Genomic DNA, 144,179 nt, shown 5'->3' with positions numbered 1-144,179 from the left:
CAAAATATAATACAAAAACATGAAATGGGTATAGAAAAAGTGATTTCTGAAATTTAACCTGAGGAGAATTTCTTAGAGGATTTGTTTAAAATGGAAGAAGAGGAGTTCCTTGCACAACTAAATTCACGAACTAACACTTAGGAACAACTCAAAAAGTCTCAAAATAAAGAATAACTCGAATAACCCTTTGCTTGGAACTAGATTGACATAGATGGATGGAGAAGACTGCAGATGAATGATTCCGTAACAATTTGGCAACTTGCTCTCAGAAACTTGAAACTAGCATGAAGGACTAGACAAAGAAAGAGAGAGAACACACAACTGGACGTGCAAGAGGGAAGAATCAATCAAGACCAGATATACAACCACAGATGTCTGACCCAACTGAATGATCTCGTTCTGATCTCTATGTCCAGCGCAAAAAAAAAAAAAAAAAAAAAAAAAATTATGTAGGCATCAAATTTTAAGAACTAAAAAAATTCCAACCAATTCAAGCATAGCAATATGGAAAAACTCAATAAGATCAGGTTTAACTGAATCAATTAGCTAGTGAAACCTTCCAACGATTTAACTGAATCAATTAGCTAAGCTAACAAAACCAACTCTTTGCAAGAATAAAGCTTACAAAAAGTGTAGAACAATTACCGATAGAACCCCAGAAAAAACACACGAAAAACAGAAGCAGAGATTAGAACGAACCAAACCGAGAATCCAAAAGATCCCTAAATAGAGTTGTGGTTAGGGTTTCTGCTACCAGAAAAAGAAACACCTTTCTACGGTGTGATGCTTCCTGAGAGATTCTTCAAGGCTTCAGCGATCTTGCCTCCGTCGAATTCTTGGATTTCTAGACAAAGAAAGTCTCCTCGCCGTTCAAAGGGAAGACCAGCACTTCGAGTACCGCCAGCATAACCATTCAGGTCAACCAAACAGCAAGACTCTAATAAGTCGAAGACAAAAAAAAACAACAGGAATTGCGTACTTAAATCCTCGCGATCTGGATCCGGGAAAGCGGCAAATCCAAAGAAAATTACCACGAAGGAGAGAGACAAAGAATATCTAGTGGAATTCTTCTAGATAGGACAAGGGGAAAGGCGAGCTGAAGCTTCTCTGCTCTCCTCCAAAACGGCCCTTACTTCTTGTCCTTGCTTCTAGTCCTATTCTGTCGCTGAAACTTACGAATCGCATCGGCAACTTCTTCAGAAATACGATGATACGTGGACAGAACGGCTTGGACTAGCGGAATCCATCGGAGCCGTTCATTTAGGAAAAGGATAAGATATCGCCGTCGCAATATCTTCCATTGCAGCAGTTCATTGTCATTGGAATTCGGAGGAAAGAGGATGACATAATATTTCTCTGTCGTATCCAGAAGAATATAAGTAGGATATTCTGGTACGCCCTTAGTTTATAAAAACAAAAATCCACCGCCAGCATGAAACCAAAATTAAAATCAAATAATTTTTAAAATTAAAAAACTAAAACCAAAATCGAAAGACTGAAAGCTATTTTTTTATTTATTTCAAATTTTTTATACAAATAATTAAATTAAAAATATCATTCATAATTTTTAAAATATAATTTATTAAATATAAAAAATATTAAAAATATTAAATATCAAAAATGTTTAATTTTGAATTAGATTTCAGATTTGATCTCGGTTACAGTTTTGGATTTGAGAATTATCAAAATTTTGATTGAAGTTGAATGATTTTTAATTTTTAAATTTATCATTAAAACCATCCTAATTTATTTTTGCTTACCATCACCTTCGACCCTTAAAATGCTTGGATATCCATGCATGATCTGCCACAAAGTGTTTGATCCTGTAGGTGCATAAAAAGATCGCATTGGCAAATTCATTTTATATTAAATATTAGCTATTAAGATCCACTGTTATTTTAATTTCTGTGATATTATCTTTTATGGTTCTTGAAGAAAATAAATAAACAACCTTATATAAAATTGTGGCAAGAATACTAGTCGAGCGGATGAAACCCCTGCTCCCCGAAATTATCTACTAGCAGCAAGGTGCTTTTGTGGGAGGTAGAAGCATCTCCGATAATGTCATGTTGGCCCAAGAGATGATGTGAGATCTTCAGTGGGCTCCAAAGCGGCGGAGCCTAATGGCTATCAAGCTGGACATGAAACGAGCTTATGACAGAATCAGGTGGAGCTTCCTTAGAGGCGTGCCTTAGAGAGTCTTGGTGATGCGACTCATTAAGAGGAACAAGCTGAGTCAAGTATATCAAGTGATCCTTTGCACATTCCAAGTAGGCCTATTATAAGGTCCTAGGCTAAATGACTTAGAGAAGCTTTGATTGGGCTTATTCTAAACATATGGGCTAGGCAAGCTTCAAGTGGATCTACAGATATAAAGCTGGGCTTGAGCAATTCACAAGAAGTCATCAATGTCATTCAAGTAGAAGATGGGAGCTGTTGATGATACTTGGGCCAAATCTACCGCAAATGAAGAAGTCTTGCTGAATTTCATACATGGGCTGATTCATTTGAACCTCGACTTCATTAATTTGAGCTCAACATGGTGTTTTTATCTTCATTTAATGGGTTGCACGAATTTATGTAGAATTTTCATCATTTGAAACTTCTTATTAGTTGCTTTGTCTTTCCTATGCTTGGAGGGATGTTCCAAGGTAGTTAATTAATGCTTTGTGTTTTCAATGCTTGGAGAGGTGTTTCAAGATAGTTAATTAATACTTTGTGTTTCCCATGCTTGGAGAGATATTTCAAGGTAGTTAATTAATGCTTTGTGTTTTCCATGTTTGGAGGGGTGTTCCAAAACTAGTATTTATATTTGAGGTCATGTAGAGAATGGAGGACAATGAGTTTTTTTTTCTGAATTTTAGATTTGAGAGAAGCTTTCTCTTATGTTTTTCATTGAACTGCCTAAACTTATCAAGGATTGATCAACCTTATGGCGTTTCAGCACTTTGGGTCCTTGTTTTATCATATTCAAGGGTTCTAGTGGATTATCCAAAAATTTGGTTTTTGCTTTCTTGGGGTCAGAATATCATCTTGTTCATGGGTTTTAAGGATCTAATCCTTGTGGGTTCGCATCACTTGGTTTCCATGAAACCTAGATTTATTGGGTGTTGGGGTGTATTCAGGGACCGAGGTTTTCTAATCTGGTCAACGGCACACCATTCCCCTTCTTCAAATCCACCAGGAGGCTCCGGTAGGGATGCCCTTTATTCCCATACTTGTTCATCATTTGTTCTGATGTCTTGTCTCGCGCACTACGAGTTGCGTGCGCTGCCAAAGAGATGGAGGCTTACGTCTCAGCTCCAAAGGCCCAGCCGATATCTCACTTACTCTTTGCCGACGACTGTCTCCTCTTGACGAGGGCGCGGGTAACGAACGCACAGGCCCTCAGGACGGTGTTAGCCAATTATTGCATTGCATCGGGGCAGAGAGTAAATGCCCAGAAGTCCACCATCTCCTGTAGTCCTAGCACGTTGCCTGGGGCTCTACGGGGGATCCGGAGGATTCTGAGGATGCCAGAACAGGACGAGATCTGGAGCTACCTGGGTGTCCCGATCTCATGTAGGAGACTGCGGGTATCTGAGTGTGCCGGGCTGGTGCAACTTGTTCAGGGTAGGATGGAGGGATGGCGGGCAGCGTCTCTATCTATGATGGGTAGGTTGACGCTGATCAAATCCGTACTTGGCTCTATGCTCATCTATCTCATGGCAACACTATGGTGCCGAGGATAGTGCTACTGAAGATTGGGCGGCTACTGTGGGGCTTCCTATGGGGCTCGCATGGAGGCGGTCGAGGGGTGCACTTGGTGGCATCGGAGAGCATCTGCCTCCCATTCAGTGAGAGAGGCTTTGGGGTTCTATCTCTCCTGGAGAGACGGAAGGTGCTCATCGCCTGGCATGCAGTCCGATTCCTTTTGGAGCCGCAAGGGATCTGGATCCAAAGCATGGTAGCCCGCTATGGGCGGGTGGGCCCTGAGGCATGGGCCCGAGGGCGGAGATGTTCTTTCCTGTGGCAAGAGATTATAAGGTACCTGCTTACTGCGTTGGTCCACACCAGATAGCTGATAGGCGATGGGCGCAGTATTAATGTGGCTGAGGACCCGTGGGTTGATGCCCTCCCCCTGCGGCATTGGCCGACTATAGTTAGTGTCGAGGTTGCGAAGAGCCAGCATGTCTGTAATCTCCTTGTCTCAGGGGGGCTGCATGGGACGAGACTAGGCTGGTCCAGCTTTTCGGGGGCATCTGGCAGAGAGGGTTTGATCCCTCCTGTTACCTGGGTGTGAAGGTCCAGACGTGCGGGTTTGGAGCACCTGTATCAGGACCAGCGTCAGGGTCAGTGACCTCTCCCGCATTCTCCGGCGACAGTACGAGCCTGGGCCAGACTGCGCCTGGGTCTGGCGCTTGGGACTCTACCCGAGAGTTGCACTGTTCCTCTGAAGGTGGTCTGGGACCGTCTTCCAACGAGAGCAGTACTTAGTGGACGAGGACTGAGGATTTCTTCGATATGTGGGGATTGTGGTGTGGACGAGATGGTGGACCATGCCTTGTTCCAGTGCACACGGGCCAGGGCGACCTGGCGACTAGCAGGGATTCTGCGGTAGGTTCGGGCTGGAGGGACTAGTTTTTACAGGCCATGCGCTGATGTTTGGAGTCCCCACTGCTTTGCCAAGAGATGGCTCGAGTGATTTGCACATCCTACCAAAATTGGCTAGCTAGGAACGCTCAAACTTTTGGCGAACACAATATGTCGTCGAGACTTGTGGTGAAGAGTGCCCGTGTGCAGGCGGCGGAGATTAGTTACATCATACCTATCGAAGGGCCCATGACAGCTCAGGACATCTGGATTTCCCATTCTGCTTCGGCAGCATCTCGTACGATGTATTTCACCTAGAAGTCCCAACCCACGAGTTTCTTCAAGGTCAACTTCGATGGGTCTGTCTTGGACGGAGGTACGAGGGGTGGTGCGGATTTTATTATTCGGGACCCGTCTGCCAGAGCCGTGGCTGCAGGAGGTAGTCAACTCTTCGGCACATCGGTTCTGGGTGCAGATCTTAGGGCCGCTTGAGTGGGCCTTCACGTTCGGTGTGTTTTACGGACCAGTTCCATCATCCTAGAGGGGGACTCGGCCACGGTCATCAGCTGGATCCGAGGAGGTCCAAGGGGCAACGGTTGCGTCCACCCTTTGCTCCGAGATATCTGGGCAATGGTGAGGGATGGAGGGGCTTTTCAGGCCAAGCATGTCTTCCATGAAGCTAATGGGGCCGCGGACTGGGTGGCTGCTTATGTAGCCAGTCACTCGATAGTACCCTGTGGGCTGGAGATGGGGAGTTGTTCCTGGCACTTCGAGGTATTTTGTTTTTTGATTTTATTGGGTGCATCCGTACTCGTCTGGTATGATCCATCCGCCATAGCAAAAAAAAATAAAAATAAATAAATAAATAAATAACTAATAAATATATGAAGTCGTTGTCATTCAAAGGAGAAGCTATCATTATTGTGCATCTTCGCCGAAGTTTTAGTAAGAAAAATGCTTTGGGAACTGTACCCAGTATCAAAATAACGCTCCATTGCCGTACATCAGAAGGAGATCAGCCTGTCATATATACATGACACCAATTTTATAATTTGCACCAATTCTCCCACATTACAATTAAGTAAAAAGGTTCTTCAATTGGATCTATGAATTGATAAATCTATTGCACTTCTTAGGTTCTTCTTAAGTCATCTTGCTCTTTTCCTTCCGAGAAATTTATTTGATGCAAGGCGGGTTTTTTTTTTTTTGTCAGCATCTCTTTTTGTTAACTAAGTGAATAGAGATCTAAACCAAGTGAGCTATATTAAGATCAAAAGAAGAAGAGGATAAATGAACATAACAACTAGTGCTAAGCACATGTAATGCATATATGAGGAAGTATAGATAGTTTTTGGTGTTAAGACTATGGCATCCTTCAGGCCTTCCAGGTTCTACACAGGGCCTGCAGATGTGGAGGAGGTGTCGAATTGAATCATCTATGGCAATTCCTCTAACTGCCTACCATGCAATTAATTTATCCCAGAATTAGGAGTGTGAAATACAGCATTTGCATTAGTTTTTAGATGTACCCTATTACTTTCAGTGGTATGGATCAATTAAATTATTTGGTCATTGATAGTTGATGCTGTCCACTAGGGCCAGATTGTTTGATGATGAAGTATCTCATTTAAAGTCGAAACTTATGTATAAGACACACAATCTCACAGGACTTCTAGCTTGCTCATATTTTTACCTTAGATCATGCAGTATTATAAATTGGTCGATCATGAGGGTGATTTCCTCATAATTATTGTTGTTTAACTGGTTCATTGAGAAAAAGGAATTTGAAGAAATTAAGCGACATTACACTACAAAAGAAGGAATAACTCCCGGCGGTTTTTTTTGACTCTACCGACGCTTATAAGCGTCGGCAAATTCCCAGCCCACGCTTCACAAAGCGTGGGTCAGACGTCGGGCAGGTGGGCGTGGGTCGGGTTTAACCTGACGCGTCAAAAAAGCGTCGTCGGTCTATCCCGACGCTTTTAAGCGTCGTTTTTTTTATAAGACTCCGACGCTTATAAGCGTCGGCGAGAACGTTGGTCTATCCCGACGCTTTTAAGCGTCGTTTGTTTTATAAGACTCCGACGCTTATAAGCGTCGGCGAGAACGTTGGTTACTATGGTGCTAGGCCGACGCTTAAAAGTGTCGTTAAAGGCGTGCCAATAGTTTACGTTCTGGTTGCTTTTTCCGACGCTTATAAGCGTCGGCATTAAATTTTTTTTTTTAAAAAAAATTTATGAAAGTAATTTTTAAATACTCTGTGTACATTAAATTCTAACAAAACAATAGAAACAAATACACTGAATCACATATATAACAAAATACGAGTCACAAACAAGAACTTTGATTACATTCATATTATCATATTTGATTACATTGTACTTCAAAAACATTCTAAAAACATACAAGTCAAATTCCTACGTACACAATCTACAATATATATTAAGGGTCGGCATCATCATCTCTACAATATTGTCATTAAGCTTGGGGCGAGCCCAGTCAACCAAGCTCTGCTCCTTGCTCGAGCGAGTCTTGTCCACAGACCGGAGTCTTCTTAAGCTCTGCTCTGCTCCTTGCTCGGGCGAGTATTGTCATTAAACATTCTAAAAGATATTGAAAGAATTCTTGCGACTGCAACAACAAAAATTACCATTTATTGGGTTAGATTATATAATAATAGAAAGTGTGTGCTGCAAAACTACAATGAGCCTTGAGGAAGTAGGGTTCTAAGAGTCATAAAACATCAAGTAATCTCCACGAACGTAACATTCACAAATTCACATGCTAACCTGTCAGCTATAGTAAAACACTAGCTTGCAGAGTCATTAGATAATGCATAACCTTCAGCATTAAGAAGTTAATATCTGAGTCTTGCTAGCAGTTCTCCAGTATATGTAGGACCTTAACACATTGGGATGTTTGGTTGCTGAGTGCTTGAGAAAGAATTTGTATGGCCTGGAGAATAAAAACGTTAACAGACATCAAGAACTGTGTATGGTAAAATGTTGAAGAAAACAATATTAAACCAATGTAATTGGATACATTCAATGCATTAATACATCTTACCATGCACAGGACTTCGAAAATTATAGAAGTGCTCGGTCATGGCCAAGGAAAACCATCTGTAGTTTCAACTGTTATGCAACATGTTATATGGGAACATAGGGTGAGGTTCAATCTAAATATGCATCAAGAAACAATATGATCAATAATTTGAAAATGGTATCAAGTGATCCGTACGTACAAAGTCGTCCATAAATGCCAATCTGTAGTGATCCTGGGACAAGCTGGCAATCACAAAGCATAAGCCCTGCCTCCATGCCTGTTCCATTCAGAAAAAAGATTGATACAATCAGAAAATATAGAATATCTTGTCCACAGACCGGCGTCCTGTTAAGAGCTCAAGAAGGACAACCCCGAAGCTGTAGACATCACTCCTAGCTGTCAAGTGACCTGCTCATAGAATAAAATATGATTCAAAATGAACTCACAGCAATTAATTGGAAAAGCAAATGAATGGATGTTGCATTCCATTCTAACAATGAAGGGAAGCGGAAGAAGGCACATAGGTTTTGATAGATTCTACTTATCATGTTGCTCAAAAAAGATCTCATGATCATCATACAAGATTAATCAAAGGAATCTCGAAAATTTTAAAAACATACAAGTCAAATTCCTAAGTACACAATCTACAATATGTATCAAGGGTCGGCATCATCATCTCTACGAGTAGATGAAGTATCATCAACCTACAAGAAAAAAAAATATTTTAGAAACTAAAAATACGAAAGTCATCACGCTCATACAAGAATACATTATAATTACATAAAATATTCAAATAGATTTAGTTATGTACCGGAGGAGCAAATCTCTGCAAAAAGGATGAAATATGGTCAAGCTGATCTTGCAAAGATTGTATCTTCAACTCTTGGCTCTGCTTCAACTCCTCCATATCGGTCCTATGACTCTGACTCATCTCCTCTATCCTTGTCTCATATGACTGCTTTATCTGTGCCATCTCTGCCTTCAGACTACAAACCTCTGCAGTGCTACTACCTTATCTAGCATCTTGGGTATATCGGCTCACTGCAGACAACTGAGTGGGGGTAACTCCAACACCATAACCCCTCACTCGACCATAACATTCTGGGCCCATTAATTCGGTATAGACCTGAGCCTCGACGCGACTGGCCGCATCGGATGATGATGACTCCCCGACACGCTCTGAAATAAGAGTTGTAGCTCTTTTCTATATATCTCTCAAAAAAAAATGTCACATTAATATTTAAAAAAATTTAAATTTTTTTTAAAAAATATTCTGAACAAAGCAAAAATGAATACATACAACTATATCTCTCGACTCGTCCCGGACAAAGCTGCCATCTCGGTGAGTGTGGGTCATCTTATAAAACTCTACCTCACCAGGCTCCCTTCCATGCTCTACTATCTACACATACGGAAAGTATATTGGCAAACTATATATTATGATACGTGCTATATGTTAGTAAAATTTCAAATAGTTTCAAAAGAACTTACGAATTCATTTCTACGTCTCGCATAACTCTTCGAGCCTGAAGTATGAGGAACTGCTTGAGATGCTCGTGCAGCTCTGCCAATATTAGAATATGTCTGCCAAAATAAAAGCACACAGTATAATATGATTCAATGTATATATTTGCAATCTATATTAATAATAAATATAATATAAAATATTGAAACAATATACGTGACCTGTCCTTTTTCAGAAAACCAGTAGTGAACAAGCTCCCTCCACTGCTGAGGGTATACATCAGGAGGAGTCACACGAGCAACCTCCTCCTCTGTCATACCCTCGTGCTTGAAGTCCGTCTTCAATTTTGCTTTATATTCTTTCCATTTGCGGTTGAGGGACTTTAGCACCCAATCATGGCTCTCTGGAGGGAGTACAAACTTACCCTACAACAAGATACAGAATGTTATAATAATATAGAACCTCAAAAGTAATATTATGGTAATAAGCAAATTAACACACAGGAGGGGTCAAATTAAAAAGAACAAATTCAATTCATTACCTGTATAAGTCTAAGAAGCTTAACCTTATACGAAGGAAGCATGTCATTCCACTTCGTATAGTTGAGCGGACACAGCTGACCCTTGCGTGCAACCGATCCTAAAAAACTTGATAGAAGACTTCCAGCTCTATTGATGGGCTGCCCCAATTCGTTGCATCGGATGATGATCTTCTCACCCGGAGGAAGCTTCCACACATCCTTTGCTTGAGTGGGTCCTCGTCTCGTCCTCACCGTCCCTTGTCCATCTATTAAAATTAAATAAAATATGTCTTAAAAAGTTGAAGACAAATATGAACATAAAATATGAACTTTAAATCGAATTACCCTGGATCCGGAGCTCATCCTCCGAGCAATCAGCAGGAGGCTCGCGCTGAGATCCTGACTCGTGCTGCTGATGCTCACATGGCTGCTGGGACTGTAGGGACTGATCAGAAGTAGATCCCACCTGAGAATGCTGGAACTCCACATCTCTAAATCGTCTCCCTCGAGGCATATTGTTACCTGGTATGCACAAAAAAGAATCATATTTGGTTAAATGATAAATTTATACTAAATAAAGTTCCATTGCCATAGAGGCATCATCATCTTGCTAGAAATTTTAATGCTTTCATGGTCGTAAACATATTACTGCATGGTTGTAAGACTTGAAAAGAATGACATCAACTTTTGGTTGTTAGACTTGAAAAGAATGACTCAAATTGGACACGACATGCTACATTATAGATGTTCTTTTTGCTCTGAAAGAGACCACCAAGCTCAATTAATTGACACCACAGTTGGAGAGCATACAGAAATGATATCTGTATTCAAGATGAAGGATATATGTAAATGCAAGTGGGCAGCACATACTATGCTACATGGCCCGTTGGCCTCCCATCTGTCACTTACGGTCATCTTTTAAACTAGCAAAGACAACAAAGGTAGCAACACACCAAATATAAATACAGACCAACCCCTTATACCATGCCCGCATCCCACTGAAACAAGAAGTTTGTATATACCATAGAACATATGTCCATAGCATTAGAATCCTTTCTTACAAAATGTGTCAGGTCATGATACTTACAAAATGTTTCTTACAAAACATGACAGACTAGTTTTAGGAAATACCTCGGGCGGAGGCGGGGCGGAGGCGGGCCTGGATCGATCGGGACTACCTCGAACAAATTAAAGAAGGAGAAAAACCCACGAACACCCGAACAACAGGAGGAGGAGAAGGAGGAGAACAAGCGAGACGAAATGAGAGGAGGGAGGAGGAGAAAACTACCTTGGGGTCGGTCAGTCGACACCAGAGAGGAGGGAGGTAGAAGTCGGACGGTCCGCGCCGGAGAGGAGGAAGATGGGGGCTAAGGCAGCGCCGGAGAGGAGGAAGATGGGGGCTAAGGCAGCGCCGGAGACGAGGAAGACGAAGGCTATAGGGCAGCGCCGGAGAGGAGAATGGGGGGCTCGGGAGAAGCTAGGGCAAGTATGGGGGCTCGGGTTCGGCCGCTGGGTTTTAAGGGGGCGTCGGCGACGCTTATAAGCGTCGTATTAGGCCGGAAAATACGACGACGCTAATAAGCGTCGTCTATTCCTAAGAATTGCCGACGCTAAATGAAAGCGTCGGCAAATGTATGAGCGGTGGAATTTTTCCCGACGCTTCATCCTAGCGTCGGTAAAAAAGCGTCGGAAAAGGCCCAGTTTCCTGTAGTGTTATTACCTCTAACAACATCAGAAATTATTTAGTCATTCAGAAATTTCATTCAAAAAACAATCATGCTGCTGGAATTTAGGATATCTGTTTGTGAAGCAATCTAACTATCTTTTTTTTTTTTTTCAAGTAGCAGGTAATTTCACATTGAAGATGGACTCATGCACATCTCCTAGACCACCACTCCCATCTCCCAATTTTCACTCTCTTAATATTCAACGGCAACTACCTTCAGTTTTTAGATCCATGAGAAACCAACAGTTATCTGAGTTCCCAGACAGGTAGAGACTTTACAGAGAGTTTTAGTATGTTGTATTTTTTGATCAACCTGAAAAAGAAAGAAAACTATTTGTCTACTTTCATCTTTCTATGTTCCTGTTCTTATTTATTTTTCATATGGTTTAACAGGATTTTAAGCTCAGATTAATTCAATTCCCTGTGTCAAAAGGTTCTTGCGCTGGAAACATTAAGATCAGCATGACTTCGGGACAAGCAAAACTCTACTTATTGTACTAGTTTTGAAAAACCCAGATCAGGAACAGGCGCTAATAAACAGTTACCAGTCGCCAATGATCTGATTAGTGAAACCAAATAATGTTGTTTTTGTTTTCTTTTTCTCCAGATACTAGCTTCATGATAGCGGAATGCTGAAGTCTTCAGGACTGAAGTATGCCACAGGCACAGACCGAGGAATTCAGAATTTTAACTTCTGCTAGTCCACTACCTATCTCTTTAAAATTTCTCAGATGAAATTTCGCATTTAAGTATTTAATTGTACTCCATGTTCCTGTGAAGCCCGAAACAAAGGGTAGAAACTTCAATTGCTGTGTTATCAGATATTGTCAGTACATGGCCTTCTGAAACTGCTGTATATTGCATTTCTTTAAGTTCTCACGACATTTATGCACATTAATCTGCAATAATTTTCCATCAAAAAGGTCATGTTCTGTATTCTAGTCCAAATATATGTATTATAATTGAAGTCAAGATTTTTGGATGATGGTACTTTCCAGTATGCAAATGAATTATGGGAATAAAGCACGCAGAATATAATAGAATCTGAAAAAGAACGAAACTATTGTATTTTGCATCATGCGCGACTTACAGCTATAACTATATTGGTTTACAACGCATAAGACCCAAAAGGTCCATTGCTACCACTGTTGATTACATGAGCTTTCATGCATGGATTTGAAACTCTTTAATACATGAATGCTGACCTAATAGGGATCTTTTCCACCCAGTTCTATCATGTTCATGACATGCTTTAAAGGCCCTCTCATTCCAGCTGAACTTTGTACCACCAGCCTCACCGTCAATCTCAAGCTCACAAACAGACTTCACAGGGTGAGAAACCGCAGCATTAATACTATCGAACCTTGCAAGATCAGGTGGCAAGACATTGCCAGGCCAATTTTCCAGCCAGCCCTTCACCCTGACCCTAAGTTCTTCCTCTGAAACGAATTCCTCACTTTTTCCGCGTTCCATCAGAACATAAGTATCAGATTGTAAATATGCCCTTCTCCTCCTAACTGCAGAAACCTGCTTATGCTTTCTCAGTCAGTAATACGAGATGTTGCTGTTGGTTTTGGGGTTTAGTTGGGCCGCCCATGCTGGGCTAGCCTGACCAAATCTTTTAACCAATATGATCCAAGTTTGAATTTAAAGTAGGAGTAGTTATAAGATAGAAGAAACTACCGGATAGTTTTTTCCTCTCACATTCCCTCTCTTATCTGCATACAATTGATATTTTATAATGCTAGAAAAGAAAGAGAGGAACAAGAGGGAAGAGCTCTAAGCAAGAAATTAACTTTCTTCCATCTTATCTTTGCAAAAGCATTTGAACGGTGATTGGTGTGTTCTTTCCATTGTGATTGAACATTTGGCCTGAGTATTTTATTGGAAGAGATTATTCACGTGATTCAACCTCTAGATCCTGGAAAATTATTTTCTTTTGGTATTCCTTCAGGTAATTCTTAAAACCTGAAATTCTTTTATATAGATATACATCATTTTTTCAGATTATCATTGGTATCATAGCATAGAAAGGTTGAATTCGTTTTTATATAATATAAATGAGAGGTGTTTCACTTTGATTGAAACACTCCGTATTTGTTTTTTTTAAAAAAAATCCATGGGATTCTGTACAGTTTATTCGTGGTTCTCTGAAAAATAAATACAGAGAATTACGCTACCTTGTGCGCTAACGTCTGCATCAAGGCGGCAAGGCCAGCGCGTCCCGCGAGACCCAGCGCACGCGTCCCGCGCGGCCTGCGTCCCGCTCCCGGTGCAGCCCGCAAGGCTGGGCCGTCCTCGCGCGTTCAGCGCGCTCGCTGTGCTCGCGAGGGCGCTGCCCCGTGCGTCAAAGCGAGCGCGTCAGGCGCGGCCCGCGGCTGGTGCATCGCGACTGTGCGCGATTTTTCGCCTCAGCGAGCATGAGCGTGGAAGTCCGCGTGAAGCCCAGCACGTCAACGTAGCCAGCTACAAGTTCCCATGGGCATAAATATCATTGTTACATGTTATAATATTAGTGTAACATTCAGCACACTTTTTTTTTAAAAAAAAACAAATATATGATATTCTTTTTTTTGGTACTCCTTCAGTAAAAAAAAAAAAAAAGAAGGAAGGGAAGTATGGACGAAGGATGGAATATTATTTTCGAAGAATTTAGAAATTATAAGATGAATTCCAAAAATACCATGCAAATGCACATAGGAAAATTGGACATGTTAATAAGATCTCTTAGATGTTATGGCATCTTAGTCTCTGTTCGAGAACAAATTACTGCTTTGCTTAATTCCTTGACAGCTGAATGGGAAACTGTTGCACTCGCTCTTTGGGAGAAATATAGAAAGGGAGAAGTTAAAACCTTTTATAAAATTGCCTGTGAGCTTGAGTTGGCTGAGGAGCGCCGTATATTATCTGGAATCAGGCGAACAGCAATATTGTCACAGTTTCCAAATCTTCGCAGCGCAAGACATTTGGGTTTTTGCGGACGTGAAAGAGATCCTAAGGATCCATGGCTAGGCAGAGTGGGACAAAAGATTGTTCTAGAGCAGTTGGTTTTCGACATTGGGAATAGATTATCATATCAAGAGCATAGAAGACTAAGTAGAAATTATACTTTGAAATAATGCTTTGTCTGATAATAGAGAATGTCACTGAAAATTTGCTTATTAATCATTTTATGTTAAATAGTCACTTATGAAAGTGTCTATATATGAATTTAATCTCTTATGTATGTGACAAAGTATGAATTTGATTTGCAAATTATAAATGGCATGGACTGTATCTTTCAATAAGCATTCTTTCCTTAGCTATTATAATAATATGTTTTGATATATGATTGAGTGGGGGTTCTAAGGTTGGCAGAATTTTGAGAAAGTTCTCACCTAGAACTTAAATTGTTGGAGCAAATAGTTCTAAATCAATGATGATTCAACATTTGAACATGGAAGATGATTGGGAACATAGCGAACTTTCGATTCCGTGTCTTATGTTAGATTATCATCGGTTTAGTTCGTATTTTTTGCTAAAACTATATATATATATATATGTGTGTGTGTGTGTGTGTGTGTGTGTGTTTGATGATTCCTTTTATTATGATAGTATTCATTATGTGTACTATGTCTCTTTTTTTGTAAGTAATTGTGCAAATGGCATCTGCGTCCAAGAATATCGTGGCTGAGTTGAATAAGGGTGATAAGCTGAACGGTGACAATTATGACATTTGGCACCGAAAGGTTCAATACATCCTTGAAGAATAGGAGGTTTTGGAAACACTCAACCAAACTATGGCTGAGCCTGAGCAGACTTCTACTCAACACAAAAGAGATCATGAGGCTTATTTGGCCTGGAAAAGGAAGAATAGCATTGCTCGCATCACGTTGCTGAGCAGTATGCAAGACGATTTCATGTTCGAGTTTGAGGAGTACGATACTGCTCAGGAAATGTGGCTTGCCTTAAAAGAAAAGTTTGGGGGTATGATGAGAGCACAAAAGTGCGATCTACACGCAGCTTAAATTAATATTATTTCCAACAAATAATGATAAAAGAGCTGCATTAATTTCATATTTTTTATTTGGCACAGATCAGAGTTTAAATGCGCATTGGGTCTATAAAGATGCATTGCCGCAGGTCAATAGCTGAGCACATAGGGTCAGCCCCATTTGCATACCAGAAGGAGCATCAGCAGACCAAATCCAGTCTAATGGAACAGCAACCAAAGGAGTTAGATTCATTATCCGGGAGGATCCAACGGTCCGTGCAGCTCATAGTAGCATGCCTACCATCCCACACATCCATCTATTCTTCATCATCCCAGCTTTCAGATTAGGCGTGCTACAACTCCCTTCCACTTTTATCCTTCAATTTCCGGATTAGGAATCAACCCCCCAGCATCCCGTCTCCACCGTGTCACGCATCTCCCACATCCAACTTCTCCAAAATCCTCCCAGCATTCGTGTGCAGCCTATCATCCCACGATCATCTCCCACGCAGCCATCCGCCTCCTCCACTGATTCTTCCATGATCCTAGCTCCCGTATCTAGCGCCCTAGCCCCATCCACAGCGTCCGATCCTCTTCTCCCAAGCATCCGCCTCCTCCACAGCGGTCCACGATCACCTCCGGCATCCGTTCGCGTCCGCGATCAGCGCCTCCCAGCCGTTCAATCCGCATCTCGGCAACCTCCCAGCAGTCCGCGATCAGCCCCGATCCCGTGAAGCGCCGCAGCAGCCAAGATCACTGCCCAGCCGTCCGCCTCCTCCATCGCGTCCGTTCTAGGCACCGGATCCGGCCGAGATCAGCTCCTCCAACGCTTCAGCCTCACGCGCCCAAGATCCAGCCGTTTGCCTCTAAAGCATTGATCTCCAGCGCATTCCGAAGATCCTTGGAGGGAGAGATTATAAAAGGCTCGGATCGGAGGAAGAACGGGGAGCTCTCATCGACGAAAACAGAGGAGCCGGCCCCTTGGTTTCAAACGAAAGAAAAAGAGAGAAAGGGAAACAGGGGATGCCCTGTTTCCGAAAATAAAAAGAAGAAAAAAAAAATAGAGAGAGAGAAAAGGGAGGGATGTTGATGTTTGTAATGTCTTGCTAAATCCTTTAGCAAAGGGTGATGGATGAATTCTTGTCATGTTGCTTTCATCAAGTACACTCTGAACTTTAAATCTAATTGTTTTATATCTATTTGTATGTTTTGGGTTCTTGCATATTTATTTATTTGATAGATCTTGCATGGTTTATATATATTGAAGCATGAATTATTTCGATGCTTGATTTGTCGTAGACGTAACCGGTACGATAAATACTTGGATGTTTAATTCATGTTTTCAGATTGTATACTTCATGATTAGAACTATTTTATCATATTAATCCTTAATCAAGAATCGCCGAGTTTATTTATTGAAAGTAATATTGTCAAGGAGGATTCCGGATCCCTAGCCATCTCTATATTCTTGAACGTTGTTTAATCACATATTATTCTTTGCTTTTCATTTCTATAAATCAACTAAAAAAAAAATTACATCTAAAAGTTACGCTAATAATCCATAGATCGTTCCCTGAGGATTCGACCTCGGACTTCCGAGTTATATTACTTGTGCGATTCTCCTGCACTTGGGAGAGCAGTTTTATTTTTGCACCAAGTTTTTGGCGCCGTTGCCGGGGAACGGCTGAGTTATTAGTATAATTTTAGATTTAATTTTTACCTTAGTAGTTAGTATTTTTCTTTTGAAAAAAAAATTGCATCTTTACTACTATTTTTAATTCCCTGCACAGTTTTCATCAAACTCTGATATCATAGAAATTAGCCGTCTGATTTGACTCAAATTTGGTCAGCTAGTGCAAGACACATTGTTAGATAATCTGAACGGTCTGATTGACATTCTGATATTTTTAAGACCATCAGATTAATACGAAACCTTGCTGCTTTCTCCTTTAAATTTTCTGTATTTATTTTTTTTTTAGAATCAGAAGTTTATTGTTATTATATCTCATTAACCCTTGTTGCTAATTGAAAATTTAAGAAAAAAACTTTAAGAAAAGATCAAGGGTGATTATTCAAAAATAAAAAAAAGAGGAAATATCTAAAATTTCAAATTTTAAATTTCAAACTTCAGAATTCAAATTTCAAACGTCAACTCATAAAATTTAAAAAAAAAATAATTAATTTGCTTGATCACCTATTCAATGAAATTTAATGTCATGTCATAAAACATTAAAAAAAAAAAATCTCTTGATTGTTGCATATAGTATAAGGCATCAGCATAAAATATTCTAAGGGCTGAACCCATTTAAAAAGATAAGGTCGGGATTTCATCACTCGTCCTTAGCCCAAAAATCACCCCAGTGCATAAATATCCTAAGCTTAACTAAAATCAATTAGACGTTGGCCCCTAAGGACATTCGAGCTCAATAGGACGAAGACCACCGAAAGTTGCCCCAATTTCGCTCTGTGGCTTAGTTGATGTCTAGGCAAGCTTTGTCCCTATAAGGGAGACAGTTCATCTGTTCGAGGTAAGTGGATTTTAAGTGGGACCTTTGCGAACGCATCGTGACCCCTCCACTTACCTGGGAGCTTACCTGGTCAACTCGGTTCATTAGACCGGATTGGAGGCTTAGGTGTCCTCTTCAAACTAGTTAGGAGCTGTCTAGAAATTTAAGAAAAACATTAGAAATTGAGGTATAATGTTTTGTTGCATTTTTGATTGTGAATAGATTTTTATTTTAGGGTGTCGTTTTAGGGTATCTTTAGTTGATATTTATATTTTTTTTAAAAAAAAAAGAAAAAAAAGAGAGGGAAATATTTTGCATGCTAAAGTGGAATAGGGACGACACCGGTCGATTAAGTCGTACAACTTTAGATCATCCTTTTGGACATACCTCTGAAATTCCTTCGCAATATCTCACACCTTGTGAGATGGCTGATCTAAATGAAGATGCGGGGAGTCACCACAATCGAGAATGAGAACCCCATGTTATGACTCTAAGACAATACCTACAACCGGCTAGGACTAGTCAGCCTTCATGCATAATTTTTCCTGATAATGTAGGACATTTTGACATCATACCAGGGGTAATTCAATTGCTGCCCAAGTTCCACGGGTTAGAGTCCGAAAGTCCGTATCTTTATTTAAAGGATTTTGAAGAATTGAGCATTACATTTAGAGTGCCAAACGTCACCGAGGATGTCCTCAAGTTAACATTGTTTCCTTTCTCTCTAAAGGATAAGGCCAAAACATGGCTAAACTCATTGCGACCTAGATCAATAAGAACTTGGCAAGATATGCAGAGAGAATTTTTAAAGAAGTTCTTCTCCACACAAAGGACTAACTTTTTGAAAAGACATATCAGCAATTTCCAACAAAAAGATAATGAAACATTTTATGAATGTTGGAAAAGATTTAAAAACCTTCTTCTCTCATGCCCTCATCACGGATTCGAAACTTGGAGAACCATTAGCTTCTTTTATGAAGGTTTATCTCCACAGTTGAAACAGTTTGTAGAGACCATGTGCAATGGTAGATTTTTAGAAAAACATCCTGATGAAGCATGGGAGTATTTGGATTCCCTTGCTGAGACTGCCCAACTTTAGGATAACGGGGATAGAAATACCAAGTCTTTACCTAAGCCTACTAGCTCTGTACAGGGAGGCCTTTACAACCTCAGAACTGAGGATGATCTTCATGCTAAAATGGCAGCCCTCACTAGGAAGGTAGAAGAAATTGAGCTTAGGAAGGTTGAGCCTGTCAAGACTATAGAGCTTAGAAACGAGTGTTGTGGTATCTGCGATATGTCGGGTCATACTACTACAGATTGTCCCACCATACCGGCATTCAAAGAAGTCTTGCACGATCAAGCAAATGCTATGAACTCCTACCAAAAGCCTTATAACGATCCATACTCGAATACCTATAACCCTGGTTGGAAGAATCATCCAAACTTTAGGTAGAGAAACGATCATCCTCAACAGTCACACCATTCAGCTCCTCCACCTGCACATCCTACTTATGCACCATCACCTTCTCAAAAGCCAAATATCGAGGATACCTTGCAATCCATACAAACTTTTCTACAAGGTCAAGCTAATATCAATGCTCAAAATACTCGAAATTTTGAAGACATAAGGAACCAATTGTCAATGTTGACTACCGTCCTAAGTACCCAAGAGAAGGGTAAGCTTCCAGCTCAACCCCAACCTAACCCACAAGTGCACGGTAGTAATAATACGGCTCCCTCTAGTTCGCATACAGAACATGCAAAAAGCATCATGACTTTGCGTAATGGGAAAGTCATTGATCAAACCGTCCCATTGAGACCGCAGGTCACTTCTAATTCTGATGCTCCCAAAGTTGATGAAAGGGACAAAGAAGAAGTTGAGGTCCCAACTTCTACTAAGAAAGTTGAATGTCCTTTTTCTCCACCTTTTCCATAACGGTTAAAGCCGTTGCAAAAGCTCGAACCTAATTCTGAAATTCTTGAACTTTTTAAACAAGTAAAGATCAACATACCTCTTCTTGATGCAATCAAACAAGTACCCTCATATGCCAAATTTTTGAAGGACTTGTGTACTGTCAAACGCCGATTAAATGTTAAGAAGAAGGCATTTTTAACTGAAAATGTGAGTGCTATTTTGCAGCACAACATTCTTCCTAAATATAAAGATCCAGGTTGCCCAACCATCTCATGCATCATAGGTGACTTTAGGATAGAGCGAGCATTGTTAGATTTAGGGGCGAGTGTGAATTTGTTGCCATATTCTGTATATGAGCAACTTGGTTTGGGTGAGTTGAAGCCAACCTCCGTCACTTTGCAATTAGCTGACCGGTCAGTTAAAATTTCAAGGGAGATTGTCGAGGATGTATTAGTCCAAGTAGACAAGTTCTACTTTCCTGTCGATTTTATCGTATTGGACACACATCCGGCTTCGAACTCACAGTCTCAGATTCCGGTCATTTTAGGACGTCCATTCCTTGCAACTTCTAATGCATTGATTAATTGTAGGAATGGCGTCATGAAGCTTTCTTTCGGTAATATGACCTTAGAACTGAACATTTTTAATGTGTGCAAACAACCCAATGATTCCGAAGAGAGTAAGGAGGTTGATTGGGTTGAAACCATCGCAGAAGATTATTTGTTAGCTAAAGCAATTAACGACCCATTCAATGATAGCTTAATTGATTGGTGTCCTAATGGAACCAATGGTAATAATTTGTCAGTCACACCTATTGTGGATAATCTAGATATCAAGATGGTCAATGGGTGGAGACCAAAAGAAGGAGAATTTGAGAGATTGTCGCCTTGAGAGGTGAAAATAGAACCATCCCATGAGCAAGCACCCAAGCTCGAATTGAAACCCTTACCAAAGGAACTTAAGTATGCTTTTCTTGGACCCGAAGATACTTTTTCTGTAATCATCTCATCTGGACTTGATCATACCCAAGAAGGAAAATTAATTGATGTTTTAAAGAATCATAAAGGAGCCTTAGGGTGGTCTATTGCCGATTTGAAGGGAATTAGCCCCTTAATTTGCACGCACCGGATATATTTGGAGGACAATGCCAAAACCACAAGGCAAATGCAATGAAGGTTAAATCCTACAATGAGAGATGTGGTTAAGGCAGAAGTCCTCAAGTTACTTGACGTGGGTATTATTTACCCAATTTCCGACAGCAAGTGGGTAAGCCCTACTCAAGTCGTTTCTAAGAAATCGGGTTTGACAGTAGTAGAAAATGAACAAGGTGAACTAGTTCCAACTCGTGTCCCGACGAGTTGGCGCATGTGTGTTGACTACCGAAAGCTGAATTTGGTCACACGAAAGGATCACTTTCCTCTACCCTTCCTAGACCAAGCGTTGGAGAGAGTTGCAGGGCATGATTTCTATTGTTTTCTCGATGGCTATTCGGGATATTATCAAATTGAGATTTCACCAGAAGATCAAGAGAAGACTACCTTCACTTGTCCTTTTGGCACATTTGCTTTCCGACGAATGCCATTCGGGTTGTGTAATGCACCTGCAACATTCCAAAGATGCATGCTCAGCATCTTTGAAGACATGAACGAGAAATTTTTGTGTTCATGGACGACTTCTCCGTTTTTGGCGACACATTTGATGATTGCCTGTCACATTTACAAGCAGTCTTAGCTCGATGTATAGAAAAGAATTTGATACTGAATTGGGAGAAATGTCACTTCATGGTGCCAAAGGGAATTGTCCTAGGACACATTGTTTCATCAAAAGGAATGGAAGTAGATAGAGCTAAGACTGATTTAATTGCTAAGCTACCTGCACCCAAGACGGTTAGAGATGTTAGATCATTTTTGGGTCATGCCGGATTCTATAGGAGGTTCATCAAGGACTTTAGTGTCATAGCTCGACCATTATGTAACCTCCTATCCCTTGATACACCGTTCAATTGGACTGAAACCTGTCTGGAGGCATTTGAAAAGTTGAAGTCTATGCTTAGCACTGCACCCATCGTGCGACCACCCGATTGGTCATTACCGTTTGAGATTATGTGCGACACTAGCGACATGCGATAGGAGCTGTCCTAGGACAACGCAAGGATAATAAGCCATATGTCATTTACTATGCAAGCAAAACCTTAAACGATGCTCAAATGAATTACACCACCACCGAGAAGGAATTGCTTGCAGTAGTATTTGCCTTAGATAAATTTCGCTCTTATATCCTTGGTGCTCCTATTGTTATCTTCACAGACCATGCAGCGTTAAAATATTTGTTGGATAAGAAAGAGGCCAAACCACGCTTAATACGATGGATACTTCTACTCCAAGAATTTGACATCACTATTAAAGATAAAAAGGGAGTAGAGAATGTGGTTGCTGACTATTTATCATGATTAGTTTTTCATGATTCAGTGCCACAATTTTCCATCAAGGACTCATTCCCTGAAGAGCAGTTGTTTGCACTTTCTAGTATACCATGGTATGCAGATATTGTAAATTTTCTTGTTACAAGCCGGATGCCGGAGCATTGGGGGTCGACCGATAGAAAAATTTTCTTGCGCGAAGTAAAGAATTATTACTATGACGAACCCTATTTATTTAAATATTGCAATGATCAAATCTTTAGACGATGCATACCGGATCATGATATACAAAGCGTACTCTCTTTCTGCCATACTGATGCTTGTGGTGGACACTTTGCCTCTAAGAAAACTGTTGCAAAGGTCTTGCAATGTGGTTTCTATTGGCCTACTATGTTCAAAGATGCCCACGAGTTCTGCAGAATATGTGATCCATGTCAACGTATTGGAAGTCTAACTCGTAGGCAAATGATGCCTCTTCAACCCATTACTATTATCGAAATTTTCGATTGTTGGGGCATCGATTTTATGGGCCCATTCCCACCATCTTTTGGATATGAGTACATTTTAGTCGGTGTCGAATATGTGTCCAAATGGGTAGAAGCTGTTGCTTGTAAGACCAATGATCATAAACCTGTCCTGAAGTTTTTAAAAGAAAATATTTTTTCACGATTTGGGATGCCTAAAATCATAATTAGTGACGGTGGAAAACACTTTTGTAATAAGCCTTTCGAAACCTTATTGAAAAAATATGGTGTCAACCATAGAATTGCTACCCCATATCATCCGCAAACCAGTGGCCAGGTAGAGTTAGCCAATCGAGAGATCAAACGTATTTTAGAGAAAACGGTGAACCCATCACGGAAAGATTGGTCCTTGAAACTATCAGATGCATTATGGGCTTATCGTACTGCATACAAAACCAATCTTGGCATGTCTCCCTACCGGCTAGTCTACGGAAAAGCGTGTCATTTGTCCGTAGAAATAGAACATAAATCGTATTGGGCAATTAGAAAATTGAATTTTGATTTACAAGATGCCGGTCTAGCTAGAAAATTGCAATTAAACGAGCTTAATGAGATTCGCAGAGATGCTTATGACAACGCTAAAATTTGCAAAGAACGAATGAAGATCTTACATGATAAATCAATTTTAAAAAAATCTTTTGAACCTTTGCAAAAAGTTCTTTTATATGATTTCCGCTTACATCTGTTTCCTGGTAAGTTGCGATCGAGATGGACAGGTCCTTACATTATAAAAACTGTTTTTCCACATGGGGCGGTTGAGATTGAGAATCCACGGGATGGTAGAATTTTTAAGGTAAATGGACACAGGTTAAAACCTTTTCTTGAGAATTTTTTAGATGAAGAGGATTCCTTTTCCTTGGGGGAGCCTTCTTATGACTGAACATGAAGGCAAAGGTATGTGTATATTAGTCAGAATTATTTTTCTAGTTTTGTAGGCCTTATTTTCTGGATATCAGCAGCTCAAGGTATTCCTCTTCTCTCCGATATTATTTTCTCTACTGTCTCTCGTATATAGTTTTCTTGTATCTATTACATTGAGGACAATGCAATGTTTAAGTTGGGGGGAGGAAAATATTTTGATTTAAAAAAAAAAAAAACATGTTTTTGTATTTGATTTATTGCAAATGCACATGCATTGAGTTTGTGCAACTATTAAAGCAAGGAACACATGCATACTATGACTGATCATAGATCTATTATTAGATCCCCGCACATGTACTTAATGATTATAGGAAGGCTTCAGGAGTTCACGTTTGTTTAATGCATTTTTGTTAAGCCATATCTGTAAAAGAAGTACGAGTATCCTTGTCCGTACTATAAGGTTCATGATTTGGTTTTCACATAAAGATAGAAGTTGAATACCCTGGCTAGATCACCTAAGTACCTTATGTTCCGACCTTGGTTGACCTATAGTCACGATGCAGTCACGTTATATGGTTCAGTTTACCTACTCTTTTTATTGCTAAAAAAAAAAAAAGATGACAAGTCTGACCTCGTGGCGTAGTCTGGTTCGAGTAATTAAGTCCGAGGGGTGTTTCACCTAATGCCTTGAGCCAACTGGATCAGGAGTCATTGGCCGAAAACTCGCTACATGTACCTTACTAGAGCCTAAGGGGGTTGGACTATTGTAATCATCATATTTGTTTAAAAATAAAAATAAGCATGAATAAGATTGGTTGGACTGAACCCAGTGACATGTGGTAATGGCTGGTTTGACTCCATTAATTTGGAACTCTATGTACTTTGGATATTTAGCTAGGCTTGATAGCTCCTTCTTTATATGCGAACCATTCTTGACAAAATTTAGACAACATGAGATATTCTGAAAATTTGATGGATCAGGCTCCAATAAACTGTAATAAACACCTGTGAACTTGAGTAGTACACCTAAAAGTCAAGCGGTACCATGTTGTGGTGGAGGTATTAGTGCTCTAAGAAAGTCATCTGTTTATGCATACTACACTTTAGTATTACCCTTGCTTTGATAGTTGCCATGCTTGAGAAAAATATATATCACGTGTGCATTAACTTAAATTTCATTATATATCATTTTATGAATGATGTTTGTGGGTAATATCACTGCAAACCCTCACGAGACAACACTCGTCCACTAGGGTAACCTAGGGGTTTAACGGCTTGTTGCACGTGCTAAGTGCAATCGTGATGCCCTACGTAAGTGGGTACATATCTTAGTTTTATGTCTTTAACTTTAATAAAAAGTCAAAAGATTGACCAATACTTTTTGTACTCTCATATTATTATTTGCTCGTTAATTGCTAGAGACTAGCAATAAGCTAGTTGGGGGGTGTGATGAGAGCACAAAAGTGCGATCTACACGCAGCTTAAATTAATATTATTTCCAACAAATAATGATAAAAGAGCTGCATTAATTTCATATTTTTTATTTGGCACAGATCAGAATTTAAATGCGCATTGGGTCTATAAAGATGCATCGCCGCAGGTCAATAGCTGAGCACATAGGGTCAGCCCCATTTGCATACCAGAAGGAGCATCAGCAGACCAAATCCAGTCTAATGGAACAGCAACCAAAGGAGTTAGATTCATTATCCGGGAGGATCCAACGGTCCGTGCAGCTCATAGTAGCATGCCTACCATCCCACACATCCATCTATTCTTCATCATCCCAGCTTTCAGATTAGGCGTGCTACAACTCCCTTCCACTTTTATCCTTCAATTTTCGGATTAGGAATCAACCCCCCAGCATCCCGTCTCCACCGTGTCATGCATCTCCCACATCCAACTTCTCCAAAATCCTCCCAGCATTCGTGTGCAGCCTATCATCCCGCGATCATCTCCCACGCAGCCATCCGCCTCCTCCATTGATTCTTCCATGATCCTAGCTCCCGTATCCAGCGCCCTAGCCCCATCCACGGCGTCCGATCCTCTTCTCCCAAGCATCCGCCTCCTCCACAGCGGTCCACGATCACCTCCGGCATCCGTCCGCGTCCGCGATCAGCGCCTCCCAGCCGTTCAATCCGCATCTCGGCAACCTCCCAGCAATCCGCGATCAGCCCCGATCTCGTGAAGCGCCGCAGCAGCCAAGATCACCGCCCAGCCGTCCGCCTCCTCCATCGCGTCCGTTCTAGGCACCGGATCCGGCCGAGATCAGCTCCTCCAACGCTTCAGCCTCACGCGCCCAAGATCCAGCCGTTTGCCTCTAAAGCATTGATCTCCAGCGCATTCCAAAGATCCTTGGAGGGAGAGATTATAAAAGGCTCGGATCGGAGGAAGAACGGGGAGCTCTCATCGATGAAAATAGAGGAGCCGGCCCCTTGGTTTCAAACGAAAGAAAAAGAGAGAAAGGAAAACAGGGGATGCCCTGTTTCCGAAAATAAAAAGAAGAAAAAAAAAACAGAGAGAGAGAAAAGGGAGGGATGTTGATGTTTATAATGTCTTGCTAAATCCTTTAGCAAAGGGTGATGGATGAATCCTTGTCATGTTGCTTTCATCAAGTACACTCTGAACTTTAAATCTAATTGTTTTATATCCATTTGTATGTTTTGGGTTCTTGCATATTTATTTATTTGATAGATCTTGCATGGTTTATATATATTGATGCATGAATTATTTCGATGCTTGATTTGTCGTAGACGTAACCGGTACGATAAATACTTGGATGTTTAATTCATGTTTTCAGATTGTATACTTCATGATTAGAACTATTTTATCATATTAATCCTTAATCAAGAATCGCCGAGTTTATTTATTGAAAGTAATATTGTCAAGGAGGATTCCGGATCCCTAGCCATCTCTATATTCTTGAACGTTGTTTAATCACATATTATTCTTTGCTTTTCATTTCTATAAATCAACTAAAAAAAAAATTACATCTAAAAGTTACGCTAATAATCCATAGATCGTTCCCTGAGGATTCGACCTCGGACTTCCGAGTTATATTACTTGTGCGATTCTCCTGCACTTGGGAGAGCAGTTTTATTTTTGCACCAGGGTACATCAGCTACTAAGCTGAGGAGGCTCACTATCAAGTTTGACTCCTATAAGAAGCGTCCAAATAATACAATGAGGCAGCATCTTAGGGAAATGTCAAACATGATAAGGGAGTTGAAGGCTGCTGGCCATACCCTCATTGATGAACAGCAAGTTCAAGCTGTGATTAGATCTCTACCCAAGAGCTGGGAGCATATGATAATTACTATGATGCATAATGATAATATAAAGTCTTTTGATGATATTGCGCGTCATCTGGAATTGGAAGATGAGCGCCTTGAGGCAGCTAAATCTTCTGGGCTAGCTTATATAGCTGAATCTAGCTCACGCAAGGCTTCTGGTTTTAAGCGAAAGAGAGGATGGAAATCTTTCAAAATGGGTAAAGAGAAAGGGCAAGCATATAAATTCGGCAAAGCTAACCGGCGCAAGAGAGGCAAGCGCGGTGGTAAAAAGAAGGACAAGACCAAGATGTGCTGCTATAATTGTGGCAAGCCGGGTCACTTCGCTCGTGAATGCGCCGCGTCGAAGACAGGAGAGAAGGTATCTCCTAGCTCCATTATATTAAATTATATTTATGTTTCTAGCTGTTGTTTGCTTACTGAATCACGTCCTATGTGGATTGTAGACTCAGGAGCCACAGACCATGTAGCTAGAGACAGAAGAGCTTTTGTGGAGTATCGACGAATCAGTCCAGGCGCTAGGTGGATATATGTTGGAGATAATTCTAAAGTTGAAGTAAAAGGTATTGGCACTTGCAAGTTGGTACTACATGGTGGTCGTACCTTGCTCCTACATGATGTCCTCTATGCACCGGATATTCGACGAAACTTGGTTTCTGTAATTGCCCTTCTCAGCTTAGGATATAGTTTGAATTTCCATGGTATTTATGTTGATGTGTATCTTGGGCCAACTTATTGTGGCTCTGATTATTTATCAGATGGTTTTATAGTATTAAATGAAGATTACAGTACTAATGTTAATTATGATGATAGCTGTTTTTCTTTAATTGCTTCTTCAAGCAATGTGAATAATAAACTAGATGTGTGGCATGCTAGATTAGGGCATATTGGACAAGATAGAATGAATAGACTAGCTAGAGTAGGCCTTTTGGGCTCACTCGCTAAAATAGAACTGTCCATTTGTGAGCATTGCCTAGCTAGAAAAACAACTAGAAAACCATTTGGTAAAGGAACCAGAGCACAAACTCCATTGCAATTAATCCACTCTGATATTTGTGGTCCAATGAATGTGAGGGCGAGGCATAGAGCCTCATATTTCATCACTTTTATAGATGACTTCACGCGTTTTGGCCATGTCTACTTGATCTCCCATAAGTCAGAAGCATTAGATTGCTTTAGATGATATTTGATTTTGGTTGAGAATCAGTTAGATAAAACAATTAAAGTTCTAAGAACTGATCGTGGGCGTGAATATCTATCTGAGCAGTTTAAAATGCTTTGTGATGAGAAAGGAATAGATCGACAATTAACTATTCCTGGAACTCCGCAACAAAATGGTGTTGCAAAAAGAAGGAATAGAACACTTTTAGAGATGGTTAGGTCAATGATGGCACAAGCAAAACTTCCTATTTCATATTGGGGAGATGCTCTTTTAACTGCAGCCTATATACTTAACCGTGTGCCCTCCAAATCGGTCCCTTCAACACCCTATGAATTATGGACAGGTAGAAAACATGATCTAAATAATTTACGACCCTGGGGGTCTGCTGCCTATGTTCATGAATCCTCTCACAAATATGGAAAATTGGGTCCGAGAGGAAAGAAGTGTATCTTTATAAGATATTCGGAATACTCTAAAGGATATGTATTCATTAGTGAGTAGGCAGATAGAAGTTGGACTGAAATTGAATCACGAGATGTCATGTTCTTAGAGAATGATTTTTCTAGCAAGGGTGAGATAATAAAGGATTTCCAATTTTTCGAGGTGGAAGATCCTGATGTTTGTGCCGCACCTATACAACAAGTTGAGGTGACTGAGAAATTATCTCAACCTCTTGGACCTAGTGGGAGCGACATAATAACTAGTGGATTGATTCCACAAGAATTACAATTGCGTAAAAGCGCTCGTAAAATTGTCCCTCGTCGTCGTTTTGACATCGAAGGGGAAGCTTTTATGGTAGCTTCACATGATATTTTTGAGCCAAAGTCAATTAAAGAGGCTCTCTCATGCCCTGCAAAGGAAGAGTGGAAAAAGACGATGGAGGAAGAAATGGAGTCTATGAATGCAAACCATGTCTGGGACTTGGTTGATCTTCCATCAGACTGTAAAACAATTGGGAACAAATGGGTTCTCAAGATTAAGCAAAAGGCAGATGGATCTATTGAAAGATATAAGGCACGCCTAGTGGCAAAAGGATATACCCAACAAGAGGGTATAGACTATGAGGAAACCTTCTCTCCAGTAGTTAGGTTTGCCTCCATTCGCCTTATCCTAGCCATCGTTGCACATTTAGATTTGGAATTACATCAGATGGATGTTAAGACAGCATTTCTCAATGGAGAATTGGATGAGGAAATCTACATGGAACAACCTGTAGGTTTTGTTGTAAAAGGCCAGGAGCACAAAGTTTGCAAACTCCAGCGATCTATTTCTAGCCTAAAATAATCATCTAGACAGTGGTGCTTAAAATTTTATCGAGCTATAACTTCATATGAGTTTACGATGATCAATGAAGACCATTGTGTATATGTCAAATGCTTTCACGATAAATTCGTGATTTTATTATTATATGTGGACGATATTTTGTTGGCTGGGAATGATAAGGAGTTTGTTGTTACCATAAAGAAATGGTTGTTCTCAAATTTTGAGATGAAGGATATGGGGGAAGCAGCTTATGTGCTTGGAGTTAAAATTCATAGGGATCGTTCAAAGAGGCTTCTTGCATTGTCGCAAGAGACTTATATTAAAAAGATTCTTGAACGATTTAATATGCAAAACTGCAACCCCATAGACGCTCCTATAGCAAAAGGCGAAGGCCTGAATCTCAAAATGTGTCCTAAGACTCCAGATGAGAAAAGGGAAATGGCTAATGTTCCCTACTCCAATGCTATTGGATGTTTGATGTATGCCATGATGTGTACTCGACCCTATATATGTTATGCTGTCGGGTTAGTGAGCCGTTATCAAGCCAATCCTGGAAAGTTGCATTGGAAAGCTGTCAAAAGGATCCTCAGATATCTCAAAGGCACTACAGATTATTCTCTATGCTATCAAGGAGATAATTTGCGCTTAAGTGGTTATTCAGACGCTAATTGGTCAGGAGATCTGGATGAACGCAAATCAACTTCAGGATATGTATTCTTGCTTAATAATGGTGCTATCTCTTGGCGTAGCAAGAAGCAAACATGTACAGTCTTATCTACGATGGAGGCTGAGTTTATTGCTTGTTCAGCTACAGTGCAGAAAGCAGTTTGGCTTAGAAGATTTCTGCAAAGCTTGGGTGTAATAGTAAGTGCTGCAGAACCCGTGACAGTTCATTGTGATAGCCAAGCTGCCATTGCATATGTAAAAGATCCTAAGTATCATGGCAGGACGAAACACATTGATACTAAAAATAATTTTGTTAGAGACATAGTAGCACAGAAGGAAGTGGTCCTAAAATATATTTCAACACGTTTGATGATTGCAGACCCTTTTACTAAACCTATTCCCAGAGACGTATTTTTATCTCATGTTGAGTCTTCGGGATTGCATAGAGTTTAGTAAGAAAGTGCATCGTGAAGGATCACTATGATTTGAATGTATAATACTCTATCATTGATGAATAGATATTTGTTTCATTTCAATTTATATTATTCCTGGATGAATGGAAATTTTTTTTTATATACAGCACAAACAGACATATATATTAAAAGGTACGTCACCAGGCACAGGTCGGCTTTCTCACACAAGCGACCACCTCAGGCACTGTGAAAGCGAGCTGAGATGAGACACTATGATGTTAAACACTGTAAATGAAGCATTATAAAAAAAATATGCTTGTTTGACATTGCAGTGGTAAGCTAAAATTAGCAAATTTATTTATTTAGGGATTATAAGTGTTGCCTTGACTTGAGTCAAGATGAGGTCTACACCTAACATATGGATATGTAATTTTGGACCGAAAACATGATAGTCCCATAATCATGTTAGCCTGGATAAATAGCCAGATGTGAGTACTTTATTAGGCGCTGTTGATAATGAGCTAATAGAGAACTTGGACCAGTTGTTTGTTTTTGTATAATGTAAGCTTGCAACTGGGTCAAGATCTGTATGATGGTAATTATTGACAAATAGACGTATGCTCTTTTCAGAGAGACCATCATAGCATGTAATTTATACTACATATGCTTGGTTTGACCCATACAGGAAGTGAGTGATTATAAATGGATTCCCTGCATCCTCACTGTGTGAGTTCCTTTCTTTGAGGCATGACATTCTGATTTAGCCTCCTTTTTTTTCAGTGCCCTATTTGACTTTCAACGATGTTATCAAAGTGACAGATCAATATTCGTTACTTTAGCATGTTTTCAATGTTGATAAAATAATTTAGCCTTATGGGATATGTCTAGGAAAACGGTTGATCTGAAACTAAGATACATTAGTTCGAAAGGAAGACCATTATTGATTACATCTACCACATGTATTCACCGGTCGACCAATTATGTCGCTATGATATGGCTTGAACATAATTGTGGATACATGGCGAGGAAAAGAAAGTTAAGCATAGTCTTAGAGGGATTAGATATGCTTTAACTAATGTAACAAAATGCGTCTGGGGCATAACGAGACATTTTTATACTAATTATTATATTTTCCTTCTGGGTAGTAGCCACTATGTTTTTTCCCTAGCAGGTGCATAGTATTGAGCTCCCAAGTGCAGGTGTACTCGTGCGTCACACGGTTCATTTGCTAAGTATGAATCGTATAGAATTTGAATGGAAGTTGAAAGTTTTTTTTTTGGTCTTTGCAAGCCCATCATGTGCGAGTGGGAGATGTTGGTGTTGGGGTTTAGTTGGGCCGCCCATGCTGGGCTAGCCTGACCAAATCTTTTAACCAATATGATCCAAGTTTGAATTTAAAGAGGGAGTAGTTATAAGATAGAAGAAACTACCGGGTAGTTTTTTCCTCTCTCATTCCCTCTCTTATCTGCATACAATTGATATTTTATAATACTAGAAAAGAAAGAGAGGAACAAGAGGGAAGGGCTCTAAGCAAAAAATTAACTTTCTTCCATCTTATCTTTGCAAAAGCATTTGAACGGTGATCGGTGTGTTCTTTCCATTGTGATTGAACATTTGGCCTGAGTATTTTATTGGAAGAGATTATTCACGTGATTCAACCTCTAGATCCTGGAAAATTATTTTCTTTTGGTATTCCTTCAGGTAATTCTTAAAACCTGAAATTCTTTTATATAGATATACATCATTTTTTCAGATTATCAGTTGCAATTAGCAATAAGATGTTGTTTTAATTATCTGCAAAAGCAACACAATTCGAGTGCAGAAAATGCATGTAAGAATGTGGACAGAGAGAGAGAGAGAGAGAGTTCATCTATCCATGCTGATTTACTTTTAAGATTGAAAATCTAACAGTTGCAGATGAAAAGAAATTTATTTTAGAACATCTGTTCATACATATGCACAAAACCTCAGGAAGCACCAGGAGTATGAGGTAGCAAATCAAATAAAATGTCAGGTGAAAAGACATAATTCAAATTCCATGACATATAGTTCTAGCTTCTATCTTGCAGGTTATTGGGATGATCATCCCATTAAAGAGCGGCTTTGCATATTGGAGGAAAAGGTCCTCATCTGGGGTTCTGATCAGCTCATGACATCACATATAGATTCTGAAGAAATGGCCAAGTATTTACAAGCTGGGGATGAACTCCGACAACTCTTCGAACACTTAGGGAACTTGCAGTCCAGTGATAAAGATGGGGAACAAATTGAACTCTTAAACCGCTCCCAAGTATTATTCAAATGGCAATGTCAAGGCTTGAGGAGGTGCTTGACCACCTTCTAGTTCAGCACCGGCAGCCTGACCATATGTCTTTTCATTCAACAGAGGAGGATATTGTGACTGATTACTCGAGCAGCTCATTTGATGATGAATCAATTGATGGTAAGATTCAGAGTGATGCTGGTAGAGATTCAGAAGATTTTGTAATTGATTGGATCCACCCTAGTGCAATTTCCAGTCTTCTTAAGTCCATTGCCGAGTTGATGTTCCTGTCAAATTATGACAAGGAATTGTTCCTGTCAAATTATGACAAGGAATGTTGTCAAGCTTACATCAGTGTCAGAAAAGCTGAACTTGACGAGTGCCTGGCAGTTCTTGGTATGGAGAAATTGGGCATTGAAGAAATTCTGAGGATGGATTGGAATGTCTTAAGCATCAAAACAAAGTGGTGCAACCGAGCAATGAAGGTGTTCATCCGGGTCTACCTTGTTAGTGAAAAACACCTCTGGGATCTTATCCTTGGAGACATTACAAGATCAGAGACAGATTATTGTTTTGTTGAGAGCTCAAGGAATTCGATCATGCAACTCCTCAATTTTGGTGAAGCCGTGGCCATTGGACCTCCGAAGCCAGAAAAGCTGTTCCGGATACTTGATATGTATGAGTGTCTGAACGATCTTCTTGTAGACGTAGAAGCTTTGTTTCCGGGAGAGTATGGCTCTAGCATCCTAACTGAATGTCATGAAGTTCTACTCAGATTAAGTGAATCCGCGAGGGGGAGTTCCATGGAGTTCAAATATGCGATTCGATCAAACACATCAACCACTCCATTCACTGGGGGCAGAGTCCATCCTCTTACAAAGTAATGTCATGAACTATATAAAAGCCCTTGCTGTTTATGGAAGGCCTCTTGATTTGCTGTTTATGAACTATATGAAGTATTTTACTCATCATCCGTCCAGCATAATTTTCTGGAGAGTTTTCTAAGTTTTAGCAAATTTAAGCTAGATTTTGTAATTGAAATCATTTGCTTTATGCTTTTCCTCATTACTTGAATATTTTTCTTTCCTACTCCTTCTGATGCTAATTGCGATAAGGTGCTGATATGATGTGTTGCATTATTAGAAGTCTTAGGAAGGTGATCAGGTGGCTTCTAGGTTTAACTAATGAGAATAAATTACTACAATTTTTTTGCCAGCGAACAATGCAAGGATTTGATCAGGTAACTGCAGGTTTTTAGCTTGCAGAGTCATGAAATTCCTAACTTGTGGCTCCTTTAGCTTGGAATTATTTGGCCATATGCAATGTACAAGCAAAATTTTAGTGATTGGTTAAAAAACTAAATACTGTTGTTCTTATTGCCGGATTAATCATACAAGGATAATAAAAATTAGACCTGAGCATCAAATATCAGTTTATATCAGGTGTCCTATGTGCTGCAAAACTGAGACGATGTTGCAATCTCTCTAAATCAAGATTGCTGAGATTGATCTGCTTTTCTTGTTTACCTGATGCTTCCATTCGAGTAGCCTACAGAAGCATGATTCATCGCCTTAGACCATATCATTCCGTACCAAGTATACTGTACCGTTCTACCGGTCAACCAATAATTTAGTACTAAGAATGTTATGAGTAATGGTACCAAGAATCAACCTGTATTGATATCGTACCAAAATAATACTGGTAATTGAAAACCAGTGACACTGCAAGCTTTTCCTTCTCGAAGGAGGATCATTAACCGAGCATCCGAGCTGGAAGTTGCAGGATATCTAGACAAATTAAATATCAACATATTTCTCCCCCTTGAATTGCTTTGTGTTTTCCATAAATTAAAACCCTCATGGCACTGCAGACCTTTTGCCCATCAGAAGGAGAAAAATCATCAAGGGATGCGAGGTGGAGTAAGATAAATACGAGAAGCTTGTGTGCAGATATTTAAAAGGTGGACCAAATTGCTGACATCCAAAGAAAATTGAAGGCTCTTGAGCAAAGCAATTCCTTTTTAATTTTTTTTAAATTTTTTATAAGGGAATGGAAGGGGAACCCTCCAGCTTTACGAGCTTTGCAGATTTAAATGTAGAATTTAAAGGGAAGATATAAGGTAGCACTCTATGATATTTATCGTTAATAGGAATAATAAATTGTGAGTGTGAGAACTCGTAAATGGGACATGGCCCAGCCAAGGCTTGGACAATATATCCAGTATTCTCACGGCAGGGCAAGGAAACCCAGGTGGTGACGGCTCCGGACATCAATAATTTCCAAAGGCAATCAAAATTAATTAGAAAAGAACGCATCCACATGGTGCCGTGCTTTGACGTCTTGTCACTGTCTTTAGGCATAACTTGTCATTATGTCAATTTATGCTCTCTTATATGAATAACCCCTTTAGCAACTTAAACCATATAAAAAGCCCAGTGTCTAACTACAAATTTTATAAAATTTTGGTGCAAAAGTAGAAATACTATATGGTGTTCCCAATCAATGAACACTTTGTGCTGGCCACTTGATTATTAAGGAACAACTAAAACTCGACAATGTACACAAAGCAAACCTATTTATTGGAACACAAAAAGGCTGAAAATATGGTAGTAAGGAAAGAGCTCTAATTTTAATTTCCCTTAGGGAAAAACATTCCATTTCAAAGAGAGATTAGTAAAATTGTAGTCTTATAGAAACTATAAAGAATATAGAAAAGATGGAGGGAGTACTAATATTTTCGTCTATGTATAATATTTCTTTCTTCTGAAGAATCAAGGGTTTTAAGCTTCATCCTACAACAACCTTGAGATTCTTTTATCGTAGTTTAATTTTCAAGAAGAGTGATGTGAGTGGTAGAAAAAAGATATTTTATTGAGTGAAAATGACCGAATAGCATAACAATCTTAAACAAAAATAACCTTATATTAATGAAATTTCCCATCACTCCTCTCCTTGGCAAACTTATATTAATGATCTAAAGTCAAATGACATTAGAATTGCAAATTGATCGAAATATGATCACAATATTTTTATAATGGTAAAATTACCATTTCTGCTAGGGTTAAACATTAAATGAAGCACACTATTTAAGACAAGAGAAGGTAGTAGCCGGGGGGTTCTATATACACCCCCCCTATTGCTAAGGACACCCCCCAAAAACCAAAAAAAAAAATACTCAAACTAACCTTTAGTGTAATTACCATATTGCCCTTGAAATTTTCTCAGTACACCCCCCCTTCCTCCTCCTCCGTTTCGTTTTGAAAAGAAAAAAAAAAACACCCCTCAAACCCCCCTTAAACCCCTCGATCCATTTACATCGTTTAGGCGATCTTTGAAGGAGATTTAAGCCCCATTCGAAGCATGGACAAGCAACTAGTGATTTGGGACGAAGAATCGGCCGCAAAGGTACGTGTTCCACCTTGTTTCGAAATTTTTTTTTTTTCGCGGTTCGTGCTCCGTTCGGCACTGGATCGCCGAACACAAGGCTTCTGTTCGGCTGAACAGTGCCGAACAGAAGCCTTCTGTTTGGCAACCCTCAACCGAACATAAGCCTTCTGTTCGGCTGCACAGTGCCGAACAGAAGGCTTCTGTCCGGCACTGTGCAGCCGAACAGAAGGGTTCTGTCCGGCTCTGTGCAGCCGAACAGAAGCCTTCTGTTCGGCACTGTGCAGCCGAACAGAAGGCTTCTGGTGCCAAATCGCGTGCCGTGCTGAATTTTGTGCCGAACAGATCCTCTGATTCATTAATTCTTGGTGATAAATTATTTTATATGTAGGGCTATGCTACAACCGAATCGAGTATAATTGGATCAGAATTTGTACTGGATTACACAAGCGAATTTACAACTTACGAGGTATTATAATGTATTGTGCAATTTTGTATTAGTTTAGCGAGCTATTTTTACAACTGTGTACTTACATAAATTGTTTAATGTATAGATCTTCAAGAGTAGAGAGGACTTGTGTAATTGGTGTCGTGAAGCTGGAAGGCGAAATGGTTTTGTTGTTGTAATCAAATCATCCGATGCAGGTACCATTTCTAAGAAACCCAGAATTACGTTAGGTTGTGAGAGGGGTGGGACGTACCGAACCAAAAAAGAAAAGCGAATAAAGACTGCCTGTGGGACAAAGAAGTGTGGATGCCCTTTTGCATTAAGAGGAAAGAAATTGGATACTGCGGATGATTGGATATTACTGGTCGTATGTGGAGTGCACAATCATCCCGCTGCAGAGAATCTGGAGGGGCACTCATATGCAGGGAGATTATCTGAGCAGGAGACGGAATTGTTAGTGGATATGTCGAAGAGTTTGGTTCGTCCAAAGGACATATTATCCACATTGAAGGAAAGAGATGCCCTCAATGTTACGACTATCAAGACTATCTACAATGTACGTCAATGGTTTAAGGTTGTAGAGAAAGCCGGGAGGTCTGAAATGCAACATCTATTAGGTAAATTATCAGAGGCTAAATATATTGAGTGGCATAGGAATTGTACTAATACGGATGTTGTGCATGACTTATTTTGGGCACACCCTGGCAGCATTGATTTGTTCCGTGCATTTCCCCGTGTGTTGATAATGGATTGCACGTACAAGACGAATAGGTATCGTCTTCCGCTCTTAGAGATTGTGGGGGTGACATCTACTGACATGACATTTTCAATTGCTTTTGTATACTTAAATTCTGAGCGGGAAGAAAGCTATACTTGGGCATTAGAGAGATTGCGCAGTGTCATAGCTGATGATGTTTTGCCTGAGTTGATTGTTACAGATAGAGACTTGGCTTTGATGAATGCAATTCATAGAGTATTTTCTACTGCTAGACATTTATTATGTAGATGGCATATTAGTAGGAATGTTTTGGCCAAGTGCAAAAAATTTTTCGAATTGAAGGAGAAATGGGATAAATTTATTATGAGTTGGAATGTACTAGTGCTGTCCTCCACGGAAGACGAGTATAATGATCGCTGGAGTGCACTGCAGAGAGAGTTCGGTACCTATCCAGATGCACTACAGTATGTGTCAGATACTTGGCTGAGCAAATACAAGGAAAGATTTGTTGCGGCGTGGACGGATACATGCAGGCACTACGGAAATGTGACGACAAATAGGTATCACAAATAAAGACTCATTTAATTTTAATTTGCCTCAATTGTTATATCTAACTTTCATTTGTTTACTAGGGTCGAGAGTGCACATGCAAAGCTCAAAAAGCAGCTTGGATCAAGCCAAGGAAGTTTCGAGTCATCTTGGACTAGAATACATGGATTGATTGAGTTGCAGCACAGCTCCGTTAAAGCCTCATTGGAGAAGAGTTTATTGGTAGTGCAGCACAACTTCAAGCCAGCTGAATTCAAAGAGTTGCGAGGTTTCATATCTATAAGTGCGTTAAATCATGTCCTCGCCCAATCGAAACGAGCCAATTCAGTTGGATTTGATGATTCAAATTGTGGGTGCGCTATTCGACGCACACATGGTATACCATGTGCTCACCAGATTGCGCGGTACAGGGTGGAAGGTCGGCCCATTCCTCTCGACTGCATAGATCCTCATTGGAGGAAACTTGATATTGTGCCTACCCCCCCCCGTGCAGCCAATTCAGTTGAGTTGTGATGCAGAGTTAGATTTGATTGCGCTACGATTCAAGAAGTTAGATGGGGCTTCTCAATTGCAGATGATCAAGAAGTTACGAGAGATTGCAAGTCCAGATAGTACACCTCTTTTAGAGCCTGCAAAACGGAAGACCGGTTCACGTGGGCGCGCTTCAATGAAGGTTGATACGTCTACTCGACGTGACCCGTCTGCGTTTGAGTTGGTTCTATCTGGACAGGATAGTTATTCACCTGGTGTTGAGAAAGTTACCATCCGCAATCCATCTACTCAGATTCAAAAGAGGCGACCCAAGCAAAAGGTAAGTACCAAATATTTATTTCCTTACAATAGGTATCACAACGTCTACGGGACGGTTCGTGCCGTGCCGGTATGTGATGTGCCGATACGGGACATGTCGGGACGTGCCGTGCCGAGATGTGCCGATACGGGACATGTCGGGACGTGCCGTGCCGAGATGTGCCGATACGGGACATGTCGGGACGTGCCGTGCCGAGATGTGCCGATACGGGACATGTCGGGACGTGCCGTGCCGAGATGTGCCGATACGGGATGTGCCGTGCCGAGATGTGCCGATACGGGACATGTCGGTACGTGCCGTGCCGAGATGTGCCGATACAGGACATGTCGGGACGTGCCGTGCCGTGCCGGTACGGGATGTGCTGAGACAGATAACTATTTGGATATTTCTGCCATTGTTACATATTTTCTATCATTTGATATTATTTGCAGGTTTTTCGTACTAGAGCCCAGTCACATACGCCCATTATCTATATTGATGCTATTCCTTCTGCCTTGAGGCCATACATCCAGCATATCAAGGATGTAAAAGCTGATGGGAATTGCGGATTTAGGGCAATAGCTGACTTACTGGGATTTGGAGAAGATGACTGGGTGCGTGTTAGGAAGGATTTATTGCAAGAGTTGCAATGTCATTCGGACCACTATCGCACATTATATGGTGTGGAAGGGACGATTGCTGAGATCACTCATGCATTATCATATTATGATGATTGTCCACCATATGACAGATGGATGACTATGCCGGACATGGGTCATCTTATAGCATCCTGCTATAATGTTGTCCTATACCATCTCTCGTTGCAACAATGTCTGACCTTCCTACCTCTCCGTTCTGTGCCAGTACCTCTTCTATCCCGCAAAGATATCGCTATCGGATTCGTAAATGGAAATCATTTTGTTGAGGTACTACGTTCACAACACTTGCGAATATTTAATTTTGCTTATTTAATTTTGCTTATTTATAATTTTGTAGCTATTAATATTTTCTTATTTCTAATTTTGAAGGTGTTCTTGTTGCCGGGACATCCCGTTCCGCCAGTAGCGACCAACTGGCGAAAATATCATCTTCCTTGTGCTACCGGATGGGAAAATTCATATGAAGCCCGGATTCAACAGTTCAAAGAGAGCATCTCACCTAATGTTATAATTAGCGAGACAGTAGAGTTAGATTGATTGTTTATATATGTACAATTTTTGAAAGTTGTAAATTTTTTTGGGCTCTTAGAGTCATGTACTGTGAAACTCCATCATCAATATAAATCAAAAAATATCTGTCTTCGCATTGTTAGATTGATTGTTATGTGCACTGTTATATTTGTGTAAAATAGAACGGGCCAGGCTTTACAAAGATTACACGTAAATGTACCAAAAATATATATTTTTCATTAATATCAACAGTTTCAAATTACACAAAAAAAAAGTCGAAGCTACATAATCAAAATAAAGGCTCCATCATCAATCCCTATGACGCCGTCGTCGACGCGTGTACTGCTGTACGTCCGAATGAGAGGGTGCTGGATCCGAATGAGAGGGTGCTGTACTCGGGCCAGGCTCATCACCCAGAAGTAACTGATGCATCTGACAAATAGCATGAAATAGGTGCCCGGCACCTAGTGACGTAGCCTCTGAGGGACCCATCCGTACAATGTCGGTACTGATACCGAGTGCATCTGCAATACGCCGCCGGTGCATGTCAGCATCATCATGACCTCCCCTAGCTCCAGAATGAGTACTCGAGCGCAGATGAGGAGGCTGAACTGCAACGTGCGTGATACAGAGATACCACTCCATGTATCCCGGTACGCTGTCTGATGGCCGGGTAACTGGGTGGCTCCTGCTCGCCTGGCTCAGCACGTGGTCCTCCCACCGCTCCCAAAGCTGATCCATATAGGAGTAATGTATCCGGTACGAGCCTGCTGTGGAACCTCTGTTGGCTCGCGTAGGGGCTAGTGGCGCTCGAGGGATGGTCTGAATACGACCAAACTGTCTAAGAACCCTTTCTGGATGATAGGGTTCTACGATATCAAGGCACTTGATGGAGCCACTAAAAAATGCGATATCAACATATGGGCGATCTCCCCGAAGCCGATGATGGGGATCCCAAATAACCTGCAAAACAAAAGGTCCATTTCAGTTTTATACTATATCGCATATTAAAAGTACTGACAAACACAAGCAAATGGTAATATGATACGTACCTCATCGATGCTCAAAAGGTCCAATGACTCACGTAGAACCACTAAATGGTCCATCGTGGTACGGGATGGAGTACCGGGCATCCAGCGGTGCACGCGGGGACTGGCATCAGTATACTCAAGCGACGGGTGAGGACTGAGTGCTGGAAAATGCTCATAAATCCATGCCTGCAGAAGCGTCATATAACCACTGATCTGTCTCACTGATGACCTCGACGCAATCCCCAACTGCCGATACAAATATGCTAAGGCAGCTGTACCCCAGGCATATGTGCTCACCCTATCCAGATCCCGCAGTAAACACAGATACGCTATAGGCACCCTGGTCCCACTCTTATCAGCAAAGAGTGTGCAGCCTAACAAAAATAACAAATAGGCTCGTGCTGCACACTCTATCCTCTGCTGGCTGTCTCTATCAGATACAGAGTGAAACTGAGTCCTCAGCCACTCCATCCTCACAGACTGACCGCGCGATGACAGTACCTCCTGACGCGCGTCTCCAGCTGACACCCCCAACAACTCCACAAGTAGCTCCTCAGCATCCCGATCACTCATCCTCTCAGGAGAAACTGCTACTGAGGCACCTGCGACAGGAATCCCTAAAATGGCGGATACATCATCCAACGTGATAGTGATCTCGCCAAATGGTATATGGAAGGTGTTCGTCTCGGGCTGCCATCTCTCTACGAAGCCCGAAATCAGAATCTTATCGGTGAATCGATAAGAGCACTGTACTAACTCTATGAGGCCCGACTGCCTCAATAGTGCTTTGAACCTGGTATTTGGTTGGTTTGAAGACCACCACTTCCATTCACCAACCTTGGCAGTATGGTTCATGCACTTTAGTGGAGCCCGTTCCTGTAATATAAATGTATAATTACTACTACTTTATAAAACATCAATAAACAAAATATAATGCTATAACAAATAAACAATACCTGTTGCCTCCAGATGGAAGCTGCTATATGCGTCCTGAAACTGATCAGGACGGACTCATCCTCTGGACCTCCTGGACATGGTCCAACGGACTCATCGTCTTCGCCCCTAGCGGGCATATCATCATGCTCTGACTCAGGAGAGGGCGATGGCATATGAGCAGGCTCGGGAGAAGCAATCCTAGCACGACGTCTCCTAGCTGACGCCGTAGGTCTAACTCTGGAGGGACCGGGATCCATGTCTGAAAATATAGAAATTCAATGTTAGGCTATATCAAAGAAAATAATTCAATTGCATACATAAATGATAAATGATAAAACAAGCCAAAAAAGAAACAAGTTACTTCTTGGAATCTACATGATTGGGTTTTGTGATAAATAATTCAATGTTACTTCAATTGCATACATAAATGATAATTCAAAAGTATACGACTCGTAAACTCAAGATATAACTCAATAATAGACTTTACCTAAAACTATGCCGCAGTTCTTAGTTTTTGTTTTTAGTTTTTGTTCGTTAACTAATGTTGTGGTTTTATTATTTGATAGAGCATTTGATATGAGATAATCATTCCAAGATCAAGAATGACATCGATGAAGGTAACAAGATCATCATATTTGGATGCACCATGTTAATGCTATATGATAATGATTCTAAATTATCCCTACTTCTCAAATTACTATCTAATCTAGTAATGAAAAACTTGTCCTTGATGTTGGGTATCCAATTCACCCTAAGGACGTGATCTAGGCTAAAATTTGGGAATAAAAATAATCCTTAGTCTAGCAACAGAAAAAAAAAAAAATTTGGATTCGGCCCCATGGGGACCAAGATACATTGGGTCGGCCCCATGGGGCCGACCCAATTGCAGCGGGTCGGCCCCATGGGGCCGAACCGAAGGCACTGGTTCTTTGAACCAGTGCCGAATGATTTGGGGAGGCGGGGGGGGGGGGAGCTACCTCGAGGTGGTCGTGGAGGCGCCGGCGAGGTGCTCGTTGCTCGGGAGATGGCCGGGGAGGTGGTTCCGGGAGAAGCCGGCGAGGTGGTCGGAGATCGGGAGAATGCCGGCGACGAGAGGGAGAAGGGGGAACGGGGGGGTTTTGGGCGTTGGCGAGGTGCTTTGGGCGGAACAGTTCAAAGGGAGACGGAGGGGGTTTGGCCGCCGGCGAGGTGCTTGAGGCGAGGTTTTTTGGGCGGAAGGGAGAAGCCGGCGGGTGTTTTGGAGGGGAAGAGCGGGGTGGGGGGGGGTTTGGGGGGTGTAGAGAGCAATTTAGGTGAGGGGGTGGGGAGGGTGGGGGGTAATTTAGGAATTTTTAATTTTTTAGGGGTGTCCTTAGCAAATGGGGGGGTGTAGAGAGTATTTAATTTTTTTTTAATTTTTGGGGGGTGTCCTGAGCAATAGGGGGGGTGTATATAGAACCACCCGTAGTAGCCTCTTTTTTTTTTTTTCTTTCTTCCCAAATTTGCCCCAGCCCTAGTTACTAGTAAATATTTTGATATCGAAATATCAAAGTCTTTAGGGCTTATTAGCAAATCTTTCCAGAAGGGCCAATCACGGCAAAGCGTCATTGATTTTTACCCTTGGCAGCAACAGGGGAGGGAGCGGTACATCAACGCTCAATCATTGAGCCGTCACATTGTCGCATCCTAGAGCCCTCAAAGCTCTTCGTTGGGCATCTACCCTCGATTTCTTCCGACCCTCATCTTTTCTCTTTATTCTCTTGGATGCCAATCTCTTTCTTTTTGATTTATCCTCTTTCTACGGTGACTAATCTTCTTTCAGGCACTTTATGGGGTCAAGGTGGAGGTGAATCTTGTTCCTTTTAGCAATTCTAAACTGTTCTATTTATACATTTTTATTTATTTTGTGGGAAGGGATCATTATTTCCTGGTGTCTGAGTTCAATCACCAAGAAAATAGTACTGAGTCTGCTGGGAATTCTTTCTTCGGCTGTTCTAAAAGATGATGATATTTTGTTTAATATTCAATTTATCGTACTATAGGCTGGAACTTTGAAGCTTTAGGAATTCAGAAATTGGTTTTTACAGATTACATCAGCTGTTTTTGCAAGATCTTATTGTAGATAGTTTATGTGTTGGATTCTGGGAGATGATAGATTTTTTCCTGATGGTAACTAGCCGGCAATAGGAGGTGGCTTTTATATCTCTTTTGATTTACTCTTTCAATAGAAGCTGATGGGCCTAGATCAATGCTAAGAAAAATATGATAATGGTGATGTTGGTAAAAAGTCTATGCTGTAAGATCTGATCATGGTTTTGTTGTAAAGAAAAAGGAATAATTGTCTCCTTGTGAACCTGTTGAATTGGGTTTGTGAATTGAAATGTTTGCATTATTTAGATCCATAAGAATAGTGTGCAATTCTTCCTTTATCTTCCATGAACTTGCACTCAAGAATTCTATTGACAGCATATAATATTGTATTAGAAAATCCCTTTAGAGTGAATGGAATGCTGTATTTCAGAAGCCTATCATTTTTTGGATGGTTTGATATGTCAATTTTGATAGTTAAGCCATTTTTCTGCGAATTTGACATGGGTGTTCTGGTGTTAAATTTGATGTATGTTAATTAGGTTGAAGCGCCTTCAAAGTTTTACAGCATAGAAAGGAAGCAGTACAATGAAAAATCCACACTCTCCACTCAACTTCCTTTCCTTCCCCTTTCTTTTCTCCTCCTTCCTGTTTCTTGTTGTAGTGTTCAAGGCAGCCAAATCCAGAGCAAGGAAGCTGCCTCCAAGCCCACGGAAGCTCCCCATCATAGGCCACCTGCACCACTTGCGTGGAAATGTCCATCACCGGGCCCTCAGAGACCTCTCCCGGCGACATGGCCCTGTCATGTATCTCAAGCTCGGACAAGTTGACCATGTAGTCATCTCCTCTCCGGAGGCCGCGAGAGAGATCATGCAGACCCATGATCTCATCTTCGCCACCCGGCCCAGACTACTGATCCCCGAGATGCTCCACCATTGCACCGACATCGCCTTCGCTCCCTACGGTAACTACTGGCGGCAGCTGCGAAAGATATGCATCGTCGAGCTACTAAGCGCAAAGCGTGTCAAGGCCTTTGCCACGCCTCAACAAGAAGAGATTTCGAACCTCGTGGGGAATATCTCCATGCTGAACAAATCTCCTGTTAACCTCTCCGAGAAGCTTTCCTTACTAACCAATGGTGTGATCTCAAGAGTCGCATGTGGCAGGACATGCAAGCATGGGCAGAGGATTATCTCGGCGTGCAAGAAACTGACGGCGTTGGCCTCTGGATTTTGTGTGGCTGATCTGTTCCCCTCGTTTGGCTTTATCGACACTCTCAGCGGACTGAGATCCGCGTCAGCGAACGCTCGACGTGAGTTGGATGAGATCCTTGAGGACATAATCAAGGAGCACCAAGAGAAGAGAGCCGCCACAAATAGCAACAAAGGGGATGATCAACGAGAGGAAGATCTTGTCGACGTTCTTCTGGGACTGAAGGAAAATGGTGGACTTGAGTTCCCTCTCACACACACCAACATCAAGGCCGTAATCATGGTCAGTATGCCTAACTAATTACTTAGTTTCACGCTATTTAGAAGGAGTTTATGGAGAGACATATGCTGCTTCGAATGATCAAGTTTCTCATCGTAAGTTTTCAGGATATGTTCTTCGCAGGGACCGACACATCGTCGGAAACGATGGTATGGGCGATGGCAGAGCTAATGAAGCAGCCCGAGGTGATGGAGAAGGCTCAAGCGGAGGTGCGGCGAGTCCTGAAGGGAAAGGCCAAGATTGAGGAGGGAGACATGAGTGAATTCCACTACATGAAGCTGGTGATCAAGGAGACTCTGAGGTTGCACCCGCCAGTTCCGCTGCTGCTGCCGAGGGTCTGCACCAAGAGTTGCCAAGTGGATGGCTACGATATTCCTGTCGGAAGCCGGGTTATGATCAATGCTTGGGCTATAGGAAGGGATCCAAGGTACTGGGAGGACCCAGAAAGCTTCAAACCAGAGAGGTTCGAAGGCAGCTCGGTTGACTTCGTGGGTGGCAGCTTTGAGCTCGTGCCTTTCGGTGGGGGAAGAAGGATTTGCCCTGGGATGAACTTTGGATTGGCCGAGATGGAGCTGTTCCTATCCCACCTACTGTACTATTTTGATTGGAAGCTTCCCAATGGAATGGGGCCCGATGATGTCGAAATGACCGAGACATTTGGGTCAACCGTGGGCCGGAAATCCCCCTTGTGCTTAATTGCTACTCCTTACGTACCGATCTGATGTCAGTTGATTGGATTTTACTACTCCTTTGTGCTTTCCAATCATAATATTGTAGTTAGTATATAACGCATTTAATGTTGGGATGAATCATGTATCCTCAAGGTTTGAAACTATGAATAAAGATGGCCGAAGATAGCAAGCAAGGTACGACTGTTACTCTGAACCATCACCCTCTTCATACTTGGGATGAATACAATCATGGATCAATCAACCCTTCTTTACTACATTTTGTGATGAGAAAAGTCATTGAAGTCTTGTGTTCAGATGTACATGATTAGCTCTAATCTGCAAGTTGACTGAGAAAAATTAACAATACAGTATACAGGGAATGAATTCATGTGGAAGGCTGTTATGAGTATGATTTATTTAAGCTAGTATCTTAATGAAATGAGAAACTGAAACAGCTACCTTAAGACTTTCTTTGCTTATATACGCATACATAGGGGTGGCAAACAGGTCAGATCAGCAGAGATGGGTCGGAAAGGAATACAAGTTGGGTCAAAAGTTTATCAACCAAAACCTTCGACCTAGTTATTAAACAAATTAATTTTTATATCTGAATTTGATTTGTTTATTATACGGTGTCCGACCCGATCCACATAACCTATTTATTAAATAGGTCAAGTTAGGTTAAACGGGTTAAATGGATTTTTAACAAAATAAATGGATCTAAACAGGTTAAATATGTTAAGCAGGTCGGTTAAACAGGTCAGAAACAGGTTAAGCATGTTTCAAATAGGTTAAATAGATTTTATACCGATTAAATAGGTCGGAACAGCAATGTTTTCTCTCATTTCCAGTATTCATGAAGAAATTGGGGAGGAGAAGCGCGTTTGTTCCAAGACGAGCAAGGGAGAAGGAGCTCCTGAGAAACCCCAACCCCCAAAGCTAACCCTAATTTCGGTAACATTATGTTCACCTAACTGGGCATTTTTTGGGCTTTCATATAATTATGTTTCCATAGCTTCATATTGTAGGAATCACTTATCATTTTTCCCACCTCTATTTTGGAGTACTCTTTGCGTGCGTAACAAGGAAGATAGAGCTATAAACGAGTTACTTGTCTCGTCTGGTATCTAGACCCAGCCCACTTGGGCAGGAAGCCTTTTAGAGGGATTGGGCCAAAGGTTTTAGGCCCGGCAAGTCAGGCCGATCATGGAAAATAGGCTCAATTAGTAAACAGACCAAGCTAAAAGTTGGGGACTAAAGCCTAGCCTAGCTCGAATTTTTTTAGTTTTCTTGCATTCTTTATTTATGTTTGATGTACTTGTAGATTTTATTTACAATTATTGTTGATATATAAACCTAATGGTACAATAGATATGTTGAAGATTATTAGTACTATTTAATTATCCATAGTTAGTATTTTTAAAATATTTTAAAGTATTTTTTTAATTTTTTAAAATTAAAAAAATGGTCCTGAAGTTTGAGCAAGGGCTAAGCTTGAGTTTGGAAGGTAGGCTCGACGACGACTGAGTCAGGCTAGGGCTGGGCCTAAGTAAATAGTGTTGATATATAGGCGGAGCCTTGGCCCATAAATAGGCCTGGGATCTTCAATTCCAAAAAAGGCACCCAAAAACTGTTACATTAACATATTTGAAAATATATTACATATTTACATGCAACAAATAAAATAATTAACTAATGTAAACCAGATTGGATAGGATTAAGTATTGGAAAAATTACAGCAATACGCCTCAACTTTTGGCCAGACATACTTAAACTCCAAAATTTTCAATAAAGTTATCCATCTCTATTTTTTATTATATGTAATATAAATTAATATATCATCTATCATGTGATAAGCGGCATTATTACCTCTAACAACATCAGAAATTATTTAGTCATTCAGAAACTTCATTCAAAAAACAATCATGCTGCTGGAATTTAGGATATCTGTTTGTGAAACAATCTAACTATCTTTTTTTTTTTTTCAAGTAGCAGGTAATTTCACACTGAAGATGGACTGATGCACATCTCCTAGACCACCACTCCCATCTCCCAATTTTCACTCTCTTAATATTCAACGGCAACTACCTTCAGTTTTTAGATCCATGAGAAACCAGAGTTCCCAGACAGGTAGAGAATTTGCAGAAAGTTTCAGTATGTTGCATTTTCTGATTAACCTGAAAAAGAAAGAAAACTATTTGTCTATTTTCATCTTTCTATGTTCCTGTTCTTCTTTATTTTTCATATGGTTTAACAGGATTTTAAGCTCAGATTAATTCAATTCCCTGTGTCAAAAGGTTCTTGCGCTGGAAACATTAAGATCAGCATGACTTTGGGACAAGCAAAATACTACTTATTGTACTAGTTTTGAAAAGCCCAGATCAGGAACAGGCGTTAATAAACTGTTACCAGTCGCCAATGATTTGATTGGTAAAACCAAATATGGTTGTTTTTGTTTTCTTTTTCTCCATAAACTAGATTCATGATAGCGAAATGCAGAAGTCTTCAGGACTGAAGTATGCCACAGGCACAGATTTGAGTAATTCAGAATTTAACTTCTGCTAGTCCACTACCAAGCTCTTTAAAATTTCTCTGATGAAATTTCGCATTTAAGTATTTAATTGTACTCCATGTTCCTGTGAAGCCTGAAACAAAGGGTAGAAACTTCAATTGTTGCGTTATCAGATATTGTCAGTACCTGGCCTTCTGAAACTGCTGTATATTGCATTTCTTTAAGTTCTCAAAACATTTATGCACATTAATCTGCAATAATTTTCTATCAAAAAGGTCCTGTTCTGTATTCTAGTCCAAATATATGTATTATAATTGAAGTCAAGATTTTTGGATGATGGTACTTTCCAGTATGCAAATGAATTATAGGAATAAAGCATGCAGAATATAAATGAATCTGAAAAAGAACGAAACTATTGTATTTTGCATCATGCGGGACTTACAGCTATAACCATATTGGTTTACGATGCATAAGACCCAAAAGGTCCATTGCTACCACTGTTGATTACATGAGCTTTCATGCATGTATTTGAAACTCTTTAATACATGAATGCTGACCTAATAGGGATCTTTTCCACCCAGTTGTATCATGTTCATGACATGCTTTAAAGGCCCCTCTCATTCCAGCTGAACTTTGTACCATTGTATGGAGCCAGCCTCACCGTCAATCTCAAGCTCACAAACAGACCTCACAAGGTGAGAAACGGCAGCATCAATACTATCTAACCTTGCAAGATCAGGCGGCAAGACATTGCCAGGCCAATTTTCCAGCCAGCCCTTCAGCCTGACCCTAAGTTCTTCCTCTGAAACGAATTCCTCACTTTTTCCAGGTTCCAGCAGAACATAAGTATCAGATTGTAAATATGCCCTTCTCCTCCTAACTGCAGAAACCTGCTTATGCTTTCTCAGTCAGTAATATGAGATGTTGCAATTAGAAATAGCAACATGTTTTAATCTGCAAAAGCAACACAATTTGAGTGCAGAAAATGCACGTAAGAACGGAGAGAGAGAGAGAGAGAGAGAGAGAGAGAGAGAGAGAGAGAGAGAGAGAGAGAGAGAGAGAGAGAGTTCATCTATCCATGCTGATTTACTTTTAAGATTGAAAATCTAACAGATGCAGATGAAAGGAAATTTATTTTAGAACATCTGTTCATACATATGCACAAAACCTCAAGAAGAACCAGGAGTATGAGGTAGCGAATCAAACAAAATGTCAGGCGAAAAGACCCAATTCAAATTCCTTAACATATCATTCTAGCTTCTATCTTGCAGGTTATTGGGATGATCCATAGTTTCATCAAAATGGGAGGAAAAAAAATGAAAAGAAAAATGGTACGGAGTGGCTCAGCACCATACGCTGAATGTCTTCCATCAGTGGAACGCAGTCTTGAACCTGCTTTTGGCCTGAAACATGGTAATGTAGCATCTTTTGTAGCTTCTACCAACTCAAGATTTTGCATGTCTTTTGTTATTCATTCAACTGAACTAAAAACATGTTCGATTAAAAAGAAAATAAGTATCCAGGCATGGGATTGGCAATAAAACTGAAATCCTATTTCTACAATTTAGTCCATGTACCAAGTAACCAAGTTTGTTAAATATTTGAAGTGTAATTCTGTTTTTACTTTAATTGCGGTACTTTATAGATTTAACAATTCATGACATGTAGATACATTTAAGTGCACATGTATGCCTATCAGATGCTTCAGCTATACCTCTAGTAAGATCTATAGTCGTACCATATTCAGGTCACATTCACCTCTTATAAGTTTTATGGCAATCAAAATGTATACATAGCCATTCTAGTTTATATATTTCCTTAACCACAATATCCAGTCTCACATATGAAAAACCAACCATATTGTCCATAAAAAGCAACAGTTCATAGATCAGCGACAAATGATATACGATTATCAGGATGAAGTTTTGAGCAGAAGGTATGCTGTACCTTTATCTGAAGCTTGTGATGTTCCCTCATTTGTGGCAGTTCTAAATTGACCAGGGGGCACACATCACCAGCTAGCCAAAATAACCTTTGTCTAAAAGATGTTTTTCTGAAAAATCTTGATGACTGCTTGCCTACAACGAGGAAGTAATGGCATAACAGCAATGTCAAGAATAACAGGCATATGCGGGACCAGAAAAAAGAAAAAGAAAAAGCCGTAAATGTTTTTTCCTCATTGGAGAATAGTTATATTCTTCGAACTTCTGAAAAAATTACAGCATTCATATGAAAATAAGTAGTCGAGCGCTCTTTTAGTATAATTGTCATTCTTCTAAATTCATGAATTTGAATTTCATAACGGATTTGAATCTTCTAACCATCAAGCATGTCCAAATATGTTGAAAGTGGTGTATGTAGGATTGCAAATGGTTGCTGATGTCTATCGATAAGTTGTATATTTCAGTTAGTCCCACTAAGCTAGCATATAGTAAAATACTACCAATTGGCATGTCTATCAGCTTTTCTATTAAGAAATGTATATTCACCTTATGAATGGAATGTTTGCCTTGGTATATTTCAACCAACCCATGTATTATGCCGATGCGCATCTAGGGCTAGGACCCCACCTCGGCCATAGATCTTGTTATAACATGATATTGTGTTTCTCAGGTGTTTTTGAAACTAAGCAGCACTTAATCATTTTACTAATATTGTGGGTTGGTTTCCTTTGTTTCTTTTGACAGTCTTATAATAGCTTTTCATAATATCCTTTTTATTTGCTTATACTCATAATCCTTGAGCTTTTTTGTTTTCCCTTTCAATATCCTTGATAAGCAATTTAAATACCTAGCTTAGCATACTATCATCATTAAAAGAAACCTTGCTCTCTTTACATGTAATTAGACATGAAAAATTAATCAGCAACATGGCAGACTTTCAACATTAAAGCTCGTTATGATTGTTCATAAGATATTATTCTCATATGTTCTGCAGACAATGCACGAAGGAACCTTGGCCCAATTTACTCAAAATCAGAAACTACTAGGACTCAGACATCCTTAAAAACCATTTTCTCATTTAATCCCTCCAAATCCCATATTTTCCTTCAGTCCTCTCCTCTGCTTTTCTTACAAAATCATCACTTTCTAAAATCATGAAACTCAAGTCATGAAATTCCCAAAAATCAAAGCACTCTTATAGACAAAATGCAACTCAACCTTGCAGTTATCTATTTTCAAATTGCCCAAATCACAATACTATCAAAATTATTTTTTTAAAATAAGAAGCAATATCACTAAGCACTATGCAAGTAAATGTACTAAATTATTTTTTTCTTTTCATAGCAATAAAATACACTAACCGTTGAAACTTTGAACTCCATTAGTGAGAGTACACTGCCTTAAGGCCCCCTCCATCAAAGCCCTTCCCTTCTCTTACCCCCCCCCCAAGCTTCCAATATATACAAGCATCCTTCTCTTCCCATTCTAGCCCTTATCCTGGTGGGCGGAAATAAAGGGCCTCAGATGAAGGCAGCTCACAGGGGATAACGTTCAAAATTTTCGCTCTTACACCCTCCGACCCATGTTATATTCCTATTCCGCCCCCTCGAGCACGAAGATTACCCAAATGCCCCCTCAAAGTTTCCAAAATTTTGCACCCTTCCGCTCCCCCTCCGGCCTCCTGACATCCTGTTCCTCAAATGCCCCTCCGCCTGCCACCCCCTCCTCCACCTCCTCTCTCCGGCCGATTCCGGTTGCCGGAGCTCGATTCCCGCCTGATTCTGATGATCCCGATGGTACTTCTCGATCTCCTCTCTTCTTATTTCAGTCCAATTGACGATGGTTTTCTTTCTGATCGATTCGAATTATTCGAACTTTCTGAATTTTTGTCTCCCAATTTACGAATTGCTGTGAAGTAATCGACATTGGAATTGGATCCCGCTTCTGTGTTCGGTTTATGGGAACAGAATCAAGAATTTTGGATTAGAGAGCTAGCATTAGGGTTAGGTTTTCCTATTTTGGGATGGCGGGAGAGAAGGCGAAGCTCCTCTGTAGCTTTGGACGCTATTTTATAAGCCAACAGGGGAAGGCCTTGTACGGTTGTGGGGAAAACTTGGCTGGTGTCGATCGATAGGTTGGCGAGGTTCCGATCAGTACTATCGAAGATGTTGAGCTCTGCGATGCTGATCCGAGCTCATTGGGTGTCACATTTCAGCTCCCTGATGGTGGCCTGGATTCGCAGCTCGTGTCGGTGGAGACTGATGATGATATGAGGCATATGATGGAGGAGTTTGATTCTAATCGCAAAATTCCAATCTTTGTTTTCGCCAATAAGATTTAGAATACAATTATACAAATGATGATGATGATGAGATTGCTGTTGAATGTGTGCCCACACTCGAAACAGCCGGAACAGAGACCATCAGGTATTGTTCTTGGATTAATTTTTAGTGGAAAATAACTGTTTTACGAGATGTATACTTGCTAGAATTTATGCGAGTTTAAGTTTCAAATTACTCTGTATTTCATGTTTATTATATTTTATGGTAATCTGAATCATGATTGTTCTTCCTTACAAAATTTAGCTGTTAATTTTATAACATGAGCTATCAATAATTTTTTGAAAAAAAGTCAACAAACAATTGACTATTTGAAGGATTGCATATTTTTTGAAATTAATGCAATTAGAGTTGTTCTTATCATTTTTATAGAAAAAATGTTTTAGCTGAGTAACAGTTGAACAACCCAATGTTTATATTCATCTTCTTTCTTTTTTTTTTATTCTGACATTTACCTTTTCACTTTGAAATATATCTACTTCATCTGCTATTCTCTTTATGGATTTTCTTGAATTAATATGCATTATTTATAAAAAAAGAAACTACAGAGAGATGGCAATTGTAGTAGCTGAAGAGCAGCTCATGAGCCAAAGCGGTCGAAACACTTTGGCAACATCCTCCAGAAGAGATTATGGGAGGCACTCATCACTTGGGACCTAGCATGTCTAGAGAGATATTTCGAAGAGACTCATTGACATCAAGGTTCGCCATCTCGGTATCGGACCCCGTATCGGTGCCCCACTAGCACAGTGTCGGTACAGTATGGTACAGAATTTTTTGCATACCTAATGTCGGTACGCCACCCGTACTAGATATCGGTACCGAACCGATATGATACAGTACGCCTCGTACTGCCCGGTTTGAGCCGGTATAGCATACCTTGGTTGCCATTGATGCTAATTTTAAGCTTCACATGATCCAATCAGACCAGCATCGTATCACAACCAGGTTGATGTTAGCATCATATCTTTATGAATAAGCTATTGTTATATTAATAAATTTGTGAACTAAAACATATAGGATAGCTTTTGTTTGAAATCATCTGATGAAGATTGAATACTGAACCTCCCAGCCTTCTGGCACAAAGTTCTAGCACAAGCTGTATATTTTATTTGCCTGTGGAAATACCAAACAGTGGTAATTCAAATTTACTCTCAAGATTGACATCTAATTAAAAATAGTTTGGAAGGAAACATTATGCTATGAGCATCACCAAATAAGCGGATAAAATAGAAGATGGAATTTTACATTAGATTCTCTCAACATCGAAAACAAACTTTCAGGAGATCAATTAGTCTCAGGATACATTTTCCAATTCTTACCAAAATCCTTCTTAGCAAAGAAGAGTCAGATATCATTAAAGGAGCAAATGGTGATATATTGTCCTTTTATTAAAAAAACATAGATTTGTAAAAGGATTAGAACCGCTAACTGTCTTTTACAGCCTTTAGAACTATGAATGTCATTGAACAAATGAAAGATCTGATATGTTTGATACTGCTATCTGATTATCAAATGATTTTACATCATCTTTACAAATACAGTGTTGCTTCTAAATATTAGGGTGAAATTATTTGTATCCCGAGCTTTCTCCATCTTTAATTTTTAGATCTTTTTTCATTTCATATTATATTTTTTAAACTAACTCTAACTCTCTCGCCCTCCCAACTGATCTTCAAATTTATTATCTTAAGCTTGGGCCCAGTCTCATTGTGTCAACAATCGTTCTAGAGAGTAGAAGTACCCTATACAACAAACCTCTAACACAATTCCTGATATTTATTTCTGTTGTGGTGCTTCTATCTCTTTAAAACAAAATCATTTAAAATCTCTAGCTCTAATGAATTCTTTCTATTTTAACTTACCACTCTGCAGTATCCTGCTTCAATTCCCTCACATAGTTTATTGTTCATTTGTCTTCTTTGCTTCCAATTTAATGATCTTGTGAATCAACTTTTTAAGATTTTGATGATGATCAAAGTCCTGACGGTAACATTCTTCTAACTTGACAGATCACCCAAAATGCAAATGAAATTTCCCTTTTTAACCTGCCATTTTTTACCTTCTAATATTTTCTCCTCTCATTTCGTATACCCATCTTCCCCCAAGTCCAACACCAAACCCTTGTCACACTCAGCTCAGTTACAAATTCTCCAGTTATTTCCTTCAGATAACCCATAGGAAAACTCCCATGCATGTTTCCTCAAGAGTCTAGATTCTAATTTTTGCAACTTGTCCCATCCATCCTCCTTTCTGCTCATCATATAAAAATTATCACTAACAAAACTTGAAACCCAACTCCCTTCTATTGCCCAGAAGACAACCCAAGAGGGGGGGTGAATTGGGTTCTAATTAAAATTAGATTCTTTAATTTTATCTATTGAGGATTATGCAAGCTTTCTTGATTTTAAACAAATGTAATTAAGTAATCTATAAGAAAGTAGTAAAGAAGTAAAGCAAGATAAACCACAACACAAACACAAGATTTTTATAGTAGTTTGGAGCCAACCTTACTCCTACATCCACTCCCCAAGCTTTCCTTGGGAATTCACTATAATCCTAAGATTACAACCCGGTTGTTTTACAAGCTCACAACCCAATTTGTTATTTTCACAGGATCACAACGAACCTGGTCGGTTTTTCCTGTCTCGCCGACTAAAACCACTCTGTTTGTTTTTCCGAGCTCACAAACAACCCAGTTGATTTTACGGGCTCACCAACCAAAACCAGTACCATTGGTTTTACAGGCTCACCAACAAACTTTAATCCCTTGATTCAATTTCCTGATTGAATCAAGTAACAAATATCAGAAAAATAGAGTTTAAGGATTACAAGCTTCTAAATAAGCAGATATAGCAATGTAAACAAAATATAAAGGAGGAAGCTCTCAAACAGAATTTGCTGATGCAAGACTTGGCTTCTTCTTTACTGGATCCTCTCTTGAATGTGCTGGTAGTTGAGGATCACTTCAATAAGCTTTTAATGGGAGGAGTGCTCTGAAATTACTTGGAATGCAATAACTCCTCTTTTCCGCTTTGAAAGGCTCTAACTTTTCTTTTGTGGTTGATTCACTTGAATCCCCTTCAATAGAATGTGTATTCTCCTCTTATTTATACTTAGAACCACTTCTCTTAGCTTAACTCCTCGAAAACTAGCCGTTAGAGAGGAGAAAAGAGCTGTTCTGACAAAATATCCGTTGGGATTGGAGTCGACTCGCCCATCTTGGAGTCGGCTGGGTTGAAGCAGGAGACGTCTCGAGAAAATTTGGAGTCGACTCGAATTCGGGCTCTTACTAATAGGCTCTCTGTCGATCCTATAAAAGTCAGCTCGAAGGAGTCGGAAGTCGACTCGCCCACGGCATCTTCAGAAGTGAAATATCAGCTCTTTTTCAGGAGACGGCTCGAGTAATTCCAGAGTTGGCTCACGTTTTCGTCTGTGAAAAAATGCTCTCGGCCATTTCCTGTAAGAGTCGACTCGTGAACAGTTCGAGTCAACTCGGCCACTGTGCCGAAGAAATTATCTTGCGGCTTCAGTTTGCAGGAGACAGCTCGAAACTTCTGGGAGTCGACTCACGCATTGTAGCTTGAAAACTCGTTCTCTGTCTTTCTCTATACGAGTCGGCTCGTGAACGGTTGGAGTCGGTTCGAGCTCTGTGACTTGAAAATCAGCTCTCTGTCTTTTCTGTAAGAGTCGATTCGCCTCATCTAGGAGTCAGCTCGAGGAAGTGCCAGACAGTAACCATGTGCTAGAGTCGACTCGAGAATTCTGGGAGTCGACTCGAGTGCAGGGCTAAGACTTAAATGGTTCCAAACATGAGTAAAACTCAACTTAAAATCCTTGAACCATTTTCTAAGGCATTCTTTCAAGTTTAAAAGTATTTTACCTGAAACACTCACTTGAATTCATTAGTACAATATGAAATATACTCAACTGTTTTGGGCTCATCAAAATCAAATAGGAGATCAACAATCACTCATCACCTTCGCATGCCCATCACAGCTTAAACACTTATATATTGTAGTCACATTTTTTAAGCTTGTTTCTCACTGAAGTAGCTTATTTGTTGTGGCTGCTGCAATCTATGTTTGCCATGTCAACTCTATTTCTAAGAATATATTCTGTGGATTTATTTCACAGGTGTGCTGCAGAAGGATGGACATGGCGTGTGCATGTATCAAAACTCCCCCAGGTCAGCACATTTAGAATAAGAACCTTGACACCAGAGCACACTTGTGTAGTATCAGAAGATGCTGGCCACCAACGTGGATTGCCAATTGCACAAAAGACAATCTTCAGCAAATTCAAAAATATAAGCTGAGGAAAATTTTGAATGACATACACCGGATATATGGGGTTCTTGTTAGATAGAAGCAAGCTTTCCTTGGCTGGGAGAAGGCATTGGAAGAGCCATGTGCTGAGCCAGCAGGCGTTATTGTTCCCATAGAGGTAAGTTATGAACCTCATGGAGAACGATTCAGAAGTTCAAACACGGGGTGAGATCCCAAGAAAGAAATGGCCTTATAGGCCCCATCAACCCAAAGAAGTGCGGTCATTGCACTGTATCAGGTGTAACCAGATAGGGCATAATAGAAGTACTTGTACAATAGCTGAGTCAATGCAAGGTTGAGCTGCTTCCTTGTTTGCTTTCTTTCTATTATAACAGAATTTCTCATGTATGTTAGCATTTTGCAGTTGTTTTTGCTAAAATACTCTTGCATTTCCTTGCATATGGAATCAGTAAGAGCGTATGTATCAGCAAGTTTCAATAAAGTTGTGACATGGAGATGTTCCATGACCCTCAGTCTTCATATTGTCATGTGTTGATTATTCATGCTTCCATAAACCTACTGATGAGTGGCCTTTATCAGCATCCTTTAAGGTCGAGATGTCAGCTTCTATTCATTCTTTTTCTCCCCTTTTCAAGATAATTGAATAGTCTTGCTAACAACCATTTGCACAGTTGATTGGCACCTCACATAGTCCAGGGTTGAAATCCTGGGTATTGCTCAAAAAAGATAATCGAATAGCCTTGGTAACTGTATCATATGGCATATGTCCATTAAATTAGAAGATATAGACGAAAGGAAGAATCTTCAGCAGTTGTAGTAGTTTGCTGTAAACTTTCAACTTTTCTGTCAATTAGAAAACGGATTCATGGTTTTCAGAAAAAACCAGCTATCAAAGCTTTCTTGCAATTATGTACCAAAAAAAAGCTTTCTTGCAAATAGCGTAATGGCTATTTCAAGTGATTGCTGCAATATATACTTAAACTCGAAACCATGTATCTGAATATGTGCAACTGTACAGAGTGGTGAAGGTCTGTGCACTGAAACATCTTACTTCAGCAGAGAATAATCAAGTAAACTTGGTGCAGGCTCCAAACGGCCAGTGCTGAACTTGTAGTGGCAAGACAGGGTACAGTTAGCTAGCTGGTAATGGAATAGTGGACCCAATATTTATTTTTTACGAGAATTAGATTATGACTAAACAGTTGGTGCCTTATGTTTTGGTAAGCAACAGTTCATGTCTTTGATGCTCAAACAATTCAGAATCTCATCCAAAAAGACTAGTTGGAAGCTTTTTTTAGGGGTTCTTAATCTTATATAAGTATCCAAGATCTTTCCTGCGAATAAATGATGTAGGACTAAACATACGTCTACGTGGATCCTAACAAATGCCATCTAAAAGTTGAGAACATTGCACATCTTATTGTTTAGCCTTGTGATGGCTATTAGACATCTTAGGACACAATTATATGTTGTATGTTATTGTGCTCAGCAGGCAACGTCCACATATATTTTTCTTTTGGAAATCCATGAGCCTTCCTCAAGAGAACAGGACAGGAATTCAAGAACTAGAGAGGAATGATCATTCTGCGAAGGCATCATCTGTGATGAGATAAACTAATGACTGGATTTTTTGGCAGCCATAAATGGATGGGCTTCATGCTTACCAAGAAATGGCCTCACTTAATGCAGTAAGTGTGCATGATCCAGGCCATGCCCACTCTCACCTTCTTAATTGAACAACACTCGAATTTTAAGCGTAATATATGATGAAACACCTCTATTATTGAATAACAACAAACACATTGAAACACCTCAAGTGGACCCTGCTTCTACAGTTTATTTTGGCTGAAAATTACAGCATTTCAAGCTGCACTTTGAAATTAGACTAAAACGCATAAATAGTTGCAGATTAACATTGTCGGTAGGAGATTTCATCCAACAGTTGAACTATTAGCTCTAACAAATCTCAGAATCATACACTGAAAATGTTTGTTTTTCTTAAAAAAAAACAAAAACTGATATGGTGCTTTACTATTATGTGTTGGACTGATAGGTGACAATTTTTCCTTCTTTTTTTTTTGAGAAAAGAAAGAGTCCCACCTACCTTCAAGTACCAGAGAGAATCTTTAGAAAATTCCAAGACAATCTTTGATCGAGTGCTTTCTTTGAGTGAGTCCTTTGAATTACTATAACAATTGTTATAAAATTAGCCACTGAACCCACAATTTTTTTCCCTTTCCAAAAAGGCTTCTCGACCTTATAGACCTTCAGAATTGACGGTGTCAATCAACTTCAACTCAGTTGGTGAAGCTTCTGGGAAACATATTTCCAATACATCTTAATCCATCATATTCATGGGATGAGAAAGTCTCTTTCCAAACCATGCACCACCTACCCTCACACTTAGCCTTTGGTGTCATTCATAAGCCTCCTCAGTAGCAGCGCAACACAGTCCAAATAAAGTCCACAACTCTAAAGGCGAACCAAAAGCCAGCTTCCGTGTGGACACCGTTTAAGTCTCCACGGCGCCTTCCACATCTCATTCTGCCCGCGTTCGAAGGGATTCGAGTCCCACCGCAAATTATAAGTGCACTGTCCTTGCCATCGAATATTTCCACCAAAAGTCCTTCTCACAAGTCTTTTGGCCCCACGGCAAGTAAGCTACGGTCCCCCCATGAAATTTTCTATCTTGGAGAAGGTGGTTGCAAGTCTCATGTCACATGCTACCTTTAAGTGACGCAATGAGTTTCTTCTCATGATGTAATAATGATTGAGTTCATGTAAAAAAAAAAAAAAACATGGGCCAGACTAGGCCATGCTCGACGTGTGTTGCAGATCAGAGCTATACTGCTTGAGTGTGATTCAGCTATGGTTATTAACCGGATCCAGAGAAGCGCCAGCGGTATGGGCAAGTGTCATCCCTTACTTCAAGATATCCAAGTCATAGTTAGTGGCGATGTAGTCTTTCAGGCCAAATAGATGGCTTTGCATGTGGCCAACCATTCTGAAGATATCTTTTGCGCTTTAGAATTTTTTGTCTTTTGAATTTTTTTAGCTGTATTCATACTAGAGTTGTATGAATCATCCGTTTCAGTAAAATAAAATAAAAATTATGAAACAGTTTATCTTTCCCAGATTTGAATGATTGGATATTAGTTTGTTTGAGCATTTTACCTACTCATTCAGTGTGCCCTCATATGAATGGACCATGGCTAAAAGAGCATATGAGATGGGGACCATGTTGACAAATCCATCTACTTCTTGGTTCTATTTTTATTTCCCGGCCCTCCAATCCCTAGCAGGAAACTTTGCTTTATAATAACCATTACAACTAGCTTTCTACTAGCTGCCTTGCGTCGGTAGAGGGAATCTAACTGCAGACTTATTTTGTTTAGGAGCACATTCCTTGGCAATATTCTTTTCTATATCCTCCGGGGGAGGCGCGTGTACAAGATGTCAAGAACTTCATCTACACGAGCTTCCACATATCTTCGTAGCACATAAATATAGTATGAGTTTGTCCACTAGCTTTTAACAATAAATTGTTGCAGATGATTTCATCCACTCAAGTTGGTCAGCACCATATGATCAATCTCATATTTACTCCACACACACACACACACACACTGAAGCCGCTTTGGCACTTTGTGACTAAAGTTTATAACAATGTACCATTGAATGACTTCTATGTTCATGTAGTCTCAAGTAGAATATGACAGATCTTGTTCATGGTAGATGTGAATTGCAGTCAACTACAACTACATAAAAAAAACCTCATTTGATTTTCCAGTTCTTGTATCACAAAAACTTTTAGTATATACTTTGTGCTTTATTTTTGCATATATTTTTTTATTTTTTTCACACTAAAAATTATGGTGTTTTTCTAGAAAACACCCTTCTAGTGGTTGTGCAAAATCAAGTCATCGCATCATAATTAATGAGGTTAATGATAGGAGGAGAAATATACCATGTAGATGAATTATATGCGGTGCCAATTAATTGCAAACTGTATCAAAGGAGCCGAGTTTGACACGGGTAATCTTTTGAAAAGAAAATACTTGTCTCTCAAAAACCTCTAAAATATCTTCAACTCACAACTTTTTCTGAGCTACCACGAATAAAATTGGTATTATGGTCCTTTATTAATTATCGATCTCCTGCCTATGATGCCAAAAAAAATATGTATTTATACCCTTTCGAGGACCTTCTTATGTGAAATAGCAAAGCCTTAACAACCCCAAATAGTAGTTATAACATCTTGGCAACTAGCAAGTTTCATAGCAGCAATTTTTGAAAGATTCGAATACAAATTAGCAAAACCGACGCCACCACCTAGTACACACCTCTATATTTCCTTTTAGACTATAAACATTCTAGATGATCAAAGATAGCCGCAACTCATGGTAACATTGAACATTACCAGCTATATATGCATTACAAATCAAAATAGCCATCCAACTAACATTCATAACTATAAATCCTTTGATAATCTTATTAAAGTATTATTGTAAGGGAACAATCATTTATCTAATTTCATTTGCTCCCTAGGAATATTCATCAGCCCTACTCCAGGTCTTCCCATCCCTTTCCTCCCAGAGACACACGGCCATCCTCGAGAAGAGAGCAACTCACGTTGGACCCGGGACGCGGCTGTATGTTTCGCCCCCTAGTCGCTTGGAGAGCTGTGCCGGCGAATGATGTACCGAGTTCTCAGCGCTTTGAGAACTGTGTAGTTGGTGATCCAACGGTAGATTCGCGAGAACGGAAGGATCTGGGGCCAAAGATCCAACCCCCATCCCGTTGGACCCGCCCTTTCCGCCACGTGTGCGGGTCCCACATTACCTCGCCGCCCTGTTGACCGTCTGAAGCACGGTTGACCCGAGTCGGCGCTCGCACTTGCTCCCCATTCCCCTCCGCTCTCTCGGCCCAAACACCAGGCATCACTCCACACCACTCATCCTCGCCCCATCCCTCCCTTTCATGCGGGCCCTGTTAGTCTAGGCCAATCAACATTTGGCACGTCATCGACGCGGTCGGAGACCTCGACAGCTGATCTGGCCGTCCGGTCTTCCCGGGGCCCGGAAGGATCGAGTAAAGAACGACGGTGGAAGAAGCACGAGCAGCGGCTGCAAAGAAAAAGATTATTTAAAATTAGGAAAAGAAACCCCGAAAAGTATCGGTTGGAGGAGGCAACGGAGAGGTGGAAGAAGCAAAGCAGCCAGCCATAGGAAGAAGGCAAAAAAAAGACCTCGTCTCTCCCCTCAAAACCCCCTCTATTTGCCAAAAATTATTTCCCCGTCCACCCCCTTCCTCCCTCCTTCCCTTCCTTTTCGATGTCGGGATAATTTCCCCCAAGGGCCTCTTCCTAGACTTTTACCATTCTCCCCCTCCAAATTAGGATCAGGTTTGGGTCAGGGTTTATCCGTTGATGCCCGGCCCTTCACCGTCTGCGATGACGCAGCGCCGGAGAAGCCCCGCCAAAACACTATCCTCCGCCCTCTCCTCCTTCCTGCTCTTCCTCGTGATCGCCGCCGCCGCCGCGGCGACCTCGCCGGAGGCGGGTGCCCGCGGCGCCGAGAGGTCCGCCCTTCTCCAGCTGAAGAGCTCAGTCACCGACCCCGCCGGCCTCCTCCGCCCGTGGTCCGCCGCCCCTGGCTCCGACCCCTGCTCCTGGCCCGGCGTCTCCTGCGACGCGAGATCCCGTGTCGTCTCTCTCAACATCTCTGCCAGCGCGAGCGGCGGCGCTTCCCCTTCTGCTTCCTGCTCTCGATCAGGGCCGTTCCTCCGGGGCTGCGCGGATCCCCGCAGACGGTTGGCGGGGAAGCTGAGCCCCGCGGTGGGGAAGCTCTCCGAGCTCAGGGTTTTCTCCCTACCTTTCCACAGCTTGGACGGCGAGATCCCCGGCGAGATCTGGGTGCTGGAGAACCTAGAGGTGCTCAATCTCGAGGGGAATTCGCTCTCGGGCACCCTCCCCTCGCGGTTCCCTCCGCGTCTCCGTGTTTTGAATTTGGCGTCTAATCGGATCCAAGGTGAGATCCCACTCTCCATCTCGAGCTCTGGATGTCTAGAAACCCTGGACCTCTCTGGAAACCAGCTCAACGGTTCAATTCCTCGGTTTCTGGGTAATTTCACTAAATTGAGAGAGCTGTATCTCTCTTTTAACCGGCTCGAAGGGCCGATCCCCGTCGAAATTGGTGCTGGATGCCTCAGCCTGGAGTACCTGGACCTGTCGGGAAATCGACTGGTTAGAGGCATTCCTCCTCATTTGGGCAATTGCACTGAGCTTCGAGCTCTGCTGCTATTCTCCAATCTTTTGGATGGTTTCATCCCTTCTGATCTTGGAAGGCTCAGAAAGCTTCAAGTTTTAGATATTTCGAGGAACAGCTTGAGTGGCTTCGTGCCTGCGGAGCTTGGAAACTGCTTAGAATTATCTGTCCTTGTTCTTGTAAATCTGCATGATCCAATGCCTAGCAAGGACTTTTCAAACTACGTCGATGATGATGAATTCAATAGTTTCGAGGAGGGTGGGATTCCTGAAAACATCACGGCCCTGCCGAAGCTTAGGGTTCTCTGGGCTCCAAGAGGGATGCTGGAAGGGGAGATTCCAAGCAATTGGGGAACTTGTGAGAGCTTGGAAATGGTTAATCTAGGTCACAATTTATTCTCTGGAGGGATTCCAAAGGTGTTTAGTCAATGCAAAAATCTTAAATTTCTTAATCTCAGCTTGAATAAATTGACAGGTTGGCTTGACGAAGATCTTCCTGTGCCTTGTATGTCTATCTTTGATGTCAGTGGGAATCTGTTATCAGGCTCCCTTCCGTCATTTAGTAACAAACAGTGCCCTTCATCTCAGTTCTCACCCTATGATCTGTCATCTGCTTATTCTACATTCTTCATGTATGAGACTCATAGGGGACTGTCCTTGCCTTCTTTTGAATCTGCTGGTGACTTTGCAATATATCATAATTTTGGTAAGAATAATTTCACAGGCACCCTGCCATCTTTACCACTTGCTACCAATAGATACGGAAACCAGAGCATTTATGCATTTCTTGTAGGACAGAATAATCTCAGTGGATCGTTAAATGCCATTATCTTGGAGAAGTGTGGGAACTTGAATGGTTTGATTGCAGACCTCAGTAACAATATGATATCTGGCGGAATTTCATCAGAAATTGGTGCCACATGCAGATCTCTTATGGTTTTTGATGTAGCAGGTAATAACATTACTGGAACAATTCCTGCAAGTCTTGGTTTATTGGGTAAGCTTGTTAGTCTGGACTTGAGTAGGAACTGGCTTCAGGACCAGATACCTGCAAATATTAGCCAGTTAAAGAGCTTGAAGTATCTATCGTTAGCTGGTAATAACATTAGCGGTCACATTCCCTCCGGCTTGGCTCAGCTAGCATCTCTTAAGTTTTTGGATCTCTCGTCAAATTCTCTCACTGGTGAAATTCCTGGTGACTTTGCGAACTTGAGAAATCTCACTGTCCTTCTGCTTAACAACAATAAGCTTTCTGGAAAGATTCCTTCTGCTTTTGCTAATGTGACATCACTTTCCATGTTTAATGTGTCATTCAATAATTTGTCTGGGCCATTGCCATTGAATGCCAGCATGATGAGATGTGATAGAGTCCTTGGAAACCCTTTACTCCAGTCTTGTCGGGCATTTTCTTTTTCTATTCCAGCTTCAGATTCGGAAGGGCACAGTGGGAATTCGCAAGCATATACGGATCCAGCTCCAGGAAGCTCTCCTCCTAAGAATGGCAATAGTGGTTTCAGTTCTATTGAGATTGCCTCAATTACTTCTGCAGCAGCTATTTTTTCTGTCCTATTAGTTCTGGTTGTCCTTTATATATACACAAGGAAATGTGCACCGAGGTCTGCTGTTCGGTCTGCTGGAAGAAGGGAAGTCACAGTTTTTGTGGACATTGGGGTTCCGCTGACTTATGAAAGTGTTGTTCAAGCCACAGGGAATTTCAATGCAAGCAACTGCATTGGAAGTGGAGGCTTTGGTGCCACATACAAGGCTGAGATTTCACCAGGAGTCTTAGTGGCTATAAAGAGACTTGCAGTTGGAAGGATCCAAGGTGTCCAACAGTTCCATGCAGAGATTAAGACTCTTGGGAGGTGGCGACATCCCAATCTTGTGACTCTAATAGGATATCATGTCGGTGACACAGAAATGTTTCTCATTTATAATTATCTGCCAGGGGGTAATCTGGAAAGGTTTCTTCAGGAAAGATCGAAGAGACCTGTGGATTGGAGGATGCTTCACAAGATTGCTTTAGACATTGCATGTGCACTTGCTCATCTGCATGACCATTGTGTGCCCCGAATCCTTCATCGGGATGTTAAACCAAGCAATATTTTGTTGGACAATGAATTCAATGCTTATCTATCTGACTTTGGATTGGCAAGGCTTTTAGGAAATTCCGAAACGCATGCAACCACTGGTGTGGCTGGAACTTTTGGGTATGTCGCTCCAGAATATGCAATGACTTGTCGTGTCTCTGACAAAGCAGATGTGTATAGCTACGGTGTGGTGCTCCTGGAATTAATTTCAGACAAGAAAGCTTTGGATCCCTCCTTCTCTCCATATGGTAATGGTTTCAATATCGTTGCTTGGGCATGCATGCTGCTGCAGAAAGGCCGGGCACGTGAGTTTTTCACCGAAGGGCTGTGGGATGTGGCACCCCATGATGATTTGGTAGAAACCTTACACTTGGGGGTCAAGTGTACAGTTGATTCACTTTCTATTAGGCCAACAATGAAGCAAGTTGTTCGACGGCTAAAGGAACTTCAGCCTCCACGTTGCAGAACCAATAATAACATGTTCACACTTAGAAAGGTAGAACATGACCTTTGACCAATTGATTTTTATGTGTTGATTAATTTTCTGATCACCTCTCAGGATTCAAAACGAGTTGTAGTTATTAGTTATTGTCTTTGTAATGTAAATCATTTCTTCTTTTTGTGCTCCTATCTGGCTATCTTTACTAATGAAGGGGAAAAAAAAACAGATGTAGTTATCTAGACCAATTTTTTAAGATATTCAGTTTCATACTTGTACATTCTCAGGAAAGTTTTGTTCTTTAGTTTTTTCAGAGTATGCATAATTCATTTTGTTAACTGTTCCTGCTTTTCAATTCTGCAAACAAGCAATATTAATGACATTAGACTTCATTAGCAAAAAGAATCTAATTTTCTGGTGAATTTACTTATAAAGCTAAGTTAATGAGTACGTCGTCAAAGTTTTATCAGGTCGTTACGTTTGTTCTGTTTGAACATCTGAAAAAAGAGATTTGAAAATGAAGTCTTATGTCCAGGATTTATGTATTGATAAGCCAGAAATAGTGGATTTATGAGTAACATTTTGAAGCAAACATCCTTAAATATCAGAGAATAAAATGTCATACAAATATTATTGTGGAGGGTACTTTTAATGTCTTATGCTCCTGTTGATCACACCCTTTCATTAACGCTTGTCCGTGGATCTTTCTTGCAGCCTCAGACAAGTTCTGCATGAAATGAGAGGTTTTTGATATAGATGCATGCTGCTTTATGCAGAATAAGTTTGCAGTTTCTTCATATTATGATGCCTCAAATGATAGAAAGCAAGTTGTTGAGGTATGACAGCAGGTGATATTGTATGGATGCATGCAATCTGTTAGTTCTGCAGGAACCGAGGCATCCTAAGTTCTTGAGTGCCCTGGAGTAAAAGCAGGTCCATGTAAGTATATTATAGACATCATGATATTTCTCACGTTGCACATTTATGCCTGTGTCTTATCACCTTATAATGTTTTAGGTGTCATTGTTGTACTAGTCCCAATCAGCCATATTTCTCATACCATATCAATCCAATATGTAATAGTCTGGCACAACCCTGGCAACGAGAATTGTACCATACGGACACTACTGGTTGGGTATCGGCACGGGTACCCAGGTTGGTATCAAAATCTTGGTTTTGCATGCTTATTATAACAGCTAATATTGTAAAAATCATCCTGTAATTTCTATAATATAATTGTTTACTTTATTAATCACATGTAGTCTTACTGTCAAATTCTTGTTGTTTTGATGGATTTCTAATATCAACTTTTAATCATTAGAAAGATATATTTTATTTAATGGCAGAGTAACTGTCACTTGGCATGCAAGGGGTGGGGGGTGGACCTAGACTTAACAAATGCCAGACCAAAAATTTGTGCGAAAGCAATATCATAAGTTCCAAGCAATGAGCAAGTCTGCAACTCTGACTGGTTTCTGTATCGATCTCATAAAATTGGACTCACCTTGTTTGAACTGAATGGAGCTGATTAAATCTGAAAACTTAGATCCTTGTCTATCCTATACAAGTTGCACTAAGTTTGAAATTGACCTGTTCCACCAAGTGAGGGGGTCGAAACTGGGCCTAAACCTTTTGACAAAAAGGCAGTTCTATTTTGATCCAGGTTAGGTTGGACTTAGGTGCAACCAAGACCCACCTCCAGCATCAATAATTTAGGAGATTAATTTCTTATCTCCTATGTAAATTTCCTCATGTTTTGAAAAGTTATGAAGTCCACTTTAATTGGAAAGACTAACTTCCTGTCAAAAATATCATATAAATAAAACTTCTAATAGGAAACTATCATTAGACTGTGTTACCAAGAGCCTTTGTTTTACTGTTAAAGTACCTGGACTTGACACTTGAACATGGACGCTGGTATGACACTTGGACATGGTTCCAGAAGGAGAAATTTGAAATATTGAAAGAATTGGGCACTTAGACATGTACCTGACGCATGTAGGTGAGGCTACTTAGAACTCTAAAGAATCGCTGAAACCATTCCCAAACACTTCCTATAATAGGTAGCCACTTAAATATCAGAATAGAATTTTTCATAGTTTTACATGGGGCATAGTCAAATAGTATGATATGTTGCATTTCAGAAGGTAATTAGATGGAGTCCTCATAGTTGGAGTTAATGATACAAGCTGAAGAAAGCTCAGGGGAATTGTTTAGGGACTCGGAGTCCTCCATGGTGGATCTATCTGCTAATATTGAAGCTTCCTGCAACTGAACTTCCAGTGGATGTTTGATACTCAGTTATAATCAGTTTTTACCAGCAGTATTTACTTCATTGTTTGCTGATACTAGATTATGCCTATTGGGTGGCATATAACTTGAAAGCAGCCTGGTTTTTCATGTAGGTAAGCTGCAGGAGGATCTTCAAGAGAACTGCTTGCAAAAATCCTGCATGAGACGACAGCTACTTGCACATGGCACATACACTGCATCCCATTGTTTGGATGGTTGGCAGGAGGACGAGTCACAGATATGTTACTCTTCGCAGGCGATGCTCCTGATATCAGGTTCTGGTTTTTTTGTGACACAGACTGCTTTCTTGGGTGAGAAAAGAAAACAATGATGGGTTCCTCCAGAAGCATTGAATTCCAATTTTTGTGAACTTAGACAGATGAAATAACCATCGCTTTTTTCTGCCATAGGAAATGACCAAAATCAGTGCTGACTTTTTTCTGCAAGGCAATATAATATATTTGTGCAGTCAATTGGACCGGCATTTGAGGGGTGATTTGAAGACTGCCTCAAATCAGTTTTCTTGCAGCTGCTAGTAACAGAATACATTGCCCTAAGGACAAACTTTTATCTAAGAAACTCCTATCTGTTACTTAAGGTAACCGGATGGAGTTATGCCTATCTGGTGTATGATCAGTTTAGCATCTTGACCGCATGCTCGGTTTGGTTTGTGATCAGACCAGGAGATTACCCTAGTCTTTGTAATGGTCAAAACAACTTCATCCTTTGTTAACCTTTTTTTTCAGAGTGCGCTGATGCCTGCGACTCTTGCCATCAAATGCATAATATTTGTTTGCCATGTTTCCATTCTTGCTGATAGATTAGGCCTAAGCAGAAAATGGTGGATCAGTGTATATGTCCAGTCATTGTAAGCTGTTTCTTTTTTTCTCGGTGGCTGTATTGGTTCTTCTAAATCCCGAAGGAACGAGGTGAACGCAAATTTATGTTCTTAGCTCCATTCAGTTGAGTCATTGTTCTATATGTTTTGCCAAAATCGCCTTTCGTGGCCCAATTAACTTTATGCTTTTGGGTGGTTATTATGGTGATCTATCTTGTTTCAGATATTTATCTAGTTTCATACTCTTCCATTTTTTCAGAGTTTTTAACTAACAAATTCGCAAATAATAATTATGCAAAGTTCCCACCTTGCTATGGAAGATGAGTAGAATGGCTGAGAGAATTGTGTTTGGTGTAGAAAACCTTTACTCGTGGAATGGTATAACTGTGCAGTTCTTATCATCAGAGAAACTGAATGGTGATGAATGCTAGCTGCTCGGGGGAGGTGAGTTCCTCGTCTCCGGACGCCAGCTCCTGAATTCTTCTTGGTAAGAATCAGTTAAAAGGGGGCTTTCCTTCACCCATTATTTCAGCTGCCTATGCTTATGCTGTGTCTAGCATGGCTGCTGTCATTCATAATCAAGTTCATGTTTTCTACCTCGTGCTTGTTGTCAAGCTGCCGCTACTGTCACTGCATTCTAAACTCTTTAAGGTCAAATTCAAGCCACACACCACAATCAAGTCTTACTCCTGTTTGTAGATAAATTTTTAACTATGTTGGATGCATCTAGACCTGATTTGGAATTTGCTACTACGGCCAATAAATCCAATTTAAATCTGATCATAACTCAGAAGCAAACTACCCATGCCCTGTCGCTCAGCTACGATCACCTACTACTCAGTTTTCAGAAGACATGATAAACAAATTCTGAAACATGAATTTATATATATATATATATATATGAACTTAGATGAGGAAATGTTGATTACTGAGAAGTTTTGAACCATGTCCTCCAAGTACATTTTTCAATTTTTACATGCGTTTCCTAATTTTGCTCTTTCACAATCACAAATTAATTGCAACTCACTAGATAGTTACCATTTGAAGTATGTATCACAGGTCTTCATAGACAATTAACCCATTCATCCTTTTATTTTTTTTGAGAAAAATAAAGGAGCAAAAAGCCTTGTCCCATTTATTAAAGACCAATGAACCTGAGCAAGGAAAGAAGGGAATTGCAGGGAAGATGTCAGGGTTTGAAGTTCACAAAACCAACTAGGGAAACTCATTCCGACCCATTCCCAATATTTCATGAAAGAGGAAAACATGTAACCAATAAAATTTCATAGAGGGCAACAATGATAATGTATCTAACTAGATAAAAAAGAAATGGTTTGCAGATAAAATTGATTTCTTGGAAACTTTTACAACAGTTCATATCTGAAGAGCAAACGAACACCTTAGTTTGACTAAATGTTCATCCCCTGTAAGATGATATCATAAGTGAAATTTTATGCAATAAGCTAGAAGCATCCTTTTCATCTTTGGCAGATGTAGCTACCCATTCCTGATACTGATGAAGGCTTCCGGTGAAATCTGTGAACAATCCATCAACCCCAATCCTTTTTATCCAGTAAGCATATTCAACATATGGGTCCTGATGAAAGTTGAAGTGTAAGAACATGTTTTCATTCCTATAAGTGTATGGGTGCACCTGCAATCACCAACATCTGATAAGAGTAAGCATTTGCTCTAACATCCTACAGCAGTTGACCAGGGGAAATTAACATGGTGGCAAACATTACAAGAAACTTCAAGTCCATTCTAAAGATGGTACAGATGAAAGGCAGATGATATTAAGCAAACGATAACCAAGAATCAAAAAGTAGGACATAAGAATTTATGTTAGAGTGGTTCATATATATGTATCTACACACACGTATGTTTATGTATGTTTAACTGATCATTTGCTTATTTCAGAACACATTGTGATTCAACATTGCATTATAAGTTTAAACATTAAAATTTAATCCTGCAGATAGAAATATTTTGCATGCTCTTATTTTCAAATTTTCAAGTATCTTTCTGGTCATCTTATCAGATGAAGACCTGGAGAGCTGCCATATAGCCTATATGTAGTCACAGTAAGTGCAAAGATAAGCAGATTTGAGGTTCACACAGTATTCTTGTGAACTGATGTTGAGAAAGCCATGTTAATGTTTACATAATCACATGAAGCACTGAAACTACCCAATGCATCTAACAATGAGCATATGTTCAAACATCTCACCTGAAGATCATGAGCATGTGCTTTTGCAACAAGATCAGTGGGAGTAGTCAAATAATTGTTCTCTGGAGGAACAACAGTGTCCTTCCATGGTCCAATCCCAACCACGTAGTCTTTTATATATTCAAGATAACCATCTGAGGTAATTTCCCAATAAGACTGCACACAGCACAAGATGAGCCATTAGCAAGTAGGGAAAAAATGGTTCGTAATGTAATAAATCATCAGAGAACAGTGTCTAGACAACAACACGAAAGATAGTTTCACCAAATTATCCATCCATTGAGAATGTGAATCACAGAATCATCATATAGTATATAAACAAAGCATCTTATATTTCTTTTGCAAGGTGAACCGACTGTAAATTCTAATTCATCATTATGCTGAGTCCAAATCTCAATGAAAAATTATTATCCAGTAGAATATCATCTCAGGGAAAAGCGAAACCTGATTTGTATCTTGAGTTGGAACAGTGACATCATCAATTAGGAAGATCTTTGGAGAGTCTGTCATGTTTGAAATATAAATTAGAGAAGTTGGAGCAAAGGACTGTATGAATATTGGCTGCTTTACCCAGTCCTTTGACTTGTATGCCCCTTTATATCCATACTTCAGTAGCGTCTCCACAAACTTGTCCTCAAACTTCTTTCCATTAGCCCATTTGATCTGTCAGAAAGAGCAGTAGGTCATTCATAGAACTACATAATAAAGAGCAAATAAATCTCATTAAGATATAAAATAAAAACTAGTTGAAGGAAGTTGAACGGTTAATGTAATAGAAGTCGTTTAAGTTAGTCAAGAAATTAGTAAGTTGATTCCTATGGATCCTCATTTTGTATACGACAGATATGAGTGATACATGTACTTGAAAAAAGAAAAGAGAGATTGTCTAATTACAGAGAAGCATGAAAGAACTTGAAATCACATCCTTTGGTGCAGTAAACCGAGATGAGATATGTTGAATGATCTTGGTAATCAAGTCCATGTAATCAATGAGGTATCCATCGATCTCCATTTGTCTACAGTTGGAGGACAAAGCCAATACCAGAGTAGCCCACAAAATAATGTTATGTTCAATAGCCAGTTTTTATTAGGTTATTGTCTTTGTTTTGAAATAATAATAGTGATCCTAGAAATTCTATATTTCAGGATAGTCATAACTCATAATTTTAGTGCACAAATGTGAAGGTCACTTACATGCTGATTGATGAAAATTGGATTTTTGATCTCTGGATATATCCCAACAATTCTATCAGCATCTAGAGCAATCGCAATAAACTCCTCAAATGTGATAATTGGGAACTTCCCTGCTTGCCATAAATGAGAAGAAAGTCAGTTATTGTTATTAAGTCATGTAATATCAAATTGAAAACTAATTTTCATCTTAGTCACCCACAAAAGGGAAATGTTATAACGAAGGTCCCCAGATTCAGTACCAAGTATGCACCTAAATGCATATCAGTACAATACTGGTACAACATATTTTGGTTTTTTCTTTTTCATTTTTTTATTTTTGAGGATTAATTTAAGGTTTGTAGATGTTTAAAAGTACTGCATTGTAACTTTGAAGTATCCAATTAAGCCTTGGTTACTGTTTGAAGTACCCGGTTATAGTTTATGGATGTTCAAAGTACTTTTAGTTAATAACAATACTTGTTTAGTTTTTGCTCGGCCTACGTATGTAAACATCTATTCATGGATACTTGCCTAGAATCATATTGAATATTCCAAATATATTATTTGTTATTCCAGGAATTATCCCGTTGACAGTTGCAATATTTAATAATTTGAGATATTAAGAAAATTTTGCAGCATAGAGCCATGTGGTTTGGTCTTATTATGAAGATTTCAATCCTTGTGGACTCGTCAAAAAATAATAGCAAAGACTCTATGATTGCTCAATGTTTTTTTTTTAAACAAATGATCATTTTGAAGCAAGTCCATCCATGAGGTTACGTTTCTTTATGAGGCAGAACTGAACTATCATCTTAGATCCGTCATCAACATATTTAAACAATTGATTACTTCCTTTAATTTTTACATGTAGTTTGATGTAGGTCTATGTGTGTGGGTGGAGCACTTTTTCTAGGATATAAGGTTCCCGCATGACATGTTTCTTTATTAAACACGATACATAATATTACTATTAAGAGTTATTTTTCTGATCTGTTTTCTTCCAGGTTGTTCAACAATAGACTCCTCCCTTAGAGTGAAGTGGTGCATAATCATTAATATGCTTTCTCCATAAAAAAAATAAATTACATATCTCATTTGTATCTAAATGTTATTAAGACCTCGTAAGTGTTGACCAAAGATCAAGTAGAAACAAATACTATTGGATATAAGGTCTCATTTGGCATTGCTTTAGGAGGGATAAAAAGCACTTTTGGAGGGCCAAAAACTCTTTTGGATGATTTTGAGATGTTTGGTAAAAATTTTGAAATAGTTTTCTACCCCTTCCAAAGCTCAAAAGGATCTAGTAGGATTTATAGATTTTGGGCAAAAGCTCTGCTTGAGATGTGACGAGAAACTATTTGTTAGATGAGATGCTGGTTCGAGTCCCCGCAATGAAATTTTTTAAAAAAACTAATTTTAAAAAAAATTACAAGTTACTGATACTTTATAATAACAATTTTTGATGATACAATATAACATAATATAGTACAATATATTATATTATATTATGATAATACTATATTACTATCATCATTATTAAATTATAACAATCATATTAGATTAATATAGTGTTATTATACTATAATAACATTATTATATTATATTTATAACATACTAAAATAATAATATCATATTATTATTTTATAATCATTATATTTCATAATAAATTTAAAATTTATTATTTATTATATTATTAGATTAAATATCAAAATAAATAATTTATAAATTAAGAATACTTTATAATAATAGTTGTTGATAGTACTAGTAGTTAGACAATTGAAATCGCTATATAATTTCTTTTATTATCATTTCTCGATACTAAAAGCACTTTTTAGTTTGGTTATCAAGCAAATGCTAAAGTTCTACAACACTTCAGAAAATAGTTACCAAATAGTAAACAACTTTTCATAAAAAACTCTACTAGTGAAAGCTCTAAAATCTAGAGATATATACAAAAGCTCTACAACCTACAACAATCTCAAATGAGACCTAAATGGAGGATAGTGGATTGTAAATATGGAATTAAGAGTTCAATGAAAATGTTATGCTGGAAGTTGTTTCTGATATTGCAAATACTTTTGAATGAGTTTAACATTAGCAGTTCCATGTATAATTAATGTTTGGTAATGCAGACTTTTTGAATAATTTTATGGCATTTTATTCCCCGGATAAAGTACCCATCCACACAAGGAAGAAGAAGAAGAAGAAAAAGAAAAGAAAGAAAGGAAGAAAAGAAGGAGAAAATGAAAGAAAGGAAGGGAAGAAAAAGAAAAGGAAAGAAAGAGATGAAGAAAAGAAGAAAAGGAAAGAAAAGAAGGGAAGAAGAAGAAGCAAAAGGGAAGAAATGAAAGATGGGAGAAGAAAAATAAAGAAATGAAGAAAGGAAAGAAAAAAGAAAAAGGAAAGGAAGGAAGGAAAAAAGAAAAAGGGGAAAGAAAGAAGGAAAATGGGAAAAACGCGGCCCAAACCATCCTGAATTACTCCAAATCCGCTCAGTTCAGGCTGGTACAACTGGCTCAAATCCTTTACCAAGCCAAACCCCTAAACTAACCCTATACCATGCCAGTTCAGGTTGGTACAACCCGAACCGGGTAGTTCGGGTTGATTTGGTGTGCCTTTCTTATAACAATGAAAGATCACAACTTGCACAAAAGGAAAAAATTGTCAAGAATTAAGCCATAAAAATGCATGCTAAAAGTAACAGAATAGGTCAGTTTAAGTCACAGGCAATGGTGCCATTCAGGTGCTCTAATTTGATTCATAGCCCTAATCCAACATACTTGCTCATCACATTGGGGTGGCTCCAATTTTGCCAAATATACCCAGATTAGTTAATCAAATATAGGATATGTGAGGATGATAGTGTTATTTTGATGATTAACAAGCAATTCTCTAGAGTATGCTATAAGTTAAAATTGATACTTCATTTATAAGTTCATTGCTCTCAGTACATTTGCTTAATTGGAAATATATATATGGTCTTGTTCATTTGGATGAAACTAACCTTGAGAATGCAGCAAAGTGTGGATTGAGTCGACCCATAGGTTGATTGGGTCGACCCCGGCACATCGAGGAATCATCTGGCACACTCCTGCAAAAACAGCACAAATGAACAGTGAGTTGGGTCGACCCAAGGTAAGCAAGAGTCGACCCAACCTCCAAAGAACCTCAAAATGCAAAGGAAGAATGCTCTCTGGATTTACTGAGAGGGTCGACCCAAGAAGAAGTTGAGTCGACCCAAGTAAACCTTGAGTCGACCCAAAGAAAGGTTGAGTCGACCCAAGTGAAGAAAGGCTGAAATTCAAGGCTCTGAATTTTCTGAAGCTGACCTTGGGTCGACCCAAAGAAAGGTTGGGTCGACCCAAGGCAACAGAAGGCTGAATTTCAAGTTTCTGTGTTTTCTGAGAGGGTCGACCCAAGAAATGGTTGAGTCGACCCAAGTGAAGGTTGGGTCGACCCAAGGACAGGTTGAGCCGACCCAAACACGGGCTGAACATAACGGCTAGTTGTGCAGAAATGCTTTTTGGACTCCCAACGGCTATAAACGGCTAGTTTCTTCAATCCAACGGTCAGAAAGGACTATTTGGAGGTTGGAGAAGTATTTAAGAGGGAGTATTCATCAGAGGAAGCAAGCTTTTGGGGAAAATACATCAAGTGCATTCAAGAGAGAACCCTAGCAAGACAAGCTTCATCAAGAGCTTCATTCAAGAATCAAAGAAAGGGATTGAGCAGATTCAAAGAGGCATTAAGAGCTCCTTCCCCCATTGAAGAGTGAAGCTTCCTTGACCAAGAAGAGCAAAGCGACTTCAAAGCGATAATTTCTTTCTAACTCTTCTTGTTGTTCATATTGCTTTATATGCTCATCTAGGAGTTTAAATCTTTTCTTTTCATTTGTATAAACACTTTGTAAAGGTTCGTTGGTAAGCCCGCAAAACCAACAAAGGTTCGTTGGTAAGCCCGCAAAACCAACAAAGATTTTTGGTGAACCCGGAAAACCAAAGTTGTATAGGTTCGTTGGTGAGCCCGCAAAACCAACAAGGTTCTTGGTGAGCCCGGAAAACCAAGTGTATAGGTTCGTTGGTGAGCCCGTAAAACCAACAAGGTTTTTGGATTGTGAGCCCGGAAAACAATCCAACTGTAATCCGCAAGATTATAGTGAATTCCCAAGGGTACGCTTGGGGAGTGGACGTAGGTGCTAAGGAGAGCACCGAACCACTATATATTGGTGTGTTTGCATTGTGTTTGTGCTTTCATTTTCTCTTGCTTTATCTTCTCTTCTTGCATTAGATTAACTCACTTAAATAACCTAAGAGAGCATCCATTACACTTAATTTAGAAAGTTTTAAAAGTACCAAAAATTTAGAAGAAACCAATTCACCCCCCCTCTTGGATTGTCACCTTGGGCAACAAGTGGTATCAGAGCAAGGTGCTCTAATAGTACCCATTGATCTCACAATCAAGAGTTAAAGATCATGACAATCCAAGTGGAATGTTCTATAGGAGAGGGACAATTAATTGATAGACCACCTCTATTTAATGGCACAAACTACACTTATTGGAAAGCTAGAATGAGGATATTCATTCAAGCTTCAAACTATGAATTATGGTACATCATTACTAGAGGCCCTCACTCACTCTCTCACACTATTAATGAAAAAGACTTAGCACAATTGAATGCTAATGCTATGAACATACTATATTGTGCTATCCATGAAACTGAATTTAATAAAATCTCTGCATGTTTATCTGCTAAGGAAATCTGGGATACTTTAGAAAATATTTATGACAATATTCTGTTTAGCTCACATATGCTTCAATTACATACTAACAGTGAGCCTGCAGAAAACGATGTTGAATCTCCCAATCCGGAAGAAAGAACAACAAATGAAGAATTCGGTGATGAAAACAAGGATCCATACCCAAACACCGAAAAATTCAAAAGCTTCCTAAAGACAAAGAAGAAGAGGAAGCAAGAAGAAAGTAAGAAAGAGATAAAAAGGAAGAAAGCCTTGACCAAGGAAGAGTCAAGCAAGAAAATAAAAGTTAGGAGCAACAATGATGATACTAGCTCCAAAGAAGTACAAGGGGTAACTAACTTGTGCTTTATGGCACAAGAAGATAAGGTACAATCTGAATCTACTCTTACATCAAATGATTTTCAAGAAGAATTTTCTTATGATGAATTATTAAATGCTTTTCATGAATTGTATTGTGAATGTAGAAAACTAGCTATGAAGAATAAAAATTCTAAGAAACTAAATCTAAAAATTTCAAAAGAAAGAAATTCTTTTGCTGAAATACAAGACAAACTAAATTCTGAAAATGAAAGCTTAAGGTTAAATTCAGAACAATTGATTCAGAAAAATCAGAATTTAATTAAAGAAAATCAAAACCTAAATGAAGAAATCAACCAATTAAAATCTTTTATTAACAAATTCACTGTAAGTTCAGAAAAATTAAAAACGATGTTTGAAAGCCAACATGCTGTTTTTGATAAATCAAGACTTGGCTGGATTCCTTTGCTCAATAATAAAACCCTAAAGAAAAAGGTTATCAATTTGCCAAGCAAACCATCAAATAAGATAACTTATTTCAAATATAAAAAGATTGGGCATAAAAACTTTATTTATGGTTCTAATTCGAATAAATCAAATGGTAAAGTTATTACGATTAAACAAATTTGGATTCCAAAAGGAACCATATGCACTAACCCTCAAGGACCCAAGCAAGCTTGGGTACCCAAAATGAAAAATATGAGGGTATAGATGTAGGTGTGCCAAGCTACCCATGGAACAAATGAAATTTTCATACAAATGGGTGCATTGACACATAATTAAAGATAAGTCTCATTTTATTCATTAAATTTAGTATAAGGTTTAACATTCTACTTCGTGTATTGAAATTATCTTTTTTATGAAATTACGATACTCTCTGCATCAAAGTTTTTAAATGCCTCATATGTTAAATTTTATCTCAACGAGTTTAGCATGAAACTCTCTAGTGCTTGCATCATGATAAGAAAACAATGAATGGATATATATATAACCTTCTTCTTCAAGTTTACAAAAATCTAAATTTCCTCTCTAGTATAAACACTTGATGCTGATTTCATACCTTCATGTTAAAACTTTATTGAGCATAATACTTATGAAATCTTATTTCATTATTTGTGAAGGTATGAGTATAATTTATCATAATATCACTCATTCCTTATGTGATTATTTGAAATATATTATGATTTACTCTATAAGTCGCATGTATGCATCATATGTTTCAATCATAAATGATTAATGTGTCGTGATCATAATGAAAATTCTACTAAAAAGTTTTATAACAATGATTTTTTTTTGTAATTCTCAAGACTATTCAAAAATCTAAGATTAATAAATCTGATCTTTAAAGTGTCTCATTTAGTATAATCACTGTATCCTTGATTGAATGATTAATATCCTTACATAAAATTATCTCGAATTCTATTGATTAATGTTAACACGTCATGTTTAATCTGAGCATAAAAATATTCTAAAAGTATGAATATTAATTCCTTTGAACCATCTCCCATAAGTCAAATATAAAATCTTAATTAATCTAAAAGAAAATTGCCTATCTCTCTAAAACAAGATTATTTGTATTGAAAGCCGAATCATAACCAGAATTTTGATAGAAACAACTATTTAAAATAACTTGATTAAAACTTAACTGGTATATCTTATTGATAATTATTTTAAGCAAATAGAATCTAAGCTAAATTGCTTCTGAAAATAAAAAAAAAAATTGGTTTGACTTTGATAAATCTTCCTATTGCCTCACATGGGTGTCCTTGAACCATATTATTTAATAAAATTATCTCTTTAGTTCAAGTGACTTGTGCTTGCTTATATTTAGACAATCTCTTGAGTAAAGTGACTTAATATTCAATTATTGTCATATCTTATGTTGAGTCATCTAGCTAAAGAAATATATTGTATGAATGTTTTGTATCTTGAAGAAACTAATGACTTTCCTTCAAGAAAGAAAAAGAGTTTATTAATGATACAGGATTTATGAGCAAGAAATTTCAACTTGAAGGACACCTTGATGAAAGATACAATAAACATTCCTTTGCAAACAAAAAAAAGGAGAGAGATTTTCTTCAGCCAAGGGTGTAAAGAATCTAAAAGGTATTTGGCTTGAAGAATGCTAAATACACTGGTAATCTAAACTCTTCTCTTGTGAGTTAGTTGAGCAAAATCAATAATCTGAAATTATATGGTAGCATGATTAAACCTTTAATTGCTGATCATCTTGATATCATGCTTCATTCTCATGCTAGTGATGATTGTTTCATGGTGTGATTAAATTGAAGTTTACTTTTTCCTATATAATGCATAACCATGAAATACACAAGTTTATGCCTCAAATCTCTAATTCAAAATAACTTGTGATAAGCTATGAATCATTGGGCATAATGAAAATGCTGTTTGCATGATATATATTTATATGCAGCATATTAGATTAATTCTTTATTCTGCTCTTTCATGTAACTACTTGAAAATAACAAAAAGAGAGAGAGATAAAGAAAAAGAAAATGAACATTGCTCCGAAGAAGTAAAAGCTAAGTAAATACTCCAATCTTAAGTAAAAGCAGCACAAGCATAATATATTCAGCATATTTATGAGACTTGTGTGAACATTCTTTTGGAAGGGATAAAATCCGTAATTAATTATATTTAAATAGGGAGAGTTTGGAGTGAATATCTTGTTGCTAAATAGAATAGTTTAACATTTCTACATTGCTCATTATAGGGATGGTGCCAATGGAGAGGCTAGTGGTAGTACCCGGCACTATTTGACCCAACTATTCGGTGCAGGGCATATTAGGGACGGCACAAGAGGGAGGCTAGTGGTAGTACCTCGTGCCCCTTCCAACTCCACCGGATAGGGAGCAAATAGAATATAGAGCATAGAAAAGTAAAACCGAAAAATAAATGAAGATAATCAAAATGTTCATTGAATGGTTAAAGAAAGAAATTAAAAATTTGGAGAATGAATGATAAATAAATAAAAATATATAAGAAGGTTATGAAAAATCAAATGAAGTTTGAATCACTTGAAAACACACCTTAAGGATAAAATCAGTGCTAAATTGTATTTAAATAAAGAAAATTTTATTTGAAAAGAATTGATTTTGATCCATGACATGCTTGTTATGTTTTGCATATTTTGAATTATGTGTTTTCAATATTCAAATAGCAAAGATCTTTCCTAGATATAACTTGTAATGCTTTATGCCTATAAATTTTGATTGAAACATGTTATTACCAACAACAACATCATTTTGTTTTAATGAATATATTTTGAAAAATAAAAAAAAATTTAATTTGAATTTGCAAATTAGGCAAAATGGATTGATTCTGACATATCTTTTATCTTGCCTAACATTAGTACATAATATCCTCCAATTTGTACCAAAATTCAATATGAATTACAAAGATTCTGGATGTGCTCTAATGTTCTTGAAATATGTGTCTTCAATCTTAATAATTTAAGATGAGCTACAATGTAGAAGATGCATATCTCAAATTATAATCCTGAAAGGCTCCTTGAAAATTTTTATGAAATTCAGAATCTGATGTTGTATAAAAGCTTAAACTTAATTTAAAAATGCCTCTATCATTGTATTTTTGTAACCTTCATTATATGCTTCAATGATTGCATCATTTTGGGGAATAACTCAATATGAATTTCTAGATAAAATTACAGCTTAAGAAAAATAGAATAATTCTGATGCCTTGATTGCTTGCCCTGATACGCATCTGAAACATATCATTTCTTATCTTCAAAGTGTACTAATATTGGTCTGAATGATGTGTCTTTTGATGATCTTGATTGCAAACAAATATTTTTTAATATATGATTTTATTTTGATATTGAAAAGATTTATTGTGCTTCATATATACATTGCTGAAAAACCTTGATTAAGAAATTGAGTTCTATAAATACATATACTTCAATGGTCATCTATATATTTTTTTTTCCTCTCCTACATTGTTAAAGACTTTCATCAAAATATATATGTATATATATTATTAAAAGAGTGAATGATCTCAAGTCTAGAAATATTTCAGCTCACTCAAATGATTCTTAAAAGAAAGAAAATGTAAATGCTCTTGAAAGAATTTGAGCTTCAAATGAATCATTTTCTGATTAATATTTCAGTACATTTTCTCAAAGATTAAGAGGAAGCATAACTTGTTCTTAAAAGATTAAAAAGAGTGATTGCTATAAATTTTGAATAACTCTAGATCACTCTACATTCTTGATATCATAAAGGTTCAGTTTTATTCACGTTTATCATTAAAATCTGAAATTCAACTAAAGATAAGAGAAAGAATACTAAATGTAAAGTGGTATTAAACTTTGTGCTTCATTGAATATCTTTTGAAAGTTGGATTTTTATCTGTACTTAATTGGTAAATCACTTGTTTTGAAAACTAAGTGAAAAGGATTCCATTTGTCTTAGTATTGGAAATTTACTTTGGAATCTACTAATGAGCTCTTATTGGCTTGCACTTTAGTGTTTCAATCATGAGCCAATTCATTTTAATTGATTTTGATGCTATGATCTTTAAAGGAGTAAAAGAAAGTCTTTAAGAGAGGTTTAAAAGAACTTTCAATGCTCTGAATTTTATATATCCTACATTGCATAAATTCATGTCTTGGTATCTATGCTCCAATACTTTTATATCATGAAAGAACTTTGAAGTCATTAAGAATTAAGGATTCAACATAATCTTATATTTTTTGAGTATATAAGTTTTGATCTTTATCTGCTCTTATACTATACTCTAAAAATTAATTAGATTGCTCTCATGTTGCTATATACTTAATATATTAAAAAAAAAGGAGGATATTGGATTTTCATTCGTGCTTTCTTTGAATATTATTCTTGATACTCCTTGAAATAACTTGAAAAAGATTCCATCTACACTTGATTTCAAAACTATCTTTGGAATCTACATTTAGAGATCACTTCTGGCTTATATTCTAAATATCTCATTCCTAAAGCCAAACACATAGAAATAAGATATCATTTTATTAGGGATCATGTGCAAAATGGAAACATATGAGCATATATGCACTGAAAAACAATTAGCCGACATATTCACAAAACCCTTGAGTGAAGATAGATTCTGCACGCTAAGGAGGAAATTAGGCATATGTGATCCGTTTTATTGAAGAGATATAAAAGGAAGCAAGCAGTCTCATGATACATTCCTCCCATTTCTAAAAACCTATGAAACATGAGTCAAACTTGTAATCTATAGATTCCTTACTCATGTATCATTGTCCCAGAAAGAATTTATAAGGATTGGAAGCAAGAAAAATTTTTAGAAGCAAAAAGGAAGAGAAAAGAAAAATTCTGCACTTGGGTCGACCCAACCCAGAATAGGGTCGACCCAACGTTGAGTCGACCCAAGAAAATTCTTGAGTCGACCCAACGTCGGGACCCCACTGTTAAAAGGGGGACCCGTGAGCTATCTAGGGCACTGTTTACCCTTTGTCCTCTTCCGAAAACCCTATTTCTCACTCTCAATTAGAGTCTCCCTAGGCTGATCTTAGCATCTATATTTAGAGCCTAGGCTAGAAATCTAGTTCTCGTATGTATCTTGCCTTTTCTCATATGTATCTTGCTTTTTCCCTTATGAATCTTGTCTTTCCCTTATATCTTTAAATCTTGATTGTGGAACATTGTACTTTTCATCATTTTGAGCATTAATATATGAAAATGTTCCTATTTTGATCAATGAAGTCTGAAGTTTGTTCTTTATTGCATCTTTTCCCATATATATGTTTTTGATGATAACAAAAAGGGGGAGAAGAGAAGGAAAGAGTATATAAAGGAGAAGAGAAGGAAAGAGTATATAAAAGAGAAGAGAAGGAAAGAGTATATAAAAGAGAAGAGAAGGAAAGAGTATATAAAGGGAGAAGAAAGAGTATTACTTTTGTGAGAAAGAGTGAGTAAAGAAGTTATGAAAAGAAAAGAGAAATAAATGGGCAAACAAATTGAAAATCATATAAGAAAGCTTACATATCTAAGGGGGAGCAATTTGTAACAATGAAAATCATCAAATCAAAAATTTCTATCATAATTCAGAATTTGGCACATATAAATTCAGAATTTGGCACGCTCCTTTCTCACCCCGATACATAAGCTGAAACTCTTATTTTATCTCAAATTTTTGAAGTTTCATTGCTAATGAATTATAAATGAAGGGGGAGCCATTCAAAAAATCAAATTGGCAAATTTTGAATGATATAGGGGGAGATTTCACTTATATATATGAAAAGCTGAAATTCTGAAATTCAATCCCTTTTATAAACTGATTTTAAAGACAAGTATCAATAGGCTTATACTCTTTATTTTGTAATCATCAAAAAGGGGGAGATTGAGGATGATAGTGTTATTTTGATGATTAACAAGCAATTCTCTAGAGTATGCTATAAGTTAAAATTGATACTTCATTTATAAGTTCATTGCTCTCAGTACATTTGCTTAATTGGAAATATATATATAGTCTTGTTCATTTGGATGAAACTAATCTTGAGAATGCAGCAAAGTGTGGATTGAGTCGACCCATAGGTTGATTGGGTCGACCCCGGCACATCGAGGAATCATCTGGCACACTCCTGCAAAAACAGCACAAATGAACAGTGAGTTGGGTCGACCCAAGGTAAGCAAGAGTCGACCCAACCTCCAAAGAACCTCAAAATGCAAAGGAAGAATGCTCTCTGGATTTACTGAGAGGGTCGACCCAAGAAGAAGTTGAGTCGACCCAAGTAAACCTTGAGTCGACCCAAAGAAAGGTTGAGTCGACCCAAGTGAAGAAAGGCTGAAATTCAAGGCTCTGAATTTTCTGAAGCTGACCTTGGGTCGACCCAAAGAAAGGTTGGGTCGACCCAAGGCAACAGAAGGCTGAATTTCAAGTTTCTGTGTTTTCTGAGAGGGTCGACCCAAGAAATGGTTGAGTCGACCCAAGTGAAGGTTGGGTCGACCCAAGGACAGGTTGAGCCGACCCAAACACGGGCTGAACATAACGGCTAGTTGTGCAGAAATGCTTTTTGGACTCCCAACGGCTATAAACGGCTAGTTTCTTCAATCCAACGGTCAGAAAGGACTATTTGGAGGTTGGAGAAGTATTTAAGAGGGAGTATTCATCAGAGGAAGCAAGCTTTTGGGGAAAATACATCAAGTGCATTCAAGAGAGAACCCTAGCAAGACAAGCTTCATCAAGAGCTTCATTCAAGAATCAAAGAAAGGGATTGAGCAGATTCAAAGAGGCATTAAGAGCTCCTTCCCCCATTGAAGAGTGAAGCTTCCTTGACCAAGAAGAGCAAAGCGACTTCAAAGCGATAATTTCTTTCTAACTCTTCTTGTTGTTCATATTGCTTTATATGCTCATCTAGGAGTTTAAATCTTTTCTTTTCATTTGTATAAACACTTTGTAAAGGTTCGTTGGTAAGCCCGCAAAACCAACAAAGGTTCGTTGGTAAGCCCGCAAAACCAACAAAGGTTTTTGGTGAACCCGGAAAACCAAAGTTGTATAGGTTCGTTGGTGAGCCCGCAAAACCAACAAGGTTCTTGGTGAGCCCGGAAAACCAAGTGTATAGGTTCGTTGGTGAGCCCGTAAAACCAACAAGGTTTTTGGATTGTGAGCCCGGAAAACAATCCAACTGTAATCCGCAAGATTATAGTGAATTCCCAAGGGTACGCTTGGGGAGTGGACGTAGGTGCTAAGGAGAGCACCGAACCACTATATATTGGTGTGTTTGCATTGTGTTTGTGCTTTCATTTTCTCTTGCTTTATCTTCTCTTCTTGCATTAGATTAACTCACTTAAATAACCTAAGAGAGCATCCATTGCACTTAATTTAGAAAGTTTTAAAAGTACCAAAAATTTAGAAGAAACCAATTCACCCCCCCCTCTTGGATTGTCACCTTGGGCAACAATATGGAACTTGACTCAGCCAATACACCAAATTTTGCATCGAGATAACTCACTAAACACCTTGGTTATGATAAGATATAAAGCTACCCAGCATATTTACTCCAAAATGTAACTCACCATTGTATTGTTGGTCTCGGAACTTATACCTCTGCTTCACCCTTAATGTTTTAAGCTCTTTAAGTGTAAAGTCCACTGCAAAAAATCAGAATATTAGTCTATTTAACAATGAAGACAAAAAGCTGCATTAAAATTAGCTCTTTTTTAAACCAAAAAACATTAAATAACCATCTACGCATATTAGGTTTTTAGATGTGTTGGCATCACTGTTAAATTATAACTGGAAATCATCATAAAATAAAATTTTTAAAAAAATCAAGAACAAAAATATATTTTATTTTGATGAAAAGAAATCTCTTAATAGTTAATAGGTTATCAAGTATCGGGAAGAAGGGAAATGAAGCAAAAAATAAGGAATAGAATCATCCGAAGCAGAAAGAAATGAAAGAGAGAGAGAGAGAGAGAGAGAGAGAGTACTAAATATCATGGTGCTAGAAATTGTGAAAATAGATAAGTATAGATTAAATTAAGGTCTTAAATACTACTACCATATCTCATATCCTTCTATATCGGAACAACACATTCGGGTGCAGATAGTATGTACCAAAACTAGAAACATCAAGAAGGATTAAAAAAACTATTGAAATCAACCAGTATAGTAGGTACAATTCTGTTGGTATGTGTTGTATGTACCGGTGTAGATTGTTTTAGCATCCTAACACCCTCACTGGTGCTAATTTCGTACCATCCTATTCTGGTGGTTTTGAATCCATGATTAAATAGATTGACAAATACCGTTTTCTCTTATAAGAAAAACTTTACATTCCTATTACAGGTTGTTTGGTTTCACAAAAAATTGCTCGAAAAGCTTGTTTTCTTGGTAAACCTAATTTTCTTTTGTTTGTTCCATTAGAAAATTAATAAACTCGAAATATTATACCTAGTTGACCAGGAAACTTTGCATTTTTCAAGAAAAAAAAAAACCTATTTTCCCTTTTCCTTTTCCACTAAGTTCCCCACCCATATATTCTTCCTGCTTTCTAACCAACAACAAAAGAAGAGAGGTAACGTCCTTGATTAACACCTCATGAACTCCTATAAAACTTGAAGAGTCTTCATACATATAGAACCAAGTATATTAAAGAGGCATCTTGGATGCCTTGACTAGCTCTCTCTCTCCCCTAGGTACAATTCTTGTGATGTCAAGAAATCAACTCACATGATCATAAATCCGATTCACGTCATGAAAGTTGTCCAGAAACCAATCTAAAAACTACATTTTGAAAGTTTCTAGGTCAACTTTGCTATTGTAAATCAATGATAAGCCCCTTCTTCTATAGGAAAGTTCAATCATGATAGATGCCAATTTACACTCGTCACTCAATCAACACCCTTTGTATTCCCCAAAATTTAACATGTTAACTTTTTAATGAAGTTAGATGAATAATAACAACCAAGTGTTATCTCATAATTATGGGGTTGGCTATAGATGTATCATGCTAGCTTTTATTGTTCATGCCCGTTCTCAACTACAAGAGTTTCCTACCCCCACCCTGCACCCTACTTCCCCAATATATTTGCCTGTCTGTGTGCTCATACACATGCCTAATATACTAGAAGAACATTTCCACTTAGCTCTGTCGCTGAAGTGGTATCTGTTTCTCGACTAAATCCCCTTGGTTAGTACCATCTAACAAGTTCATTAAGTTCATTTAGTACTCTCTCACGTTCATCAAAGTTTAAATATCTAGTAGTACAAGGGACCTCTACATATCTAAATTGTTTTTCAGTACCAAGATATGACATATTTTGCTGGGTCATTGCACTGCATCTTCATTGTAAAAAATCATTTTCATTTCTACATGCTATTAGTAATAAGATAAATGTTATTATCAAGCTCCAAAGTTCAAACAAAAAATAGAGACCCAAAAAATATATCTATACTCATTATTACAAAATGAGTGATGTATATCACCTTATAAAGCATAAGGATATGCAGTTTATTCAACCCAAGAAAGGAAAATTGCAAGTTAACATACCTACAAAAAAGCCAGTCATATTAGACCCTTGGACTTCATAGGTTCTTTTACGATGAGCAAACTCCTTATGATCAGCAATATCAGTTGTATCATCAAGTGTTACATCATGAAAGCATATTAGTGAACCATCTTTACTAGCAAGAATATCGGTTTCAATAAAATCAGCACCTTCATCAATAGCTCTCTGCCAGAATGAAGAGAAAGGATAATATGTCTATTAATTTCCCAATTTAAAATAACAAAATGGCATAACTAGGATAGAACTTGTAATTCAACAAAATTTTGTTACTGTGACAATATGACCTGAGTTAATCGAAACATGAAATCTCATAGAGTAAATTTCCTTTTGACACCCAATCATCTTCAAATTGTCCAGTCCCTGAACTAAAAACTACATTTGTTTTCTTTTATAGATATGTATATATCTAAATTATAATAGATTACTTCTTTGAATCACAAAGTTAACTAGAAGACACTGTGCCATTATGCGTTTAAATCATTGATCAGGCTATGATCCATCAAGAAAGTTTGAATTTTTAAAAATTATGTAGTATGTACCCTCATTAGTAGGTATTTGTTTGATTGTGAGAGAGAAAGAGAGAGAAACAAGAGAGAATGAAGTTGATAGGGAGATATAAGTTACAAACTTGAAGGTATCTATCTAATATTCAGTTTCTAAATCCACTTATTTGAGAATATGGGATTTTCAAATCATATCAGAATATTTGGTTTTGTAATTGCATTCATCTTAAGATTTTTTTTTTGTCAGTTTCCAGATAGATTCATGCCTAGGAATCCGGAAGCCAGATATGAATTCTTGCATTCTGGATCATTTCAACCCTATCTCCAGTCATAAATGTTTTGCTCCTGCCTTACTTTATCAACACCAACCTTGGTCCAATAACTGTTTAAAGCAGCAGCTGACTTACAAAGAAAAGACTTAATTCTATATGAATAGTCTTCTACTCACTTTTATGACTGAATTCTTTAGGGAACCCTTCTTTATCTGTTTGCATCCAAACCTGGTGCAGATACATGATATTTAGAAGCAGGATTATGCAACCAAATTGCCATTAAAGCTTTTTTGCATAATTTAGAAGTGCACATACAAATCTGCTCCAATTACATAGTACATATCCAATTGTACAAAAAAGCTATAAATAATGATACTTAAGGTGCAGTTGGTCATAGCTTCATATGAAACACTCACCAAATATGCAGCAGCTGTTTCTTCGGGAAGTTCCCCATTTGATCCCCGATGAGCAATATTATATGGACGGGACGTCTGCAAGGGCTGTTTGTCTTTATAGTCTATTTTGCTTGGTAGCGGGTAGAATGGCCTCCCAACGGTCCCCTCGAACAATGATAGAAGAAGAAAAGGGAGAAACCCTGCAAAAGATCATCCCCCAAACATAAGTCTTCATGCCGATAGCCACACTTGACCAAATATGGAGCTTTTTAACACCACCAGGATTTTCCATTACAGACAACTGAAATCCAAGAACTAAAGTATATCCAGAACCCACACATCCAAGGTAAGAAAAAATTTATATACTTTAATCAAATATTATGTCGTGCTTAAGCTGTGCAGATTACAATTGCTAGTAACTGTGCAAATCAAGATCGTCAAGCGTGCTGGATTTATTCTTCTTGTTATTATGGGCCATTTTAACTTCTCTTTCTAGACCCCTTCTTCAGCAAATGCAGGAAAGAATAAAATAAGAAAGACGCATGAAGATTGTACAACAGCATGCCTGGATTCATATTTTGCACGGCGAACAATCTTAGCATTTCTTGAAGCAATATACCGCAATCATTCAAATATCAACCGCAAATAAAACCACAACACCCAAAATAAATAATACATACAAAACAATTCTAAAGGGATAACAATTTATTCCAAGAAAAACAATTTATTCCACGGAACCTAATGGACTAAATGATGCAAAGCAGAGAAACAGCTCTGTTCAACAACTGGATCGATGAGAACAAAAAGGAACGGAGATGGGAATAGGAGAAGGAATAGGTGCTTACAGAGGAAAGTCATTCTAGTCTCTTCTCCGCACCTTCCCCGGGTCGGCCCTCCCGCCCTCGCTCTCTCCGAAGCCCCCCTTCCTCCTTTGGATTTAGAACGTTAGGTGGCACGATGCCGTTATATAGGGGAAAGGAATAGGAATATTCGACGGGAATAACTCGGTACCTGCCTGCCTTTCTTTATTTCTTCGAGAGTCCATAATTTACTTCGGCAAAAAAAAAAAAAAAAGAGTCCATAATTTTGCGACATCATGCAACTCGAGAAATTAGGCAATCCAGGTCACGTGATGTCGATGCTGCGAATCAATGATGGATAACATAGTTGACGCGACTTCAAGACAACAGCAGCTTTTATAATAACTGCGCCCTGTCATGGGCTTAATATTTCTCGAGCAATAACCGTGCTCCTCTCTCTCTCTCTCTCTCTCTCTCTCTCTCTCTCTCTCTCTCTCTCTCTCTCTCTCTCTCTCTCTCTCTATTTATTTATTTTTATTATTATTATTATTATTATTATTATTATTATTATTATTATTATTATTTATAATCAGCTGCTCAAACTAATTTTGCATAAGCACCGTTATTAAAGTCAAGAAAAACAAATATAGAACGAGTCCAAAAAAATTTTCAAATGGGCGGCAAAAAGCGACCTATGCTGCAGTTTTGCTTGCCTCTCTATAAACATACATAACCTGAAAGATGCCACACTCCCTCAGCAGCTCTCCTTCCTTTAAACATACCATGCCTTCTATATGGTAATACTTTATTTGAGAACTCTTACAAATTTGATAACACTTACAAATTTTTTGATTGATGATTTGGCCAATGAAACGGCTCTTATAAATTCCTTGCACAGAGTTGTCTCGAGATCAGCCTACCATTTTCTTAGAATATATATACATATATATATATATATATATATATATATATATATATATATATATATTCTATTTGAAAACTGTTACAAATTTCTTGATTGATGATTTGGCCAATGAAACCGCCGTTATAAATACTACTAGGTAAAAAAATGGTTGAGATTATATGCAAGTATTATAAATCTAACCATTCTAAATCTCACTTTAGGACTTTCCCACCTCCTTCCATAAAAACGTAGAAATATTCAAGAAAATATATAATTTCTTGCCAAATCCTTCGGAATCTAGAGAATTTCACAAGCTTATAATTCTTTAGTGTCCTTTTCATATGCTTAAGAGAGGAATGCATGCAAAGTATTTGACAAAATGCTTGGTCGGTAATGTTCTTCTCGATCTAAGCCAGCGACACCCTCGTCATGTCTTCATGAAATACTCAAATTAGCTCATGGAAATATACAAAGTCTCAATGAGTTCCCAACTTGCTTCACTATTAGGTAGCCTATGTAACAACCCAGGACCTCATCAAAAAAGGCTAGCTGAAAGGTATTGTTTGAGTTCCTTGATCCTATATAAGTATTCAAGATCTTCTCAGCGAATAACCGATGTGGGACTACATATACGTCCGCACGGATCCTTACATACTCCCTCCGTTCAAGATCTGACGTTTTCGTCAGGTTAAGGGTTCAAATCTATTCAAATCTAATTGCAAACATCACGATAGGTCCGTAGTCAGCCTCAATGAACCCGACTGCAGTGTCCTTTAGTCCACGTAGGCTATAAGCCGAATTCGCTCTAATACCATTTATAACAACCTAGGACCTCACCCAAAAAATCTAGCTGAAAGGTATTATTTGGATTCTTTGACCCTGTATAAGTGCCCAAGATCTCCTCAGCGAATAATCAATGTGAAACTAAATACATGCCCGCACGAATCCTCACAGCCTCCTTCATTTTACTAAGTTTCTACTATCACTGCATTAAACCACACAGACCGCCAATATACACTCCATCTCCTTATTGTAGAAAGTCATCACTCCAGGAGGAGCTCTCTTTGACTCACCTTGGCTAGGGTCTTCCGGGTTATCATAGTATGACTTTAGCATGCTTACATAGAAGACGGTGAGTTTTGAGTATAGAAGGCAGCCATACCTTGTAGGTTGGGTGGGGATGCCCCACCCACCTTCTTTAAGATATGGAATGGCCCTTCATCACAGTGAAGAAGGCTACTGGGGTACTTGCGAGCAGCCTTATATTGTGAGGGCCGCATCTTCACCATCACCAAGTCCCCAACTTCACACTCCAGGAGCCTCCTCTTTTTATCTGCCCACTTCCTCATTTTTTTAGTGGCTTTGTGAAAGTACGACCGAGCAACAACGCTTGTTTAAACCGAGACATAGCCGTCTTCGAAGTTACTAGACTAGAACTCGTGTAGCTGGTCACAAGAGTCTAGGTGGGAGCAATTGTTACCCAGTAGTTACCTGGCTCTCCTGCAAGTATAGCTCCAAGAAAGAACTTACCCTTTCGGTTTGTCCAAAAACCCATCAACTTGGACTGCTTTGTCCAAAAATGCCTGGAAAATCATGAGTCCCGGTTACTAATTAATGATGAATTGTAGCAATCCCCAACACTTGACCACATGCTTTCCCTCTCATCCATCGAGCAATCCTTAGAGGCAGAAGTCAAAGATAACTCATCTAAGTGCTACTGGCTCTCTCACTCCTCTAATCATAGCATGGAGTGCACTCTTTTTAGGACAGTTCCTATCCAAATGGTGGCCATCACATAGAAAATTATTGCCTTAGGGCTTCCTTTCTATGTCTTCTTTCTTATCTTCTGGTGGCTTCATCCACCCTTGGGGGTGTTCACCCTTATAGTGGTCCTTCTTGTCATAAGAGGGTTTGGACAGCTTTGCTTCCCTATCTTTGCCATAATCACCCTTTGGACCCTTGGACTTTGAAGACCCGAACCTTTCAAAATTCCATTAAGGTCTTTACTACTACAAGGGCAGTTGAGACCGTCTATGAAATTAAAGAACTGGTCCTCCTTGCCCACGCTAGCATTTAAAGCATAAGAGAGCAAAATTCCTTCACAATAGTCCCCGATCAAACCCCTATGCTTCAGCTCTTTCATTCTTTTATGTACCTCGTGGTTAACATTCTTGGGATCCTCTTAGGTTTTCTTTTTTGCTCATCCCGAACGTTAATGGAACAAGTATTCTTCTCCATCTAGGCTTGCTTCCTACGCCACCACACAGCTTTCTAATACATAGTTTACATGAAGCCAATACATACTTGACAGTTTTTCGATATATATATTAAGCTTTTTTGATATATATATATAAAATAACGATCCAATATATGCATCCAAACAAATTGATACACAGTATACTAAACATGATTTTCATTACTATACAATTCATGGCTAGCTAATACATATTTAGCAAATTAGTCATCCAGCAACTAAACACATGCGTCTAAGCAAATCAATGAATAATTTTCATAATATGATATTGGTGTATATCAACTGGGTCTTATTTGGAGAGGAGGGAATTGAGCGATTCTTCGATAGAATGAGAGAAATGGGTCATGCCTTCAAAAAGAAAAGGGAAGAGCTCAAGAGGGGGATTCGGGAGGAGGAGAAAAAGAGGAATATGGGAGAGGAAAGAAACGAAAGGAACTCTTGGACCAAGTTATACCTATGTTTTCATGCCCATTATATATCAACAATTAGTTGAAAGTTGAACAAATTAAAATTGGCTAGCATGGCAACTTGCATAGCTTATCAGATATGGATGGCCACGAACGCTACGGTATTTGGCGAGCGCAGTCCGTCCCCACATTTCATGATGGAGTGTGCTCGGACACAGGCAGTAGAGATTATCCAGGAAGGTTTAGACCACAAGTCTTTGACAGCTCAGAACACCTGGGGCCCCCACATTGCTTCGGAAGCTCCTCATACTATTTACTTCACCTCGGAGCTCCCATCCCCGAGTTTCCTCAAGATCAATTTCGATGGCTCTATACTGGATGGAGGTAGGAGGAAAGGGGCCGGATTTGTCATCAGATGCCCGAGTTCGAGTGTGATGGCAGCGGGAGGGTGTCAACTCTTTGATACGTACCTTGGTTCCGAGAGTAGAGTTACGGGCGGTTTGGATGGGATTGCATTATGTGCAGCATGTGCTTCAGACGGATCCATCCTCTTGGAAGGAGATTCGGCCACGGTGATCAGCTGGATCCGGGGAGGCCCGAGTAGTGATGGAGGAGTCCACCCCTTGCTCTGTGATATTTGGTTAATAGTGTGAGGAGGGTGTTACATTTTAGGCTATGCATGTGTATCGTAAGGCTAATGGGGCGGCGGACTGAGTGGCGGCATATGTAGCTAGCCATTCAAGAGGCACCCTATGGGTCGAGGAAGATGACATGTCTGGTGCATTTTGGTTTTGGGACATTTTGTTTGCCGATTCCACTAGGTGTTTCGTAATGTATGATATACCTGTTTTAGCAAAAAAAAAAAAAAAAAGCAAACTAAAATTTGGTTTTCTATGCTATGACTATTAATGCTTTCTCCGCATATCATACTTAACTGTCCCACTGAAAATATGGGCATGGTCTAGGGTGATGCTCTACTTATCCTTTTAAATAGATAATAAAAATCTGAATAACGAAGTCAAGTCAATTCTTCTACAGCGATCTCAAGGATATAAACCTTGCCAACAATATTTCAGTCATTTATACCACGTCATAAATTAATTCATACAGTGAAATTGCCTTCATTCACTCCAGAATTTATAAAGAAAATGTAGACATGCTGATGCAGTTATATGAACACCAAGGGTCACAATCCAAGCTTGGCATTATAGTTTGAATACACGTTTGTCTCATCAACATTTTTTTCCAAATAATCAACAAATTATCGTCTTTTTTTTTTGATACAGTAGTGACTCACACCATACGGGTGTGGGTGCACCCAGTATAATCCGATAAGAGGAGTTGATGAAGGGTGGAGGAACAGCCTCGGAGCATTTTCAAAAAAATTCTCCAGAGTAATGTGCAGCATAAGAAGCAACACAATCGGTAGCACTATTCGCTTTCTAAAAAATATGAGTGGCTCGGAAAGCAACAAGCCCCCCGGCAATCCTGTAGATGTCCTGAATCAACGGGTGTTGACCGTCGTTACCGTGCTGACTCTGATCCGCCGTGGTTGAGTCGCCTTCCAAGAAGATACTATATGCTCCCAATATGCACCTCACATGCACTATGCCTTTCCATGCAGCTCTCAATTTTTCTCCGGTGACATGCTCATTGAAGGTGTGCCGACCGCCAGCTGTTACGAGTCTGGAGTTGTGGTTTCAAATCACGAAGTTCACTCCCCCTCTACCTCCAGCTTCTAAAATATTGTTATCGAAATTAATCTTTAGAAAACTAGGTGATGAGAGCTACCAGGAAAGAAGAACCGCGTCATTTTTTCCTTCTACAAGCTTATCACGTTTGAGACTCTCTCGCTCGCTTTCTCTCTCCATATGTCTCGTTATGAATGGAAGCGCTGAGGTGGAGAGCCAAGCGGAGGGCCCACACGGTTTTCTACGGACCTCTGCGTCTAGGAACCGAAGGCGTGGGTCGAAGCCACCGCGGACCCCTGTCGCATGCATGGCCCCGAAGGAAGGCGACGTTTTGGAAAAACTTTGATGACTCCAAGTCAATGGTCAACAAAGAAGGCTATTAGGAAAAGTTGGCTCAAGTAGTTACCCCATTTTGACCGGCGCTGTGACCAACCTACTGATAGGATGGTTTAGTCAATAAGTATAATTGCACTTCGGTTAATGTATTTTTCTCCCTCTTTTTTTTTTTTTTTTGAGTTTTTTATATAAATATCTTTCTAAATATTCAAATTTACGTGTTTACTCTCTTAATATTTGTACCTATATTCTTATAAAATACTATTATTATACAAATGCCCTAATCTAACGGTTATCCTAACACAGTTAAAAAAAATTATATTTATATGAATTAAAATTTAAATAAATGAGGATGAATTACTTATCAGCAAAGAAGTCTTGGAGACGGATTGCTTGGATGCTAGTCGCGGGTGGATCGCGGGCAATCCCACGAAATTGCGGGCGATCACGATCGCAATCAATCTCCTTTCTTTGTTCATGTTTCTCCCTATTTCTTTCTTCCTATTCCTCCCTATTTCTTTATCCCTGTTTCTCCCTACTTCTTTCTCTCTGTTTCTCCCTATTTCCATAATATTTAAAGGATCTCTGTTGTTTGGGATTGAAGAATACCGGTTGATGTCTGAGAAAGTGAAACTGTTGTTTCTAAATGCCATGGTTTCTGGACACATCTTAAAAAATGTTTAAGTAGATTTAATTTCCCATAATTGAAAAAAAAATCCTATCTTGCCTGACAAGTATTTGTAGGGTGGGCATAAGAGAATGGCATAAGAGAATTGTAGATTTGACATCACTAGCAGAATGTTTATGTACTATTTTTTTTTTTTTTTTTATAGCATAGTTTGGATTGATAAACATTCTCTTTTACAATTTATATCATGCATATTTATGTATTCATTGTACAGGTTCTTAAATGGAGCAACAACTATTCAAATTAAAGATGAAATTTGGAGGATATTTTAAGAAGATTAAGAATTCTACAAGAATAAAGTACTACATTGGGAGACAAAAGAGTTGGTTAGTTGATGTTGACTGTTATTGCTACAAGGACCTATATGATGATATAGTGTATATCTTTAATTTGAAGCTTGAAGAGACCCTAAAGATTTGGTATGTGATTAGACATTTAACGCCTAAGTTTTACATGATATTAGATACGGATCAGAAATTGATGAGTTTGTTTGAGGAGTACAAGGATTTGAAATAGTGCTTCCTTGAGGTACTGTTGAATAAATATTTAACATGGTTCCATCCAGCTTTAATTTGCAACAATAGCCATTTAGGTTGTGTTGGGGGGAAAAATTGACCACCCACAAATTAAAGCACCCAAATCAGAAGGCCGAGCCGAGCTCAGAAGGCTGCCAAGCCCAGAAGGCTGCCGAGCACAGCAGGCCGAGCACAGAAAGCTGCCGAGCTCAGAAGGCTGCCGAGCTCAGAAGGCCGGGCACAGAAGGCCGAGCACAGCAGGCCGAGACCAGAAGGCTACCGAGCACAGAAGGCTGCCGAGCTCAGAAGGCTGCCGAGCTCAAAAGGTCGAGCACAGAAGGCCGGGCTGACCTCAGAAGGCCGACCTCGTCGTCTATACGCTGCGGCCATACTCTGCAGCAGCCTCACCGCACCATGCTTTACTTGCCGGCCACGCCGCGACATATCAATCAGGGACCATACCCTGCTACGACTGTCAACGCCTCACCATTCCTAAGAATGTACTGCACTGCGTGCCACAAGCAAGCTCTAGCTACGTGCCATCTCCTCCCATGATAGGAACGGGCCATCCACGGCAACTCAGTACTTCACACGCCCACGTCCAATCGTGACGGTAACCTATTAATTCGCCCAGTCACATCACAGGTAATCCTGCCACTCTCCCTATAAAAAAGGGGGCTTCTTCCTCCCAAGGGAGGACTTTGGACTTCTACATACAGTCCATCTCCTTCTCCAAAATTAAGCCCCCCTTTGACTTAAGCATCGGAAGCGCCGGCGCCGGAAACCCCGGCCACCGGCATTTTGCAGGTCTCCCGGAGGACGCCGCTCGCCGACGGACTGCCACCCGCCATTCTCGCGTCGGAGCTCCTCCTCCTCAGCCGACGGCCGCCACCGGGTCCAATTTCCAGCAACAGTTGGCGCTAGAGGAAGGGCCCGAGTCGTGACCATGAAGCTAAGGAGCAAAGGGGCCTCCAACGCCTTCCGGCGTCCCGCACCAAGTCCTGGACACTCAGTCCAGAACTCGCCACTAAGGCCTCCGGCGGATCAAGTCCCTCCGGTCCAACCAGAGGAGTTCAACCTGCTTGTTCAACAAGTACAAGCACTCACTGCGGCCGTTCGAGGCCTATAGCAAATAGAAGACCACCCTCTACTCCCTCCTCACGAGCATGAGTCCTCAGGACGCCGCTCGCAACGTCATTTTTCTGTAGAGCGTCGCCACCGCCAAAGCTCCCACCGAGCTCGACCTTCGAGCTGGGTGGGCTTGTCGCACATCTAATATCCTGCGAGCTCACGCCGAAGCCTGACGCCTCGAGCCCGGGAGCACCCATCTGAGGCGGGGCCTGCCCCATGCCGAGCTGCAACAGGAGTCCCACCCGAGCTCGGCAGAAAGGTCGAGAAACTCGAGCGGCAGATCGAGGCGCTCCACAGCCAGAAGGCAAGACGTGAAGATGACTTTGAGTTCACCACCAAGTCACCTTTCTCTCGCCAGATCGAAGATGAGCCGGTCCCACCAAGGTTCAAAATGCCTCAGACAGAGCCCTACAACGGGACCACCGACCCCCTTGACCACTTAGAGAGCTACCAAGCCCTTATGGCATTGCAAGGGTCCTCGGAGGCTGTGCTCTGCAAAGCCTTCCCTGCAACCCTCCGAGGAGCGGCTCGGCTTTGGTTCTCCGGTCTGAAGCCGAGCACTGTGTCCTCCTTTGAGCAGCTTGGCAGGCAGTTCGCTGCCAACTTCGCTGCCAGCCGACGCCAGCGGCGAACATCGGATTCTCTCCTCAATATCAAGCAAAAGAAAGGAGAGTCCCTTAAAGACTACATTGACTGTTTCACTGCTGCAACGTGGGAGGTTCGCAATCTCGACCAGTCAATTGCAATGTCAGCATTGAAGACTGGAGCTCGGTCCAACAAATTTGTCTTCTCGATTGAGAAGAGCTTTCCTGCCGACTTTGTTAAAATGTTGGCCCGAGCTCGCAAGTACGCCAAGGCTGAGGAAGCCATGGCCTCTCGACGGGAAGCAGCCGAACGACCTGCCAAGATGCAAAAGAAGCACCCCGAGGAGCGCTCCCAACTAAGCAGCAGTTCCTCCTGGCGCGAGGAGAATCCTCCTTAGCCCAAAAGTCCAACTCGGCAGAGGTTTTCCCTCCAAAAATTCGAGGAATACACTCCCCTCACATCCACCCGAGCCGAGATCCTCATGGAGATTGAGGGTCGGGGCTACCTCCGACCTCCTCCAAAAACATGGCCGTCATAGTTGCAGAAGCACTCGAAGAAGTACTGCTGCTTCCACCGAAATTATGGCCACAACACGAAAGATTGCTACCAGCTCCGTGACGAGATCGAGGCACTCATCCGCCGAGGTCGACTGGGTTGGTTCGTCCGTGACTAAAAGGAGGGAGCCAGAAGAATGGGACCCAGAGCCCCCTTTATGGAGACCAAAAGGGCGTTGAAACCCCTCATAGCCATGCTGTAGTTATTGCAAAGTCTGACGTAAAAGGACTTGTGGATAATAAAAGCACTACGGACATCTTGTTTCTTGATGCCTTCCAATGGTTGTAAAATAACTGGAGAAGATAAGCTACCCTCTGGCCGACTTAACAGAAGGTCCCGTACCGGCAAAAGGGGTTATCGGCCTGCTAATCACGGCTGCGCGCACGGCCCGAGAGAGTACTGTGAAGCTAAACTTTCTCGTAGTCCAGGTCGACTCGGCCTTCAACGCTACTATTGGCCGACCAGGCGCTCTCCGAGCTGCGGTCCCTATCTGCCACCCTCTCATGCGGTTCTCCGCTGGCCGAGCTTAATATGGAGAAGAAGACTCTCTCAATATAGCTCCTATATACTACATGTCGATGACTTTGTGGCCTTGGGGGGCAGTGGCGTAGCCCAAAACTTAACGCCTGCCCCCTAAGGGTCTCCAACGACTCTCCACCAGTGCTGAGCCAAGTCCTGAGGGACTTTGGAGCTCGGGAGCCGTCAAAATGCCTCCAAAAGGTACGAGACGTCACTTCGGCTTTAAATAATTTCAATATTCAATATATTCCCAGGTCGAAGAAGGCAAAAGCTGACCAGATATCTACATCTCCAACGTCGCCCCGATCTGAGTGGGGACGCACGGTCGCCAACGGACAAGGTCCGTCGTCTCCGGATATCTACATCTCCAACGTCGCCCCGATCTGAGTGGGAGCGCACGGTCACCAACGGACAAGGTCCGTCGTCTCTGGATATCTACATCTCCAACGTCGCCCCGATCTGAGTGGGAGCGCACGGTCGCCAACGGACAAGGTCCATCGTCTCCGGATATCTATATCTCCAACATCGCCCCGATCTGAGTGGGAACGCACGGTCGCCAACGGACAAGGTCCGTCGTCTCCGGATATCTACATCTCCCTGCTGAGGCGACCACAAGCCAAAGAAGGCCACTAAGTCGACCTGAAGCACTTAGCTCCAACTACATGAGAGGTACACCCTACTTGGCACGTACATCTTCATAGACATTTGGCTATATTACAGGATGATCGACGACTGGACTACTACCTTCACTCGAGCTAAAAAGCAGCTCAAACTCGGAAGTCAGAGGATAGTGTTGGGGGAAAAAATTGACCACCCACAAATTAAAGCACCCAAATCAGAAGGCTGAGCCGAGCTCATGCAAGCCGAGCTCAGAAGGCTGCCAAGCCTAGAAGGCTGCCGAGCACAGAAGGCCGAGCTTAGAAGGCCGAGACCAGAAGGCTGCCGAGCTCAGAAGACCGAGCATAGCAGGCCGAGACCAGAAGGCTGCCGAGCACAGAAGGCTGTCGAGCTCAGAAGGCTGCCGAGCTCAGAAGGTCGAGCACAGAAGGCCGAGCATAGAAGGCCGAGCTGATCTCAGAAGGCCGACCTCGTCGTCTATACGCTGCGGCCATGCCCTGCAGCAGCCTCACCGCACCATGCTTTACTTGCCGGCCACGCCACTAGAGATGGGCACTGGGCCGGGCCGCCCATGGCCCGGCATGACCCGGCACGAAGCAGGCCGTGCCAGGCACGACCCGCTTGCTACAGTAACAGGCCGTGCCTAGCACGGCCCATAAAAGGGGGCCGGGCTGGGTTACCAATTTTCGGCCCGCGGGTCGAGCCCGGCACGGCCCATAAGGGCCTGGGCTGGCACGACTCGTGGGCCAAGCACGGCACGGCCCGCGAGCCAGCCCGACACGGCCCATAAGGGCCTGGGCTGGCATGATTCGTGGGCCTGGGCCCGAGCCCGGTACGGCCCGCGAGCCAGCCCAGAACGGCCCATAAGGGCCTGAACCGGGCCTGGGCCGGGCCAGGCACGGCCCGTCCCCCTTAAAATAAATGGAAATAAATTTTTTTAATAAATTAATAAATATTGAAAACTAAGAATTTATTAATATAAAGCCACCTTAATAGTGGGGGGTTTGGCATAGACCCCTACCAGTTTATTAATTTAAATCAAAATGGTACATGAAGGAAGGTTTGGACCTTGGTCTGACCTCCAGAATACAATAAAAAAGGAGAAAAAATAGAGATGACTCACTTTAACAATTAAAAAAATAAAAATATATAATTATAAAAAATTAAGAAATCTTACTAATAATCAGTGATTCAATATTCACTATTCAGTAGTGTTTGTATCATCATCATCAGAGGATGTTGTATTATGTCCACCTTTATCTTAAAGTCTCGCCTCAGCATCCAACCAATCTTTGAAGCAGAGAAGCATCTCAACCGTTTCGCCAGTCATCCTACTTCTCTTTTCGTCAAGAACACGCCGACCTGCACTAAAAGCGGATTCCGATGCTACTGTGGACATCGGCACAGCTAAAATATCGCGTGCAATTGCAGACATAACAGGATATTGATTTTTAACACTTCCACCAAGATAATACATCTAGACTCTCTATTTGATTTTCATCATATGCAGACTGAAGATCATTTCATAAATAAAATTCTAGTTCACTACTTAAAGATGAAGAAAATGAAGATGAACTTGAAGCATGTGTGTGTTTTCTCTATGCAATGAATGAAAAAATAGATGACGAACGAGAACTACTAGAAGAAGAAATAGAGCTTTGTACGGAGAATCTAAATCCACGAATTTTTTCATCATATATAGTATAAATATCATAAAGAAGTTGTTTTACTTCAATTTTAGCAAGTTCAGGATCTTGAATCATATTTTCACAGTATGTATCAAGTAAAATTAGCACGCCATTCAATTTAACTCTTGTATCAAATACAGCAGCTAAGTTATGCATAGGACATATCTTGTCCCAATACTCATTCCATTTAGATTCCATTTGTTCAATAATAGGCATTAAAACATCATCATATCAATGTTCTGCAAATTTTTGACTAATTATATATGCTTGTTGTAAAAATGAACATGAAGTTGGATAATAAATACCAGAAAGAACATTAGTAGCATTATAAAAACTAAGCAAAAAATCTTCCAAAATTTTTCCTTTATTCTAATCAATTTCAGTCAATGTAAAGCTTAATCCACGATCATTAATATATGCATTTAATAAGTTTTTATATGGGTATGCATCATGTATCATGCTATATGTTGAGTTTCAACGAGTAATTACATCAAGTTTAAATTTTTTAAAACGTTTACCATGATTTATACATAGTTCCTTAAATTCTTGAAGTCTTGATCTTGAAGCATGAATAAAAGAAACTGCATTTCTAATTTTTGAAATGACATCTTGAATCATGCCCATGCCAGCTTGAATAGAAAGATTTAAGATATGATATGCACATCTAATATGCAATAAATTTCCATTTAACATGGGATGCAATGAGTCCTTTAATAATGTAACAGCAGAATTATTATTAGATACATTATCAAAAGTAATAGACAAAATTTTATCATTGATATTATATGAACATGCAGTTTGATAAATGACATTTGAAATTTGTTGCCCAAAATGTGAAAAATCAAAAGCACGAAAAGCAAGAATACATTTATTTAATTACCAATCATTATCAATATAATGAGCAGTAATGGCAATAAAACAATTACTACCTACAGATGCTGACCAAATATCAGAAGTTAATGAAACTTTTACATTTAAAGTAGAGAGTGTTTCAATTAAACATTGTCTAATTACAAAAAAGTTAGTCATAGCTACTCTTCTAAATGTACGCCTACTAGTTCTTTTGTAAGCAAGTTGTAGGTTTAATTGAACATATTCTTCAAAATTAAAAGATTCACATAAACTAAAAGGTAATTCATCCTTAACTATCCATTTTACAAGTGCTTTTCTTTGATTTTCATGATTATATACAAAATTACCTACAAGTGATCCCCCTTGTATATTAAGGGTACTTTGAGCACGAGAATCATGCATCCTATGACCTCTTGATGTCTTTTTAAATGGCCTGTTCCCCCACTACTACTACAACTATAAAGTTTGGCACGTTTTTTATATTTTGCTTTCCAGACTCCATCAACCATAATTCTATCGAATTCATTCCGTACAGCACTAGTCCTCTTACGAGAAGAGGTTTGATCTTCACTCGGTTCACTAGTTCTAGAGGAACTAGGAACATGGGATTGGGGATTAGTTTCTTCTCCCTCAGAAACAGGAGGAATGCCAAAATGACTTTCCTCAAAAGATGACATATCTAAATTGGTGAATGCAAAAAATAAAAACTAACCACAAGGAGGAATTGAGTAGAGGACCAGAGGCAGAGGTAGAGCCGAGATTTGTGAGCTTCCTCTTGTGCTCTCAACAAGAACCTCCTTCTCTTCTCAACAAGAACCTCCTCTTGTGTAGCACTTGAACACTTGCTAAATATGTTGCCCAAGGTGACAAGCCAAGAGGGGGGGGTGAATTGGTTTCTTTTAATTTTAACTATCTTACTTGTGTTAAATGAAGAGTTAGTAAACTTAAACAAATCACAATACAAACAACAAGAAGTATAGTAGTTCGGTGCTCTTCTTAGCACCTACGTCCACTCCCCAAGCGACTCCTTGGAAATTCACTATAATCCCGCGGATTACAGTTGGATTGTTTTCCGGGCTCACAATCCAAAAACCTTTATACTTTGGTTTTTCGGGTTCACCAAAAACCTATGTTGGTTTTATGGGCTCACCAACGAACCTATGTTGGTTTTACGGGCTCACCAACGAACCTTTACAATTGGTTTTTCGGGTTCACCAATCAACCTTTCCGTTGGTTTTGCGGGCTAACCAACCAACCTTTACAAGTAGTTTAATAAACAAAGGAAGAAGATTTAAACTCCTAGATGAGCAAATATAACAATATAATCTACAAAGAAGAGTTTAGAGAATATTTATCGCTTGATGTGACTTCTCTCTTCTTTGTCAAGGATGCTTCACTCTTCAAGGGTGGATGGAGCTCTTGATGACTCTTTGAATCTGCTCAACCACTTTCTTTTGACTCTTGAATGAAGCACTTGGATGAAGAAGATTAGGGCACTTTCTCTTTCTTGTGTACTCTTTGATATTCTTTGGAAAGGATGTTCTCTCTAATGAATAGTGCCACTTTAAATAGTTTTCTTCATCCATTAGACAAGCCCCAATGGTTAGAATTCAAAAACTAGCCGTTACTCACTGTTGGAAGGACAAAAAGTACTTCTGCAGAACTAGCCGTTATGCTTCTGCCCGTGTTTGGGTCAGCTCAACCTGTCCTTGGGTCGACCCAACTTTCACTTGGGTCGACTCAAACTTTCCTTGGGTCGACCCTCTCAGAAACACAGAAACTTGCAATTCAGCCTTCCTTCACTTGGGTCGACCCAACCTTTCTTTGGGTCGACTCAAGGTTCAATTGGGTCGACTCAACTTCTTCTTGGGTCGACCCTCTCAGGATTTTCAGAGAACCTTTTCTGTCATCTGTTCTGTCTTGCCTTTGGGTCGACCCACTCAGGGTTTGGGTCGACTCAAGCTTGGGTCGACTCAACTTCATCTTGGGTCGACCCTCTCAGTATTTTCAGAGAACCATTTTCTGAGTTGTTGAGAAGCTTGAAGTTTGGGTCGACTCATGCTTTCCTTGGGTCGACCCAACTTACTGTTCATCTGTGCCATTTTTGCAGAAGTGTGCCAAATGCTTTCTTGATGTGCCGGGGTCGACCCAATCATCCTTTGGGTCGACTCAATCCACACTTTGCTGCATCTCAAGGTTAGATTCATTCATATAAACAATGAAATGTATCTTTATAAATTTATACAAATATACTGAGAGTAACAGACTTATAAATGAAGTATCGATTTAACTTATAACATACTCTAGATAACTGCTTGTTAATCATTAAAATAACACTATCATTCTCAATCTCCCCCTTTTTGATGATTACAAAATATAGAGTATGAGCCTATTGATACTTATCTTAAAATTAGTTTTAAAAGGGCTTAACTTGCTGAATTTCAGCTTTTCAAAATATAAGAGTGAAGTCTCCCCCTATATCATTCAAATGTTTCCAATTTGACTTTTTGAATTGCTCCCCCTTTCATTTATATTTCATTAAAGATGAAACTCCAAAAATTTGAGATAAAGCATGAGTTTCAGGTTATGTATCGAGGTGTGAAAGGTGCGTGCCAAATTCTGAAATTCTATGTACCAAATTCTGAAATTTAATAGAAATTTTAGATTTGATCATTTTCATTGTTACAAATTGCTCCCCCTTAAATGTATATGCTTTCCTTTATAATTTTTAATCTGTTTTACAAGTTATTTCTCTTTTCTTACACAACTTCTTATCTCTTTCTTTACACACCTTCTTATTTCAACTTCTTATTTCTCTTTCTTTACTTCTCCCCCTTTTTGTTATCATCAAATAGGTGCATGGGAAAAGACACAATAAATAACAAGCATTCAAACTTCATTGATCAAAATAGGAACATTTTAGTACATTAATATCAAAAACAAAAGCAAATACAATGTTCCTCAATCAAAGTTTAAGATACATGATAAACACAAAATACATATGAGAACTAAATACCTATCCTAGGCTCTAAACAGAAGTACAAATATCAGCCTAGGGAGTATCTAATGGCTGGGATCTAGTCCTCATCCTCCTAGTGTATGTGGCGAGGGGAGGTCGAGCCTGGTGAGACTGTGTCTGGCGTGGAGCTCGACGAGCTAGATGACTCTGTGCCGAAATCTCTGACTCAGCAGCCTGTGGCACAGATGGTCCATGGGTCTCTCTCTCTCTCCGTAGAGCTCCTATCTACTGCCTCAGATCACTGATCTCAGCAGACATGATGTCCAGTCGGCTCGTCAGCCCATCAGTGACAGTCCTCGCCTGAGCTGACATAACATCTAATCTGCTCGTCAGCCCGTCAGTGATAGTCCTCGCCTGAGCTGTCATAATCTCAGTCATCCTACTCCAGAACTCATCTGTATCTCTCGGAGGAACAGATGACGATGGTCCAGCCTTTGAAGGTGCAGTAGGATGATCCATATGCTCCTCATCCTCAGGGATAGGGTCTCCAATATCTGGTGTATCACCCTCTGGTGCCTCACCCTGAATCCCTGCTCCAGTATGAACCCACTGCCCGTTCACTTTCTCATAGCCCATACGTATAAGTGTCCGTGCAGTGTATGTATCAGTATGAAGCAGATACCTGAATACCTCCCCCTCGACAGATATGCCGTGCTGTCGAAAAATCAAAGTGAGTATCATACCATAAGGTAGGGATACTCTAGAGTTACAGATCACCTTCCTCATCTGCCTCAGTATCATGGCCGGGAGATTCAGGGGAATACCCTGAATAATATGCTCCATCACTACTAGATCTCGCTCTGTGATGAGATCGAATCTCCCGCTCTTCGGAAATAAAATTCTATTTATAATACTGAGCAGTAATCTCATTTCAGCAGATAGAGAGCTTGCTATTACCTTCTCCGAAAAGTCGAAGTCTTCATTTTCCATTATCAACTGCAGGGCTCTCATCTTGTTTTCTGGCTTTTCCGGAGTGGCTCCTTCGCAGGGAAGATGAAGTAGCTCACTCAAACTCTCCTCGGAAACTCGAACCCTAACTCCTCGAACTTCCGAAATAAGCCCTCCCATTCCAGTTTTAAGGAAGGCATAGAACTCCCGAACTAATCCGGGGTAGATCATCACATCTAGGGAGCAAAGATACTCCCAACCTTGCCTTTGGATCCATTCCCTCAAACGGAACCCTTCTTGATCAAAGAACTCGGAATGGATCCTTCTCCCCATTGTAACTGGTCTCCCCGCAAATCTTGCAAGTATTACTGAAGGGGAAGGAGGAGGAGGTGGCTCGGCACGTGCCTCACGTTGTGGAGACACTGTAGATGGCTCCATAGCATGTCTTTTCTCACGTTGGATCCGTGAGACTCTTCCGGATCTCTTGGCTACGGCTCTTTTGGGTCCCATTTCTCCAAGATCTTAAGATAATCTACTGTTTGGAGATGTTTGAAGGAGTTTGGAGAGTGGGGAATAGAGTATTCAGAAGAGGACAAGGGCAAACAGTGCCCTAACAAGGCTCTCGGGTCCCCCTTTTAACAGTGGGGTCCCGACGTTGGGTCGACTCAAAAATTTTCTTGGGTCGACTCAACGTTGGGTCGACCCTATTCTGGGTTGGGTCGACCCAAGTGTAGAATTTTTTCTTTTCTCTTCCTTTTTGCTTCTAAAAATTTTTCTTGCTTCCAATCCTTATAAATTCTTTCTGGGACAATGATACATGAGTAAGAAATCTATAGATGACAAGTTTGACTCATGTTTCATGGATTTTTAGAAATTGGAGGAATGTATCATGAGACTACTTGCTCCCTTTCATATTTCTTCAATAAAAAGGATCACATATGCCTAATTCCCTCCTTAGCGTGCAGAATCTATCTTCACTCAATGGTTTTGTGAATATGTCGGCTAATTGTTTTTCAGTACATATATGCTCAATACATATGTTTCCATTTTGCACATGATCCCTAATAAAATGATATCGTATTTCTATGTGTTTGGCTTTAGAATGCTGAACCGGATTTTTAGTAAGATTGATGGCACTAGTATTATCACACTTAATAGGAATATTATCTAGTTTAACTCCATAGTCCTCTAGTTGTTGCTTAAGCCATAGTACTTGAGCACAACAACTACCAGCAGCTATATATTCAGTTTCAGCTGTTGACAGTGCCACTGAATTCTGCTTTTTGCTAAACCATGATACTAAGTTGTTTCCTAAGAATTGACATATGCTACTAGTGCTCTTCCTATCTAATTTGCATCCAGCAAAATCAGCATCTGAGTATGCAAGCAAATCTAGACAAGAGTCTCTTGAGTACCATAAACCAATGTTCGTAGTTCCTCTTAAATATCTAAGGATTCTCTTAACAGCACTTAAATGTGACTCCTTAGGATCTGACTGGTATCTAGCACATATTCCTACACTAAATACGATGCCTGGTCTACTAGCAGTAAGGTAGAGCAAGGATCCAATTAGTCCTCTATAGAGCTTAATATCAATACTCTTCCCTTTTTCATTTTTGTCTAGCTTACTAGTAGGATTCATTGGAGTGCCTACTCCCTTATGATTTTCATTCCCAAACTTCTTTAGTATTTCCTTTGTATACTTAGTTTGATGAATGAAAATGCCTTCTTTGGTTTGTTTGATTTGTAATCCTAGAAAGAAACTTAGTTCTCCCATCAAACTCATTTCGAATTCTCCATGCATTAAATCAGCAAATTCTTTGCAAAGAGTATTGTTTGTGGCACCAAAGATTATGTCATCTACATATATTTGTACCACTAATAGATTTTTGTCCTTTCTTTTGAGAAATAGTGTTTTATCTACATTTCCTCTACTAAAGTCATTATTAAGCAGAAATTTGCTTAATCGATCATACCAAGCCCTAGGTGCTTGCTTTAATCCATATAATGCCTTATGTAGTCTAAACACATGATTTGGTAATTTATGATTCTCAAAACCAGGAGGTTGCTCTACATATACTTTCTCCTCAATAAAACCATTTAAGAATACACTTTTTACATCCATTTGATACAATTTGAAATCCATAAAATATGCAAATGCTAGAAGTAATCTAATAGCCTCTAATCTAGCTACGGGAGCAAATGTTTCATCAAAATCTATTCCTTCTTCTTGATTGTATCCCTTAGCTACAAGTCTAGCCTTATTTCTTATAACTAACCCATTTTCATCTAATTTATTTCTAAAGATCCATTTTGTTCCAATTACTGAGTTATGCTTTGGTCTTTCAGTTAATGTTCATACATTACTTCTTTTGAATTGATTTAATTCTTCTTGCATGGCATTTATCCAATTAGTATCTTTTTCAGCTTCTTCATAAGTCTTAGGTTCTAATTGTGAAACAAAAGCAAAATAATTATTTAAATTTCTAAGAGATGATCGAGTTCTTACCCCTTGAGATGGATCACGAATGATTAAGTCTTTAGGGTGTCCAATGCATACCTCCATTCCTTTGGCAAGTTTTGAGATTGTGGTGGCACGCAATCATCTCCCTTATCTTGAATTGGCACGTCATCAATATTCAACTTTTTAAAGTTGATAATTCCTGTATCATCATCAAGAATATTTTCTTTCCTAGCAGACTCACTATCAGACTCATCAAATATAATATTAACTGACTCTTCCACTACAAGAGTTCTTTTATTGAATACTCTGTATGCCCTGCTAGATGTGGAGTATCCTAAGAAGATACCTTCATCTGACTTGGCATCAAATTTACTTAGATCCTCCTTGCCATTATTTAAGATGAAACATCTACATCCAAATACTCTAAGATATTTAGCAGTAGGTTTCTTATTCTTCCAAAGTTCATAAGGAGTTTTCTTGGTTATTGGTCGTATTAAAACTCGATTTAGAATATGGCAAGCAGTGCTTATAGCTTCAGCCCAAAAGTACTTTGGAAGATTTGACTCACACAACATCGTGCGTGCCATTTCTGCCAATGTCCTATTTTTCCTTTCAACAACCCCATTTTGTTGAGGCGTTCTAAGTGCTGAAAATTGATGTGAAATACCATTTTTATTACAAAATTCTTCAAAGTATTGATTTTCAAATTCAGTACCATGATCACTTCGAATTGCTACTAAGGTGAGCTTCTTTTCATTTATGATTTTATTATATAGTTTCAAGAATTCTGAAAATGCTTCATTCTTATGTGCCAAAAATGAAACCCATGTATATCTTGAAAAATTATCAACAATAACTAGTCCATACTTCTTTCCTCCTAGACTCGCAGTTCTAGTGGGTCCAAATAAATCCATGTGTATGAGTTTAAAAGGCCTAGTTGTTGATACTATATTCTTTGATTTGAAAGATGATTTAGTTTATTTTCCAAATGAACATGGTCCACAGATTTTGTCCTTTTCAAAAATCAATTTTGGCACATCTTTTATTAACTCCTTCTTGACTAGTTTTGATATTAATTCCATACTAGCATGTCCTAGTCTACGATGCCAATGCCAACTTGTTTCATTTTTCTTTTCTTCATTAGTAATTGAGCATAATCCATTTTTCTTGCCTAAATTATGAAGATCTACCAAGTAAATATTTCTTTGCCTTTGTCCTACAAGTACAATGCTATTATCTTTAGGATTTGTGATTATGCATACTGATGCTTCAAATGTGACTTTAAATCCTTTATCACAAAATTGACTTATGCTAAGCAGGTTATGTTTCAAACCCTTAACTAATAAGATATTTTCTATAAAAATAGATGGAGTAATGAAAATTTTACTCTTTCCAATGATATGCCCTTTACCATTGTCTCCATAGGTTACTACTCCACCCTTCTTTGATTCCAAGGTGACAAATTGATCTACGTCACCGGTCATATGTCTTGAACAGCCGCTATCTAGATACCATCGTTTTTCCACTTTATCAGCTGCAAGACACCTCTGCAATCAAGATCAAGAAAGAGCTTTAAGTACCCAAACTATGTTGGGTCCTTTAGGGTTAGTACTTGATGTTCCTTTTGGAACCCAGACTTTCTTGAATTTAATCTTTTGATTATTACTTAATTTGTTTTGACTGGACTTTCTATAGTTACATTCATATGCTTTATGTCCTAATTTATTGCAGCAATGACAAGTAATATTTTTATTTTTAGCTTTTACAAAAATGTTCTTTAAGAATTTTTGTTTCCTATTTGTTTTATATCCTAATCCAGCCTTATCATATACAGCTTTTTGACTATCAAGAATCATATTTAATTTGGTAGAACTAAGTGTAAACTTATCTACTAAGGATTTATATTTTTCAGCATCTTCTTTTAACTTGATATTTTCAGCAATTACATTTTTGGTTTCATTTGTAAGTTTCCTACTTAATGTTTCATAGTTATGAGATAGTTTTAACTTATCTTTGATAAGAGATTGATTTTCTTCTTTTAGAACTTTATTTTTATTGATAAGTTTCTTATGTTCTTCCATGAGTTCTAAGAATGCATCATGTAATTCATCAACAGTAAAATCACATTCAAGTTCAGAATCTACCTCATCGTCATTGGCCATATGACACATTTGGGCCGTCTCTTGATGATCTTCCTCTTCCGAACTTGACTCCTCACTTTCACTCCATTCAGCCATGAAGTTCTTCTTTTTCAGTTTTCTTGCCATCCATTTCAAATCTGGGCAATCTATCTTATAATGCCCGGGTTTGTCACACTCATAGCAAATAGGAGTTTCTTTTTTTTTTCTTTGTCCTTACCCTTTTCTTTGCTTGAGCTACCTTTGAGGAAAGGTTTCTTTTTATAAAATCTATTCTTACCTCTCATAAATTTTCTGAATTTTCTTCCAAGCATAGCCATCCCTTCTTCATCAAATTCATCATCATCATCTGAATCTTCCGATTCAGTTTGTTGTTTAGGGGTGGTAGTCTTTAGGGCAATGGGCTTTCTTCTCTTGACCTCTTCTTCCGAATTTTGCCTCATTGTCAACTCATGGGTCATGAGTGATCCTAGAAGTTCCTCTAATTGCAGTGTGTTGAGGTCCTTAGCTTCCTGAATTGCGGTTACCTTGGCTTCCCAAATTCTTGGTAGAGACCTGAGAATTTTTCGCACCAATTCAGAGTTAGTGTAAGACTTTCCTAAACTCTTAAGCCCATTTATAATTTCAGTAAAACGAGTAAGACTCAGTAGATTCCATTTTAAACAATTCATACTTGTGTACTAATATGTTTATTTTTGACTCCTTAACTTGATTGGTCCCTTCATGAGTGACCTCAAGTTTGTCCCAAATTTCTTTAGCAGAGATGCAAGTAGATATTCTATTAAATTCACTTACATCTAATGAGCAATAAAGTACATTAATAGCTTTTGCATTTAACTGTGCCAATCTTCTATCACTTTCATTCCAATCCATTTCTGGTTTGGGTATGATAGTGCCCTCTATATTAAGTGTGGGTGTGTGAGGTCCTCTAGTAATGATGTACCATAATTCATAGTCTAAAGCTTGAATAAATATCCTCATCCTAGCTTTCCAGTATGTGTAGTTTGTGCCATTAAATAGAGGTGGTCTATTTGTGGATTGCCCCTCACTCATAGAACATCCCACTTGGGTTGTCATGATCTTTAACTCTTGATTGTGAGATCAATGAGTACTATTGGAGCACCTTGCTCTGATACCACTTGTTGCCCAAGGTGACAAGCCAAGAGGGGGGGGGGTGAATTGGTTTCTTTTAATTTTAACTATCTTACTTGTGTTAAATGAAGAGTTAGTAAACTTAAACAAATCACAATACAAACAACAAGAAGTATAGTGGTTCGGTGCTCTTCTTAGCACCTACGTCCACTCTCCAAGCGACCCCTTGGGAATTCACTATAATCCCGCGGATTACAGTTGGATTGTTTTCCGGGCTCACAATCCAAAAACCTTTACACTTTGGTTTTTCGGGTTCACCAAAAACCTATGTTGGTTTTACGGGCTCACCAACAAACCTATGTTGGTTTTACGGGCTCACCAACGAACCTTTACAATTGGTTTTCCGGATTCACCAATCAACCTTTCCGTTGGTTTTGCGGGCTAACCAACCAACCTTTACAAGTAGTTTAATAAACAAAGGAAGAAGATTTAAACTCCTAGATGAACAAATATAACAATATAATCTACAAAGAAGAGTTTAGAGAATATTTATCGCTTGATGTGACTTCTCTCTTCTTTGTCAAGGATGCTTCACTCTTCAAGGGTGGATGGAGCTCTTGATGACTCTTTGAATCTGCTCAACCACTTTCTTTTGACTCTTGAATGAAGCACTTGGATGAAGAAGATTAGGGCACTTTCTCTTTCTTGTGTACTCTTTGATATTCTTTGGAAAGGATGTTCTCTCTAATGAATAGTGCTACTTTAAATAGTTTTCTTCATCCATTGGACAAGCCCCAATGGTTAGAATTCAAAAACTAGCCGTTATTCACTGTTGGAAGGACAAAAAGTACTTCTGCAGAACTAATCGTTATGCTTCTGCCCGTGTTTGGGTCAGCTCAACCTGTCCTTGGGTCGACCCAACTTTCACTTGGGTCGACTCAAACTTTTCTTGGGTCGACCCTCTCAGAAACACAGAAACTTACAATTCAGCCTTCCTTCACTTGGGTCGACCCAACCTTTCTTTGGGTCGACTCAAGGTTCAGTTGGGTCGACTCAACTTCTTCTTGGGTCGACCCTCTCAGGATTTCCAGAGAACCTTTTCTGTCATCTGTTCTGTCTTGCCTTTGGGTCGACCCACTCAGGGTTTGGGTCGACTCAAGCTTGGGTCGACTCAACTTCATCTTGGGTCGACCCTCTCAGTATTTCCAGAGAACCATTTTCTGAGTTGTTGAGAAGCTTGAAGTTTGGGTCGACTCATGCTTTCCTTGGGTCGACCCAACTTACTGTTCATCTGTGCCATTTTTGCAGAAGTGTGCCAAATGCTTTCTTGATGTGCCGGGGTCGACCCAATCATCCTTTGGGTCGACTCAATCCACACTTTGCTGCATCTCAAGGTTAGATTCATTCATATAAACAATGAAATGTATCTTTATAAATTTATACAAATATACTGAGAGTAACAGACTTATAAATGAAGTATCGATTTAACTTATAACACACTCTAGATAACTGCTTGTTAATCATCAAAATAACACTATCATCCTCAAAATACAAACTAAAAATTAAATTGCTAGAAGAGCACTTTAGAAGAGAGAAATAATAGTAGTAGAGAAGGAGAGAATAGTTGGTTTGGTGTGGTGAGAATGAGGGAGGAAAGGGGTATTTATAGGACTCCAAATATATATTTTTCCCAAAATACCCTCAAATTAGCCATTTTTGGACTGCTGGGAGGGGTATTTTGAAAAAAAACCAAAAAATAGCCGTTTCCAAACGGCTATTTTCTTCCCCCTGCCAGACGGGCCGTGCCTGGCACGGCCCATTTCGCGGCCCGTGATGGGCGGTGCCAGGCACGGCCCATCTCGTGCTAGGGCCCGGCACGGCCCGCCACCCCACGGGCCTAGGGCCGTGCCGGGCTTAGCTTTTAGGCTAAGTGGGCCGTGCCGGGCACGGCCCGTTTACAAAGCGGGCCGGGCCAGGCACGGCCCGTTTATTCTGTGGCCCGGCCCAGGCACGGTCCGATGCCCATCTCTACACGCCGCGACGTATCAATCAGGGACCATACCCTGCTACGACTGTCAATGCCTCACAATTCCCAAGAATGTACTGCACTGCGCGCCACAAGCAAGCTCTGGCTACGCGCCATCTCCTCCCATGATAGGAACGGGCCATCCACGGCAACTCAATACTTCACACGCCCACGTCCAATCGTGACGGTAATCCACTAATTCGCCCAGTCACATCACAGGTAACCCTGCTACTCTTCCTATAAAAAAGGGGGCTTCTTTCTCCCAAGGGAAGGCTTCGGACTTCTACATACAGTCCACCTCCTTCTCCAAAATTAAGCCCCCCTCTAACTTAAGCATCGGAAGGCCGGCGCCGGAAACCCCGGCCACTGGCATTTTGCAGGTGTCTCGGAGGACGCCGCCCGCCGACGGACCGCCACCCGCCATTCTCGTGCCGGAGCTCCTCCTCCTCAGCCGACAGCCGCCCCCGGGTCCAATTTCCAGCAACAGTTGACGCTAGAGGAAGGGCCCGAGTCGTGACCATGAAGCTAAGGAGCAAAGGGGCCTCCAACGCCTTCCGGCGTCCCGCACCAAGTCCTGGACACTCAGTCCAGAACTCGCCACCAAGTCCTCCGGCGGATCAAGCCCCTCCGGTCCAACCAGAGGAGTTCAATCTGCTTGTTCAACAAGTACAAGCACTCACTGCGGCCGTTCGAGGCCTACAGCAAATAGAAGACCACCCTCTACTCCCTCCTCACGAGCATGAGTCCTCAGGACGCCGCTCGCAACGTCATTTTTCTGTAGAGCGTCGCCACCACCAAAGCTCCCACCGAGCTCGACCTTCGAGCCGGGTGGGCTTGTCGCGCGTCTAATATCCTGCGAGCTCACGCCGAAGCCTGACGCCTCGAGCCCGGGAGCACCCATCTGAGGCGGGGCCTGCCCCATGCCGAGCTGCAACAGGAGTTCCACCCGAGCTCGGCAGAAAGGTCGAGAAACTCGAGCGGCAGATCGAGGCGCTCCATAGCCAGAAGGCAAGACGTGAAGATGACTTTGAGTTCACCACCAAGTCACCTTTCTCTCGCCAGATCGAAGATGAGCCGGTCCCACCAAGGTTCAAAATGCCTCAGACAGAGCCCTACAACGGGACCACCGACCCCCTTGACCACTTAGAGAGCTACCAAGCCCTTATGGCATTGCAAGGGTCCTCGAAGGCTGTGCTCTGCAAAGCCTTCCCTGCAACCCTCCGAGGAGCGGCTCGGCTTTGGTTCTCTGGTCTGAAGCCGAGCACTGTGTCCTCATTTGAGCAGCTCGGCAGGCAGTTCGCTGCCAACTTCGCTGCCAGCCGACGCCAGCAGCGAACATCGGATTCTCTCCTCAATATCAAGCAAAAGAAAGGAGAGTCCCTTAAAGACTACATTGATTGTTTCACTGCTGCAACGTGGGAGGTTCGCGATCTCGACCAGTCAATTGCAATGTCAGCATTGAAGACTGGAGCTCGGTCCAACAAATTTGTCTTCTCGATTGAGAAGAGCTTCCCTGCCGATTTTGTTAAAATGTTGGCCCGAGCTCGCAAGTACGCTAAGGTTGAGGAAGCCATGGCCTCTCGGCGGGAAGCAGCCGAACGACCTGCCAAGATGCAAAAGAAGCACCCCGAGGAGCGCTCCCAACTAAGCAGTAGATCCTCCTGGTGCGAGGAGAATCCTCCTCAGCCCAAAAGTCCAGCTCGGCAGAGGTTTTTCCTCCAAAAATTCGAGGAATACACTCCCCTCACATCCACCCGAGCTGAGATCCTCATGGAGATTGAGGGTCGGGGCTACCTCCGACCTCCCCCAAAAACATGGCCGTCAGAGTTGCAGAAGCACTCGAAGAAGTACTGCCGCTTCCACCGAAATTACGGCCACGACATGGAAGATTGCTACCAGCTCCGTGACGAGATCGAGGCACTCATCCACCGAGGTCGACTGGGTCGGTTCGTCCGTGACTAAAAGGAGGGAGCCAGAAGAACGGGACCTAGAGCCCCCTTTATGGAGACCAAAAGGGCGTTGAAACCCCTCATAGCCATGCTGTAGTTATTGCAAAGTCTGACGTAAAAGGACTTGTGGATAATAAAAGCACTACGGACATCTTGTTTCTTGATGCCTTCCAATGGTTGTAAAACAACTGGAGAAGATGAGCTACCCTCTGGCCGACTTAACAGAAGGTCCCGTACCGGCGAAAGGGGTTATCGGCCTGCTAATCACGGCTGCGCGCACGGCCCGAGAGAGTACTGTGAAACTAAACTTTCTCGTAGTCCAGGTCGACTCGGCCTTCAACGCTACTATTGGCCGACCAGGCGCTCTCCGAGCTGCGGTCCCTATCTGCCACCCCCTCGTGCGGTTCTCCGCTGGCCGAGCTTAATATGGAGAAGAAGACTCTCTCAATATAGCTCCTATATACTACATGTCGAGGACTTTGTGGCCTTGGGGGGCAGTGGCGCAGCCCAAAACTTAACGCCTGCCCCCTAAGGGTCTCCAACGACTCTCCGTCGGTGCTGAGCCAAGTCCTGAGGGACTTTGGAGCTCGGGAGCCGTCAAAATGCCTCCAAAAGGTACGAGACGTCACTTCGGCTTTAAATAATTTCAATATTCAATATATTTCCAGGTCGGAGAAGGCAAAAGCTGACCTGCAAAAATCTACATCTCCAACGTCGCCCCGATTTGAGTGGGGGCGCGCAGTCACCAACGGACAAGGTCCATCGTCTCCGGATATCTACATCTCCAACGTCGCCCCGATCTGAGTGGGGACGCACGGTCGCCAACGGACAAGGTCCGTCGTCTCCGGATATCTACATCTCCAACGTCGCCCCGATCTGAGTGGGAGCGCACGGTCGCCAACGGACAAGGTCTGTCGTCTCCGGATATCTACATCTTCAACGTCGCCCCGATCTGAGTGGGAGCGCACGGTCTCCAACGGACAAGGTCCGTCGTCTCCGGATATCTACATCTCCAACGTCGCCCCGATCTGAGTGGGGGCGCACGGTCGCCAACGGACAAGGTTCATCGTCTTCGGATATCTACATCTCCAACGTCGCCCCGATCTGAGTGGGAGTGCACGGTCGCCAACGGACAAGGTCCGTCGTCCCCGGATATCTACATCTCCAACGTCGCCCCGATCTGAGTGGGGGCGCACGGTCGCCAACGGACAAGGTCCATCGTCTTCGGATATCTACATCTCCAACGTCGTCCCGATCTGAGTGGGAGCGCACGGTCGCCAAAGGACAAGGTCCGTCGTCTCCGGATATCTACATCTCCCTACTGAGTCGACCACAAGCCAAAGAAGGCCACTGAGTCGACCTGACGCACTTAGCTCCAACTGCATGAGAGGTACACCCTACTTGGCACGTACATCTCCATAGACATTTGGCTATATTACAGGATGATCGACGACTGGACTACTACCTTCGCTCGAGCCAAAAAGCAGCTCGAACTCGGAAGTCGGAGGATAGTGTTGGGGGGAAAAATTGACCACCCACAAATTAAAGCATCCAAATTAGAAGGCTGAGCCGAGCTCATGCAAGCCGAGCTCAGAAGGCTGCCAAGCCCAGAAGGCTGCCGAGCACAGAAGGCCGAGCTTAGAAGGCCGAGACCAGAAGGCTGCCGAGCTCAGAAGGCCGGGCGCAGAAGGCCGGGCGCAGCAGCTAAGAAGGCCGAGCACAGAAGGCCGGGCTGACCTCAGAAGGCCGACCTCGTCGTCTATACGCTGCAGCCATGCCCTGCAGCAGCCTCACCGCGCCATGCTTTTCTTGCCGGCCATGCCGCGACATATCAATCACGGACCATACCCTGCTACGACTGTCAACGCCTCACCATTTTCAAGAATGTACTGCACTGCGCGCCACAAGCAAGCTCTGGCTACGCGCCATCTCCTCCCATGATGGGAACGGGCCATCCACGGCAACTCAGTACTTCACACGCCCACGTCCAATCGTGACGGTAGCCCATTAATTTGCCCAGTCACATCACAGTTAACCCTGCCACTCTCCCTATAAAAAAGGGGTTTCTTCCTCCCAAGGGAGGGCTTCGGACTTCTACATACAGTCCATCTCCTTCTCCAAAATTAAGCCCCCCTTTGACTTAAGCATCGGAAGGCCGGCGCCGGAAACCTCGACCACCAGCATTTTGCAGGTCTTCCGGAGGACGCCGCCCGCCGACGAACCGCCACCCGCCATTCTCGCGTCGGAGCTCCTCCTCCTCAGCCGACGGCCGCCCCTGGATCCAATTTTCAGCAACAGGTTGCTAGCACTGAAAGACCGAAAGGAAATCACTTTGCTACCAAAACAAAGCATGTGGTGGACCTATCTAAAAACAATGTCAAACCAAAAAATAAAGAGAGATCACACTCCAACACTGCAAGATATCTAAAGCCAGTATCACTGCAACAGGCTCCAATAATTTCCAGTTTGCTGCTTGTTTTTTTTAACATGAACACGTCAAAACATTGTGCGGGTGAAGGAAAGCGTGGAAGCAGGGTTTCATAGTCCCAACCACAATAAATGCAAGAAAGCTGTCAACATCAATCAATCCAATTCAATGGAAAAGAAAGGCACTTTTTATTTTTCAGCCACGCAAGCGTGTTGGAGCCGCTAGTCTCCCTCGCGATCGCCCGCGGGATCGCAATGGCGATCCGATCCACGGGGAAAGAAAGTGAAGATAAAATCGTCATTACAAAATTTTATTTAAATTTTAATATATATAAATATATATATTTTTAACAGTATTAGGATAATTCTTAGCCATTTGTATAATAACAGTATTTTATAAAGATATAGATACAAATATCAATTTTAAAAGAATATACATATAAATTTGAATATTTAAAAGAATATTCATGCAATTTTTTTTTTAAAAAAAAAATTATGCTTTGGAATGCCTCTTGCACTTCAGTGCTACTCTTAACGGACCCGAGATCCTCTCATGACTGAAGTGGATAGATCTTCTCGTCCCCATAATTTTTGTCATTGTTTTTCTCAGCATGTAAAGCTACATGCATGAATGGCAGCGCACAGATATAGCAACGCTTGAAAGAAAGAGGAGGGGATAAAAAATGGAGGTCGATCTCTCATGAAGATGAATGTCGGTGTTTTCATTCTCAAAAGCCAGGTTAGTATGGCTTGAAGACTAATAAAAGTTACCTTGGCTTTTAGTCATGATCCAGTGAAGAAGTCGAATTAATTTGTTTGAGATATAGGATTTGGTCCTTTGGTGCTATTTTATTTCTATTATTAAAGACCTATATATTCACAGCCCAAGGAATTGTAGTTGGTTGTCATTCCACTTGTAAGCTTCCTCTAAGTTAGGCTCCATGCATGGGCTTATGGGTTGCTTAGCATCCGCTATCACGATAGTGAAAAGGTTTTATAGCCTCTGTTCCCCACACACACACACACACACACAGAGAGAGAGAGAGAGAGAGAGAGAGAGTTTATATCTCTGTTCCATCACCTTCTGTATATTTCAGGAGTTATATATATTAGTGTAGAGGCCCCCGTTTGAGTTGGGCCGGCCTCTGAGTAAGGGCGGCCCAACTCGTGGAGATGGGGGAGGGAGTCTCCCGATCGAAACGCCTCCCTCCCCTGTTTTTCGGAAACCTCCTCCCCCTCCTCCCGAATCCACAGGAAAGAGGGATCTCAGGGTGATAAAACCCTAGCAACCGGGCGAGAATCGCCCCCTCCTCTTTCTAGGGCATCCGTCGAGAGCCTTTCCACACACACAAAAAAAAAAAAAAGAGGGTTTGGGTCTTGCCTTGCCGCGGGAGGAACCGGAGCGGTCGCCGACGATCCGGCTGGGAGGATCTCGCCGGAGGCAAGGTGAGTCGTCCCTCCTCCTTCCTCATTCTCTAGATCCCTATTTCATTCGAATCCGGCCGGCGAGCCGTTGGGTTGGAGACAAGAAGTCTCCGGTTTCCCCCCTCCCGTTCGACCGCCCATCGTCGGGTTGGCGCGTGGCAGCCGTCGCCGGACGTGGCGCATGGCCGGCACCATGTTGGGGGCATCGACCGCTGGGGTCGCCGGCCACCGGTGGCCACTGCCACCGAGCACGCCATGGGGAGAAAAGAATGAGAGAGAGAGAGAGAGAGAGAGAGAGAGAGAGAGAGAGAGCCAACTCTCTTCTTTGTAATTTTATTGACAGAGGGAAGGGAGGAAGGAAGTGAGAGGGGGAGAACAGCCGGGTTCCATCTTCCTTGTTCTCCTCCCACTCCAGTTGCTCTAGTTGCTCTATTTTAATTCCATGTTTTCTCTCTAGTTTAATATAGGGAAATCATGGACTGATGGTTAATCCTAGAGTGTTAGATACTAGTGGACCCTTAAGGGGATCCATAGGGGGTTTGGGTTTTATATATATTGGATAATTTTTAATGATGATTTGGTTCTATAGGGGAACAATCTGTTGGACGAGAGGACATTGAGCAGGATTCTGTGCATTCCGGTTCTTTATCGCCGTGAGGGCAGGTGATTGGTTGTCTAAATTTTCAACAAAAGTAAGAATCCTTGTACGCCAATCCTACATGATATAAATATTTTGCACTATATATATATATGTGTTTGATATGCTATAATCCAGGCAAAACAAAATGGTTTTTATATTTAAATTATATTTTGATCGTCTCTGCTTGTGATTGGTATAATGATAGATGCATGCATGTGCATAACCTACACCTGCAAAATTTGACTGATGGATGTGGTGCTCTAAACTAACCATATGATATTGGTTGCCCTGTCACGAGCTGGAAACGTGACTGTGGTTAGTTTATAGCCGGAAATAAATAAAAGAAAATGGATGTGTAGATGTAAACTGAATTGTATGAAAAGAAACTTTGGGTTTATCTTGTTATTATGGCAGGCCCCGTCACAGGCTGAAAATGTGGTATTTTGGTAGGCTCCCTCACAGGCTAGAAATGTGGAACTATAATGTGCAGGCCCCGCCACAGGCTGAAAATGTGATATTTTGGTAGGCCCCCTCACAGGCTAGAAATGTGGAACTATAATGTGCAGGCCCCGCCACAGGCTGAAAATGTGATACTTTGGCAGGCCCCCTCACAGGCTAGAAATGTGGAACTATAATGTGCAGGCCCCGCCACAGGCTAAAAATGTGATAATTTGGTTGCCCCACCACAGGCTGAGAAATGTGACCAAGATTTGACCCAAAGTCGGAAAGATAATTAAACCGGATCAAGTTGAAGAAAAGACATTGAAACTATAATACAGGTTTATGAGCTATCATATGCTATATATTTCTTGTGTGGCTGGACTTTTATTGATGTTTGATGTACATACTTGTATCGATTATTTGAGCTTTGATAGCCGGTTTATGACTTCATGATATGTACTTGACTTGTCGTGGTTTTCAGATTTTTATTATTATTGTGTTGGTGTGGATGTGTAGGGATTCTTACTGGGCTGTAAAGCTCATCCCCTTTTCTTCTTTCTTTTTATCAGAGTTGCAGGATGCTTAGATTTGGATGGGATGGGCGCAGAGTGCAAGTATCAGAGTCATTAGCTAGTTAGTTTATTTGTCCCTCTTTGATGTCGATGAACATTTGAAGATCTTGTAATTGAACTAATTTGTTTATTTGGATATGTCGGACTTGTCTATTTGAATTACTAAATTAATCGTGGATTTATTGGAATTTTGTTAAACATAGGCCTTGCATGATCTTTAGGGCACTGCTCTAGGGCTCATGCGGCCGGTCGCGTGTCGGACCCGGGAGTTGGGTTCGGGGCGTGACAGAGTGGTATCAGAGCCAGGTTTAGGTATCCTAGGGTTTAGGTTCAGGTGAGAGTGAGTGGGGGAAGAATATCTAATGACTTATTAAAGTACCCTCTAGATACATTTTTCTTTGTAATCTTAAATGTTAAAGGTAACTTGTGTAGGTTGATATGGCACGAGGGAGTAGACGTGGGCGTAATAGGAGGCCGACTCGTTTTGCCGATGGCTCCGCTGCTTGGACGCCCTCCAAACAACAAGAAGATGTTCCACCCTCACCGGCCAGAAGTGTGCACCCGCAGGAACACCCCGTCAACCCTGTTGGTAGTGCTCTGGAAACGGGAACCCCGGAAACTCCAAGGACAGGAACCTCGGGTGAGCCTAGGATTCAACCGAATGAACCACTAAGTGCTTCTCAGATGATGGAAGCAATGATGCAACAACAAGCTACTTCCCGTTCAGATATGATGAGAATGATGGAGATGCAACAACGCTTCATGGAACAGCAGCAACAATTTATGCAGCAACAGTTACAACATCAGCGGCAGCAGATGACTCCTCAGTATTTACAGGGGGCTACAAGTCGGCAAGAGCATCATGTTAGTTTGGCAGAATTCAAAAAGTTTGCACCTTCAGCTTTTAAAGGCACTTCTGACCCTTTAGAGTCTGAGACTTGGCTGAATGAAATGGAAAAGATTTTCAATGCTCTGAGATGCCCTGATGAGGATAGGGTTACTTTTGCTACATTTATGCTGCTGGGAGAAGCGGATATTTGGTGGAATGTGGAAAGAGGAAAGATGGGACAGAACACTACATCTTTGACTTGGGAAGGATTTAAGGAGCTTTTCCGTGACAAGTATATTCCCCAAAGCGTGAGACGGCAGAAATTTCGAGAGTTTACCCGGTTAGAGCAAGGGAATATGACGGTCGCAGAGTATGCTGCAAAGTTTGAGGAACTGGCCAGGTATGCCCCAGGACAGGTGGAGAATGAAAGAGAACGAGCCGAGAAGTTTGAAAGTGGACTCAGAGCCCGAATCAGACAACAGGTGTCTACCTTCGAGCTTTCTTCCTACAAGGATGTGGTTAACAAGGCTTTGGTAGTTGAAAGGGGTTTGAATGACACTCAAGAAGAGAGGGAAAGAATTTTGAAAAAGAGAAACAGACAAGCTGAGTTACAAAATAAGCATGGCAAAAATACTGAATTCAGGCCCAAGAAACAAACTACTGGGAATGATAAGACTCAGCGCAAGGATACTGTGAAATGCTATAGATGTGGCGGACCCCACTATCAGAGCGAGTGCAACTGGTTTAATGGGAATTGTTTTTCATGTGGCCAACAGGGCCATAGGGCAGACACTTGTCCTAATCGCGGAGAGCAACAAACTCGACAGGCATCTCAGCCTATTCAGGGAGCTCCAACCAACCAAGCAACTCAGAATGAACAACAACAAGGAGGACAGCAGAGTCCTAGAACTCAGGGGCGAGTCTATGCTCTTACACAACACGATGCTGACGCCTCTAACACCGTGGTGACAGGTACAATTGAAATCTCATCCACGAATGCCTATATTTTGATTGATCCTGGAGCTACTCATTCTTTTGTATCTGCTGATTTTGTTGGAAGAAATAGTACATTGATTTCTTTGCCACTAGAGACTGAACTGTGTGTCTCCATCCCTAATGGAGATGTAATCTTAGTTAACTCTGTCTGCAAAGACTGTATCTTGAATATTGAAGGCAGGAAAATGAAAGTAGATTTACTAGTCCTAGTGATGAAGAATTTCGACATGATCCTTGGGATGGACTGGTTGGCAGCATATCATGCCACTGTTGACTGCTTCAAGAAAACAGTAAAATTTCAAATTTCTGGTCAGCCAGAGTTTACTTTTAGTGGCAACAGAGTGTTACCTCCGCCAAAAGTAATCTCAGCCATACAGGCCAAGCGACTCCTTCGGAAAGGTGATGAAGGATTCTTAGCCATGGTAGTGGGCACCCAGCTGGAAGAACTCAAACTAGAAGACATTCCTATTGTGAGGGAATTTCCAGATGCCTTTCCAGAGGATTTGCCAGGATTACCTCCTGATAGAGAGGTTGAATTCTCCATTGATTTGATTCCTGGCACTGGACCAATTTCTAAGGCCCCATACCGAATGGCTCCAGCTGAATTAAAAGTGCTAAAGGAACAACTACAGGAGCTGTTGGACAAAGGTTTCGTCAGGCCTAGTGTTTCTCCTTGGGGTGCTCCTGTACTATTTGTGAAAAAGAAAGATGGCAGTTTTCGGCTTTGCATAGATTATCGAGAAATAAATGGAGTAACAGTGCGGAATAAATACCCTTTACCGAGAATTGATGATTTGTTCGATCAGCTGCAAGGGGCACAAATCTTCTCAAAACTTGATCTACGCTCCGGATATCACCAGTTGAGGATAAAGGCTGAAGACATACCAAAGACAGCATTCAGAACTAGATATGGACACTATGAGTTTTTGGTGATGCCCTTCGGGTTAACAAATGCACCAGCAGTCTTTATGGATCTTATGAATCGGGTGTTCAAATCCTACCTGGATCAATTTGTGGTAGTATTTATTGATGACATTCTAGTCTATTCAAAAAGTCCACAAGAGCATGAGGAGCATTTGAGGATAGTGTTACAAACTCTTAGAGAAAACAAGCTTTATGGCAAGCTGCAGAAATGTGAGTTCTGGTTAAACAGTATCACCTTTCTCGGGCACGTGATCTCCAAGGATGGCATCTCTGTCGACCCAAAGAAAGTAGAGGCAGTAGTTGATTGGAGTAAACCTACTAATGTGTCCGAGGTGCGCAGCTTTTTGGGAATGGCGGGATACTATCGGAGATTCGTTGAGGGATTCTCTCGTATTGCCATGCCTCTATCTCGTCTAACCCAAAAGCAAGTAAAATTGAATGGAAGGAGGATTGTGAGCAGAGTTTTCAGGAGTTGAAAAGACGATTGGTGATAGCCCCGATATTGGCCCTTCCATCTGGATCAGGAGGCTTCAGCATCTATAGTGATGCATCACGCAAGGGCCTCGGCTGTGTTCTTATGCAGAATGAGAAGGTGATAGCCTATGCTTCTAGACAGTTGAAACCATATGAGCTGAATTATCCTACTCATGATTTGGAGTTAGCAGCTGTGATCTTTGCTTTAAAAATATGGAGGCACTATTTATATGGTGAACATTGTGAAATTTTTACGAACCACAAAAGTTTGAAGTATATCTATACTCAAAAGGAGCTGAATTTGAGGCAAAGGAGATGGTTAGAGCTATTAAAAGATTATGATCTAACTATCAATTACCATCCAGGAAAGGCAAATGTTGTGGCCGATGCTCTAAGCAGAAAATCTTCAAGTAAATTAGCGGCTCTGATCACTACACAAAGAAACATTTTGTTGGACTTGGAGAGATATGAAATTGAAGTACGACTGCATGATCCTCAAGTACGACTTGCTAATCTTATGGTGCAGCCTACCTTGATTGAGAGGATTAAGTCATCTCAAAAAGAGGATCCAGAATTACAGAGGGTGAGGGGAACAGCTGAGTCTGGTGTTCAAAGCGAATTCCATATGCATGAGGATGGTTCCTTAAGATTCGGTAGCAGATTGTGCGTCCCTAAAGTTCCAGAATTAAGAAATGAAATTTTAGAGGAGGCTCATAGCTCGGCTTATACAATGCATCCAGGAGGCACAAAGATGTATCAGAATTTAAAGAAACATTTTTGGTGGAGTGGTATGAAAAGGATATTGCTCAATTTGTAGCTCAGTGTCTAGTATGTCAGCAGGTAAAAGCAGAAAATCAAAGACCTGCGGGACCATTACAGTCTCTACTTATTCCTCAATGGAAGTGGGAGCATATCACCATGGACTTTGTGACTAGCTTGCCAAAAACCCTACGAGGTAATGATGCCGTGTGGGTAATTGTTGACCGGCTAACCAAATCAGCACACTTTTTGCTTTTCAGAGTTGGTTTCTCCTTAGAGAGATTGGCAGGCTTATATATAGAGCATATTGTGAAGTTGCATGGGGTTCCAGTTATCATTGTGTCAGACAGAGACAGTAGATTTGTATCACAGTTTTGGAAGAGTCTTCATAAGGCTCTTGGAACCAAATTGAGCTTTAGCACGGCTTTCCACCCCCAAACCGATGGACAGTCAGAAAGAACCATCCAGATCTTAGAAGACATGTTGAGAGCCTGTGTCATGGATCTAGGAGGAGCGTGGGATGGCCACTTATCACTAGTAGAGTTTGCTTACAATAATAGCTATCAAGCAAGTATATAAATGGCTCCTTTTGAGGCGTTGTATGGCCGGAAGTGTCGATCTCCTATTTGTTGGGATGACGTGGGCGAGAGAAAATTATTAGGCCCAGAGATAGTACAACAGACTGTTGATAAGGTGCAAGTGATCAGAGAACGACTCCGTACAGCTCAGAGTCGCCAAAAGAGTTATGCTGATAATAGAAGGAGAGAACTGGAATTTCAAATTGGAGATCATGTTTTCTTGAGAGTGTCACCTACAAAAGGTGTGATGAGATTTGGGGTTCGTGGCAAATTGAGCCCTAGGTATGTTGGTCCGTTTGAGATTTTGGACAAGGTTGGGGAGGTGGCGTATCGATTGGCTTTACCACCGGCTTTATCCAGTGTGCACAATATTTTTCATGTGTCAATGTTGAAGAAATATGTACCAGATCCGAGTCATGTGGTAGCATATGAGCCATTACATCTTCAGGAGGATTTGACCTATGAGGAGTTTCCGGTACGAATTGTGGACAGAAAAGATCAGGTACTACGACATCGAACCATTCCTTTTGTGAAGGTACAATGGGATAATCATACGGAAAGAGAGGCTACTTGGGAGCTCGAAGAAGAGATGAAAGTCAAGTATCCGCAGCTTTTTGAAACCCCAGGTATGTCAATTTCGAGGACGAAATTTTCTTTTGGGGGGGAGAATGTAGAGGCCCCCGTTTGAGTTGGGCCGGCCTCTGAGTAAGGGCGGCCCAACTCGTGGAGATGGGGGAGGGAGTCTCCCGATCGAAACGCCTCCCTCCCCTGTTTTTCGGAAACCTCCTCCCCCTCCTCCCGAATCCACCGGAAAGAGGGATCTCAGGGTGATAAAACCCTAGCAACCGGGCGAGAATCGCCCCCTCCTCTTTCTAGGGCATCCGTCGAGAGCCTTTCCACACAAAAAAAAAAAGAGGGTTTGGGTCTTGCCTTGCCGCGGGAGGAACCGGAGCGGTCGCCGACGATCCGGCCGGGAGGATCTCGCCGGAGGCAAGGTGAGTCGTCCCTCCTCCTTCCTCATTCTCTAGATCCCTATTTCATTCGAATCCGGCCGGCGAGCCGTTGGGTTGGAGACAAGAAGTCTCCGGTTTCCCCCCTCCCGTTCGACCGCTGATAGTCAACTTTAAAGACCACGCAATAGCACGTATCTAGTAGGATAGTGATTACGGGTATCGATCCACAGGGATTGGGGTATAGTTATTTTTCTTAAAAATAAAAATATTTAAAATGATGAATTTGTGAAGACTATTAAATTAAACAATTCAATAAAAGAAAATGCAATTAAAGGGATATCAGTTTGGGGAAAACCTAGGGCAAGGAATTCACCACTAACATCGGAATAAGGGTTATTTATATTTTATTTCGTTCTTGGATTAACATGCAAATTGGCTACAAGCCTAATAAGCATTCGAATAAAAATTCACAAAAGTAATTTGGGCATAATCCATCTTTAGTTGGCATGAAATGTCTACCCTAATCTAAGGTGGTAGCACACTGCATCTTCCTTAAGCATGGACTATCTTATATTTACTCAGTGATCATGAAAAACAGTTGTACGAACATCATACTTAAAATCACAGAAATTAAATATGATTCAAAAGAAGATATCCATTAAAAACAATAAGTTCATACAACTCCAAGAACATAAAATAAAATATAAAACCCTTATCCCTTTGTTAGGGCTGCATCCAGCTCTGGAGAGGATCAGCCTTTCATGGAGTTGTGGGCGACAGCAGCAGCACAGCAGCGGGCTCCCATCATGGCTACTTCCATCTCTTCAACGTCTCCTTCCGGTGTAGCTTCTACTGAAAACGGCTCCCTCTCAGCTCTTCTGAGAAATCATTCCCCGAATATCCAAAAATTCTCTCTCCCCTTTTATTCTTGTGGGAACTCCACCCGATAAGAGATGATAGGGAAAACCCCCCACCCCGGTGGGGGGGTTTGGCCTCTGAGGAGAGATCAGCCCTGCATGGAGAATTGAACAGCTGCACTGCAGGGGGACTTCATAATGATTAGCTCCTTCCTCCCGTCGGCTCTCTCCCTCCCCTGTTTCCTCTTCTTCTTCCCGTGGGATGTGGCCTCCGAGAGATGATGGGAGCAACCCCCGGTGGGGGAAGAGGGAATGCCCCCCCCCCCCCCCCGGTGGGGGAGGAATGAATGGAAGAGAAACACGGAATGGATCTGTGATGAAGAAACGATGGGAAAACGACACGGATGCGAGGGGAAGTTTGGATGTGAGCGTGGGAAGGATGAGGATGGGTTTGTTCAGAAGCAGAGGAAGATGATAAGCTGGGAGTTGATCGCATGTTGGTTTAGGATGCGGGATGAAGATAGATCACGGATGGGATGAGCGTGGAATCTAGCGGAAGAAGGATACGGCTGAATGCTGGGATAGCTTGCGGTTGAGATGAACTTGGATATGGCTCGGTTCTGGTTGAATGTCGTGGAACAGGGGAGTTGGGAAGGACGTGGAGAAGATCTCGGACGCGGAGGAGAGAAGACGCTGGGATTTGGGTTCATCCCGTGGATCATGGGACGCTGTTTTGGAGCTAAAACAGGGGAGGATGAACTCGGGAGCTTGGAACGGCTGGGAGTTTGGTGATGGAGCTAATCCGCGAGGGAAATCTGGGAAGATGATCCACGGGATTCGGCTGCTCGGGCGTTGGATAAAAATCAGGGAGTGAAGTTCGGATGGTTATGATGATGAACTCCTTGATTTATTTTGCTGAGGGAAGATCTCGGAAGCCCGTGGATTATGCGGAGGATTTGGTTCTGTTTCTTAACAGAGCCCTGTTAGGTGCTTGGGACTCATCCGGAAGGGAAGAAGCTGGGAATCCGGTTGGAGGTTGGGATGCACGGGATGGCGTTTGAAGAAGAAATCTCGGAGGACGTTCGGTTCGGTTGAAATGGAATGTGGGATGAAGAGAGTTTGGAAGAAACAAACGCGAGAGAAGGGAAACGGATGGGATCACTCGAGCGGGAGGTGCTGGGAAAATCCGGGATGCAAGGGATTAGGAAGACTTTGAACGAGATGAAGAGAAATGGCTCTGTTGCTTGGAGGAAATCTAGGAAGAAAATCTTGGATCCGTGGGTGATGAAATTCCAATGCGAACGGGATTACGATTAGCTTGATAGGAAATATAGGAGGATCAAAGCCGGAAGATGATAGCTCTGTTTGGATGCCGTGAATGATGGGTTTTGTTTTGAGGTAGGGGTAAAAAAAATGGCGTGGAAGGAGCTGGGATTTATTTGGAAGAAAAGATTTTGAGACATGACGGTCGGCTGGGAAGTCTTGGGACGACTTCTTTGGACATGGAACAGGCGCTGAGACTCAATTTGGGATGCACGGAATTCAGATTTGTGAAAGGAATTTGTTCAGGATGAGCTCAACGTTGGACAAGAAATAACGAAGTTGGGATGAACAGCCGAATCAGAATCTGAGAGGATTTAATTCGTAGGGTGCATATGATTTGGGTTCAGGGATCATCCCAAATAAATTTGATTCGACCTGCATACATTAAGCTTAATCAATAAATAATCAAATTAAACTTGAATTACCTTGGATAATTTATTAAAATGCAATCATGAAGGTAATACAATTTTTAGTTAAATTTACAAAATATGTGAATTAAAATAATGATAAGTGCTATAAATAAGATATTAATTTATGCATTATTTAGCACTTATCACACCCCCCAACCTACATTTTGCTAGTCCTCGAGCAAAATAAAATAAAAAAACTAACTCACTTTCGCAGGAATCGCGATTGCATTTACCGTATGCAATAAGGCTTTAAACCCCTAGGTGGCCCTAGTGGACGAGTTTTGTCTCGTGAGGGTTTCCGGCACAGATACCCACAAACTGTTGTCTCTACTCAAAGAGTTATTGTTTTATAAAATCTATTTTCAAATGCATTAATGCTAAAAATTTCAAAAGCACACAAAGTTTTAATCACTAAGTCAGCTCAAATCCTAGGTCAAGATGCAACTTAAGTTGAAGTCATTAAGTTTCCGTTAGAGAGTTGTAAGGCTAATTTATACTTGGGTGCTCGGTGATGTCTGGACCATACACAAGCTAAGGCTTTAGATTCTCCAAAATACTGCTAAAGCTAGTAGCTTCCAAGAATTGGTTAGATAAGACCTAATCACTGATTCAAAATCATCCTATCTTGCAGGATTTCGAGAGTTGTGGATGTTTACTTTAATACCTCATGGGCTTTATCTGTAATATTCCAGTTTACTCGAATTTTTACAACGATGGCTTTCACACTATCGTCTTTTTCAAGGTCAATATTATATTTTTTTTCTTTTTCTCTTTTTTTTTTTTAGATTTATAAATTACGCACTTTCACTCTTGTAATGATTCCTCCGTGTAGCGAGCACTCAGTCAACACTCCCACACCAGATGGCGTAAGGTGTTGGGCATCAAGACTCCCCTACGGACCTATGCTCGGGTTCCTCATTACAAGCCCGCTGACCTTTGACGATATGTAGCCCTTTTCGATGTACCTGACTAAATTCACTTCTTTTTTTTTTTAAACAATAAATACGGGATAATAGTGAATTAGATAGGAATGATTCATCAGGACTCAAGGTTGCTACTAGACTTAGTAACATAATGTTGAACCTAATCCTTAGAAGTGCAGGCCATGTGTGTTGTGAAATTCCAAAGTAAAAATTATCTTACAACTTACTAAAGAACTTTTAATAAAAAGAACTCAAATTGACTTACTCCTAACTAGTTATTGGGCTTTTTAGATTTTATATACTTTGTGTGTTTATCATTTCAGCACTAAAGCATAGAAATTAGTTTTTTTTTTTTAAATTCATTTTTTTTTTTGAAATTCACTTAAAAATGTGAAAATGCAAAAAAAAAAAAAAAATTCAAAAATTCGAATCCTATACCCCCCAACCTAGATCAGACATTGTCCTCAATGTTTTTTTTTTTGATGAAATTTTTTTTTTGAATATTATATTATTATTTGTATTGTTTTATATTTTTTTTTTTGGACAAAAATATGATGCATATGGAGGATAGAAGCATTTTACCGTAGTTGCATCAGTAATATGAGGGATCCTGTTAAGAAAATAAAAAAAAATGCGACAAGAAAATATGCAAAAATAACCTATGAAAATTGGGTTGCCTCCCAACAAGCGCTAAGTTTAACGTCTTCAGCCAGACGCAGTGCATCCTTAATTATATCATGCCGGGTTCATGCCGAGTTTTTCAAAGAAGAAAATTTGTGGAAGATTGATTGTCGGGCACGGAGTTATACTCTTCTGATCAGTCAAGTCAAGCATGCACTAAAAGAAAACACGTCAAATCCTTGTATTTGCCCTAAAATCACTAGACAGCTCCTAACTGATTTGAAGAGGGCACCTAAGCCTCCAATCCGGTCTAATGACTTAGCTGACCAGGTAAGCTCCCAGGTAAGTGGGGGGGTCACGATGCATTGCAAAGGTCCCACTTAAAAACCACTTGCCTCGAACAGATGAACTGTCTCCCTTAAAGGGACAAAGCTTGCCTAGACATCAACTAAGCCACAGAGCGAAATTGGTGCAACTTTCGGTGATCTTCGTCCTATTGAGCTCGAATGTCCCTAGGGGCCAACGTCTAATTGATTTTAATTAATGTGATGGCTATGTGAGAATTGATTCACCTAATTTGGGCAAGAATCTGGTAATGAAATCCAGTTCTTATCTTGTTGGGGTGATTGCCCTTACTATGTGCGGATTAATTGGTGTATGTGTATCAGGCATGCATGCACACTTTTGCTGAATTTAAAATCAAACAATCACCACAAAAGGGAATTTAAATAAGAAAGGTTTAGAGGTTACCAAAGGGAATTTCCCCAGCAATTTTTAAAGCAAACCTTTACAGCATTCCTTTGCCAATAGTTCCCTTTTTGATCGCTCCAGATTTCCTCTTTGGTTCCTGATCAAATGATACCAAGAAAAATCAAAAATTAGTAAGAGAGGAGAAGGAGATAAGGAAAGTAAAAATAGAAACTATTTTTATTTTATTTTTTTTTATTTTTTGATTTTTTTTTTGAAAATTTTTTTTTAAATAAAAAGAAAAACAACTATGCTACCACTCCCCGGCAACGGCGCCAAAAATTGATAGTCAACTTTAAAGACCACGCAATAGCACGTATCTAGTAGGATAGTGATTACGGGTATCGATCCACAGGGATTGGGGTATAGTTATTTTTCTTAAAAATAAAAATATTTAAAATGATGAATTTGTGAAGACTATTAAATTAAACAATTCAATAAAAGAAAATGCAATTAAAGGGATATCAGTTTGGGGGAAACCTAGGGCAAGGAATTCACCACTAACATCGGAACAAGGGTTATTTATATTTTATTTCGTTCTTGGATTAACATGCAAATTGGCTACAAGCCTAATAAGCATTCGAATAAAAATTCACAAAAGTAATTTGGGCATAATCCATCTTCAGTTGGCATGAAATGTCTACCCTAATCTAAGGTGGTAGCACACTGCATCTTCCTTAAGCATGGACTATCTTATATTTACTCAGTGATCATGAAAAACAGTTGTACGAACATCATACTTAAAATCACAGAAATTAAATATGATTCAAAAGAAGATATCCATTAAAAACAATAAGTTCATACAACTCCAAGAACATAAAATAAAATATAAAACCCTTATCCCTTTGTTAGGGCCAAAAATTGATAGTCAACTTTAAAGACCACGCAATAGCACGTATCTGGTAGGATAGTGATTACGGGTATCGATCCACAGGGATTGGGATATAGTTATTTTTCTTAAAAATAAAAATATTTAAAATGATGAATTTGTGAAGATTATTAAACTAAACAATTCAATAAAAGAAATGTAATTAAAATGATATCAATTTGAGGGAACCTAGGGCAAGGAATTCACCACTAACATCGGAACAAGGGTTATTTATATTTTAATTTATTCTTGGATTAACATGCAAATTGGCTACAAGCCTAATAAGCATTCGAATAAAATTTCACAAAAGTAATTTGGGCATAATCCATCTTCAGTTGGCATGAAATGTCTACCCTAATCTAAGGTGGTAGCACATCGCATCTTCCCTAAGCATGGACTATCTTATATTTACTTAGTGATCCTGAAGAACAGTTGTATAAACATCATATTTAAAATCACAGAAATTAAATATGAGATGAAATAAAATATTCATTAGAAGCAAAATAAGGTTTATACAACTCCAAGAATAGAAATCAAAATATAAAAACCCTTGGCCCTTTGTTAGGGCTACATCCGGCCCTGGAGAAGAGATTAGCCCTGCATGGAGTTGGAGACGGCAGCAGCAGCACAGCAGCACAGCAGCATGCTCCCATCTCTTCCTTCATGATTTCTTTCTTTGAAATATTCCCGAAATACCTGAACTCCTCTCTCTCGCTTCCCTTTCTCTTATTTTTAATGCTTCCGTGGGACCTGCCTCCCAGAGATTCGATGGGAGCAACCCCCGGTGGGGGAAGAGGGAATGCCCCCCCCCGGTGGGGGAGGAATGAATGGAAGAGAAACACGGAATGGATCTGTGATGAAGAAACGATGGGAAAACGACACGGATGCGAGGGGAAGTTTGGATGTGAGCGTGGGAAGGATGAGGATGGGTTTGTTCAGAAGCAGAGGAAGATGATAAGCTGGGAGTTGATCGCATGTTGGTTTAGGATGCGGGATGAAGATAGATCACGGACGGGATGAGCGTGGAATCTAGCGGAAGAAGGATACGGCTGAATGCTGGGATAGCTTGCGGTTGAGATGAACTTGGATATGGCTCGGTTCTGGTTGAATGTCGTGGAACAGGGGAGTTGGGAAGGACGTGGAGAAGATCTCGGACGCGGAGGAGAGAAGACGCTGGGATTTGGGTTCATCCCGTGGATCATGGGACGCTGTTTTGGAGCTAAAATAGGGGAGGATGAACTCGGGAGCTTGGAACGGCTGGGAGTTTGGTGATGGAGCTAATCCGCGAGGGAAATCTGGGAAGAGTCATGCCAATAGGCGATGATTCAACATTGGAATTGGAAAGTTGCCAGAAGAGTCATTAAATCATGATGATTGTCAAGCCATTCAAAATCCAGAACCATCCAAAACTAGGGGACGTCCGAAAGGGAAAAGATTAGTTGGAGGAGTTGAGGTTGCTAAGAAACCAAGGAGATGTCATGTACCGAATTGTGGTGGAACAAACCACGATTCTAGGAATTGCCCAAACAAAAAAAGGCATATTGAAGAATCCATTGTCAATTCTCCCTTCAAGTAAGTATTTTTAGTCTTTTTTATAAACTTATAATTACTTGATGCATGTCCATACTAAAAGAATTTGTCTTCTTATTCTTGTATGTTAATAATGCTTTTAGGACACAGAAGGGTTGGAAATGAGGAAATGAACTGTCTCAAAAATAATTGTTGCAGCTTTTATTCTGATACTTGAGAGATTATTTTAAAACAGGGTAGATATATGTGGTTCTTAGAGCAAACGATCTCTAAGCAGGGATAGAACTCGTGTTTGCATATTCAAGCGTCCATCATGTTTGCGTATTCTTAGTGTGGAATCATTCAATTTGATGCCGATAGTGAGAAAGGTCGTATAAATGTATTTCTAGAATCTTTAAACAATTTGTGGTATCAAAGGGTTTATTGAAAATATTCTTTTATATAGATGCCTTACTACTTTATCGCTAGAAAGAGAGAGAGTATTAATTGGAGGTTGAGAGGGTGAGTTAATGTTAAATTGTAAATAGACATAAAATACCCTTAAGAGTTATAAAAAATAAGGATATTTTTTGTCTACGAAAAAATGGACAGATTAATAACTTACCATAAGAGAGAGTAGGTTATCAATCCCCATTTCATATTGTTAGACATGTTGGGGGAAATGTTGGACACCTCAATCTTTGGGCAGACATCCCCCTTGACCCCAAACATAAGCCGAGGAGGACGACCTCGGCCCTGATCGAGCAGCCGACCAGCTGGACTGACCTCGGCCCCAACCGAGGAGCTAATTATCCGAGAAGCCGCTAGTTGAAGAGAACAATCAACACATGTTAATAAGGACTGACAATCCTAACAAGCGATAGCTCTAGCAGTCCGTAGTCGCGGCAGCACAATGGCCGGCACCCCACCGGTGTTGCTTGCCGTCCACACGGATTGAAACCCATGCCTCGACTGTATTACCGACCATTACCTGACCATCATTGCATGTCACATCAGACCAGGTAATGACAAACTAGGCTCCCCTATACAAAAGACAGTCCGAAGGACCTCAGTTATGCATGCAATATTACTCATAAAGCCTACATACTCTTGAAATTATTTTCCTTCCACACTATTGCCTTTTGATTCTGACTTAGGCATCGAAGGGTCTTCCACCAGAAACTCTCCGACAAGCGGACTTTTCGTAGGCCACACATGAAGGAAATTCACCCCCTGCACCTAGGTCAGCTTGCTCAGCTCGTCTTCAGCCGACCTCCGGGTCATTCGAGTTGTGCTCCAACCTCAGTCCAGTTTCGACGGTAATAGATTAGTGCTAAAGAAAGGGCCACCTGCCCCTAGAAATGTCAACATCCATCGAAGGGAGAGACAACTAGCATAAAAGTCACGAGGAACCCGCAACGCATTTCTTGCTTCGCAATACTGCACCTCGACCTGCTGAAGATCGTTGCAAAGCCCAGAACCTGCTCTGCCAGAAGAACCCACAGCGCATGTAAACAATAAGCAGTTCAACCTACTCACTCAATAGGTATAGGCGTTGACCGCAGTAGTCCAGGGCCTGTAGCAGATAGTGGTACGATCGGAGTTGGTCCGATTGGAATCTAGCTAGCCCAGCCACCACTCTCAGTCGCCAGCGCACAGCATGTGCCTGGTCAGCCACCACTCCTAAGGCCTAGATTCGAAGCGATCCCTTCAGAGCTGACACACCTAGCAGAGCAGTCCTAGCTGGGAGGAGAAACGACGTACTCCAAGCCCTCTTTCCAGCGATGACTCCATTCCGACCCTATTGCCCCCTCGCCGCATTAAGCCCCCGCCCCGACGAGATGCTAACCTCGAACGAAGAATCGAGAAATGGGTCAGCAGATTTAGGCCCTTAGGGGACAGGCTCCGAGGGTGAACAATGACCTTAACTTCTCCTCAGAGCCCCCTTCGCTAGGTGAATCATGGAGGAACCGATTCCATCTCAGTTCAAGATGCCCCAGGTAGAGCTGTATGATGACACCTCAGATCTTCTGGATAACCTCAAGAGCTTCAAAGCTCTCATGATGCTGCACGGAGCCATCGATGTCGTGCTTTTTAAAGTATTTCCGACAACCCTTTGCAAGGCCTCTCGATTCTGGTTCTCCGAGCTTTGGACCGATTCCGTTCATCTTCGGGCTTAAGCTCTCCAAGGAGCATGGAGTTCAGTAGCTGACAGTCTTTAGCGACTCAAAACTGGTGGTCGGCTATGTGCAGAGAGAATTCGAGGCTCGAGAGCCATCAATGATCAAATACCTGTAGAAGGTAAGAGACATCACCTTGGACTTTCATAGCTTTTGACATACAACAAATCCCCCGAAAAAAGAATGCAAGGGTTGACCTGCCGTCTAGATTGGCCACCTCGGAGACTTCCGAGCTGACCAACTTCACCTGCATCGAAGTTCTAAAGACACCAAACATCTACAGCTCGAGGTAGTGCTAAATACCAACGTCGAGCCGAGCTGGATGGATCCCTTGTCAACTTCTTGAAGGACAGCAAGATGCATGCAAATTGGGATGGAGCCCGCTAGATAAAGCGACAAGCCTCCTACTACATCCTCCTTGATGAAAAGTTATATCAGAGGTCATTTTTGTCACCACTCTTCTAATGCCTTCATCCAACCGAAGCAAATTATACACTTTGGGAGGTGCACGAGGGAATTTATGGCAACAATCTATTTAGGGGGGGCAGATCCCTAGCTACAAGGTCCTATGGCAGGGGTACTACTGGCCAACCTTGCAAAAGGATGCAGCCGAGCTCATCAAAAAGTACGACCGACGTCAACGTCATGCAAGTATCCAACGACGACTAGTTGCGCCATTGACACCGATCAACGGCTCTTGGCCATTTTCATAATGGCGAATTAAAATCCTTTGACCTTTTCTACTAGCTACAGGACAATGCAACCTCTTCGTAGTAGTCGACTACTTCACCAAGTGGGCAGAAGCCGAGCTGGTGGCCTGTATTATCGAAGCGAAAGCTCGAGACTTTCTCTGGAAGGCCATAATCTATAGGTTTGGGCTCCCTTGAACCATCATCACAAACAACGGGCGCCAATTCAACAATGCCTGAATCAAAGAGTTCTACTCCGAGCTCGGGATCGACCACCGGTTCACCTCAGAGGTGCACCCACAGACAATAGGAAAGCCAAGTTCACCAACCAAACTATCCTGGAGGGCCTGAAGATAAGGCTCGATCTAACAAAAGGGTTGTAGGCCAAGGAGCTGTACAACGTCCTATGGGCACATTGCACGACACATCGGATTTTCACTGGAGAGACTCCCTTCAACCTCACCTTCAAAATAGAGGCAGTGATCCTACTGAAAATCAGGCTTGCATCACTCTAGGTAGAGAGCTTCGACGATTAGACAAACTTAGATAAGCTCCGGGCTAACCTCGATCTAGTGGAAGAAACTAGAGAGCAAGCTCAAGTCCGCCTAATGGAATACCAAAGGAGAGTGGCCCAGAACTACAACTCCAAGGTCAAGAGAAAGCTCTTCCGACCTAACGACCTTGTTTTGAGGAAGGTTGAAGCATCATAGCCAGAGAAACTTGAAAAGGTGAGCCCGAATTGGGAAGGGTCGTACCGAATAATTAAAGCGTTGCGACCAGGAACATACAAGCTGGAGCAGCTTGACGACACTACGATCTCATGGACATGGAACTTTGACAATCTACGCATCTACTATCAGTAAGGTCCATTGTATTCTGGGCTTATCTTTAATAAAAAATCTTTCTATCATGTCTCTGTCCTCAGATCGAACAATTATGACAAGTGAACTCGACTTGGGACACCTCAGAGATGCCTAGACTGCAATAAGGGAGACACCTCGGAGATGCTTGGGGCCTCTTTAAATCAAACCCACTTGGATTTTCTTTGGTATCCAAATACCAAAGATGCCCCTGGAAACATACTCTGGAGATGAATGGAGGCAATGACCTCTTGAAAACCGAGCCCACTCAAATTTTCTCTAGTGGCCAAATGCCAGAGATGCACCCAGGAGCATACTTCAGGGATGAGTAGAGGCGCCGACCTTCTGAAGACTGAGCCCACTCGGATTTTTTCTAATAGGCAACCCTAGAGATGCTTCTAGGAGCATACTCTAGAGATGAACAGAGGCGCCGACCTTCTGAAAGCTAAACCCACTCAGATTTTCTCTAGTAGGCAACTCCAAAAATGCCTCCGATAGCATACTTTGGAGAATAAGGGAGGCGCTGACCTCTTAAAGATCGAGCCCACTCAAATTTTCTCTGGTAACCAAACCCAGAGATGCCTCCAGGAGTATAGTCTGGGCCCACTTAGATTTTCTTTGGTAGGCAACCCCAGAGATGCCTCCAGGAGCATACTTCAGAGATAAACGGAGGTGACAACCTTGTAAAGACCGAGCCTCCTTAGATTCCTCTGGGTCAATTGACAAGAGGTGCCTCTGCGATCCTAGTCCGAAAGTGAAAAAGATCAAGCTCACTCAGAACTCCTCAGGGGCCAATCTTTAGAAAGATTGATCAAGGAACCCAAAACGAGCTAAAGATCTGCAAGGAGAAGAGCTGGGTGTGACGACCCAAGCTCAAATTGAAAAATAGTCGAACACAAGTAAAGGCCGAAGTCATATACTTCAGAAATTCCTTTGCCGTTATTATTATCTTTTAGTGTATACATTGACCTCGGCAGAAATCGAGCCAAAAAAGAACTACAACAGAAGGTTGAAGTTCATCGCAACGGCCTAGACTTAAACAGAAAGTAGACAACAAAGATAAAGACCAAAGTCATGTACTTTACAAAATTTCTTTATTTTTATTATCTTTTAGTACATGTATTCGAATTCAAAAATGGGGATAACGCTTTGCCTATTCGACCTCGTGGAATCGCCTTTTCCTTAAGAGATGAGGGCTTTTCCGGATAAACCGACCTCGACAAAAGCCGACCAAAAGAAGCTACAAGAAAGGTTGAATCTTGGGGCGATGACTAGAACTCGGACAAAAGGCCAACAATAAAGACAAAACTGAAGCCAGGTACTTTGGTAATTCTTTGTTTTCATTAATGCTTCTAATCTTTACACTAATCTCAGTAGAGGTCGAACAAAAGATGAGTACATTGAGCTCAATTCACCTGAGCGAGAAGAAAAACAAGTAAAAAACATATATAGTGAGGCTGGACTTCACACCTCATCCTCATCGTCGTTGTCTTCGCCGTCATCGTCAGTGTCGCCGTCGGCGTCACCCTCTTCGCCTCTGCCGCCGGCGTCACCGCCTTCGCCATCCCATCCTTCTCCATCATCATCATCGTCATCGTCATAATGGTTGGAGAAGTCCAGCCCTAGAAAGAGCTGCTAAGCTCGAGCCCGACATGCTTTGAAGCTCTTCCCAAAGACATCAGTCGCGTTCAAAAGGGCCTTCTCTTGTAACTCCTTCGAGGTGTGGTACTTCTTCACCACCTCCACGATCACTACCTCAACCCGGATGGCCTACTTCCTAGCCTCGGCGGCCTGCTCCTCGGCCTCAGTAGCCTTTCACTCGGCTTCGACCAGTGCGCAGAAGCTTCACGACCTTCTGCTCGGCGGCCTTGTAGGCCCCCCTGATTGAGGACAATTGCCTCTCCCTAATCACGACCTAGGTCCGCACGGCTGAAGCTTGGGCTTCTATCGACTTGACCCAGTCTTCAGCTATCTTCGCCCTTTCTTTGGCTTCCCGAGCCCGCCCCTCGGCAGCCTCCTCCACCGCCTTGGCTGGATGGGTGTGCTCCTTGGCAGCCTCCGCCCTCACTCTGTATTCCATGATGCTCCTTGAGAGTATCTTGAACCTATCGTACAAGCAACCAACCTCAAGGGTGTGCTGAAGAGAAGAGGGGGAGTTAGCTACCGAGGAAAATGACTTAATGAAAATTTATGAAACCTACCCGAATGACAGAGGCGAAGGTCGCGTCGAAAAACTCGGTGGGATCGAGGGAGCGTATGATCTCCCTGTCGGCTCGAAGCTATATGGTTTGCACCACCTCCCTGCCAACTCTGAAAGACTCCAGTGCCGAAGGACCCCCCTCTGGAGGAGGCGATATAGACGGTTGAACGACTTCCACCTTGGGGTCGAGTTCTACAATCTCCCCCCGAGGTACGGGCACGCCGTGGAAAACTCCATGAATCAAGGTTTCAGCATCGACCTTGATGGTGGTCTCAACGGTGCAAGAAAAGACAAGGAGGATTCCCCACTCGACTTTTTCCTCTTAGAGGCCTCACCCTTGACGGCTACGGTCGATCTCTTCTTCATCTTTCTCTTCTCGAGAATCAACACGAGATCGGTTTTCATGGTGGCGAGAACTGCAAAACCAAGAACAAGGCGCAGGAGAAGGATGAAGAAGAAAATAAGGCAGCAACAGACAAGACAAGGAAAAGAGTCGAGCAAACAAAGGAGCGAATACCCATAAAAAATGGAGGAGCATAGGGGACGTTGGAGCCGGAGACGAAAGACTTCACCAGAGCACCACTAGCTTGGGCACTCGAGCACTCAGACCAAGGAACAAGCGCAGTGAGGGGTGGAAGCTGAAGGTTGGGGAAGCCCTTATATAGAGGTGCAAATGCTATAGTGATGACGTCTTGGGACAACCCAGATATGGCGACGCTTCGAGAAGATGAATCCGCGCATTTATTTCCCACGATGAAAGTCTCACCCTCGATCGAAGTGGCGACTTAACTTCCATCACCCGAACTGGGAGGCAATTCAGCCTCAAAAATGGGGTCCATGTGTAGGAGAAAATGTTGGACACCTTGACCTTGGGCCAGACCTCCTCCCTGACCCCAGACATAAGTCGTGGAGGACAACCTCAGCCCCAATCGAGCAACCGACCAACCGAAGTGAGTGACCTCGGCCCTGGCTGAGTTGATTAGCCGAGAAACAACTAGCTGAAAAGAACAATCAGCATGTGTCAACAAGGACTGACAGTCATAACCACCGATAGCTCTGGTGGCCTGCAATCGCGGCAATACTATGGCCTACGCCCCACTAGCACTGCCCGCCGCCCATGCGAACTGGCACCCATGCCTCGGCCGTACTACCGGCCATTATCTAACCATCATTACACGTTACGTAATGCTAGGTAACAACAAAATGGGCTCTCCTATATAAAGGGGCAGCTCGAGGGACATCAGGTATGCATGCAACATTACTCATAGAGCCTACGCTCTACTAAAATTATCTTTTTTCTAGACTATTACTTCTCGATTCTAAGTTAGGCATCGAAGGATCCTCCGTCGGAAACTGTCTAGCAAGTAGACTTTTTGCAGGGCCTACACAGAGGAAATTCATCCCTCGCACCTCAATCAACCTGCTCAGCTCGTCTCCAACCAACCTCTGGATTGTCCGAGCTGCACTCTAACCTTAAGGTTATCCGAGTTACGCTCTGACCTCAGTCTATTTCAGCAGCAGCAATACGACACATGCATGAATTACATGGGATAGCATTCTTTACACTTTCTGAACATTATTTTTTTTTATTAGCGGTACAAATAGGAGACCCCTTGATCGAGTTTGCCGACTGAGAGCCATCCTGATGTGCTGTGTGGATCTTAAAGTGACCGGCTTAACGTAGGTCATACGTTCACTTGGCTAATTAAAAAATAAAATTAGAAACGTGAAGTTACTTGCATGTATACTTGTATCATCTCGAGAGCTAAAGCCTTTGCCCATTTCCTTGCTCCCAGCCCACCTGAAACTTAGCCCAACTTTGCAGTGTCACCCAAGCGTACTCCAACGTAGCTATTTCCCATTTTCCCCCTCTTCTTCAGTGGAAACAGCACAGAAGCGTAATTTTTTTTTAAAAAAAAAGGCCTCATAAACGTTGTACTCGTAGCATTTGCTCGAATCAAATACATGGAGAAAACTATCATGAATAGAAGAACGCAAATCTGCAAGCCAATCAAAAGGAACGAGGGAAAGAATATGAACATGTGAAAATTTTCTGCTTGCATATTATCAAAACAACAGACACCATGCAGTCCAGAAAGAAAATGAAACTAAAGCTCAGCATACTCAGAAAAAAAAAAAAAAAAAAGAGTAAAACTTCCTTTTCTCATTCTCTAAGTTCCGCTCTTGGGGACTTCTCTTTATAGACCCCAAATGGTTGGAACAGTGGTTTTTCTGACAAGGTCCTGGGTAACTAAGGGTGACCACCATTACAAGAAGGTTGATGGGCTTGGGTTGACAACAATGTGCCTGAGGGGGTGAGCTACATCCCCACCTCCGGCGTGCCGAACAAACTCTGCGGGCGTGAGGAAGCTGCCATGGCACACGCACACAATCCTCAGCTCCTCCCCCTTCTTGTATCTGTAGAGGAAACCTTCAATCCTCCTCCCATTTGGACCATCCCCCGTCGTGGACACGCATGGCATCTCTTGCATCATGTTCCTCTCCATCTCTCTCGGCACCCCGTTCGGTCTCGCTGAAGTCTTCGTCGAGGATTCTTCTTCCTCCCTAGCAGAGAGAGCAGGCTTACCAACCATCATTGTCGCAGGGCTGGTTGCTGCTTTATGATTGGTATTCTCAGGAAATGACATGGTGGTCGAGGGGCTCCTGACTGTAGCACAACCATTTGACCCTAAGAAATTAAACCAAGAATTAAAACTATATAACAAGGGAGTTACAAATGCTTGGCGCTAAGGTGATAAGATTAAAATGGAATAGTTAAAAAAGGTAACTAGAATAGTTTGTAACAGATCTGATCCTGTAGCACTGGTTTCTATCTCTATCTCTCTTTAGACAAGTCTGGTGGATAAGCTCTTGTAACTAAGTTGTTCCGTTGGAAACAACTTTGAACTTATCTCCTCGTTTTACCAGTTCATCAGAACCATATATGTACCTATACAGCATGCAGTTTTGAGTGGGTTAATAAACTATTCTCTTCATTCTCTTTACAGTTCAGCTTCATCACCTAAAAAAAATATATATATATATCTGGAGTTCAGCACAATTGTTATGGATTTCCATTCAACAGAATCAGAAATATAGACAGATCATTCAATTGTCTCGCTTCTACAAATGCCCTGATTACATGAGATGAACAACTTATGGACATCATGAATGTGCTCATTTTATAAGCTCATGTTGCTGATATTGGGAGGAAAGAACAATCTAAAAGGCCAATCCACAACTCAAATTTTTTTCTCAGACAATCACATGCGTGCTCCCATTATTCTTGACATATCTAAATAGTCGATTTTTGTTATAATTTTGAGGGTTACATCAACAGTGCAACAGGATAAGATAAATGTGATATGGATAAGAGTTTGTCAGTATAAATGAAGCAACAAGCATAAAGTATAATCACAACTTCATGCACTGGAGAAAAGTTTGCTGCTAGCCTGCCGATATTGAATACCATGAATAAACCAACGATAAGAAGATGAGATGCTGATAAATATTTTTTGGATGGCAGTGAAAGTGTCAAATATGAAAATGAGATGGAATGACATGTCACGCAATTTGAAGAATCTTATGAGCATAAAACTTTCATGAACACACAAAATGGTAGACTCCAAATTTTACAAGAGATATTCAGCAATAACCAAAAGATGAGAGTTGATCTCTTCCAGGAGGTAAAACCCAGATGGTTTGAAGGCAATGATATGATATGCCGGTAAATCACAAACTGGCTCTCAAGGAGTAGGGTCCAAAGGATGTGCAACTCGTAAAAGTAAGGTGGAAAGACTGGTAGTCTAGGTCTTGCATTGGAAAAATTATCAATCAATTTCCAAATTCAGAATTCTGTTTCTACTAAACTTTTTCCCAGCATCAGTATTAAGCTGAAACAGACTACCAAAACCCCCAATGAAACTACTTTGCCTAAGGAGAGACGAATTAAGATTCATTTGCTTTATAATTCAGCCAAATAAGATGAAAATAATTGTCGAAGTCATGTTCGAATTCCGGCTTGTTAAGATTCAGATGCCTATGCGAAAAAAACCTTCACAAAAACGGTCAGCTTCTCTACCTTCCATTTTATAGGTGGTACTCTGCAAGAGCCCACATAATTCAAATGAATACCCATCTTAACCTGGAGAATACCTAAAAGATATTTCAATCTTTTGAATCTTTTCTTTCTGATAAGCTTTTGTATCTTGACTGTAACAGAGTTGAAGCTAAAGTTCAAGTAGGGCTTATCTGCATAGTGTTGTAAAAATCACAAAGGAAGTATCAGAAAAATAAAGCGAAGAAGTTGGAACAAAAAGGCAATATTTCCCTCC

At 40.7% G+C, this 144,179-nt stretch overlaps 8 protein-coding genes and 1 non-coding gene across 21 annotated transcripts in view; 3 read left to right on the top strand and 6 right to left on the bottom strand.

The window, feature by feature from the left end:
• The window catches only part of LOC103718207 (exocyst complex component EXO70E2-like), a 3,750-nt gene extending 2,465 nt beyond the window's left edge, over window positions 1-1,285 (bottom strand). Inside the window, exons 1-2 of one of the 3 annotated variants that reach the window (XM_008806909.4) lie at window positions 1,032-1,285; window positions 1-937 (exon numbers count right to left, since the gene is read on the bottom strand). The exon at window positions 1-937 is cut by the window's left edge and continues 2,465 nt beyond it. The gene's annotated coding sequence lies outside the window, so the exon portion shown is untranslated. Of the gene's footprint in view, window positions 938-979 lie in introns of all 3 variants that reach the window. The other 2 variants (XM_008806910.4, XM_008806911.4) reach the window with 2 other exon arrangements.
• A 5,612-nt stretch (window positions 1,286-6,897) lies between these two features.
• Window positions 6,898-8,814, bottom strand: LOC120110615. 7 transcript variants are annotated; one of them, XR_005511801.1, is made up of 4 exons: window positions 8,429-8,814; window positions 7,988-8,025; window positions 7,817-7,894; window positions 6,898-7,203 (listed from the first exon to the last, which is right to left on the bottom strand). XR_005511801.1 is itself a non-coding variant. In XM_039126134.1 (3 exons), exons 1-3 carry the CDS (start codon window positions 8,588-8,590, stop codon window positions 7,072-7,074), a joined length of 372 nt encoding a protein of 123 aa, XP_038982062.1. In that variant the 5' UTR covers window positions 8,591-8,814; the 3' UTR covers window positions 6,898-7,071. The 7 variants fall into 7 exon arrangements, 3 of the variants coding, with proteins under 3 accessions (XP_038982062.1, XP_038982063.1, XP_038982064.1); XR_005511799.1 differs by having other exon boundaries at window positions 7,817-8,025; XR_005511802.1 differs by lacking the exons at window positions 7,988-8,025; window positions 8,429-8,814 and adding an exon at window positions 8,257-8,295.
• Window positions 8,815-18,644: 9,830 nt separating this feature from the next.
• Window positions 18,645-18,753, bottom strand: LOC120110729. The gene has a single exon (XR_005511863.1). It is a non-coding gene; the product is annotated as a small nucleolar RNA R71 (small nucleolar RNA).
• A 24,513-nt stretch (window positions 18,754-43,266) lies between these two features.
• On the top strand, window positions 43,267-46,113 carry LOC103708029 (premnaspirodiene oxygenase-like). Its single transcript, XM_039126133.1, has 3 exons — window positions 43,267-43,434; window positions 44,219-45,170; window positions 45,275-46,113. Exons 2-3 carry the CDS (start codon window positions 44,265-44,267, stop codon window positions 45,887-45,889), a joined length of 1,521 nt encoding a protein of 506 aa, XP_038982061.1. The 5' UTR covers window positions 43,267-43,434; window positions 44,219-44,264; the 3' UTR covers window positions 45,890-46,113.
• A 2,628-nt stretch (window positions 46,114-48,741) lies between these two features.
• Window positions 48,742-51,759, bottom strand: LOC103718208 (protein CHLORORESPIRATORY REDUCTION 7, chloroplastic). Its single transcript, XM_008806912.4, has 3 exons — window positions 51,655-51,759; window positions 50,298-50,428; window positions 48,742-49,240 (listed from the first exon to the last, which is right to left on the bottom strand). Exons 1-3 carry the CDS (start codon window positions 51,707-51,709, stop codon window positions 48,968-48,970), a joined length of 459 nt encoding a protein of 152 aa, XP_008805134.2. The 5' UTR covers window positions 51,710-51,759; the 3' UTR covers window positions 48,742-48,967.
• A 10,282-nt stretch (window positions 51,760-62,041) lies between these two features.
• Window positions 62,042-69,023, top strand: LOC103718209 (LRR receptor-like serine/threonine-protein kinase RPK2). 4 transcript variants are annotated; one of them, XM_008806914.4, is made up of 5 exons: window positions 62,042-65,772; window positions 66,430-66,654; window positions 66,733-66,870; window positions 68,121-68,318; window positions 68,418-69,023. In XM_008806914.4, exons 1-2 carry the CDS (start codon window positions 62,350-62,352, stop codon window positions 66,448-66,450), a joined length of 3,444 nt encoding a protein of 1,147 aa, XP_008805136.2. In that variant the 5' UTR covers window positions 62,042-62,349; the 3' UTR covers window positions 66,451-66,654; window positions 66,733-66,870; window positions 68,121-68,318; window positions 68,418-69,023. The 4 variants fall into 4 exon arrangements, with proteins under 4 accessions (XP_008805136.2, XP_008805135.2, XP_008805137.2 ...); XM_008806913.4 differs by having other exon boundaries at window positions 68,121-69,023; XM_008806915.4 differs by having other exon boundaries at window positions 68,104-69,023.
• A 1,089-nt stretch (window positions 69,024-70,112) lies between these two features.
• LOC103718210 (glycerophosphodiester phosphodiesterase GDPD6-like) lies at window positions 70,113-89,468 on the bottom strand. 2 transcript variants are annotated; one of them, XM_008806917.3, is made up of 8 exons: window positions 89,367-89,468; window positions 88,543-88,721; window positions 87,333-87,516; window positions 85,354-85,428; window positions 72,270-72,379; window positions 71,520-71,738; window positions 71,076-71,231; window positions 70,113-70,499 (listed from the first exon to the last, which is right to left on the bottom strand). In XM_008806917.3, exons 1-8 carry the CDS (start codon window positions 89,377-89,379, stop codon window positions 70,263-70,265), a joined length of 1,173 nt encoding a protein of 390 aa, XP_008805139.2. In that variant the 5' UTR covers window positions 89,380-89,468; the 3' UTR covers window positions 70,113-70,262. The 2 variants fall into 2 exon arrangements, with proteins under 2 accessions (XP_008805139.2, XP_038982060.1); XM_039126132.1 differs by lacking the exon at window positions 85,354-85,428.
• A 32,115-nt stretch (window positions 89,469-121,583) lies between these two features.
• On the top strand, window positions 121,584-124,370 carry LOC120110694. The gene has a single exon (XM_039126286.1). It carries the CDS (start codon window positions 121,584-121,586, stop codon window positions 124,368-124,370), a length of 2,787 nt encoding a protein of 928 aa, XP_038982214.1.
• Window positions 124,371-141,880: 17,510 nt separating this feature from the next.
• The window catches only part of LOC103718211 (ninja-family protein AFP3-like), a 3,873-nt gene continuing 1,574 nt past the window's right edge, over window positions 141,881-144,179 (bottom strand). The window contains exon 2 of the mRNA XM_008806920.4: window positions 141,881-142,534. Within this exon, the coding sequence (XP_008805142.2) occupies window positions 142,113-142,534 (422 nt within the window). The 3' untranslated portion in view covers window positions 141,881-142,112. The remainder of the gene's footprint in view (window positions 142,535-144,179) is intronic.

This window comes from Phoenix dactylifera, chromosome 4, assembly GCF_009389715.1.
Source record: "Phoenix dactylifera cultivar Barhee BC4 chromosome 4, palm_55x_up_171113_PBpolish2nd_filt_p, whole genome shotgun sequence".
NCBI classification, from domain to species: Eukaryota; Viridiplantae; Streptophyta; class Magnoliopsida; order Arecales; family Arecaceae; genus Phoenix; species Phoenix dactylifera.
Note: the sequence above shows the minus strand (reverse complement) of the source record. Positions and strands in the feature narration are given on the sequence as shown.

Excerpts from the sequence above, each read along its gene's own strand:
- LOC120110615 (XM_039126134.1), bottom strand. The coding sequence starts at position 8,590 with ATGGCACAGATAAAGCAGTCATATGAGACAAGGATAGAGGAGATGAGT. Across the intron at positions 7,895-8,428 it reads TGCAGAGATTTGCTCCTCCG|GCATGGAGGCAGGGCTTATG; the intron begins GTACATAACTAA and ends TGAATGGAACAG. Across the intron at positions 7,204-7,816 it reads TGGCATTTATGGACGACTTT|TCGCAAGAATTCTTTCAATA; the intron begins GTACGTACGGAT and ends TTGTTGTTGCAG.
- LOC103708029 (XM_039126133.1), top strand. The coding sequence starts at position 44,265 with ATGAAAAATCCACACTCTCCACTCAACTTCCTTTCCTTCCCCTTTCTT. Across the intron at positions 45,171-45,274 it reads ACATCAAGGCCGTAATCATG|GATATGTTCTTCGCAGGGAC; the intron begins GTCAGTATGCCT and ends GTAAGTTTTCAG.
- LOC103718208 (XM_008806912.4), bottom strand. The coding sequence starts at position 51,709 with ATGGAGGGGGCCTTAAGGCAGTGTACTCTCACTAATGGAGTTCAAAGT. Across the intron at positions 50,429-51,654 it reads TGGAGTTCAAAGTTTCAACG|GCAAGCAGTCATCAAGATTT; the intron begins GTTAGTGTATTT and ends TCCTCGTTGTAG. Across the intron at positions 49,241-50,297 it reads ATCACAAGCTTCAGATAAAG|GTTTCTGCAGTTAGGAGGAG; the intron begins GTACAGCATACC and ends AAGCATAAGCAG.
- LOC103718209 (XM_008806916.4), top strand. The coding sequence starts at position 62,350 with ATGCCCGGCCCTTCACCGTCTGCGATGACGCAGCGCCGGAGAAGCCCC. Across the intron at positions 65,773-66,429 it reads ACATGTTCACACTTAGAAAG|CCTCAGACAAGTTCTGCATG; the intron begins GTAGAACATGAC and ends TCTTTCTTGCAG.
- LOC103718210 (XM_008806917.3), bottom strand. Across the intron at positions 71,739-72,269 it reads CAATTTTCATCAATCAGCAT|ATCAAATGGGCTAATGGAAA; the intron begins GTAAGTGACCTT and ends TCTTTCTGACAG. Across the intron at positions 70,500-71,075 it reads CACATGCTCATGATCTTCAG|GTGCACCCATACACTTATAG; the intron begins GTGAGATGTTTG and ends TGGTGATTGCAG.
- LOC120110694 (XM_039126286.1), top strand. The coding sequence starts at position 121,584 with ATGGCACGAGGGAGTAGACGTGGGCGTAATAGGAGGCCGACTCGTTTT.